Below are 144,179 nucleotides of genomic sequence, written 5' to 3' on the forward strand. Positions count from 1 at the left end.
TGGAGTATGGTCAAAGGACTATTTGCTAAACCAAGTTTCTTCCTCATGGCAAATATATGGAATAAAAATAGTAGGCACAGTAAGCTAACACAAGATCTGGCTTATTTTTTTAAACCTGTAATACAGACAGGTGCAGTAGAGCAGCATATACAGTGCACAAAAAATTCTTTCAAGATTTTCATTTGCAAAGCTATCCTGTGCTGCAGGATCAAGTCTATGACAAGATAAAATTGCATACTATGGATAGTCTGAGAAATGTAATTACATAACTGTGTGCTGCATGAGATGCAGGATATAATAATCCTGTACCAGTTATAAAAAAAAAGTAACTATGGATTTGAATACATGGTTTCAGGTAAGGTAATGCAATGTAAGCTAATGTAATAACTATGATACAACATCCAGAATAGTATTTCAGAGCTCATTTTGAAAGATAGGCAAGGCTTTTGAAAATACTCCTCAGTTCTGTCCTTTGTACCATGCCACAATTTAGCACGGGCTTCCAGCTCCAGATAGGATCAGCACTTGGCATTGATATGCACAACCATGTGATAATCTCTGCAACAGTTATATGCTGAAATGTTTAACTTTCTTTTCTTTTTCTTTTTATGTATCTGTCTGTAACTTACATGCAAAAGTGTACAAACACCATGAAAATGGGAACGTCATACAATTCCATATATATTTTTACTTGGGGAAGGACTTTTTTTCTCTGCAGAAATTGGACAGTAGATCTACAGAGCACAGGAATTAAATATGAACCTCTTATCTGCAGAAGAATTTTACCTTTAGTCCCATCAACACTGCTCATCCCTTTACAGTTGTGTGGTAAGTCACTCTCCCACTGGTGAAACACAGACAAGGAACATTATGTTATTCAGGGATAACTTAGGAGGCTGACAGCACCTAATGTCTCAGAAAGTGGTAGTTCCTCCAGCCCACTCCTTCCCACCTGCAGGGCTATGAGGCAGGAGAACAGCACACCAGAGCTGCAGGAAGGGTCATGCTCACTGCACTGAAAGCTTCTCCTGTCAACACCCTCTGTTCCCAAAAAATTTGGCTGGTGACTAGACAAGTCTATTTTTAGTAACTTTTTGTGCCATATATTCTATTCCTGTCATACAGAGTACTCATGCAAATGTATGGAGGGCTGCTGCTGTTCCAAAGCTGCAATTTCCTGGACTGCATTAATTTTACTACAGTAGATTATGACAGACAGAAATTATAATGGTAAAGAAGTCTTCATTTACACAAAGGGAGCTGTCTTCTGTTATTTGTAACTGGAATTGCAGTTCTTGTAAAGCTTATTCATGTTATCATCTTTTCCTGATTGCACATCTGTCATTTCTTTTTTACAGTATTGGTGCTATTTTCAGTTAACCTTATTTTTGGAATAATGGAGGAATTTTCAGTCTCAATTAAGAAGCAGCTCACACTGGAAAATATAATCCTTATTGGCAGGAAAATTGTTTATGGGTTTTAAATTCCTTTACATTCCAGCTCCATCTCTATATGTTACCATAACCATTAAGCACTTTCTTGGTCGTCTTGAAGACAACCAGCTGCTTTTAAAAATCTTTATTTAATATATCCTCTTAATCACATTACATATACTCAAGATTCTTGCTTTTGTTTAAATATGTAAATCTCTTTCTTCTGTAAAATAATTCCATTTGTTTACTAATGTCAGTCAAATGGTATTTGAATAAACTTTTAATTCCTTTTTTTAAAAAACTTTATTTTCTATTATTGAATGGATTAATTTACAGAGATAAATCAGGTAGTTTAATATTTTTTAGACAATCCTAAATGTTGGCATCATGCACAATTTTAATTTGATCTCTGATTTTTAGTTCTGAGGGGCAGTTTGAGGGGAATGAGGAAAATACTGTCCTGCACTTTTATTTGAGCAATTTTTTTCAGCTTCCAGTGGAGTTACTTTTCAGCCAGAAACATCTCTGAGTGTTTGGTCATGAAACCAAGCAATGTCAGGCTCAGACCATACCTGGATAAAATACATTGAAGAAAATCAGGTAAAGATCTGAAGTAACTCGTGGTGCTTCACTAGACAGCCCCTTTTGCTTTGAGGCAGAACAGAGCTGCTGTACCCTCCTGGCACCTGGTGGACACTAAGTATAAAGAAGGAAGCTCCAAATTCAAGTCAAGCTTACAGCAGCTTTTGATCACAAGCTATCCCATGACACATATCACAAGAATAGCAGCATCTTGGTCAAACTCCAGTTTGGATAATTAAATGTCTGACTTGAATTCCCTTTGCCATTTCAGTCTCAATGAGCAGCCTTCTTCAATTTCAACTGGAACTCACTTCATGCAACATGTTCATTATAGTGCAGCTCCATTTCAGGAATGGATGAAGTGATAAACATACAGTTCATGATTTTTCCAGGACAATTAGAAAGAGTAACAAGGCCTGTCACTCAAGTTATTGTATGTGAGTACCAATCTCTATTTCAGTTTAGCAGCATCCTTGATGATAATGCTTAATAGATTTATGACAACACTGTAAATGGTACTGCAAAAACTGTTCCACACAGATATGGATGGTGTGGATTGAAGTGGCACAGTGCTCCTTTTTAAACATAGGTGCATTTGTTAACATAGTCTATAGAATATTTGGAGGAGGGACACAAAGATGGTGAAGGCCAAGAGGGGAAGCTGTATGAGGAGCAGCTTAAAGTCCCTTGGTCTGTTCAGCCTGGAGGAGACTGAGGGGAGACCTCATTGCAGTTACAAATTCCTTGTGAGGGGAAGAAGAAGAGCAGGCACTGATCTGTTCTCTCTGGTGACCAGGGACAGGACTCAAGGGAACAGCATCAACGTGTCATGGGAGATTTAGGTTACTTATTAGGAAAAAGTTCTTCATCCAGAGGGTGGTTGATCACTGTAACAGGCTCACCAGAGAAGTGTTCATAGCACCAAACCTGATGGAGTTCAAGGAGCATTTAGACAACACTCTCAGGCACATGGTGAAACCCTTGGTGCTGTCCTGTGCAGGTCCAGAAGCTGAACTTTAGTGATTCTTGTGGGTCTCTTCTAACTCAGCATATTCTGTGATTCTATGATTTTACTAAATGTGATCAAGAGCAGCCATACTGAACTGATGATCTTTGAATCATAAGCACTTTGGAAGCAAACATTTGAGATCTGACCAGAGGAGTGAAAATCCTGGTGATGGACTGTCTCCTCTCTACTGGGAGCTGCCAAGGAAGATGCTGCTGCAGAAAGAATGTGCAGATGTCAAAAGTCTGAATTAAATTCTTAATAGAGTGTTGAGCGCCTTGAGCTCATCTCCACTCTGGCTTGGGGTTCTGCAAGGCTTCTGTGGGTTAGAAGAGCTCCACATAATGAGATGGGAAAGAAAAGAGTTTGAGGCAGGATAAGTTTACTCTAGATATGCAGAAATGGAACTGTTTGCATGTTTCTATCTAAATAGTGGCTGTACCTGCAGAATCTCTTCAATGGATGCTTTTCATAAAGAAATAATTTAGTTTTACAGATATGGAGTCTTACTGTGTGCCTCTCAGCTTGGAATGCAAGGGTGGTAACAGATAGTCTAATTAGAGCCACCAATAAAGAAGAATTTGTAATTAACCACAAAACATTATAGCAATGAGAAACCAGACAAATTAGAGGCCTGGAGGGTCTTCAGCTACTAAAAAGCTGGATTTTCTGCTATAAGGATAGAAATAACAGAACTAATTTTTTTTTTTTTTTTTTTTGCCTCTGTCTTGCCTTTATCTAAGTTTTAGCACTACATAGATTGCAAAGGGAAAAGCAGAAAGAAATATTCTCCCTTTGATGGAAAAGATGTGGGAATCATACCAATAGTTATTGTGAGCTTCATCAAAAAAGTTTTACAGTTTTTTGGTACAAAACCCAATATCCTTCTGGGAAGGGTTAAAACAGAGCTACAATTTGCTTATCATTATCAACTGATCATCTTAAGACTGTCAGGAAAAGATGCAGGTCCTACCACAGGGAGAAAGGATGCAAAATAGTGCAACTAACGTAGCAACTGAATAGGGGAAAAAACCAAAACCACAACCCTTTGCCAGTACTACAAACAAGTTTCAAGATCCATGGAGTTGTAAAAGGTGCAATGAAATGAATGCACTTCATGCTATTTCAGTATTTTTATAAGTAAGTCTCCCAAGGAACAGCAAATAAATATGGAGTCTGCACATTATTAGCACATGTTTGAAATAGGAGTCCTGTGATCTTTTTATCTGGAGAAAAGAAATGAGACTTAGTTGCTCCACTGCATCTCTGCAAATTCTGCTTTGATATGCATCAGCTTTGTGAGCCAATGACATTTTTTTTTTTCTGATCTTCCTATCAGGTTACTCACTTAAGTTACAATATTTTGCTCTCTGCTTGTAGAGCAGGAAGACCTTGCATCGTGCTCCTGTTCAATGTGCATGTCACAGTTTGGATGATTCTACTTCCCTTATTTCCTGCAGGCAGCTGTTACAATTCCAGTTCTGCCCTAGTATGCTATCTATTATAGATCACAAAAACCCAAATAGCTTATCTAAGAAATATATCACATGTTCTTGTCACTTAACAGCAATCTAAATCTCTGGGCACATTACTGTAACAGATCACAGAGCAAGAATTAATACAATTCTCCCACATATTTTTGAGGAATATATATTGGAAATTGAAGAGTTGAGAGTACAAAGGCACTGGTTTAGGATTTCCAAGGAAATGGAAAATTCAGTTCTGCCACATATTCAAACTCTAAAAGCAGCTTCCTTTCCTCGTAAACAAGAGAAAAAACTAAAACCAAACAACAACCAAAGAAACTGACTCAGTTTCTGATTCAGTTTGTTTCTGTAAGCATCACCTGCTTGTGAGAATGGAAAATTATTTTTGTGAATTGCTTAATAAGATTAATGAAAATACACATCAGGTTTGGGGTTTTGTTGCTTTGGATTTGAAGAAACTGTTGGATTTTCTCTTTTCTTCTAGATGATACACTGCAAAGGTATGGAAAGCTCTGGCTGGTTGCTTATTGATAGGTTCTATCAATCTGGAGAGAAAAATTCACTAAGCAGTTTGAAAGAAGGATAGAATGCTGGCTGATGTTAAGTACCAACTCTGATTTGAAATGTTAGAAGTAGTGCTTTTGTACCTACAGCCCTGTAATTATAATGCTTATTCTTTCTTCATTCACCAAGGGCTGTATACTTTACGTGTTCTGCACCTTTTCAAATAATTCAGTTTGCTAATTTCAAATCAACTGTTGTCTTACTCCATCTCATCCCTCTCCATAATTCTGTTGCAAATCACTTCATGTGAGGAAAGTCTGTTGGCAAACTCAACTACTTAATCCATCCTTTGTTTGTAAATGCTGGGGCTAGTGTGATAATTTTCTTTGGAGTGTATGCAGCAGTGTCTCTGTATGTCAATCAGAATAATTGTGGGGCTCACTCACTTTGGGATTGCACTGCAGAATTTTGGAGTTTGTCCATGCTCTGTTAATCATTTTTAACCATTTCATTGCCCTGGTACTCATATTTACAACTCCAAGTCCTTACCCTGGTTTACCTCTTGCTTTGTCCTCCTCTCTGGTTTCTCACTCAGTTTACCCCAATTTCTCTTGTAGCCTTGCTTCTTGCCAGAGATATCTCCTAACTCCACCTATCTATGACAGGGATCAATTATTCTTTGCCTCCTTCTCTGACTACTCTTAGTCCCATTGTTCATCCCCCTGTTTCAGATTTCATAGGATCATAGAATAATTTGTGTTGGAAAGACCTTTAGCAGTCATATAGTCCAACCCCCTGCAATGAGCAGGGACATGGTTCACTAGATCAGATTACTCAGAGCCTTGTCCAACCTGACCTTGAATGTTTCCAGGGATGGGCCATCTACCACTTCTCAGGGCAACATCTTTCAGTGTTTTACCACCTTCAAATTCCTCTCCCTTTGTCAAACATGCTTTCTCCTACTACCTCTACAATTTTCTCCAGACATTCCTTCATCTTGTCAAGCCATATCTCTCACCAACAATCACCTTTATAGTTCCTTTCTGAGCTCTGAGTTTTCCCTTTCCTTTCCCTGTGCCAGGGTCACCAGACTCCTTTTCTGAATCTTCTGCTTGTCTTTTCTTTGTCCTTAGGGCTCTCAGGCACATTCCTTTCTTCCCCCTCCCCAGGGCACCCAGCAGATGAGAGCACTAGAGGTGGCCCAAGTGCCCAGTCCTATGGAGAATACTGGCAGTCCAAGGCTGGGATTAGAAGATAGGCCTGGATTGGTGCTTCATCCCTGGCCAGCATTGTGTCTGACACAGACAAATATTTTTGGTTGGGCTATGACAGTGATTATGCATGCTAGAAATGATGGAGAGACTTCTGTATGCTGAAAAATTATACAAAGGTATAACTATAGTTTAAAAAACTACTGTAGTTTATTGATATAAGAATTTATAGTACAAAAATCACAGTGCAAATACTGAATCATATTTGTCTGAAGTCTATGTACAAGTAAAATGCAATTTTAGCTGGAATGCTTACTATTGAATGCTACTTTGAGAGTCTCAGAGATTGAAGTAACTGTCCTGTTACTCATTTTAGCAGTTTAAGGAGTATCTAGGGTTACTTTTGTCTTTTCTTTCATTATAATAAGTTATGGGAAGATTACCTGGCCAAAAAAACAAACAAAAAAAAAAATGCTTAACATGTGAGACTTTCTTTGTTTTACAACAATAACATGAGCTATAGTTGGCAACTCCACAGTGTAGAAAGTAAATAAAGAGCATGGTGAAAATAAAAGAGCATAGTGAAAATGACAGCAACTTTATGACAGGCATTTAGCAGAGCCTGGATTATTGGCCAAGATTCTTTCCAGGACTGCACCAGCAAAATGTGATGACATCCAGCGCTAACCCTGTGAAACCTGACTGGCAGTGTCTGCTGAATGCATTAAGGAAATGTACTTACATACTGGAAATCCCAAATGTCCAATTTTAAATATTTTTTTCTCCAGAAAAGCAGTGTGAAGAGCTGCAGTTAAGCTTTTTCTTTTTGCTTATTGTTTCTGAGCATCTAGAAATTCAAGTCACCTCTTGTCAAGTAAAGATCACATCTGTCTTATAGCCAAGAAAACTGCTTAAAAATTCAGACTCATGGGTTTTAATGAAACATCACCATTCTAGCTTGCTAAAATTTAAGAAAGCAAAATACTTCAAAGTTCACAAAACATCAGCTGAGGTTGGCTAAAAGGTGCTAGTGCTAACAGACACATTTCTCAAAAGCAGTCTTCACAGAAACCAAGGACATCTCCAGGTAACAGCCACAGTTCCTCTGTATCCCAGCATTAGTAAGACAACTGTGAGTGAGTGATGTTGAATCTATTTGCATGAACAGAAACTTTAGGTTTTTTCAACTTCTGATTTTGCAAACAGAAAAGATAAATACATTGGTCTTTGTAAGCTCAAAAATATCAAATCCAGAAATAAGCCCCACTGTTTTGTTTAACTGATAAATGACTCATTACAGGTTTTTTTAAGGGACTTTAATGCATTAGGTCTTGACTCTTGTCAGATTTGCATTGAAAAATTACTAGAAAAGTTTCACAGATGAGGGGTCTCAGATTAACATGTCCTGCTGCAAAAATCTGATAGCACTGTTTCCAGCAAATATAAACAAACAAGGAAAATCTCAGCTAGATAATTTACTGATATATAAGTGAACTTTTAGACAGTCTGTAGCATGTACACCATACTGGGGGATTTTAGGAACCTGACAGCACTTGCCATATTGAGTTTTATATTCTGTGGAGGCTTCTGTAAAGTCATATATACTCCATTCATGTAGACTAATTGCAAATCTTACTGCCAGCCAATTTTAGGGCATAAAGAAAAGGAGAGATTAACTACTTCTGCTTCAGTATCTGGGCTGAGGTGACCCAGATACACTGATTATATAACATGTAAATCAGAAAACTCTCAACAAAACCTTAGCAAAACAACAGAGCCATTTCAACAGTTTCATGTATAGCTGTAACCAGCCTAAAATCCACTTTAGTGCTCTGCAAGAAGCATCTTGGAGATAATAGAGGGGAATCAGATACATGCTGATGTAAAAGAAGTAAGATAGCTTCTTTGCTTGACCACTGTTTTATATCATTTGGCTGAGTAAGATTTGGGTAGTCTTTACTACTGTCATGAAAACTGCCTGCCAAACAGCTTATTGGCTTTGCAATTGAAGAAATAAAATCAAGATTTTTGCAGAGTAACAGAAGCAGTGAAGTCCCATCCCAGTTTACTTATGAATGAACAAACAACCTTTCTGATGTTCATATGTCACTAAATACTGTGATACCACTGGGAGAATGATATACTAGAAAGTACTGTACTCAAAGTACAGTACTTTGAATAGCCATGCATGCTTTTCTCCCCAGAAAAGAAGCATGAAAGAAAGTGAACACAGCAACTGGTTAATGCTCTGTCCAAGTCAGCTGATATCACAGGTATGAAGTTATTGACTTCAGTGACTATTTTGACAGTATTCAGTTGCATTGCAAAAGTACACCTTAATTCTGAAAGTTTCAATTTTGCCAGTGTGTAAGACAGATTGTGCTTAGTACACAGCATCTTACAGCCATCATTGATTTCAATGTGAGGCTCAAGTTCCTACAGAACACATTAATGAAGTGATAAATTTTAATAACAGAAAGGACCATTATGGTAATCCACTCAGACTGCTTTGAAATCTGAAAGTCAGTAAATGCTGCTTGCCTGAAGTCTGTAACTTAGATCTGAGCTAACACATATCCATAGGAATTACTTCAATCTTAAAGACCTTTTAAAATTCAGATTTAAAGACCTGTGTGGCAGCAAACCTATCAGATCCTAGATTAAGTGCTTCACAGTTGGCTACTTCAGATTTCAGTTTGCTTTTTTTTCCCCTTTAAACTTCTAACCATTATGTTTCATTATGACCTTATCTGTTAAACCACTCTTCCTACTCAGGAACTAGATAAGCTGAGCTTACATGCAGGAAAGCTCAAGCTAGGTGCTGTAAGACTATCAGACAGGAAACCCAGAATTTGTGGAGGGGAAAATGCTGATGAGCTGGCAGATCAAGAGGCCCCTGAGGAACCAGAGATCCTGGTGCAAGGAGGCAGGGAGCAGGCAGGGAGCAGGCAGGGAGCAGGCAGGGAGCAGGCAGGGAGCAGGCAGGGAGCAGGGAGGGCCCCTGGAGCAGGGGTAGGCACAGGCAGAGAGAGAAGGTGGCACACATGCTGCCCTGGCAGTCCCACAGAGACATCTTGACTGCAGGTCCCCGTGACAGCAGTCTCCCCAAATTCAGATTTATTTTTTTCCTCTTATAAGAGGATTTCTGATCAGCCAGCAGCCTTTGGTCTCCATCCCCATGGCCATACTCACACTTGGCGATACCAGACAGTGTCATTTTCTCAGCAAATGCCTCCTCCTGCTGCGTGGTTGATCCTCTCTGGCTCAGCTGCTGCTTCCCTTTGATAGGCTCAAAGCAGTCGTCCCCATCACTTGTGATGTGTGTTTTCTTCAAGCAGTAATTTGATATCAGTGAGTTTGTAACGCTGGGTGCTCTGTTTTCAGTATTTTCAAGGCCTTTGCTGTTATCCCACATTAAACTGCAGTTCATAGCAGCTCTCTTGGCACAAAGCTCCAGTTCCCAGGACAGGCTGTCACCACAGGCTGATAACAAGTGCCACAGACCAGAACTGGGGAATTGAGCCTGTGGCCTGCTGCTAAGGATGGAAGTGCTTTTCTTAATAGCTTTCATTTATTCCAAGTTTCATGGCAGCAGAGGAAACTCATCATTAGCTGGCTGTCCAGACCAACCTGCCCAACATTTATGGTAGACTGTTCTCCAACATGTACTCCTTCATACTTAGTGTGCACTAAAATTTGCACTCCTGTGTAAATTTGAGTTCAGTTATATGAAGTGTTGTTCAAATGAAGCTAGCTTTAATCAGCTCAGGACTGTCCATTTGGTGATTTGAGGTATTTATTTGGTTGGTATTTATTCTATGTTCTTTCAGGTTACTCCTAAAGATATGGCAGAAGCCTGGAAAAAAACCAGTGATCAGTGCAGAGACTTCACTGGATCCCTGTAGTGACTAACCTTTGACTGGGGATAGTTCTACTGGAGGGAAGAACCTCAGCTACCTTTTTTTCTGAAAGATTTAAGGCTGTAGCCTCCTAAAACACAGGAGAGTTCAGCCTCCTTGAACGACAGTGTGTCATATGTCTGAGCATTATAGTGTCTTGTATGGTAAAAAAAGGAACTTTTTTTTTTTTTTTACTTTCTTGTGATTTCTAACATTCTGGAAAAAAAAAAAAAAAACCTGGAAATGTAGAAGGTTATATGCTAAGGAAACCCTCCCATCTGACCATTCTGATGGCAATCTGGGAGTCCCATTTGCACCACTCCAGATTTTAATGCTGGGAAGAAGCCCCTTTGCAGCAAGTAGATCCAGTAACCTGACAGGTTTGACTCCCTGCACACCCCACACTCAGACATAAGTTCCCCTCATCAGCTTGACCCCAGGCTTCCCATAGCAGAGTCCCAGATGTCCTGTTCCTTTTAAGTAATTTAGTTGTGGTGCAGCAACTTACAGAGCTGGGTGCCTCTGGGGAAGGACCTCCACTGAAAAGATCACTGAGGTTTCAACCCTCACAGTCTATGCACCTGTGCTTCAAACACCTCTTGAACCAATGGTCTGGGGTCTTCTCATTGTTCACTGGGTCCTGCAGAGTCTCTGGGTGATTGACAATCCCTGCCTGGCTGGTGTTGTAGGTCCATGTGCCCTTTGTCAGGCAAAAGATCAGTGCTCCTTCATGACTCCTTACTTAAGTTTCAGCTGTCCAGGGCACAGTGAGCACATCACACACCAAGCAATCTGAACTGGGTGTATTGCTCAACAGTCATTCTGTTAAAATACTGAAAGGAAAAAGAAAAAACTTTCAAGGCATTTAACCATTGCTTTTACATACAGCATTATTACAAGTAACAAACATAACAAAATTAAGGCTACTAAGATTACCATAGTGCAGAATACAAATTTATAGAATCCTGTGCACAAATACTCAAATGATTACAAACACAATATCACCAAGGATTCTCAGAAGTCTTTTACATATCAACTGATTGACTGCCCACTCTTCATTTGATGTGAGAATAGTGTATCCAGTTTTCCTTCCCTAAACCTCAAACAGCAAAACTTTAATCAGCAAAATAAGGACATAGTAGGAAAGTATATGGCCTTCTCATTTTGGTGCTAACTTGGATTTTCTACAGAATGCCTTAACTAAAATTCATCTCCAGGCTATATATTATATACCTGTATTTCAGATGGCAAGTGGATACCATTGAGCATATTCTTTTCTGCTCTCACATACTCTTTTTGCATCTACAAAATATACTGTGTTAACAATATAGTTTGAAGGCAAACAAAGGTTGACTTCCTTCAATTACTGGGATGCTAAAAAAGCCAGCTGTTAAATTATTTACAATAAAATAGCCATCTTTAAGTGGTATTTGCAAAAGTATAGTCAAGGGGCCTGGCACCACTGGGTGAGGGGTCACTGCTTGTTGGTTAATTGCCCACAAATCCTGCACAAGTACTCATGGTCTTAATCTAACCTTTTCTGGTTTACAGGCAACATAAGAATGTTATGCTTTAAAACTCCTTTGTCTAAGTATTGGTCTATCTGATTTTGAATACTTTTCCCAGTTTCCAGATGCACGTGGGTTGTGCTGAAACCAACAGTTCCCTCCTGTACTGGTCTTACCCCAGAACTCTGATAATACAACTTGCAGTATTTCTAGTATCTTCTGTTCATTTTTAAGGCTCTCAGTAATTACAGTGCTATTATTAAATCTATTCCTTCAGGTGACAAATGCAATTTTGAATCTAAGGCCTGTAGAAGCTCTCTCCCTAACAAGCACACTGAGGAATCTTCTACTAATACAAATCTTCCCTGCACAATCTTATTTCCTATCATTGCTATGTTGACTTAATTTTTTTACTTATTTTTCCCCCTGCCCAGTGGCTCCATGTATGAATACTTTGTTACTGACCCTCTTGGGGCAAAGTTTATGTGGCTTCTGTATCTACCAGAAATTCAACGACAGCCAGTCCTCACATACTATATGTCCCTGTTGATCTGGGTGTTCTCCACAAATTGTGCATTTCTAATTGTATGGTTCCCTGAAATTCAGTGGAATTGCTGGTCTCTGGACACTGTGAAAATCTATCCTTGCACAATTACTCCCCCACTTGGTTGGAAAGGCCATTCCCTTTGCCTATGTCCTAAATTTCCACAATAGTAACACTGCATTTCCACATTCATTCTCTGTCTCTTTCTGCTTTCTGGTTTAGGTCCACTAATTGTATTTGGTCTTCCTCATTCATTTTCTCCCCTGGAGATTTCCTGTCAAGGCAACAGCCATCACATTTTCCACTTTCTCCTATTTCCCTTTTCTCCTCTACTTGCTCTGCCCTCTGATTTTTCTTTCACCCATCACACACAAATACTGCAACACATTAATTTTCTATAGTTTTACTCCCTGCCACCCTGGCATATGCTCTTTAAAGTACTTGTGGCTATCTGGTGCTGTCTGACCTACAAAGACACTAATCTCAAGTGTACCATTAAAGTTTTGTGAAGTCACTCCCCCATTTTCTAGCAAAACCTGTTGGAGACAGCCCCAAAAATCTCTTGGATTGTTGTCCATTCTCCTTCTACATTCCATTATTTTTGCCCAGTTAATCTTTCATTCCCCATGATGATATTGCTTCAACCAGGTTTTGAACTCTTGTCTGACATGCAGCCCTGTCTTCCGTGGTATTATCATTCCAGTTCAGGTCATTCACTGGCCAGGGGTTCCTGTTTCCTTCTGCTTGCTGTGCCAGTTGTGCTTTGCTATTATTTTTTCCTTTTCACCTGGCCAGAACAGCTTGAGCCATATCCAGTCCATATATTACAGCTGAGCACGTTTCTTGCTTTCTTCCCTCAGCCTTGGCAGCTCACTTCCCCATAATGCCAAATCACTCGCACTCCACGGGTGTTTGGTAAACACTTGGAGGGAAGTTAGACGGTATTGAAGGTATTTAAAGGCCAGGGCGGTGCCGAGGCAGAAGGAGCTCCGGGATTCCTGCTTTGGAGGTTAATCCCCGCGGGTCAGGGCGGTGCCGATGCTCCCGCTTTGGGACTCAGCCGCTGTCACCGTCTGCCCGGCTTCCTCTGCTGACTGCTCATCCGTGCACAGCTGATCCAAACATAATAATCCATGTGACCTGCGAGTCCATTTCCCAGGCATTGCCGCAGGAAGGTTAATTTGCCTAGGTCAAGCAGTGCCTTGTGAGGGCTATTGTTGTGCAGAGTGTCACTGCAGGTGACAGCAGGCCAGTGCTCCTGGCACTACGCTCCTGCCTGCTCCTCGAGTATCAGCGGAGTCCCAGACGTGCTGATAACATTTAATGATTTAATCGTGGTGCAGCTGGGTGCCTCTGGGGAAGGACCCTCCCAAAATCACGGGAGTTCTATTACCTCACAGTCTGTGCACCCGCACTTCACACAGTTCTTGATCCAGTGTGTCTTTTGGTCTGGGGTCTCCTCGCTGTCCCGCAGAGCCTTGCGGTGACCGGCCACCCCTGGCTGGCGCTGCCGGTCCCCAAAGGGCCCGTGCCCATTCCCAGCTCGTGTCCTGGGTCCCCAGCCACTTTCAACAGCCAGAGATATCTGCAAGGGCTGTTTTTCAAACAGCATAAACTGGTATTCTACAGTATAAACTAGTATTCTATTTTTAAATATACAGTGTATTCATATTCAAGAATATGTATTAAATGTAATAATATATGTTTAGATGCCATAAACACACTGATACAGAGGACATATATGTTAGTCAAACCAAATCCAACGGATTTCTCCCTATTCTGGGTTAGCAGAATACTTACAAGGCCACCCTAGAACTTTCCAGTGCTACACTGTTTTCCTAGGTAAAATGCAATTGTCCTCCTTCTCTTTTCTTAGCTGACGTATGATCTTCTTTATCCTAACAAGATGGAAATAGCAGGTGGAGGTAAAGGAAAATTAAATTTTCAGGTATTATGAATCTGAAAATTATTTACATTTCAGCTTATTTCTAAAGGGGATCTTAAAAAAATGTGTTTCTATACAGTAAGAGAGTTTGATATATCATGTTATGATTCTGTTTCAGACTTGTGTCTAAAACTTGGGAAAGATATGTATGATGCCCAACTGTTAACCCAGCACTGCCGAGCCCATCCCCAAATCATCTCTCTCAGAACCATATTTACTGCTTTTTAAATACCTCCAAGGACATGTTCTTGTAGATATTCTGTTCATAAAAATGTAAAATGAATAACAGCAATGACCTTAAGCGTTAAGGACAGACTACCAGTTTTTGCTCAATTGGAGTAATTTTAAGCGCCATTAAAATATTAACTTTTATAGGCTATATTTTGTCCATGTCAGCTGAATGTTCCACAGTGTTGGCGCTTGCACTGAACAGCAAAGCATTTCACTACGCAATTTGTAGTTCTCACTTTGAGATGCTGATTTGACCCCAAACACGAAATGTGGCTTTTTACTGTAACAAAAATGTTTCCCTTTCTGAGGAGTAATTTCACATCGGTGAGGAGACACAAGCACCGCAACTTAGAAAATGGTGAGCCTTTCTAGAGTTTCTCATAAAAACTGACACGCGCGGCACACTGTGTATTTTGTACAGAAAAAAACAGGTTAATTTCCTTCTTTTCCTTAATGTGATAAATTGCGTAAAACCTCTAACGGATTCTCTTCTCACCTCCCTGTTTAACAGGACTGAACCGAACGCATGGCTTTTTCCTAGCGCAGACTTGTCCACGGGAGTGCTTTACCCGCGGCAGGAGCGAGTGCCCCGCAGAAATGAGCTCCGAACGACCCAAGCGCACCCTTCCGCTCCCCGCCCCGAGCCCAGCCCAGCCCAGCCCCGCCGCAGGCGCAGGGCCGAGCCGGGCCGGGCGCTCCCCTCACGCCGCGGCGGAGGCGGCGCCGGGCGGGGCGGCGCTGCGGAAGCGCACGGAGCTCCCGCCTCCGCCGGGGTCGGGGGTCAGCCGCGCCCGCCGGCTCCGGGCGCCCATGGAGGGCTCGGGGGACGAGGAGCCGGGGCCCGAGGGGCCGCTGCAGCAGCTGGTGAAGCGGCAGCGCAAGGAGAAGCGGGAGCTCCAGGGTGAGGGGCGCCACGGCCGGCGCAGGGCGGGCGGGGAGAGGGCTGGGGAGCGGCGGCGGGGACACGCGGGGCCGGCCGGGCTCGGTCCGCTCGCCGCCTTCCCCCGGCAGCGCGAGTGGCTCGGAGGGGCGGGAGGGACGGCGGTGGCTGTGGAGGAGGAGCAGCAGCAGCCCTGGCAGTGCCCTAGTACGGGGACAGAGGCGGCGGCGTGGGGCGTACGGGCGGCGGCGTGGCGGCCGGGCCGTGCTGCCGGAGCGGTGCTGGTCCTGCGGGCCTCGCCCCGGTCTTGGGAACGGGCGATGCGCTGACTTGTGACTTAATTCATGCTGGGCCATTGGCGTGATCTTCGCGTTATGGTGCTTTGGTTTTAGGTTGAAGAAGGTGTGGGTTTTTTGAGGCGTTTTAGATTGAAAAGCGGTCCTAGGGGCTCTTCCTGCCCAGCCTCTTACGTTTTTTCGTTCCAAGTGCAGTTGACCTGAACCGAATTTTCATGTCTTGTTTAGCCATAATAAAGTATCTGTAGTAAAATACCTGTGTGGTCTTATAGTGCTTCAGTGTGAACTTGTAGCACTTTACGGTATTTGACCTACGCTATTACAGTATATTGATATAATTAAGGAGGTCTGATAGACTCATTGTGTTGAATTTCACAGTTATTATAACATTTTTGACAGGCCTTTCTTATTTCTAATATATTGATACGGCCTTTTCCTTGTTTGTTTGGTTTTTTTTTTTTTTTTTTTGGTGTGTAATGAAATCAGCCCATCCGCAACCTTTTATCAGAGGGTTAAAGAAGAGAGCAGTCAGGTTATATTAGTCTCACTAAATCTGTAGGAATTTACTGTTTTGAGATGCCTGTTCCTCCCTTAGGTTTAGTTTGAACTCGAGAGGGGTAGGAATCGAGCATTGCCGTAGGTGCCTGGAGTACATGGCACATTGATTGGGAGAGGCTGAGGAGCAGGGGGTTTTTACACCTGGAGAAGGTGATAATGGTATCTCTCCACTATCAAATGGTGGGAGGGGTAAATACAAGGCAGAGCCCCATTCTTCTCAGTGGGAGTGGCAGATGGTTTATGGGCACGTTTGCCTTCTAGAAAAATACATTCCTGGTATGGGCATTGATAACTGTTCACCAGAGAGCAAAACTGTTTGTAAGATTTAACACAAGGTGCATCTCAACCTCTGAAAATCCAATACCTTCTCTGGTTGATGGTACTTTTCTCCACGGCCTCTCTCCCCCCTTTTCACCACCCATACTCTCCTCTGTGTACTTGTGTGTGCCTTTTATGTTCTGGATTCCCTTCTTCTCTGTTATGTTAATTTTAATGAACAAAGCTGCTTTTCTGTCATACTCAGCTTATTCATCTGTGGCGCTGAATGCTTAACATAAATCTTTCGGTATAAGCATTCTTCCTGCCTCCTTTTGAAAAGTTTCATTATCATTGCCATCATCTTCAGCTCGATTGTGTCAGTCGAGGGTGAAGGACAGGAAAATTTACAGGTGATGAATAGCAAGCAGGGCGCTAAATAACTGCTGCTGTAACTCTAAAACAGTGAATACAGAAGTGACAGAGGTATCGGGTATTCATTTAATAACACATGAAAAGAAGACTATAGGGGAATCAGTTTGTAGTTTCCACTGTGTAATGGATGGAGACTCATCAAAGTAGAGAGAATGGACTAGATATATGGGCTGAAGGGCAACAAGAAACATCTTCAGGAGAAGAATAAAAGAAAATATTTTCATAGCAAGAATCATTAAATATTAGGAGAAAGGTTTCCCAGAAAGGTTGCAGAATTCCCATCCCTGAAGATGGGCACAGTCACCTGAATAAATTTTAGGTGCATCTGAATTAACATAACTTAATGTAGCTTTGAGTTCAGTCCCACTTTGAACAGGAGGCAGAGCAAGGTAACCTGGACACCATTTCTAACCAAACTATTCTGTGATTGTAGAAATGAAGCATTGACTTACAGCCTAGACATACTCAGGGATTTTAATTTTTTTTTATTGTTTTCAAATACCCATTTTGCTTTTAGAAGCTTTGTCTTAAGAATGAGTAAACTCAGTTTTCAATTTTAATCTGCTGCTCATGAGATAAAAAATTGCACATCTTTCATGTGAGATTTGCTGTTTTGATGCCCTCAATCTTTTTGAGGCAGCAGGCTAAAGTCTGCTGCACTGATGAAGTTCATATGTATTTTTATTAGTAGCCTGGTGAAAGTTTTCCTCTTCTTCAGTGAAAGAAAAGGCAGTTTGCATCTTTTAAGAAAAAATATAGCCATTTGGAAAATGTGAGGATTATAACCAGCAGTCTCACAGCTAAACTATTACCCTGATTTGTTGATGTTTGTAAATTAGTTTTTCTGTGTGACTTGCAGTCATTTTTTGTAATGACCATAGAGTATGTATTAAGAAATAATATTTTATTATACTGCTGCTCTAACAGCAAAAATTCAGGGCATGAAAAATGCTGTTCCCAAGAATGATAAGAAGAGACGAAAACAGCTGGCAGATGAAGTTGCCAAACTAGAGGCAGAACTTGAACAGAAGCACAAGGAGGAATTAAAGCAGCTGAAGGAAGCTTCACCTGAACAGAATAAGGTATGTGCCCTGGATTCAGCTGAAGTTGTACAGGTACAGTCTGTGTTAGAGCTTTTTTAACTTTTAACAATTATAATTAAATAACACTTCAAAGTTTTTTTCAACTTCTGATTATGCTTTAATACAGAAGATGGACCCTTTTGCTTTAATTTTCACAGAACTTACTGATGGCTGGCATAGTGAGGAAAGCTTTTCCTTTCAGCCAGTAAGTAGTATTCACACTCCAGTATGTAAGAGAACATACAGCCAAAGTTTGAGATGTACATAACTGTTGGGACTGCAGAAAAGTAACAAAATGCAAGATGGTATTTGGGATGTGAAATGCTTTGATGGCTTCTGTGCTATACATGGATCTTTGTGATTAAACTTCATAAAAATACCCTAGAAGAGAAATTAAAACTATTTCAGAAGACGCATATCTTAGTTATTGTTTATACTAATAAGAATATTTAACTTTTTTTTTCTTTTTAGACAGATTCCATAGCTGATGGGGTTGCAAATATAGAGCTTGAAGGAGTAGAGCAGCAGATTCAGCACCATCGAATATCAAAAGCACAGAAGAGGCGGGTATGACTTCATGCTAAACATTTTGCAAGTAACTGATTGACTTTTATGTTCAGCTAAACATAACTGTAATAGCCAAAGGTAAACAATTTTGCAGGGGACATTACCTGAGTAATTCTGTGTTGATGCAGTACATACTGGATGCCTGAAAATCTGTTAAACTGCTGCCTAGATATGTAAGAATTTTATAAGTGGTTGTACTTTTCTACCCTCAACCATGTGCCAGGAATCAGAATAGGTCAGGAAAATGGGAGCCATAAAAAAAGAAATTATGTAAAGCAAATGATTTTTGAAAGACTTTCATTACAAATGCTATTAAAGAAGTAAAGCAATTGAATTAAAATACTATGTGGAAATCATGCAACTAGTAAGTAATACTTTACACATTTAATGAAAGAATGTCAATACTGAAGAAATTATTTTAAAATATTAAGTTGTTGAGTAATATTGCCTATTGTCTTGTCTGTTAGGCTTAGATCTGGTGAAACATCAAATATTGTGATGGATTAACATTATCATTCTGCCTGCATGAATATTGGGTCAAGGCCAGGGGACCACTGCTTTATTGCATATTTCATCCTGTTACATGATCATTACAAACATGTTAAAAGGTTGTTCATAATTCCTGTCTAGGCAAACCAGGAACTCAGGTCTAGTTTTCCTATATTCCTATTGCCTAAGCCAGTCCAGTCTTGATTTGTGGTGAATTTTAAGTCTGAAAATTGGAAGATGATTCTTTGTACTGCTTCCTCTTTTACTTGCTTATTTACTTTGGTTCTTGCTCCCTTGTTAACATCAGCATGAACTTATGAAACATTCTATGAAACTAATTTTTTTTTTTTTGTATTATTACATCCCTGCTAGTCTTCATGCATTTTTATCCATCCTTTAGGTTAGGAGCAGTCTTTTGTGATGTAGAGTACATTCCTGAGGAATTTTCAGTTTCATGGCATAAGCTCCATTATGCAGTCATATACTTAACTGGTAGATCTCACTCTTCTTTATGAGAGTGGTATTTTCTGATGTTTATTAGAATTCCCCTACTTGAGTGTTGAAATAATTGATCCTGAAGAAAGGACTATGATTAATAGTTTTTATATGAGTGCTGTAAAGTGTTATTTTGCATGTTGATATAATTAAGATTTCTCTTGTCATATAATTTTAAGTGTGGTGTCAGAGGCAATTAGGATATATTGGTAACTTAGCATTTGCCAAAGTTTGGGTTTAGGAGGTATCTAATTGGTAGTAGTGATTCATACAAATACTTTATAAAGAATGTATTGAGAAAGCATTGGAAGAGTTAGAAGCAAGCACTAATCCAACATCCATACAAGCATATTCTGAATTTTAACATTTGATGTCATTTTTGTGTGTTTTTTATTTAAGGACAAAAAAGCTGCTTTGGAGAAAGAAAGAGAAGAAAGAATAGCTGAAGCTGAGATACAAAATTTAACAGGTGCTAGACATCTTGAAAGTCAGAAACTTGCCTCCCTATTGGCAGCAAGGCAGTTAGATATTAAACAAATCCCTTCAGATGGCCATTGCATGTACAGAGCTATTGAAGATCAGCTCAAGGATCACCAAAATTCTTGGACTGTTGCAACTCTGAGAAACCAAACAGCAAAGTATATGCAAAGTCACGTTGATGACTTCCTGCCTTTTCTTACAAACCCTAATACTGGAGATATGTATAGCAGAGGTAAGACTTGTAGCATATGAGGTTTTAAAAACTATTATTATTGTCTGATAAATCTCAGTTACAGCTGAATTGGGACTTTTATGGTGTTTGTAACTTTGTTGTGTTCCATGGAATGCAGAATTATGATCTGCTGTGAAACTTGGTGCACCTGAATCTCTAATTTTTTTTTTGGTTTTTTTAATGAATCTAGGAAATACTGCTCCCCATTAAAAAAAAAAAATAAAAACAACCAAAAAAACCCCCAGAACTTGCTGGTTTCTAGATGATGTGAACTCATTCTGGGATGTGATTTTTTAGTTATAAACAACTTGTCTACCAGGTTGGGGTCATTTTCTTGTCAAGTTTTGTATTGCTGTTTTTAGTATACACAGGAAAGCTGTTAAAATGGGTATGAAATTCATGCAAATCTATTTTATAATAGTTCAAATAGATGCATTTTCTTATTCTACCTTGTTTTTTCCGCTGCAAAGTATTTTGGAACAATTTTTTACAAGTAGACTAAAAAGTATAAAGAGCTTTAGTGTGGAACAGCAGTGTAGGATGAGTAAAAATGGAGTTTATGTACTTCTTATTTGAGCAATACCTGATTTATTCATTGTGCCTGGAGCTGCACAAAAATGACTGCATAAATTTGCTTAACTTAATGCTACATTTGTTTAATAGGCATTGCTGTGGATTTCATGTGGTCATCGGGTGCTGTCTTTCCCATGTTGACAGAGATTGTTGTCGCAGGTTAAACGGGTCCCAGGAGACTAAATAAAATCCTGCACAGCAACAGGGAATTGTGCTTTTCTGTTATAAAGGAAATTAATGAAAAGTCATTCTCAGCATTCTTCAGAAAATCTGAACGTTCTTCTTTCTCAAAATCTGTTTATAAGGTTGGAAAGCTCGAGGGTTTGTAGTTTACAAATTTGGTTTGTGTAGAATATGATCTGAAAGGTTTTCCTTAGCTATTTACAAAGGAACTATTGAGAATAAATACTTCAGAGGTTAAAAACAAGGCAGCTAATCTGGAAATTTAAAGAAACCCTAGCCAACTGTTTACCTACATGTGGTTGCAAGATTTTTAAAACATTTTCTGGCTTATGTAAGAATTAGATATACTACTCACTGTCACTTCTAAAGTTTGTAAACATCCTCTGAAACTTAACAGAAAGAAAACTGTATGCAACTTCATGTTTGTTCTCTGAATAAAAACATTTAAGTATTAGCTGTACTTCTTTTTATACTCTTTATATCCTTTTCTTCAGTCTGAAATTTTCTTTTTAAAATAGAATGAATTTGAGGGTTTTTTTTGACAACTCTTTCTCTGCTTTTCTTCAGTGAACATATATATTTTTTCTTCACAGTGTGTTTGTCCTTTTTTGGCTGTAGTGTTCTTCATTACACAATCAGTGTTTTCCTCAGTTGCTTGTTCTCAAACAAGACAAGTACTAAAAGTTGTCTTTTCTTTCCCTGCAGAGGAATTTGAGAAGTACTGTGATGATATAGCAAATACAGCTGCATGGGGTGGTCAGCTGGAAGTAAGTATAACTTCTATTTGTGAGATTCTGAAGTGGATTTTTCTTGTGGTTATAGGTTGTTTTCCCACCATCTTTTCTGATGGTGCACCACTGTTCTGGTGTATTTGACAACATGTGAGTTAGTGAATTCATTTGGTATAAATATCATTAGAAAGACTGACACTATGAGTGGGGGAGTATTGTTAGGTTGTTGTCATGTAAATAGGAACTTGAGCTTCAAAAAATATGTATTTATTTTAGTTTGTCTTAATTTTATGAAAGAACCATTAGCAAGTTAATGAAACTACCCCAATGTTGCATCCTCTAAACAATTATTTATTTAAGACAATCTGTTTTCAATTAAAGCTTTAAAATTTAAAATATTTTTGCTTATTTTAATAAAGTTTATTTTCTGAAAATATTGCTAATGTTATGTTTTAACTGTCTGCTAAAATGAAATGCCTAGTCTTCCTGTCTCTTGCCTATATTGTCTTTAATCCTGTTGCTAAATTGTTTTGCCTTAAAGCTAAGGGCTTTGTCACACATTTTACAAACACCTATTGAAGTAGTGCAAATGGATTCTCCTCCCATTGTCGTTGGTGAAGAGTATTCAGGCAAACCAATAACACTTGTGTAAGTATGTAATTTTATCACATTTAGTGCACTTATTGGTGTAACAGAGGGCTCAGCTTTGATTGTCACCTGCTCTTTTATTTTGTTACACATCTGATGTTGAAACACTGCTCAATGGTTGTGCAGATCAGAAATTGTTTGTGATTGATACACTTATTTTGGAGAAATTATAGTTAGACAGTGTCTGATGTGTATCAGTCACTGATTTAGAGAATGCTGCAATGTCGTTTTACTTGTTAAATAATTACACAGTAATAATGACATTGATACAAAATGGAGGAAACTTTTTTCTGTCTTCAGAGTATTTGTCAGACTGTGCCTGGAAGTGACCAGAAATTAAAATTGTCTTTATTAATACTCTTCTGTGTTCTGATCCCATATATTTTTGTTGCTAAAGCTTACCTTTATTTAAATAGTCTTCCAGTGCTGTTACTGTTTGGCATAATGTATACATTTTGTTAAACTGAACATATTTCTGTAACTTTTTTTTTTTTAGGTATATGAGGCATGCCTATGGATTAGGAGAACATTACAATTCTGTAAAAGTTCTAACAGATACTGCTACAGAAACCAGCAGCTAGCGTACAAAAGTTGTACATTCACATGGGTAGCAGTTGCATCGTGGTGTGCTGGGCTCCAGGAAATTCCCAGTAAGACTGGAAAGTAAATGGAATGGATTGTAAATGAGGAAAAAAAAAAAGACCTGCAAGGTTTGACTATAAATCAGAAATGGCTGAAACAAAAGCGAAACAAAACGAAAAACAAAACCACACAACAATATTGTGAACTTGTTGGTATTAATTATGTTTAGAAGATGTGTAAAATGGTGGCTGTGTAGATCAGGTTTTTTTCAATAGATCTTCCTCTCAATGCTGCAGGGAAAATATCAAGTAATAAAAATTTGTTTTGGTTAATCTGTATTTCTGCTGAAGATTTAATGTTACCTGAAGGTAGTTCCCTGTTCCATTATTTCTGACAGATTTTCACAATAATGGAAAGTTCAGACATTTGAAATGAGTGATTGCATTTTGGTTATGGAATATCCTCTGTAGAGTTCCTGTAGTTCTATCAGGATTTAATTTCAACAGTGTAGTATTGATTCCCTTCTTTATTTGGGCAGAGAATTTGGAAGTTAATCCAGCAGCAGAATATCTTGCTTGACTGAAGGAATTGCACAATCTTTTTGAAGACTTTCATTTAAGATTTTTACCAAGATTTAATGTAGGGTTTTTTCTTTTTTTTTTTTTTTTTTTTTTTTTTTTGCAGTTGACAGTGTAGGAGGAGCATTGTTATTTAGGACTGTAGTCCTACTGTCAGTGCAAGTTAACTGCACTGTTAGTTCTCCATAGTCTTTCAGCTGTGCATTTTGGTGAATTAAAAAACTTAAAACTCCTCAGTGTCCTCATTTCAGGTATTGAGACTCATCTGAACTCATAACTTCTGGATCTGCTGATCTAAGCACTTTGTCATCTAAAGTGTGATGTTTTATAATGCTTAAAACAGCTGGTTACACAAAGCTGTAGAAATAACCACCTTGGGTTTTGTCAGTAACTGAAGGTCATCTGGAAAATAATTAAGTTTATTTTAATTGCTTCTTACGATGCACAGAGACTTGAAAAATTTTAATATGGCTTGACTTTTTACATTAGAAATGTGGATTGTTGTCTGTAAATGTGACTTCAAAATTGGGAGCATACTGAAACCAAAGTTTTAATGCAATTTTTTCTTTAACAAGAAAGTGATTTTTGAAATGTTTTTTTAAAGCCTTAGACAATAAAAGAATTGTCTGTATTTTATTTCTGCTGAGTTGGTTTGGAGAAAAGCAGTTCATGAGAAGATTAAACACCTTTGCCCTGGTTTGAGGATTATGACCTAACAGTGTGTATCTTGTAGTCTTTCAGTAAAGCTAGCCTGCAGACTTGCATTCCTGGAATTTGGAAAAATCTGCTCTTACTTAAGAGGGAGATAAGTGATCACTTTATGGGCCAGATTATGTCTGATTTAAAGCACTTTGAGAGAGAGTGGGTAAAAAAAATCATATAATTACAGCAGGAGTTTTTGGACAAGAAGTTCTTCTGCCTGCCAGGAAAACAAAGTGTTAACCAGATCAAGAGTTTTTTCATCCTTATTTATCTGTTACAGTATAACAAATATAGCTGGTTTATATACCAAATCTTACTGTAAAATTTGGTTTACTACCTTGATTGTATAAAATTATGGTTTTAATTTTAAACAAAAAATTAGGATACAACACATGGAAAAAAATGTTTCTATTCATAATACCATTACAAATGTCACTAAAAATAATAAGTACTCTTCTCTGCATTGCTTAGAATTGATGTGATATAAAATGCACATGCTGCATTTTATAGATATGCAGTTCTTTGGGGTTTTTGGGTTTCAGTTTTGTTTGATTAACTGAGAGAGAAAAGATGCCAGAAGCGGGGAGCACCTGTACCAAGAGTTTGTCATGTTGAAGATGTTTACAGTTTGTATAAAGTTGAATAATTTAATATAGTGAGTAAAGATCTTTGCTCATGCTGTATGGGACTTGCCAAAAAGTAATAAATGGGATTATTTGTGGCAGATCTTGTTTGGGTCAGTTTTATCTTGTACTCAAAGAATTCACTTACTTCTTAGTATGAATAAGCTTATCCATTTAAGTTTTAGGATCCTACTGTAATATGAATTCTAAAATGACTGATTGTATTCAGGCAGACAAAGCTCCACTCCATATGAAATTGTTTCTGAACAGAATTTATCCTCAGTGTTTTAGCAGTTACACTTGAGCTCTTCTGAAAATCTGTATTTGAAAATACTGTTGAACTTCCCCATGCATTAAAAGGACTAAGTGAGACTGAGCAAGGGTGTTTCCACATTTAAGCCTTTAACTTACTTGCCAGTTTACACTTTTTACACTGCAGAATAATACTGTGTACTTTGAGTGTGTGTTTCAGTAGCTTTCCTTGCTTTTATCTGTAATTCAGTTTCTTCAGCTGCTATTTCTTTTAAGGACTGTTGGGTAGTTTTTTCGAGGTTAGTTGAGCTTAGTTGCCATTAGGAAAGCTCACATAAACAAGAGGGAAGCTGTCTAGTAGTCTGAAATAAATTGCGTACAATATTCTGAAAGGGAAGAACGTATTGTTGTTGAAAACAGTGGTTACTTGTGACTTAGTGCTTGTCCTTGTCCCCTTCACTGACTCTCTGCTCTCCTGTCCAGCTGTGAGGGCTTCAGGCGTCTCCAGAAAGGGGGTGGGAGGTGGGTGGCAGCCAAAGGGAGTGCAGACCTGTCATAATTTATTTAAACAGTAAATTAATTCATCTAATAATTTATTATTTAGATAGGAATTTTGTTCAATGACTTTTTTAAAGAAAGAAAGTATATAAAATGCAATGTAGCAGTGATGTCCCTTGTGCACGTTTGTACAATTCTCATAACTTCTTGTATTTACATATATTGAAATGTTCCACCAAAGCTAAAACACAACTTCTTTTTTCTGTTGAGGGTGGTAGAGCACTGGAACAGGCTGCCCAGAGAGGTCATGGAGTCTCCCTCTCTGGAGACATTCAAAACCCGCCTGGTTCCTGTGTAACCTGCTCTGGGTTGGCCCTGCTTTGGCAGGATGCTTGGTCTCTAGGAGTCCCTTCCAACCCTAGTGATTTTGTAAGATACAGTGAAGAGGGAATTTGTTTCACAACCACTTGCTTTGATGTAAAATTGTCAGTAGGATCACTTTTTGCCTCTTCCCCATGCTCTGTTCCTCTGTTTTTCACAGGCAATTCAACAGGGGCTGTGATAGGCTCCAGGAAAAAAACAAACCAGTGCTGAAATTTTGAGTGTATGCAGAGCACATCCCCTCTGTTCCTACTGTGACTCAAGGAGTAAGATGTGCTGGCGGCAGTGTGACTGGGTACATCTGCTGCTTGTGGGATGGTGGCTTCCCCTGGGCTGAGTTATGCTTGAGTGTAAGGTTGTTATGAATTACAGCAGTGAGAATTGCTGGAGCCAAGTGCACGGCTGACAGGAGAGTGGATGGGGTTGGGAAGGGCACTCCCTCTGGCAGTTTGGGCTGTGGATTTTACTCAGTTCCTCCCTCAGCAGCACTGGTTGCCTTATGGATTCAGTGATGTGACAGTGGCTGAGTGAGCACAGGCAGTGTCAATGATCACAGTGCACACACACAGCTGTGTTCAGGACAGCCCTGCTCACCCTGCACAGGTGTGCTGGGTCAGTGGCATCAGGGGAGCAGCCACCTTCCAAAGGAGCCAGTGATGAAGGTCCTGGAGATGGCCTGAAAGCTGTGCTGAGAATGACATCAGAATATCCCATCTGCATCATCTGGCTGCTTTGGGCTGCCATCTGTCATAGGCCATGGAATTGTTGCAAGTACAACTTTCTATTTTTAGTCCTTGAAACACACCCTGCCTTTCTCCCTCTCCCAGGGGATTTCCTAGGATGTATTTATGAATGACAAGCAGCCTGTGTTTATTACTTAATCTATAAGAAGTTAAGCAGGCTTAAAAATAGGATCTGAAACAGAAGGCTTTTTTTGTACTTTTTTTGGCTCCAGTGAGAACACTAACCCACTTATTCCTTTGTTTTGAGCAACTAATAAAAGCAACAGATGGGTTATGATTGATCACTAGAGGCATATGATAGATGTACTTTTGAATACAACTGAATCCAACTTGGCAATTGCCTCTGTATGTTAGAAACATAAAAAGAATTATTCATACACAAAAATATTTAGTAAAATTCAGAATAAACTGATGTAGTCTGTGTTGAAGATTAAATAAATACATCAAGGCGTTAATTGATAAGCTTTATACTTTGCAAGTTAGAAAAATTGGAGTGCATAAGCCTTTCTAGCAAGTAGATTAAAAAATATTCCTAGGAGCTATATTTTCTGCACAGGCTCCCTCAACTTTATCAATTCTGCAAATTTTTTGTCATGATTTATGAAGGAGTTAGATGCATTAAGAATCTGATGATGCTGTGTTTGTCCAGATATGAAAACCTTCCAGATGTGAGTTATGCTGGTTTAGTTTTTATTGCTTTTTTTTTCTTTTCTTTTGAAGGATAGTGTTATGAAAACATTTCAGCAAAATCTCTTGTTTGAAATTATTACATAAATCATAAGGATGCACTTTGGCAATTGCATTCTGGAAGGTATATGAATATTCTTTTAAACAAGCTAAGGACGTTGAGATTTTAAACTCATTCTTCCACATATATATACATATACACATATATCCTCTAAATTAAAAGTATGAATAACACCTCAGTAGTATAAATATGCAATAATTCGTCATTAAATCATAATAAGGCTTTGAGTGAGGAAAGAGTGAGGGATATCTAATGAAAAACCATTTTTCTTTTAGCTGTTTGCAGAATGTTTGAGCACAAAAAAACCAAGAAACAGAATGGGGAAAGTAGTTGTGAATTGGGAATGCCCATATGAAATGCACAAAATCATTCAGTGTCGAGGAATATTCTGGATGCTGGTGGCTGGGTGTGTGCCCTGGCTGGGGGGAAGTAACTGGAGCCCCAGGCAAACAGCTGTGAATGCCATTTGCACTTCAGTTAATAATCATATTAATCACCAGCCTCCAACATCCAGAGGTTGGTGAGTTCCCTGAGAGTGTTCTGTGGGTGCACTGGCAGCTGCATCTTCTTCACTGGTTGGTGGAACTGCAGTTTACGTCAATGAATTTTAAAAACTTTATTTTGATCTCTGGCATATTTATCAGTATTAGACATACTGTGCTTAATGTTACTGATTCCATTTTAGCACTTGCTGTCTGCTTGATCTGCTGCTTGCATGAATTACCCATCTGCTTCTGAAAATTTTATCACAACTTTTGCAAACAACGGAAAAATTAGAGTCAATTTGGAGATTTCTGAGGAAAAGCTACAGGGGGGGCAAGGAGCTGAAGAATATAATGCAAGAATGCTTTAAATCCAAGTTGGAAAACTGCAAAAAACTGCTGTCCGGTAAAATGCAATAAAGAGGCTATTAAAGAAAATTCTGTTGATCTTCCAAACCCTTACATTTTAGATTATCACAAATAAAATGTGCAATCAAATAAAATTTTTGTTTGTTTTAAATAGAGGTGTGACATCCAGCTTCTCTGATAGAATCTGTAAAACCTGAGTACATGCTGTCTCTTCTAAAAGAGCCTTAGCTTTCCTCATCTTAACAAGTGATACTCCCCCTCTTGTGGAAGGACACATTACAAAAACTATGATAAGGGTTTTTTTTCTAATTACACCATTTGGCAATTCTGTTTTTTTTTTTCATAAAACATTTTTGATGCTGTCATAATTATCCACATAATCAATGTGTCCTACTTGTGCCTTCTGTCTACTACTCTTGCCACAGGCATCACTGGAAATAAAAATAAATGTGAAATAGCTTGTGTGGATACAGACTTCAGAAAGGACAGGCTCAGAGGGTGAGGAGGAGAGGGTTAGCTTAGTGCTCACCTGTGGGACAGGTGCTGCATCTGTTCATAGCTCATGGGTCAGGATCAGAGGGGTGGCCTAAGTGGGCTTGTGGTAGGTCCTGTTACACACCAACAAACATATTTAATATTTTTGTTAAGTTTACTAATAGTGTGGGTGTTTTGCACAATTTGAGTTCCCTGGCTAACTCCAGAGCCTTAATCTAAATGCAAAGCAGACTAAATTTGAAAATTTTTGCTTTGTAAATACATTTGATTATGAAATCTCAGTAAATCCTATGTCTGAAATTCTCTATCTTTTCTCTGCAAGACTTCTTTATGCATTTGAAGAAGAAAACACAAGACAGGTTACTGTACAACATAAGAAAGCAAGTCTCAGCAGAGGATTTCTGCTAGTCTCCCTTCACAGAATATATGGTACACAATGATGCATATGCAATCAAAATTTGATGCACAAACTAAGCTCTTATTACCTTGACAGAGTGGCCTTTCCAAAACTCATTAATAACGTTACTTGAGTTAAATTGAAAAAATCTTTATAAATTTCAAATGCATTGGTGTGCAACAGTTTGCAGTCAGAAGACATAAAAAAAAAAAGATTTCACTTAGCCCCATCCCTGGCAGTGTTCAAGGCCAGGCTGGATGGAGCTCTGAGCAACCTGGTCTGGTGCAAGGTGTCCCTGCCTGTGCCAGGGGGGCTGGAACAAAGTAAACTTTAAGATCCCTTCCAACCTAAACCATTCTATGATTCTATGATCATTTCAAGGAGTGAAATCAAATATGCATTTTAAAAAGGAGGAATATAATCCAATCCTGTACTGCACAATATAAAAATAGATGAGAACTACCGACTATTATATTAGAATATAAGTAAATAGGCCAAGAAGAGAATGAACTGGTAAAGGTATAAAGCTTATGTTTACTTATTAAAACACTGTACATGTTAATTATATAGTGTTTTGAGTGAACTCTTAGTAAATTTTAATTGAAGAGCCTTAAAAATTATAAAAGTAACTTTACTTCTAATTTTGCATATAGTATATCTCATTTCCTTTTGAGATATTGAAGTGAGAGAATAGATAATCCATAATTATATCGACCAACTCTTTGAAATTAAGATTCTGCATGTTTCTCGTGTACACATGGACTACAAAAATACACAGACATAAAACATATGTTCTACATATTTGATACTTTCTTCAGTTCATTTTCTAAAGTAATGCAATAGTTAAATTTCTGCTGTCAGGGCTGAATGTACCACTGGCACACAATGCACATGACATTCTGTTCACTCAGTTAATGGCTTCAAGGATAGTTTAACCAAGTGTTTGAAGAACTATACACCAAGATTAAAGATATGTATTGAATAACTTTTTATCTCTTAAATATAGTCACCTGTTTTTATGATAGCATAAATCCAAAAGCAAGGTGGTGGATGTGGGGTGGGAATATTGGTCTCAAAGCTGGGAAAACAGTAACATGTTTTAAAACTATACAAGTGCCTTCCAACAGTCGGTTTACAAAATATCAAAATTTGATGACATTTTTCTAAATGCAGTGCAAAATGAGTAAACATGAAGCATGATTTTCATAGAATATTTTAGTTTTAAAGGGATCTCTGGTGGTTCTCCAGACTGACATCCAGCTCACAGCAGCACTAGTTTCAGATAGAGCAAATTATTCTGTCTTTTATTTTACAAGTATCATCTTTTATGTGGAAAAAGGGGAGAGAAGGTAACTGAGAATTCTATAGATAGAGTCAGAAGAGAAATGCATGATCTGTGTGTTTGCTTCAGGCTACAGGTCCCTTGCTTCTGTGTCCAGGCCAGTCAAAGGGGCCACCTTAGAAATTTTTTATCTGAAGGTTTCCCCAGTTAGAGCAGAGTTTTCCAGTTTCTTCAGGCTCAGTCTCCTAGTCATAGGGAGGGAGATGTTTGCTTGGGGTTTTCTGGTAACTTTGATTGATAGAGCCAGCTGACAGACTAGAACAGCTTTAAAAGTATTTCTGCTTATTCAGCCTATTTACAATACTCATGTGTTGTATTCAGTAGGATAAACTCACCTCATGTTTGTTTCTTTGGGCAAGTATTTAATTCCATCGTTACTGTTAACTCTGCCTTTCTTATATGAGCTATCATGCTTAGTGCTTTTCAGATAAATTATTTTATTGGAAAATAGCTGAAGAGTTAGAGAGATTGTAATCTCCTTCTGCTAGGGACTGTTTGAGTTACTGAAGAATTGGATATTACTTGTTTCTTGAGACTCCCAGAGCTCCCAGCTGTGTACCCTGGTGGTTGTGAGCACATTCCTTGGCAAAGAAATCTGCTTGTTTGGGCAGATGGGGAGCAACTCACCCTTCATTTTCTGCTTGAATTTCAGTTTGCAATTTTTTGTTTGCATTTTTCTATTTCCAAGGATCTTTTCATGATCACATCTCCCTCCAGTTTAGCAGCAGCTCCACACCTCATTAAAGCAGTTTCTATTTCTTGCACCTCTTTAATAAAGGTCTTACAAGACTGGACTGGACATTACTAATGAACTTTGTCACACAGCATTAGCTATCCCTCTCAGCAGATGCCTTGAACTTTTGTAATTCTCCCTGAGCCCTTCTACATCATGGAGCACCAGTCCCAATGAGCATGGAGTGTTTCTGAAACACTTTGTTATGTGGCATCAAATACTTTGCTAGTTGGATGTAAACTACACCAGTTATTACACAGAAATTGCTCATTTCATAGGCCTTTCAACTCTTTTGAAAAGACTTCTCCATCTCTGAGTAGGTAATAATTTCTTTGCATGTGCAATTCTTGCTGCGGCTGCCAGTAAGAGCTCCACCTATATGATGATTTTTTTTCAGAATCTGGATTTCATCCATGAGTATCTGGTCTCAGGCCAGGGAGTTAATATCAAATAGTTTTCAGCTGAAACTCTGTTATAACTCACAGATTATGTAATGAAAAGAGTGACTTGGAAATGGAATGTCCTAAATTCCTTGGCCATCTCCTTCAGCCATTCCAGTCCTCAAGACACATTTGCATTTTTATTTACTTTCTGAAGTGCTGATAGCCCTAATTTTCCCCAAGATCCTCTTAAAGTTACAGAGTTTTGGGAGTAAAAGATTTGTGTGTTGGGCAATGAACTTTCAACCCCATAAGAAATGATGTAATGCAGTTAAAAACTGCTCTTGAAAGAGAATGAGGTGGATATGCCTCATTCCAAATGTGTGTGACTTAAAGGGTCCCATTATGGAAAAATAAATGGAGCTTCATACTCATAATTACTTTAGCTGCCATGTTTAGCTGAGCAGCAATAAAACATACATCATCTTAATATATATTGTTAATCTTGCCAATGATTTATATTATGCAAGCTAAAATTACCTCACCCAGTTAGACAGAATGAAGTCAGTGAAAAGCAGCTAAGGATAATTAAGCTAGACAAAGCTAGCAAGTAGGTTTTTCACTGCTTAAGATATTCTATTGTAAATTATTTAAATACTGAAAGACAACTTGAAATTCCTTTTTTAAAATTTAATTTAATTTAATTGATCCTGCTGTGGATGTGTTCAAATAAAAAAGAGTTTTCAGATATTTCATAACAGTAATAAACATGGTTTTATTTCATTTGGAGAACTGTATTAGAATTTATTCAATTTTAGACTAAGATCTCCAGCCTTGACATTCTTCTGATAAATCATGAATGCAAAGCAACAAACAGGAGAACTTTGCAGTTTGGGGGTGTGTGTCTGAATACAATTCTGTCTGTACTGCTTGGGAAAGAACATTTTTGTTTAGGTGTGTTTCTTGCAGTCTTTTCTAATCTGAGAGAAATCAGTCAGGTGATGACAGGAACTGGGAATCTTTGTAATAAGATAAAATAAAATTGTGTATTCATCTACCTTTAGTCCTTTTCTATTTAAGATGATTATTATTTAGATAAAATGTACGGAATTTATACCTATTGGGATATTTTCAAGCACTTTAACATAAAAGGAGATAATTATATTTTATTGTCTAACAATATCCTTCTTTTCAATTTGGGCCTCAGGGCAGTTTTTGTAGCATCATTGTGTGAGATGGGCTTGTAAGGTTCATATATATTTTTAAGTACTCCATAATGAAAATCAGATGAGCAATTTCACTAAAAAAAAAAAAAAAGAAAAAAAAAAAAAAAAGAAAAAAAGTTCAAATCTAAGATTTAGAGGAAAAGAAAATCCGTATGTTCTTAAGTCTTTTGTCGTTGTTTATCATATTGTAACAACTTGGAGCAATATTTTTCTCCAAGATTTCAAACAGAACATGGTTGGCTCTTTAGTCAGTTGTGCAGTTGATTAAGGTCACCATCACTTATATTCTTTATGGCAGTGAACACAGGAAAACACAAATTTCTTCAAAACAGAGGCCTGATTTAATAAGCTGTTTCTGGTTACTTCTAGATTTTGTTTATGACAGAGTTGTAAAGGATATGCTCCTATGCAAAGCTAATTTTTATGAGGTGTTGTGCATTAAATTTCTATGCTGTCAGTGGAACACAGGTGCATCTTTGTGCTCATTATACAGGCCACAGATTTGCTGTGGTACATAAGGCCACAGAGGTTAAATGTTTTGTTTGCAATATGATGAACTGTACAACAGGAAAGAGAATTGCATTACACAGAGATGTGGGATGAGAAATTGAGATGGAATTGCAAATCTCTAGGAAGCATTTGGATGTGCAGTACTGAGAAACAGGAAATCCTGAACCTGTTCAGCATGAGCATAAATATCTGTAGAAGAAAATTAATTTTAAAGTGGACAAAATATTTGAAATTTAAAACTGTAATGATTCTGTTTCTGGATGAGCTTAGATGAGACAACAGTACTGAAGAACTGAATATTTGATTGGTTTCTTATACAGCTGCTTAACTACAGGCTTTATTTTGATTTGTAATTTATAGTTTTATAAAGCATTTTAAAGACATCAAATATGAATGCATTTTGGGTCCCAGTGTAGGTGATGGAAAAGAAGATTGAGGATGGTCAACACCTCAAAAACCCAAATCTCTTAAGAGCCATTTGAGCATGGAACTACTCCCAGCCAACAGTAACATCTGGATTTCACAACATCTTTAATAACTTTCCAGATGGATGTTGCTTATGTTCCCATTTCTGTAGACACAGCTGACATTGTGAAAGGAGTGTCAGAAGCTTGAGGATCTGTTTACAGCATCTGTATAGTGCTTACCTTGTCCTTAATGGCAAGTCATTTCATGGAGCTTGAGGGTCATGGAATTGTCATGGTTGGAAGGGATCTCCTGAGATCATCTAGCATAACCCCCTGCTCAGGCAATTTAAATCTCTTGGCATGTGTCCTGGTTTTGGCCTGGAGCAGCAGGAGGTGGAATGGCCAAGACCATAATGTTACTTGATACCACCTTATGACATTGCCAGAGGTGGGGGAAAGGGCTGCTCTCTTTTTTTTTCCAAGATGAAGGACATTCTTTTGCAGTGGAAAAAGGCATGGTATGGTGGGGAGGAGTTAGATGGCATTCATTGTGTTTTTCTGTACAAATAGTTTCTTTATCTTACAGGTTGTGTTATTAATTGTTGCTGTTACTGTTAGTTTTCTTATCTCATTGTAGTTTTCAGTAAATTGTTCTTATCTTAACCCATGATTTTCACCTTTTATACCTCCAATTCCCAGCTCCATCCCTAGACTAGAAAGTGGGAAGGGAAGGAGGGAACACAAGCAATCAAGCAGTGTCTGATTTAGGAGAATCCTGGTGGCGGCACAAAGTGGGGAGAAGCATTCCTAAACCACAACAGTGTGTTAGCTATGGATAGGAATCTCATTTGGTTTCTGAAGATGTTGTACTGAATGTAGAATAGAGAGTAATAACAGCATCTTGACTTGTGAAGTGAGACATTACTAATCTGCTGGATGCATCACACAGCAGGACCTTGCAGGGGAAGGCAGGCAGAAGGCAGAAGGCAAAAGGCAGAAGGCAGAAGGCAGCAGGCAGAAGGAAGAAGGAAGAAGGCAGAAGGAAGGCAGCAGGCAGCAGGCAGCAGGCAGAAGGCAGAAGGAAGGCAGCAGGCAGCAGGCAGAAGGAAGGCAGCAGGCAGAAGGCAGCAGGCAGAAGGAAGGCAGCAGGCAGAAGGAAGGCAGCAGGCAGAAGGCAGCAGGCAGCAGGCAGCAGGCAGCAGGCAGAAGGCAGAAGGAAGGCAGCAGGCAGCAGGCAGAAGACAGAAGGCAGAAGGCAGTGGGCTGCCCAGTGCCAGGCTCTCTGCTGGACCCTGCTTGGTGTGCATGGCTCGAAGAAACAACCTTTATCCTTCATGTGCTCCTCTCATTTTAAAGTTTCTGAACCAAGCTGAGGGCAGTTTGTCCAGCTCAGGAGGGCAACATTTGTACAGAATGGAAGTGAAGGTATGTATAAATGTTTAGGAGTGCAGCATGGGGATTTTTAGGGGTTTGTGGGATTGGAAAAACTTGTGGGATAGCACCAAGGGGCTGAGTATGCAGAAAAAGGCAGAACTGTTGTAACTTTATCCATACTGACTTTTGGCTCTGGTTTTTGAAGTGAAAGCTCCTCCAAACTTTGCTCAGTTTGCAGCCCAAAAGATGCAGGGAGTAAGCAAAAAATGAAGCAATGTGAACACTGAGAGGTCTGATGCACAAGTTCATTTCCTGGCTCTCAGTTACTTATCAGTGTGGATATTTTCTGTGAAGTTCAAACCTAGTTAAAATATTATTTATACTGCAGCATAAATAATAAATAAATAGTAAATTAATTTCTTCTTCCTAAATTAAAAATAATCTAAATTGTGGTTTTGATTTCAGAAAACTTATGTTTTCTTCAGCAACATTACTGCCTGCTCCTCACTCAGGGCTGCATATGACATGACAGATAACAATGGCTCTGTCCTAAAGATCTCTATGTTTAAATATTAGTCTTAAAGACAAAATTTGAGTGTAAATTGTGGCCTTGGACATCTTAGTGCCTTCAAAGCCATTTAGAAATAACCAATACTGTACAGAATGTTTGGCAGAAAAAAAATTCAGGAGTACTTGGGGTATAGATTTGTGGAAAGTGATTTTGAAATGTTAGTGTTTTACTGGTGTTTCTTCAGAAAAAAAAATGTGCAGCACCTCTTATTTTCTGAAGGAAATGAAAGTAAGCTGAAATGTACACCTGCTAGTGTAGAGAAAATGCTGCTCTCCTACCCAGGGTAGTCATGTATTGGATGCTGTTGCTGTGCCATGGAGCAAGCAGGGAATGCACTCACTAGATCAATCAGATTGCTCTCTTTGGTATTGTTTACAATAATTGTTAATTAGTTTCCTAGGATAGTACCTCATTTGCGGTCAAAATAAAATGTACAGCAGATGGAGAGAAAATGAATTCCAAAGCAGTAATCTATTCATATACATAATTATTCCTTGTAACTCTAATGGTGGTTTTGGCTGTTTAAACTCCAGCAACAGATAGATCAAGCAGATGACATTGCTTAAACACTATTCAGGGTTTTACTAGGTAAACCATAAACAATTGATATGTGATTGTTTTTTGACTGCCTTTTTTCATGTGTTTTAATTTGATATTGTGATTAACATTTTTTCATTTGGAGCCTGAGTTCAAATTTTAAAGTAGCAGAAAATGTTTGGATGTGCTAAAAGTGTTACTTCTAATATGTTTCAGCATTTTTGCTTTAAGTCCTTCGTTTCCTCAGTTTTGAAATTGGCTTTTCAAATGTGACGTATGGGTGCCTTGATTTAGAAACAAATACATTCTTCAAAATGAAGATAAAATACTAGGTTTGGAATGTTTTTAGGGTTTCACTTTGGTTTTTTTTTTTTTCTGGAACAACATTAAACTTAAAGAGTCTCTCAGACCTCATGGAAAATAGTGAGAAAGCGTGAATTATTTTATCTTTAGAAATGTCATATCTATATTCTGCCCATGTTTTTATTCCTGTGGGTTATTTCATTTGGAATCAAGATTATTGTTACTTTCTTTTATGCTAAGAATCTGATCATATTTGTGACTTCTCTCTCCCCTAAAATTAGACAATTTTGCTGTTTCTCACCCTTTTGAAAGAAACATGTTGTTAAAAGACAAAACTGTTTCAGGAAAGATATTCCTAAGTATGTAATTAGTGATTTCAGTTGGAGCCTCAATGTGCTTGAATTTAAGGATCTGCTTAGTAAGTTTCTTCAATTGATCCAAATTTACTTATTTTGCTGTAATTCTTGTATCTCTACTACTTCTATAGTAGATAACTTTAAGGATAAGTAAGTCAAAGTCAAATGTGTTTTTTTTTTCTTTATGTGGATTTTTTTTTTCTTCATGTGGATTTTTTTTTTTTGTGCTTAGAATAAAGGATTACTGGAATGCAGACATTTCTGGAGACTTTTGGCTCTGTGATGGAGCCTATGGGGACTTTGGCCTTGATTGTTTTACTTTGAACAATGAAAGTGGCTGAGAGATGAACTTTTATACTGCTGTACAAGCTGAGGGGTATCTTGGTTATTCTCTCACCTTCCTGAATCTGAACATTTCAGTTAAAGGGTGTTTAAAGAACACTTAATTCTATTTTGTTATTTATGTAGAATAAAAATGTAAAAATAACATACTAAATTCATATCCCCATCCCATTAAATTGACATTAAGGAGGCTGTAGTAGATGCCCAAATATATGGAAGTGACAAAACCAACAAAACCAGAGCTGGTCAGGGGACTTTATTTGTGCTTTACCTTTAAAGGTCTTTAGAAATCAACATTTTATGTGCGATCAGATTGTACTCCCAAATACAAGAAGATCTGATTATTTTCACAGCTGTCTAGTCTAAGATATAACATTAAACATGTTATAAAAGCCAATTATTAAAATATGTAAAGAGATCCTCTGAAGGTCTTATTTTTCACATTCAACTAATTTATGTAATGTAATGTTATGTAATTTATGTAATATTATGTTTTTCCATTGGGTATGGGGTAAATCAAAATCCATCTATGACAAGGAGAAAAACATATTACTGGAATTTATACAATGGTGTCACAGAGCAAACATTCACATAAGCACTGGCACAATGTCTTTTCTGTGTAGAAGGACATCCACAAATATAGGTTAAACATGTAGAAACCTTGGGAAAATAAATGCACACACATTATTCTGTAGAACATTAAAAATTATCTGTTATATATGTACAAAATTGTTTTGTCCAGGTTTTATTGTTAAATAAATATTGTGCAAATTCTAATTTACACTAAAATATTTGTTCTGTTTTCTTTTTCAAAAGTAGTTTCATTACAGCATGAAGTTTCACAGTGTTTGATATTCCATGGACATTGGTTTAAGTTGCTGACTTTCTAAATAACACAATTGACAAATACATGTACAAATGAATAAAGCAATATCAAAGTGATAGATATTTTTATACTGGCACAGAGGGACTTCATTTATCAGCCACTGGGTTCTAGCATAGCCTGAGGCAGCAGAAGGTCAAAGAAGAGTTGGAAAATAGAATCATGGTGCAGCAAAGTGAGTGCTGTCTCTAACACCTGCCCAAATTTTGGGCTCTCATTTCTCCTTTGTAGTTCTTTACAGTTTGTCTAAAGGATGTTCATGAGACATCTTTATCTTCTCATGAGCTGCTGAATAATACTTCCTTCTCCCATTCAGAGAACATCTGCAATGCAAGAGAGGGTCATGCACAGAGCTCCTCTGCCCATGGAGACCAAAGAGAGTTGTACATGACAAATTTGTGTCAGTACAGACAGGTGAAATTAGTCTTGTTTCTCATTCAAAATGCATAAGTAAGCATGCCAGATTCTTTGAAATCTGGAAAGGCCTGAAAAGTCTCTCTGAGTTAATCAAAGTTTCTCCCTCTCATTCTGGTAACCAAGTTTTCTGTAGAAATTGCCTTGAGGTGTGTTTTGAAGCAAGTTGGGTTTTTTAAAATTACTGTATCTTGGAGGAAGTTTCTCCTCTCTCCAGTGAAATCCTATTATAATTTCAGCTGTGGCAAAATTAACTCAAAATAATTATAGTTTGAAACAACAAATCTGTGCTATACAAGCCTTATTTTATGTACTGTTCTGCCCAATGTCTAACCTAAAAATATTGCACATTTCTAAATAAATTATTCATTTGAGGGAATTAATTCTACACTGGGAAAGTGTGAAACTGATCAGTGATTAAGAAACCCCCAGTGAATAATTGCATCAGTGCATTTGAGCACATGGGGACAGGTTTTAACAGGGTGGAAGGGAAATGCCTGTATAGAGTATGGGAGCCAGAACAAAGAAATCTTGCATAAGAGGAAGAAAATTATTTGTAAATCAATATAAGAGAAGACAAAGGCAACACAAATGCTAAAAAGTCTAAATTTTAGAAGTAGCAAATGAAAAAGAAATATGAGGGGAAATAAAAGAAATTGTTTTGTCATTTGCAAAGATCAGGAACTAAGCAAAAGCAACTGCTAAGCACCCAACTCAGCAAACTATCCAGCCATATGCTCAAGTGCATTTTCACTTGACAAAGCACTCCACAGTCGATTAAGCAATCACTGGGGTCAGGAGGAATCTTTCCATAACAGCTATGAGAATTTAATCTCTTTGACTTTATTCCTTTTTAATTCAGTAGCATGCAGATTTTGTGTTTCCATTGTTTATGGTATTAAACAAAATGAGGCTGAGACAAAGATAAAGATTTTTATAGTTTCTACGTAAAATTTAAATGCAAGTATAATGAAAAGCGCTGTCTTCCTGTTTACTTTCCAAAAAGTATTTGAAAACTTTTCATCAATCACTGGGTTTCTATTTTGGAAATATATCTTCAAAATAGAGGTTTTGAAGTATGTAGGGGAGAAAAGTGGCATGAAATTACCTTAGTTATCTGTACTCTCTCTCCATGGCAAGGGAGAGTGGTAACTTCATAAGGTTTGGAGCTATCTAGGCCAAATTATTTGGGAAAAGGTAAAGTTCTGCCTTAGAGACCCAGGATCATGTTCAAAACCTTGAGACGTTTACTGAAAGTACCTAATTTACTATTATTTCTTGTTAAATTGTCTGATCTAAGTAACAGCTGATAATTAAGAAAGCACAGAACTACTTCATCAATAAGGTCAGTAGCAATCACATCAGAAAAGAGTAAATCCTAATTAGTGAGGCAGAGATACAAAGACATTTTCAAGGTCACCTAGAAGAGGCTTTTCTGCTGTAAATATAGATCAGTAACAATTAGGACAAATTGTCCAAATCATAGATTCAAGGGCATGCAAGCATGATCATACATGGAATTACTTTTTGAAAAAATCAATTTTATAAAATAGTATACGGTTGCATAAAATGGACAAGTAGCAGCATTTGATTGGGTTTTCATCTTAATTCTGTAATTTAATGCAAATTAAAATAGGCTGTGGTTTGGGATTTGGGGACAATGAAGCTCTGTAATGGGCATTTTGAATAAAATGTATGGACTCATCTAGATGGCATATACGAATGAGCAATCTTTTTTTTTTATTATTTTTTTAGTACATTTTAATGGGTTCTTAAGCACCTGGCATGTGAGTCATGGTGTTCTCAGCTACCCAGCACCAGTGTACCAGTGGGTTGTTTTTGTTCCTTTGCTTTGGAAGAAATTGCTGAAGGAGTAGCAACGTTCCTGATTTCAGGGCACTTGGCAAGTATTCTGGGAGATTTAGTTTGAATTATTTGAATAATTTTGAAATTTAAAATTATTATATTATTATAACCTATGGATGCATGTATGGGGAAGTTTAAAATACATGCTTTCAAAATGAAGTATTTTGTGTGTGTCTAGTCACTAAGTTCCAGACAAGGTTGAGAATTTTTGTTGAACTAAGCAAAATAGCTCAGTGCAGCTGTTTGCTGTGTGACTTTTCTGAGGTTACTGTCTTGTAGTACTGAAGTAATTTAGAAAATTAATGTTCTTATGTCTCTATATGTTTTTCAAGCTTATTTCTGGAACTAGTAAAAGCTGATGTTACAATTAAGATTATTATTATTAGCACAGATCTTTTTATCTACTCTTTAATTTGGCAGAATGAATTTCCTGTATACTGATGATTATTTAGTCAGTTCGGCAAACTGAACTTTAGGGAAAAATCATTAAGATATTTTTGGTCCCAAGTTTGAAGAATAACCTCTGTTTTTATTCAGTATCCACTGTTCATTTTTCATGTGAAAGTTTCTGTTAAGTGTGCAGATTACCAGGTAGTAGTCTCATAAATATATTTTCAGGTATTTTAAATTACAATGAGGTAAGAAAAGACTGAGTGGATATGTTAATGCTTTTAGATGACTTATTTCCAAGAATGGTTTTAGCTTTCCCACAGGCTGCATGGAATTTGCTCAGCTGTGATCCCAGAATTCTGTCAGTTTTCTGTCTCTGAGGGCAGGAAGATATTAGCTACTTAAATACTAAATTTCAATTATTACACTTCAAAGGCTTTCCTTTTTGAATGGCTGTACTTTCTGTCATGTGTTGTAAAATCTATTACCATTGTGATTTATATTATGACAGCCTACAGATCTGGATTAATATGCTGCTTTATAAATACACTGTTAACTTAGTTTCCTCAGTGAGGTAATTAAGTATCTGTTTCAGCAGGATGAAATTGAGTTAATGAGTGAAGTATATGGACACTCTAAAATTGCAGGTTTTTCTGATTAATGCTTTCACTGACTGATGTGTGACTCTAAAATACTTAACAACATTTTGTAAGAGAGGGTAGAAATGAGGCTCTTAGAAGTTTTTGCATAGGGAGAGAAGAGTGTGATATTTTATCACAGGATGCAAAAGAAGGTATTTAATCTAATGAAGGGTCTGGAGCAAGGTATTTCTGATTGCTCAGATAGTGACACCCTCTCTCTTTAGATTGCCAGAACAAAAAACATACTACTGAAGAAAGGCTATATATTTTGGGATAACCTGTGATTTAGTATTCATTCCACTGCCATAAGATGACATAATCCTCAACAGGGAGGAGTGCAGTGAGGGGGTTAAGCACAAGAACAGTTTGTCCTTCCTGAGCGACTTGATCTGGCTTTGAAGTTATCCATTCTTTGAGAAAGTGTTTGGATGAGATGGTCTTCAGCTGCCCCTCCCCTCTTAAATTATGTTCTGTGCTTCTAAGGATACCTGGAGATAAAGCCCTTCAAGAATGCTTGTTTCATGATACCAGTTCCCAAATTGTTCTCTCATGAGACAATCCATAATCATTGAGCACCAAAAGTTCTGTGGTTGATGACATTGTGTTCATTCAAGTAAAAGGTAACTTGACGGGTTGCACTTTTTGAACATAGTTGCATTTTGGACCTATCTGCTGTTTGTCTGACTCCCAAGACTGTTTCACTTGAATTCCAGGAAAACTTGAATTCCAGGGTTAAGGAAACTTTCCTGTCTGACCACCCAGGAGCCACTCAAGCAGTCACAGTCCCAGTACCTGAGCTGGGACCAAGTCCCTTCACACTCCACACTCACATACTCCACACAGGTTTTCTAAATGGGGCAACCCCAGTCTCAGACCTCTGGATCCTTAAAATAACTTAATCATGGTGCAACAACAGAATAACAGCTTGTGCCTAGAAGTGGAGCCTGAATAAAGGAATCCCTGGGGCATTTACAACCTTACTTTCAGTGTGCAATCATCTGGGGTCGTCCTGTAGGTTCATTGGCTCCTGCTGTGTCTCAGTGCCAGGTCACCTGGCTGGTAGAACTGACACTAGGGAAGATCTGCTCCTGTGGTGTGGTTACCCTGTTCCACAGGCTGCTGAGCACCCACCAGTAAATAAGATATGCAGGAGAAGGGGGTCACTTGAGTTTGAATTTTTTGGTTTCCTAAGTTGAAAAGTTCTCCTTTATTTGTGTGGCTTATAGGCTGGTTTGTGCACTCAATAATCAGAAAATCTGGTTTACTCTCTGTCGTAACATTTGGTTAAGAAATCCATGGTTGTGATTTAAATATTTTTTCAACATGTGTTTTAGATGTTGAAACCTTAAACAGCATTTCTCTTGCACAGACAAATCTGTGTCAAGGGTAAGGAGTTACCACAAAATATTTCTGTTAAATGCCAGTGTCTGTGTATATAGATTTATGAATTTTTGCTGTCAAGATGTATTGTCATGTGATGTCTTAAATCTGTCTCTAGTCCATTCTGTGACAATGCAGTTTAAAAAGAAAAAATAAGCTCTCTTTTACTAATTTGAAGGTAACCTTCAAACAGCTGCTAGAAATAACCTTAAAAGGAAATTAAAAATCATATTTTCTTTACGGATATATTCCATAAGAAGTGGACAGTACTACATTTCTTATTGTCTTTTTAGATATGCTAAATTATCTAATATAACTTGCTTATAATTTTTTTTTTAATAAGATTTCATTAACACCTGTATGACAATTTATTAGCAGACAGCTGTAAGGATCTCATCAGGAACAGAGTTTAAGAGGATGGTTGCATTATGGAATTATTTTTTTTGCCTGTTCTACACTCCCTTTGCCATTCATTAGATGGGCTCAGAGCAAACTGTGCCTGAGCATAACCTGCTCCCATGGTTCAGTACCTTGCTCATCAATCACCTGAACACCTGTCTTAAATTTCTGACCAAATAACACATTTGAAATGCAGTGATTAAACTTCTTTTTGATGCTACAGATATCTGATTTTCAACTAACTGTGTTAATAAACTGTATAGTTAATATTATGTAGTTCAAAACCCATTGGAACGTTGCTCCTGCATCCTGCAATAGCTAAAGGAAAATACCAAGGGGAGCCACTCGATGTCAGTGTTGCTTCACCGAGTTTTGCCTTGCACAGCATCCTTAAAAGTGAGGAACCCATTTAAAGAGAAGATGTTTAAGTAGAGCCCAAGCCTTTTGAGCCATGTCTGGCTGTGCTGCCTCGATGTTACTGTCCCCATAGTCTTGTAAATATTCTGTATGAAGAGGGATGGACATTATAGCTTTATGTGTTTCAGGAAGGGTTAGAATCATATCTTTGTCAGATTAGGTCCACATTCAAGTAATTGCTGACTGAAATCAATACTTTTGAAATTAATTATACTGAAAATGCATTACATCCAACTGTGGGAGGTAAATTGGCAAGCTTTGGAGTTTGTGAATTTTGTCTGGCTTTGATGCAGCAGAATTTGAGAGGGGGAAGTTATTTAAGTATCAGTAATAAATGATTTGCATACTTACACATATGCTTCTCTGCCTGTTGTGGTTTAACCCAGGTTTATGTAATACATGTGGCTGATAACCTACTTTTTCACAAATTCTCAAAACGCATGAATGTTGTTTTGAACAGTGTGGATTTCAGTCACTGTTTTTGTGTTATTGCATTTGTTAGCACTCTATTATAATTACAGTAGCTTCTATTATATTCCCATGTGCTGTATTCTGCAATATATAAACTGCACAATTCAGTCTCTCTAAATTAGTTCCTATCACTCCCTTTTAAAGATTTGACTGTCATTCCTATCCAGTTGTGCTTTGTCAAAATACTTTAAATTTTTCATAGGAATAATTTGTCTAGGAGTTTTATCCATAGTTGCTAAAGACACAAGCTTTATATGACCAAGATTTTTGCCTGTCTTATTTTCATAAATCTTTCATTTAGTATCACCTTAATCCTTTAGCCATACTAATTTGACAGAAACAGAGCAGTACCAAAACAGAGCTCGTAAAAATTTTTGGTCAGGATAGAGAACAAGGATGAACAGGAATTACTTTCTGCACAGAATAAAAAGGTGAGGAAATCTCAAACATTATGTATTCATTATATATTAAGATCTAAATCATATATATGTTTTTGCCAGTGGCCAGCCAGAAAGGAGCATGCAGCTTTGGATTAATGACAGCAGGACATCCCAGAGCACATGGGCAGGATTGTGTCCAGATGGTTCTTGAATATCTCCAGTGAGGGAGACTCCACAATATGTTCCATTATTTCTATCTATGCCTGCCTTAGGTGTGAATATCTTCATTTAAGTTCTATGAGCATATGTAAACATATGTAAACATAAACAAGCACAGTTCTTGAACTTTCCTGACAGTTTATGTGAAGTCTAAAAGCAGTATGCAAGAATCAAAAGATTTCCTAGAAAATCTGCTTCCATATGAAATGGGGTTTAGGGGTTGTTTGTCAGAGTTTGCCAGAATTGTTTCCTTTTGAGGTTTAAGTTGGAGCAATGTGTTAAATTTTTATTTATTTTTTTAAATTCCTTGATTAAAGGTCAGAGCAAGAGAATCAAATCTCCTTCACAAATCCACCATGTGAGGTTTACCCCATTTATTTTTGGAACCTATTGTAAATCAGGTTTTAAAAGCCCACCATATCTGATCTATGATGCAATAAATATCTCCTTCTATATACTACCTGTATTCTAATTTTTGACTTATGGTAATTATCTTTTTAGCATTGTACATAAATATTCTGCTGGAATGATATTTTTATGCATTTCCAGAACAAACAAACAACTATGAAGATAGGTTTTATTTATATGAGATTATCATGAAAGCAATTGTGATCCATCTAATATTACAAATGTGTGTGAGAATACACTGACTTAAATGCATAAAACTGAAGATTTCTCACACTTATCCTCTGATGTTCCAGAAAATGAAGTTTTATTCACTTGTTTCAGAGCAAGAGAGTGTAATAGCTCAGGTACATTATGACACAGTTCAACCAATGAAAAGCCTGCATAATCTAGGAGTGTATAGATTAAAGACTTATAACTAATGAAAACCAGCTCATGGGAAAAAGTTTAAACATTGTGTGTGTGATACAACCTATTTCCATTAGGATACTAAAATGTTCTAACAAAGTGGAGGGGGTTATATATTTCTTTAAGATTCAAAGACTGCAATATTGTGTAGTAAGATCTAGGTTTGTTATCCATACCTATGCACCAGTTTTCCCTTAAAAATGTTGATTTCTTTGGGGGTTTGTAACTGAAATGTTGCTTTGTTAATTAATTTCAGAGTTACAATGAATAATGTATTTCAATAGTGATGATGTTATCAACTTCAGATTTATGGATAGTGAAGTAAAACAAAATTTCCACAAAAATCTCACAACGTCTGTGGGATGTTTGTACTCATGCATGCACACACCCACAGAGAGATACCATACCTTGGTGGTGGTGGGGGATGAAAGTCCATTGATAATGGAAATCCTAGGTGGTCAGATACTGATCTGGAATTGATGAAAACTTGTCCAGTTTAACAGAATACAATTAGGAGGTGGAAAATCTCAATTACAGACTTTTTCAAACATCATCACCATTTTGGTGCAAGAACTCTGGGGAATGGAGAATATGTTCTTGTGTGTTTAGTGGTGGTTCTTTGGTTTCTTAATGCAGGTTTTTTGGCTGATTCAGAATATTCAGAGCTTCTAGCAAACAATAATTAAAAACAAAAACAAGAGGCTAGGCTCTTTTACACAAGTACCTAATTTGGGTATGCTTTTCACACACATATTTATGTGTAGAAATGTGGTTTTATTTTTATTTCATGGTAAATACTGTTATAGTTAGAGGCACTGAGCATTTAATCAAAATGAAGCAGCACCTGACTGTTGAGTAGCTCTCACTGTAGCTGTGAGAATTCCTGTCCACTTCTGACTATTGAAAGAAGGAAAATATTTGTGTTGTGAAATACTTGGCAGACATAAATGCCTCAATTATGAAGTCCCTGAACTGCATTTTTAAATTAAAAAAAAAAAAAAAGACAGAGAAAAACAAAAACACCAACCACAAAGAGAAAAAAAAAAAAAGAATTTAAGCTTAGAGGTTTATTCTAATGAACAGAAGTAAGATTACCTGTCTTTAAAAAGTGCATGCTGTTAATGGATGGGCAGGCCAAACAATAGGTATGCCAAGAATAGTTAAAAGTAAGGGTGGGTCGCAAGCTAAGAAATTATTTCTTTCTCTTTCTTTTTTCTTTTTACTTTTGCAGTGGTGTGGGACACAGTTGTGGACATAGCTGAATGTCACTCAGTAGAATGAACTGATGCATTTGTCTTTGTGCCAGTCTACCTGTTGCATTTGGAAGCAGTCTCATTTTTCTAAAGTTGTTTTGGATGGAAAATGCTTCAGGTTTTTTTTTTTATTTTTTTGCCTTAATCTAAACAATAAAATGTAAATTAATTTATATTTTAAAAAGGGAAACATTTAAAAAATATATTTATTTTTATTGCTTACTACAGAATAATGATTAGGAAGACAATTCACCCATATGATGAATCTTGCATTTCACCTTAAATTTCTTTGCCATCCAGAGATACAGGAAACAAAGAGGAAAGCTTGCTGTGTCCTTGCTCCATATCTGTCAAGGCATTTAAAAGCCCAAACATTTAAAGCTCTTCCATGCCCTTATCACTCTGTATCACTTTGTATCGTACACAAGGTGCATGGCATTATTACAAGAACAAATGTTACTGTCTGTGCTGAGGGAGCCTTTGCTGAGGGGACAGCCAGGAGCAGAAAGGACTAGCTTTGAATGAGACTGATTCCCACTGGAATTTTTGGCACTGCCCGTGTGCAGCAGATACCTCGGAGCCCCTCACCGCTCTCTGAGCTGTCCCTCCTGAGGTTTCAGCCTGCAGGGAGAGTCTCTTACTGCTACCTGATGTCCTGCATCTGATACATAAATTAGCTTTTTGCTGTCATTTAGAAGACAAAATGCTGGTGGAGTAAGACCAGCCTTGTAGCCCGAGCTCTGCTGAGGTCTCACTGTGCTCTGCCTGCAGCCAGAAAAGCTCCCCAGGAGAGACAAGGCTGCTGTCGTGGGCTTGGCAGGGAGATTCCTGCTCTGCTGGGCACTTCTTGCTCAGATTAGCATAGCCCAGCCTATATCACACACACACACCCAGTAATACCTCATTTTGCCACTGGAATGAGGCCAAAAGCACAAGCATTACAGGGATATAAAGCGGGAAGTTACTGGAAAGAATCACAAACTAACGTGAGACTAGACCAAATTTTTGCAAACAGCAGAAAATGTGATCTTTGTTGTAGATGGTTCTTGCATTTAATGTAGCTGTTTATATGACTGAAGCACTTAATAAGTGTTTTCATTGAGTATAGTTATAGAACAGCTGCAGAAATCTTAAGAGCTTCTGTTCATTTTTTTTTTCTCTGTAGTTTGAAACTGAAAAATCTCAGAAGAAAACTGGAGACTGACAGAGATCAGGCTGATTCCTCAGCTGTGTGCACTCCTGACAGAGGCACTGCTTTTGTGGGGTAGGAATGATGACAGGGGCAAAAAGGAAAAGAAGCACAGTCTGGAGGAAGATCCAGGCTGTTAGCTTTGAAGATATCAAAGCCTGGTGTATGAGAAGGCTGCCTATCTTGAAATGGGTGCCTGTCTACAACTGGAAGGAAAATTTGCTGCCTGATACTGTTTCTGGGATGATGCTAGCCATCCAACAGGTGACTCAAGGTACAGTTAAATAATTTCAGATTAATATTTTATGTTTGTCTGGTCATATCTAATGTTGATTGAATATAAATAAAATTACAAGGAAAAATATGCTGTCTTAACTCATTTATAGAGTGGATGTGCAAATGTGGATAGAAATGCATTGTGATATTGTAGTTAATTTCTGTGGAGCTTTACTATTTATCCTATACCTCTGACAATTTTTCAAACCTTTAATATGAGTGGTGAGAGACCAGTAATCCTTCACACAGGATATGGTTATATACAATTTTTTATCTGTTAAATGACCACCTTTTTCTCTATTTCACTTGGAAAACAAAATATAACTTACGGATAATCGTACTGTAAGATATGCTATTCTGGAAGAAATGTGCATGATACTATTACCTGTAAAATTCCAAAACACAATACAAAAAATCCACAACTTTCTGTGCATAAAGAGTGTTCCTGGCAGAGACATTATCCGGGGAGAGGATCTGTGGCATTCATTGCTTGTATGCTGATTTAATGCTGTATTGCATTACCTACCACACCTCTTTTCAAGAGGCAATACAAAGTAGGGGTGGAGCTATACTCCATTTTACAGCTTAAAAAAAAAAAAAAAAGAAAAAATTAAGGCAAAGGAAAAGCTTCCCAAACCCTGCACAATGACCAGCAGAAATTTTAAGTTCCAGCTTAGTAAAATGATTGCTACAAGGAAATAAGTTTTGATGTGTCTTTGATAGTGTCACCTTCTTAGGACAATATCTTATATTGGTCTCAGATAAATCAGAACTTCTTATCTCAGATGGACTTTAACTCCTTCCTTCATGTGAATGACATCTATTGTTTCCTAACAGTCTTCCACATTAAGTATGCTTAACTATCATTCATGTTGTTACATCACACACATTCCTTTAATTGAATTATGCTGGAACTGGAAACAACTGATTTGTGTAAGTATTTGTGCTTTTAAAGTAATTAGGAACATCTGCATTGGCATGATTTAAGAACCTTAATACCACAACTCTGAAAAGTATCTAATTTCACTGGTATGTGTGTATACAACAATTGTCATTAAAATGCTGCTAATAGTATGTTGAAACTCATGCTCAAATTCAAAAATGCTATGTTAAACAGCATTTCTGCAGTGTTGGTAGTTTTAGTCAAGATTTTCATGTTTGACTCTTGTACCAAGAAGTTGTTTATTGTAACAGATAAATTTAAGAAGACCTAGTAAAGACAGAAAATACAAGTTTGTGTTTTCTAGATTATTTTTAAGTACTCTAGAAACAATTTTATCCTTATTTTATGCTGTTTAAAAAGAAATACTTTGAAACACTTGATCTGTTTTTTCTTTCTCTGCTTGCTGCTTCTCAAGATTTTGAAATGATTTTAGGGGATGAAATAGGAAGAGAGATAGAGACAAAAGCATTTGATCATGTTTGTGGTGCTTTAATTTGAGTGCAAATATAAGATCTTTCCCTAGTGTTGTAAGCATCCCAGTAACCAGAACTATCCTAATATTTTCACATAAAGGCTTAGACATGAAAAGAAGCTCTATTTTTTATATAGTACAAAGCAAAAACCCTCCAGATTTAGAGAGGTTCTGTTGTGACTGTTTTCTTCCACCCACAAGATAAACCAAGAAATTTTGTAATGCAATGCAAGATGAAAATGCTAATAATAGTAGGGAAAAAAGGTGATAATTGACTTGTTGAGCATAGTGTCGACCTCAGCAACAGGTTTAAACAAATTCAAGTATAAGGAAATAAGCCTGAGTTATGGAAATATTTGGAAAAATGTGGAGTTGTATTTCTATGCAACTAAGTATGTATTACTAAGTGATGTATGTATTTCTAAGTGATGAAAGCTGCAAACTCCAGGATGGAGAGCAGTCCAGTAGCTTGAGAATAATTAAGAAAGGCCTTCCAACTGAGCTGTGTTTTCACAATTGCCTTCTGTGGGATTTGTTACTCATCTGGCATTGGTCATATTCAGACTATTCAGGTTGACAACTGCTCTGATCTGGTGTAATGTGTTTTTGTTCCAGTTTCTAATCTAAATTTTAGATACAATAGCTGGTTTCTCTTTGTGTAGTAAGGAAGAAAAGATGACAGTCACTGTCCTTACTGTGTCATAGTGAAAGCAACAAAACTGGGCTGGGAAAGAGGAGACTGAGGGGTGTAGTGAGATGGACAGTAAAGGCATGGGATTATCATGATGTGCTGCTGGGCATCTGTGATGAGAGAGTCATTGATGAAACCAAGCAGTCATTCTAGAAGTGTTCATTGTCTGCTAAAAGTAATAAATAAATATTAATTCAGGAGTCCCAAGATTCAATGCTCTTTACCTATTGAGACAATACTTGTCTCAAGTACTTGAATTGTCTCTGTATGTATCCTCCAGTTTTAGAGTCTTTTGTCTAGTTCTACAGAGTATGGAGAAAGAATGTTCTAACAAAAATAGACCTTTCAAATACATCAATTGGTGCAAAGGTCCAGCTGGACTTGCACAGTCTCAGACTGCAAAGTCAGCCAGCCACAACTCAAAACCAGTAAAGGAAATCAGGCTTCATCAGTTCCAGCTATTTAATATTAGTTCAAAATGTAATTTAATAATGTTAACATAGAATCCTTATTCTTAACTGGATACCTAAGGTTGAAAAAATAAACTTGAATCTAAAATGAACATCTAAAATGATGCAGTCTTGAAGTTTGCTATATACTGTAACAGGAAGTTAAGAAATTTGAGCTTTTATGTTTTGGTAATCACTACATAATTTGTCTCAAAAATTTCTCAAAACTTTGTTGTTGATAGACCAGAGCAAGATGTCTAAATAACAAACTAAATCCCTAATTTTCTTGTTGGATTACATTAATTGCTCTCTTCCCTTTCCTTTTAAAACTTATTAATATCTCATCAACAGTCATTCTATGAAGAGTCTTCTTTCCATTTAATTCTGTATCCCTCATCCTTGCATAAAATTCCATTTCTAGATCCATGAAATGTCTCATAAGTGTGTAACCTTTTTCTTTTCCTAACTGAAATCATGCTCAATAAAACAAAGGGTCTGCTGTGCAGGTAAGTAGTTTTCAGCAAGCTGCTGTTGTGTTCTTCATTGGACAATGAAGATTTAGTTGGTAAGAGTTAATGAACATTAAGTTATTAGAGAGCATCCAAAGGAGGGTAACAAGGATGAAGAAGGGCCTTGAAGGGAAGCTAAGTGAGGAGCAGGAGAGGTTCAGCCTGCAGAAGAGGAGATTGAGGGGAAACCAACCTGCTGGTGAGGGGAGGTGGAGGGGAGGGCTGATCTCTTCTCACTGGTGACCAGAGACACGACTGGAGGAAACTGAGTCGGGAGGGCTGAGCTTGGGTATCAGGAAAAGGCTCTTCACCCAGAGGGTGTTTGGGCTCTGCAACAGCTCCCAGGAGAGTGGTCACAGCACCAGCCTAGCAGAGTTCAAGTGTTTGGACAATGCTCTCAGGCACATGGTGTGACTGTTGGGGTGTCCTGGGCAGGGCCAGGAGTTGGATTGATGATCTTTTTAGATCTCCTCCAACTCAGTTTATTCTGTGATTCTATGCTTGTGAGAGGTGGTGAATGACTGTGTTTTCATCACTTTTTTCTTTTCTTTCATTCACTTATTAAGTTGTCTATCTTACTGACAAGTTTCCTCACTTCTGCTTTTCTGATTCTCTCCCTCATCCTTTGAGGAGGAGTGAGTGGCTGGCTGGATCCTTAACTGCTGGCTGGAACCAACCCACCACAGGCATGATTCATCTGACTAAATCCAACCATCTGCTGTATTAAGGTTGATTAATTCTATTAATAAGATTTCCTCTGAGTGTAACAGGGGGTGGGCTCAGGTGTAGAACACTGATGAGGCAGACATCAAAATTTGGGTGTCTTAACCATTATATCCGTGGAATTGTGTATAATAAACAGTTCATGTTTATCAGTTCATGGTTAAGGGAAGGTCTGACTGTTTTCTGTAATTCTTCTGTTGATCTGCCACAATAGAACTATTCGTGGGGTCTTTTTTGTGTGTGTGACATGGTCACCCCATACTCCTATAAGAAGAATATTTTGATCATCCTGAGTCTGAATTTTTCTTGGTTTCCTTACATGTTAAAATTAAAATGCATTATGATCCAGTCTTTCCATGTAGCTAAATCCCATAAAACTGTCATCATTTTTTTTTCTGTAGCCTTCTGTGTATGTGCTATAGTCCCATCATATCTCTTTAGTACTATTACTACTACTACTAATTATTATTATTATTATTATTATTATATTGGAAAAACATATGCATGCAGAGCAATAAAGGACACCAAAGTAATTGATTCAGCTATGCAATTCTGAAGCAAGGCTCTAGGACAGCTGGTGGGTTTTGCTTCAGATTTATGCATGGATTCTAAAGACAAATCTGCTGCTGCTCGAAGTTAAAGTTGGTTTTATTCATATGCTGGAAAATAATTGGCCTATTTGGAAAGAAAAAAGGACTGCTGTGTGAGTAAGGAGGTGCAAAGAAACTGATGACCACTGGCAGTGCTGTCTGTTGATCCATTATCACAAATATAGTGTATCATTTTGGTTTCCTCTGCTCATGGAAGATGATCTCAGCAGAAGAAAAGGCTAGCAGAAGCAGCAGAAAAACAAAGATTATATTTGGGTGAAAATTAAATGGCTCAGACAGGTTAATTAAAACATGAGAAGGTTTGTTCTTGATCAGGAAAGACTTTTAAATTAAAAGACAGTTGCAGCACATGGAGAAGTGAAAATAAAGTGACATAAATAAGTTTAAAGGTTCTAAAAATATTGCATTTAAATATTGGGTTCAGAAGATGGATCTCCTTATCACATAATTCCATTCATGGATGTGCTAAATTACAAACAATTGTGTTTGGCTGTCATCAGGGGGAGCAGACCACAAGGAGAATCTTCACAATTTTATGCTTTCTTTTGAGCTGCTACTAAAAAAAAAAAAAAAAGAAAAAAAAAAAAAAAGAAAAAAAAGTGACGTTTTGAACTTCTGTATATGTATGAAATAGTTAAGACAAATGTGTGGGAGTTTCAGAATGAAAACGCTGCCACTGTAATGGTGATTCAGTCTTTTCTTGCTAAATTTGTGGAATCATAAACATTATTCTGTTTATTTTGAAATAAATATTTTTCTGTGTTTTACAATACATATACTCAATAGCTGCCCATTGGAAGCATGAGAGTATAAGATTTGGACTTTCAAACTTACCAGATTGCAATGATGTCAGTGTTTGTAGTTTTTAAAAAATATATTTTTTGTAGGCAGCTAGTTCATATAGAATTTATATATAGTATTATACATTTGCTGCCTTTCCTATGACCTATTATGCACAAGAAATGCTTTGGATCAAGCAGATTTTGGTGGGCTGTTTTTTTGGAGGGTGGAGGGCCCTTGAGACATATTTCCTCTAAAAGTTAAATATGTAGATGGCATCTGATGAAATCAGTATTGTTATTTCTGCCAACTTCTTTTCTATTTCATTCTTCAAGACCAATAATAACTCACTGAGTCTTGGTGTGGTTTGTATGTTTTAATTAAAGTTAATTTAATCTGGAGCTGGATTTATTGCTGAACAACTAATTCCTTAACACTGGCTGGAGACTCTGACATTTAAAAAAATTAACTATACTGCATTCCAGAACTGGTGCCCAGTGTTTAGGAAGGCATGATGCCAAAAACTTATATAATTTTTTTTCTCAGCTTTTCATGGTGGAACCCCAGCTGTGTCTTCTCAAGGGTGATAGTTACCAGGGGTTTATTTCATGCTCTGATCATAAATGTAGATATAAATATACTCTGAGCTGACTAACTGGAGCTAATAATTTTATTAAGGGGTAAAGCTGCCTTGTAAATATACATCTGGCTTACAAATAACATGTGTAGATGAAATTGAATAGGCACATTTGGAAACAGGGCCAGAAAAACTCCTACAGGATGTGTTGGAGAATCCATGTAGTTCATGATTTGTGGAAGAGAGTGTCCAGTTGGACTCTGTTATAGTTCTTCCATGCAAAGAATAATGATGTAAGCTGAATATGAAATTTAACATGCTAGTGAATAAATGTGGGACAATGTTTCACACTTTACAACTTTCCAGTGGTGGAGCAAAGCACTTAGGCTGCTGTGCATGCAATATTTCTTTCTCTAATGTCTACAAAAATTCTTACAAGTTGCACATATGCAAATACAGACCTGTCTAACAGACTGCTAGAAATGAGAATTCAGTTTCTGGATGACCCTGACTCCCCTGGGGCACCTGTCCAGGTGCACTCTGGTGTATGTACACTCTATGAGCAGATGGGCTGTGTGCATCCCTGTGCCTTGGGGTGCCTGAGCACCATGGACAGAGACTGGGAAACCCAGGAAACGCCGATCCTTCCAGCAGGGAATGACACCATGTGTAATCTTCCAGATCTGCTAGTGTCCAGATCCTTGGCCACTGATTTGACAAAACTGATGCCCTTTTTAAGGATTTCAGAAAGTCCAGCTCATCTGAATTAAGGCCCATAATCACTCATTACAGGTTTTTGTTCTCTACAGCATTGATGCTTCTCAAAAGATTGCCTAATATTTGCCCTCTTGCCAGAAACTTCTGAAGGCACCATTCTCTGTTCACTCTTACTGAAATACAGAGAAATTTACCTGTAATGCACTTTCAAAATGCTTTGATTCTGAAGGTGGCCAAATTCTTCAGGTATTATGGCTGACTAGTGGATAATATAGAACTCCCTGTGAAACAGTTTATAAAATCTTTGTGGTGTTCAGACATTGTGTCAAACATCCTAAAGGGGTCTTAATGTTTCATCTCAGATTGCCTGTCAAGACTGATAGCTTTTTTTTTTTAGGAGCTCTATTAAAATGAAGGAAAACACTATAATTTTTTTAGTGTTCTATTTTGTATGTATCTAAACTCTGCTATGTACAGAAGGGTCAAGCTGTCTTGAACACTGAAATCATAAGCAGATCATGCCATCCACTTGTTTCTTGTACCATAATGCTTGCATATTTTCCTTTTGAACAGTAAGATACAAATGCCAGTATCTGGAGATCTGTAAAGTGGCAGAATAGGATAGTTTGTACATTGGGAGAGCTGCATTTCAGAATCAGTGAAATAAATACTGTGAATTCAGGTACTATGGCCAACACAGCTGAGTGCTTGACTCTCACCAGGCTGAAGGAGACAGTTGCATGGGAAGGAATGCACTGAAGGACCCTTCAAAAAAGAGAGGGGTTGCCAAATCAACATTGTGTGGTCTCTGAAAGATTCATGGTTCATTTTTTGAGGATCTGTCCTTCCATTTTGTTTTTACATTCTTCATTTGCCTCAGGCTTTGAACGGCAGAAGAACCAAGGAATGATTTTAAGCTCTTGGTACTTTGTCACTAAAATAAGAAGAAAGGAGGTACAACCCACTTGTGCAGCCCCAGCAAATGGGGCCATTAATTAACAGAGGTCTTGCATGGATGAGGTAAATGTGCATTGAGGGATCTGACACTGAGCTTCCCAGTTTTTGGAGGTTAATGACATTATTTCCAAAGGATCATTTTGTGTAAAGAGCTTTTATGAAGCTGTTGTCAAAGAACCTTCCAGAACTGTAGGTTTGTGTAGGAAAACTGTTATAAAATGTATTTTTTTTTTCCTGTGGTGGAAAAAATTATTGTTTTTTTCTTTAATAGCATTTAGCTATCTTGGAGATAGAAATTAAATCCTGGGATGTGAGTCATTGGTTATCTGATTTGTTAGTTCTCCAAGAAGTATTGATAGGAGACTTATAAAATACGTGTCAATTCTACATTTTAGGGCATCCTCAGAAAATACATTTCTTATTACATAATAGAGCTTTGTGAACAAATGGAGAAATTGTATTTTTCTGAAGCATCAGAGAGTAACCACAACTTCAGATAACATTTTTGAATGGGATAAGATGAATTAGCGTCATTTAGGGTTCAATAAACCTGGAATATGACCATCTAAGTATAGTCACACTTAAGAGTGAAAGGTTACAATTACAAGTTATTTGAATATACCCTCTATAAGAAAAACATGAAATAGATATAGTGTTTTTACAAAATTATACTCCTTAAATTAGTTATAGGCTTAAGACTTTTCCTGCTTCTTCATTTAATTTCTGGTTTGCACCTCGTATTTCTAAAAGACATGGTGGAGTTATCCTCAGAACAGATGTGTGTATCACAAGCATATTTCCAGATGCAGAAAATTGTTAACTAGTTGACTGTACCCTGGTGATTCATACCTCTTCCTATGGAAAATATTTTTTTATTGCTGTAGTTTTGGCACTAATCTGATTAGCAGAAGCTTCCAACTTAAACTGAGATTTTTCTCCTGTGGTAGGAGATGGCCTTGTTTCTCTATCTTTTTATTTCTTTGTTATTTTGCAGTTACTTGCATTTGACACTGAGCACCAGTCTTGAACATCTCTTGCTTTTCAGCATTGTTATGGATTGTCAAACTCCTGGTGCTAGTCACAGGTCATGGTTTTCAGTGAAAGTGTGTTCCACAATGTTATCTTATGATAAGGAGGTAGTTAAAACAAACAATATTAATGTACTGTATCCGAACTTACTGTTCAATATTTGTTTGCATTTCTTTTCATGGAATTTATATTCTTATATGAAAACCTTAATGTCACTGCCATAGGGGCTTCTCTGTATTACCATTGAAGATTATGTGAGATCCTTACTTTATGATCTATTTCTTCTAAGTATTACTCCTCAGAATGAAAAAAAAAGAAAAAAAAATGTTTCCTGTCTTTTGACAGGAAAGTTCTTGAGCAAATAGAATTCATTGCAGTGAAGTTTAATATGAAAATTAATGAAATAAATATGCTACTGATTACATCTTGAAAAGTATCTGAACCTTTAGAACATTTTATACCTAATCAGAAAACCTGAAGTCTTTACTGATTCTATTTTATAATGCTTCTCTGTTCTCACACACTTCTGTAAGTGACATGATTTAGTAATGGGAGTAAGAAACCTAACAAACAGAGCCAGGACTCAAGTCACAGGTAATTTTAGCTCTGTCCTGATTGTCATGACCTCACCATTAAAAAAATGACACACTGCTTACAGAAACTTAATACAAAATACTGTGAAAAGTCTAGGCATGAAATAGAGAAAAAAAAGGGCTGAATTTAAGTTCAGATTATCTTCCTGTAAACAAGTGATATGTAGCAGCAGATCATCTGGATTTATAACCATAACCAGGATTAACAGGCTCTTCCCAAAAACCTTCTCAGCATTCAGTACTGAATCTTGGGTATTTCCTTTATGCTTGTCCACACAGAAAGGTCACTTCATTTCAGTTATGTTGTCATAATTAAAATGAGACTGAAATTATATCAATTTTTCTGATTCCTTTACTTTTTGGAGAGTAAAATAAATTAGCCTAGCATAAAGCTTGCAAGGCTGGAATATTTGTGTGAGCAGTATTTGACTAGTAAATTAATTCCAAATTTTTTGTTTCCTTCTGGTTTTTTTCATTAAATAGTTATAATGGAAGAGCTTTCCACTGTTAAACAAGTTTTAAAAACTTCCTTCTCCTATTGTCTATTTCCACCCCTTCCTCCATGCTCAATTTTATCTGGATAGGCTCATGTAGTTCTTTTCTGTGCTGTTTTTCTTCTCTTGAGGCACACCCTTTTGTGTTGCTCTTGGGTCAGAATCTTCTTTTACCTCTATTGACCATGTGAACATGGAAGTTGCACTACAATTTCAAAAAGCTTTCTGGTTTATGGTAATGCTGTGCTAGGGGAAAAATGTTAAAATTATTACCAGTAAATGCACTAATTGTAAGGCTGAAGAACAACCAAATCCATTTCTGTTTAAAAGAAGGTTAAAACTAAGCACGTTTTAAAATATCTCTTCTCCAAGTCATACTTGATACTGCTACTTTGCTGAGCACAATGTAGATAAAAATGCTCCATGTAGGATTCATCTCAGCATAATCTTCAATGTGAGGCACTTCTAAGAACAGATTAATTGCTTCACTGAGAACTTTACACTTCTGATATTTTTGAATTTTCTTGCTTCTCTCCCCTCCAATGTGCACTTTGTGACAGACTTAAATGAAAATTTAAGGAGGATATTTTGAATAAAAATTGCTTCTGAAAGCCCATAAACACACTCTTTGGCACTGTCCATATTATCAAAGCACCATAACACCAACATTTCAGATAAAGAATGATTTCTGGAGCAGTTAGGAAAGCTTGGAGAGAAGAAATAATCCTGCGGGTTCGTTTCCTTTGGGGATTTTCTTTGCAAGAATTTTTCTGTTGAAAGATGAGTCCCTGTCCAAGACTTTCTAAGGAAAGGATGGATGCTGTGCTCTTTAGCTAAGCAATGAAGGTAATTAGTAAGTCTGTGAAGTTAAACCCAAACCAATTCTGTTTGTTCTCCAGCTCAACATGAAAGTCAAATACTTTCTGTTTCTGAACTGACACCTTTACATGATGAAAGAAATGTTAATATCTAAAGGCTTAAAACCCCCAGGCACCTAAAGAGGATTTACTCTGGAATATATTTTGTTTTAAAAATTAGAAGGAAGCAGACAGAAGGAGCTCCATCCAAACCAAAATTACAGGTTTTGAATTATTGGTAGGAAATACCCATCCCACTGCCTGGAGACCTGGCAGTCTCAAACCCTGTTTGTGAGGGTGGGATGAAATGATGCTGCCTCCTCCTGTGAGCCCTGGCTATTAAAAGGGGCTTGGAACCACTGATGGAGACAGCTTGGCAACATGGAAGGGCATTTGGATTTTGATGATGAAATGAAAAACCTTCCACAGCTATTTCTGATTCTTATTGTACAGTAGTTCACTTACACTCTAGCTCTTAATAAATGAAGGTGAGTTTTTTCCTGCTCTTAATAAAATTGTAGACATTTCCTCATAAAAATAAAAACAACAAAGCAAACAGAACTTCATACAGTGAAGTAACTCTCTTTAATTTTCTATAGGGCTGGCCTTTGCTGTTCTGTCTTCAGTCCATCCAGTTTTTGGTTTATATGGATCTTTCTTCCCTGTCATCATTTATGCCATATTTGGAATGGGACGTCATGTTGCAACAGGTAAGTGTCTGTTTGATAAAGTCATTTTCAAAAATAAGGAACCAGATACTGAAATTTATTCTTGTTTAAAGGTCAATGGAAGGAAAATTATTTATGATTAAACAGAAATAAGATGTTTTTGTCCTTCTCTTTACGATCTTTTTTTGTCAGTTTGAATACTTTAAAGAGCCTCATTAAGAATATATTGGAGTTTTTCCTGCCATTATAATTAAATATTGCACTGACACTTCCTCTGTAAATGTAATTTAGTAAGAGCTTTTGTATTTTAACTCTGCTTTAGAAATCTGCTTCGGGCTAAGAGTTTAACAAAGGACTCTGCCAACAAGATGCACATAAATGAAATATAAAATGTTTGACTGCCTCTTTAACCATAGAAAACATGCATTGCTTCTCATCTCAAAAACACAATTTCTGCATTTCTCAGGACAACAAAAACAAAAAATGACCTTCTGAGCCCATTACCTGCTCTTGTATTAAAGCTGGAGACTCTCCCAGTAAGGACTCTTGCCTTCTTGCAGAGAAGTTGGGTAGATAGTGAAAGATCCTGCCTGGCTACTCTGGTAGTTATGACTTACTCATTTACCCTCAGCAGAGCCCCAGCAGCTGAAGAATTGAATGGCTTTGTGCTCCTAAAAGGTTGATGAATGCTCTGTTTCTGAGCCCAAAGAAATCAAATTATAGAGGGCAGCTGGAAACAACACTCATTACATTGAACCACAAATTCTTTGCTGTGCAGAAGTGGGCACTTGATGGTCCCTGAAGTTTGCAAGAAGGATGAATAGCAACACACAGCATGGTTGGGTAAAGGGATGCAGCCCCTGTGGCTGTCAGAACATTCAAACAGGGAGGAAATATCTCTTCCTGGAAGAGGGGAAAATCTGAAATGAGAAAATATGGTTTGGGGTAATTGCACTCAAAATGAACTCTGCAGAGTCTGATTGCACAAGTGTATGTAATGTTCTACTAAGAAGTTAGCAACACATTTTGAGTGCCCTTTTTGATCAAAAACTTCCAATTACATTATAAAAAAATTCTGAACAGCTATAAATTGTCTTAGAGAAAAGGAAAGATGAAAGTCTGTTTTCCCTAGATGTACAGAAAGTATTTGAGCCTTTTGATGTCCAAAACAGATCTGTGGATGTGTTAATGTCCTAATGCTGTAATGAGTAAGGGACTGTACTCAACTTCTGTTAAAAGGGAAGCATTCCAAAAAAAGGTGGAAATTTAGAATCTGGAAAATAAATTTTACTCTTGAATACAGATAGATTAAAACTTTAGCCTATATTAAAAAGCTGTTTCAAAACTAAAAAATTTATAAGTGTATTGCCAGAAGTTTGTTGGTGTAAGATTACTAAGACAAGAATCCATCATATGTCGGAAAGATGAGTAACTTCTGGCTGACGTAAGTTCTAGTAATGAAAAAAAATGATTAAATAGGTAAGTACAAGCTGATGTTTTATCCTTGGGAGGGAATACTGTTCAGAGAATGACTTGCTGAGTTCCACAACTTCATGTCTGCAGATTTCTGCATGGTCCTTGGTGTGGAAACTCTTTCCATTCATAATTCTATTTCAAAATTTAATCTCAACCAAAAAACCCACAGAGTTTTATTTCACACATGGATTTTTTTTTTTTTTAATTAATGATTTTGAGTGACATATACTGCTGATCTTTTCAGAAGTAAGATCTCTTGCACTTCTTTTCACAGCCTCAGTAAAGGCATCTTGCTGTGTAGCTGAGAGTGTAGGAGCTGTACTGCCTGCTTCAAATGCTCCATAATTACTTATGGACATTGGAGACAATCTCTTCACTTAATAGAATTTTCTGTAAGATCTGGGATGCTCTCCATATGTACACAGGTTGTAAAAGTGTCCTTTGTTAGTGAAGGCAGTCATGTTAATATGAAATGGAAAATCCATCAATGGTCCTGTTCTGTTAACTTTTATTTATTTGAAGTGCCTCTTCTTTGAAGTAGCTGATCTAGTTCAAAAGATCTGTCACCTGAGCAACAAACACATACACCTTTTTCTTGACTTCTATTAACATAATTGATTTTGAGCCATCCTCTGAGACAGCTTTATCTGCTATAAATAAGACAAGCAAGTCTCTGATTTAAGGTAGAATTTCAGGTAAACTATTTTCAAATTTAATTTTATGCCAACATCTTACAGCCATAGAATGGCCAGGTTTGGAAAGGACCTTAAAGATCTTCTAATTCCAGCCCCTTTGCCACAGTCAGGGACACCTTCCACTAGGTCAAGCTGCTCTGAGTTCCATCCAACCTGGCCTTGAACACTTCCAGGGATAGGGGAGAAGGAAAAAAGAAGTATAATTGGAGAGGAGTTAATGTGACTTCTATAAAGGAAAATCCTACCTCACTACCTTCTAGACTACTGTATGAATGTCAACAAGTACATGGAGAAGGGATAGACTTTGAATGTAAGATATCAGAATGGTCAAACAGCTACAGATAAGGTTCCACACCAAAGGTTACTAAAAAACCTAAGTTGTCCTTGTGATAGAAGAAAAGTCCTTTTATTAATCATTAGCAAGTTGAAAGAAATGAAGCAAAAGGCTGGACCTCATGGTGATTTTTCAGGCTGGTGGTATCCCTGGTGGGTTCCTGAGGAGCTCATGCTGTGAGCTTTGCTCTGAGGGCAGGACTGTGTTCACCAAGTCCTGCAGCAGTAGAAAAAAAGGCTAGTTCAGAGAGAAATTGCTTTAAAAGAGTTTTAAAGTACAGATTAAAGAAAACAGTACAGCAGATGCTGAACTTCCACAACCCACTCTCAGAGGACATTGTGGAAGGAGAAATTACAAGCAGGTTCAGATAAACCTCTGGCACATCCATGAATGCTAGTCCACACAAAATCAAAAAAGGCCAGCTGAGGAAGGACTTCTCTAGCACAGCAGCTGTAGATGCTGGCAGTAAGGACAATGGCCCCAGAAACTGGCCAGGCTTGTGTGGAAAACTGGGAAACACCTCTGACTGCCACAGCTGGAGGCAGAGTGCTGGGTGAGATGGGCCATTGCTCTGCCATAGCAAGATATCCTTATGCTCTAATAGCTCTGCATGTTTGCTTCTTTCAGTGTTGAATTGTTATCCTCATTTGTCTTTGTGTCATTAAATGTGCTTTACCTCTCTCAGCAAATAAATGTTTTTCTCATAATTTGCCTCCATTTATTAGAGTCCTGGGTAGTAGTTAATGGGCTAGGTACTATACATATAGTGTGAATTAATTGTCCTGGAAATTTGAATGGTGAACACTTGGGATTCTCAGACAAATAGCTGCTTGATCACATCCAGGGTGAGTTAAAAGCATTTCTGATAACTTGAAATGATCATAAATTGTTGTATTTGAATCTCTTTTGTAAACCTGTCTTAATGAATGTTCTAAAAAAAAAAAAAAAGAAAAAAAGATTTACATTTAATTTGCCTGTATAAATGGTATTTTATGACAAGAATTGTGAGTTACATAGAAAAATTGCCTTAAAAATTGTTCTTATGTTGACAGGAATGTACAAAATGGCACTTTTACTCATAATGGCTGTTTTGAAAAACAGACCATGAGTGATGGGTACAGACAGATCACAATTATTGGTGACTAATGTGTGGCTTTTTTTACAGGTACTTTTGCTTTAACTTCCTTAATATCTGCCAATGCAGTTGAGCGTCTTGTTCCTTCAGTCAGAACTAATTTCACTGCAAACAATAATTCAGGAATTTTGGGTTTGTCAGAATTTGAAATGCAGAGGATTGGAGTTGCAGCAGCAGTTTCATTTCTAGGAGGAATCATTCAGGTTGGTGGTGATCACATTTTCTCTATGATACTGATGTACTGCCTTTGTGACAGCTACAACATTTGTGATACTTTTTATTCTTCTCTGAGAAAAATTAATGAAAACATCTGCTTCAGCGGTCATAAATGATGCAATTAATGTGCTTTAAGAATTTGCTACTCCTTTGCTGAGATGTAGCAATTATCTGTATACATGCTCCCAGTGTTTTACAATATGAAGCAAAACCACATTCAGTCAGCTCTACTATAACACTCACAGTTGGTGTCCCTTTCCTTCTCCTTCAGAAACAAACATGAATCAGTTCCTGGTAAGCACTGACATATTCCTGAGGCTTTCTGTTGCCCTTGGCTTGGAAAACAAGACTGTACAATATCCACTGATTAAAAACAGTAGGGAAAACTTTAAATTCTCTTTCGAGTTCACACACCCATCATTAAAGTGAAATAGTAAAACAGATGTCTTCAAATGATTCTCTAAAGTTTATTTAAATGATCAGAAGTCTTTTAAATTTCTTCTTTTTTTCTTATTCTGGCTAAAAGGGCCAAGTTTCTTTATCCATTGCCAGTTGCTTAGATTTTCAATAAAGGCTTCCCTCTTTCCTTGTAAATATTAAAATAGAAGTAATGTTCCAGCATGAGACATTGCAACACCTCCAAGATACCTGGGGTCCTGAAAGAAACCCTGAAAAGTTCATCCTGAAAAGTTCTGCTTTTTCATATGCCTTCAACTGCATTGATTTATCTCAGCCTATGTCCTGTTGAATCCTGACTGGAATGAGAAGAGCTGGTAAATCCTCTCTGCATCTTCAGAGCAGGTCTGGCAGGGACCTGTACCCTCTCCCAGATCAATAATGTCACTTGCATTAGAACCATACTAACACAGCTGGTGCTTCTCTCCCACCAGTCCTTTACCATACTAACACAGCTGGTGCTTCTCTCCCACCAGTCCTTTATGTGAGTTCAATGGCTGGAGACCAGAGGAAAGTTGTTATCTCCTAAAGAAGTGCCTTGAAGCTAATAAAACTGTGGTATTCAGGTGAAAGTCCTGATCAAGGCTGAGATTAAACTTTGCCATCTTCCCAGGTGCTGTTCAGTGTGGGGATCTATATTTCTCATCAAGATTCCAGTCTCCTGACTAACAGGTGCTGCAAACCCCAGATAAGGTGACAGGGCACATCTTGCTCTTAATGCAGAGCTAAGTCATCTTCTATTTATCAGATTAGATTAGAAAGTAACTACCAGCCTGCAGTTAATGTATGTTCTGGGACAAGAAGAATTGTGTGATGCATTCTGAGGCAACAGTTTTTCATTAAAGACATCCTGAAATACAAAAAGGAGTTGTATCTTCCATGTAGTTGGTATTTGGGATGGTACTGCTCTGGGAAGGGAGCAGACCTGGGTTATGTTGCCTACTAGAAGACTTTAATTTTTCTGAGAAACAGTCAAAATGCAGTTCTCTAAACAGCCACTAATTGCACAAAAACAAAAGGTGCTGTGAATAATCCACACCTTGAGCAGCCTCCAGATGAAGGATGAAAAGTCCTTGCCAAAACATCAGTTTCCTTCTTGGAAGAGTAGATAAAGAGCTGAGCACCCTTGGCCTAAAAATCAATTTGATGTTATTTATCCAGTAGCCTGGCTAAGTATTCTAATTGGCAAATAATATTAAAATAAAAGGGAAAACACACAAAATAGTGAGTAATGGAGGGAAGGTTGGGGGGAGATATTTTTGAGATGTACTGCTCTTGCCTAGTTTGTGTTTAGTGCAGACCACAACTGTGCATTTGTGTGTGAGGCAAACTCTGAGCAGGCTCTGTGAATTTCAGTGCCATCTAGACAGGAAATAAATTAGAACTGTTTTCTGAACATAAGACAAGGATTGGTAGAGCTTATTACATTTGAAATTTGGGGCTTAGCTGCTTAAATTGTTCTCAAGTAATACATTTCAGAGTTCTAACCTACTTTTGAAATTTGATGTTTGAGGAAGTGTTCATATAAGAGGAAAGATATTCAGTTATCTTAAAAGGTGTTCTGATGAAGATAAAATGGTATTAAAATAGAAAATAAGTAAATATAAAATAGAAACTGCAATTACCAAACCCATTTAATATAGTGCATTCATTATTTCATTTTTAAAAGCAGAATGGAAGGCACAATAAAATTTTTTTAATGTTTGTGTAGCTGCTACTCTATAAAGATAAACAGGGCATGGAAAACAAATCAAATTAATAGAATTCTTCCCTGATATTAAATACCTCAGAGGTATTGATGGGGAGAGAAAACAATGGAACATAAGAGATACCTATGGAGTAATTTTGTAATTAGAATTGGATGCTGCCTTTATAACATTCCAAAGATCCTGAAAAGAGCTTTTGGGTAAGAATTTTTTCCCCTATTAATATATTATATGTGAAAGGATGCTTGCATAAATATATGTCTCTAAAATAATATCAGCATATTAAATTGAAATTCAAGATTAAGATTTGCTGAATAAATAGAGAAAAGATCCTTGTAGATCAAACTGAGAACAAAAAGTACCCTAGGGAAAAAAAACCTTAGTTCTCTTAGGACCACAGTGTTAGAGACTTCAGTTGGGCTACTATTTTGTAAAGGAAAAATAGCTGCTTGTTGCATTCCAGTCTTGTAACATTTTTATTAATAAGTTTTTCACCTACTGTATTTTAAAATCTAGCATGTAATTAGTTGCTGATATACAGTGTTGGAAATAAAAATATTTCTGGTTTTCAGGTGAACAAATTTACACAGTCTATTATCAATTTGCTTAATAAAAAGGAGCACAATTGAATAAGATGGCTCTTTTGTAAGGCAATATTCTGTATTTTGGAAACTACAAGTAGGCTGGGTGGGAGTTCTGGGTCCCAAAATTATGGTAGAGCATGCTATGTGTTAGTACAGAAAGGCCATAGAAAAGATATTTTCAGGCCCTGGAATGAGGAAGGGTCACTCTGCACACCACCAGACCCTCTCAAGACACCCAGGATGAACATGAGAGCTGCAGCTCAGAAGACCAAAAGCCAGGGATCTGCCACTTGGATGTCTATTGAAAGAGGCCATGGGGAGTTTTAAATTGGCATCTCAGCCAAGCTGAGCAGTGTCTGCCTGCTGTCTGCAGAGGGTCCATAGATGCCTTCACTTTTGCAACCCTAGATTTTGAGATAATTGATGAAATGTGCTGAAGGAGAGGCTCACAGTCCTCACTGTCTCCCTCCAAGGGATGCTCCCCATGTCTGCCCTCGTTGACCCAGCCCATGCAGCAGATGACCAGACCTTGCCTGTAACAGTGAAAAACCCCTTCCAGTACAGTGGGCTTGTGAGGGGTTTAAAATTCATTCTCCAAAGCTGAATCTGTGCAGCAGGTAACACGATATCAGTATTTCAATTTCTGTGGACAGAAAGTTTGACATTAGTGATTTCCAAGGAGCTGTTAATTTTGCTGGCCATGAAGTTAAATTGACTACATGTTTAATGGAATTTTAATAATAATAATAAAGGGAGCATGTTGTCATGGTAAGAAAGTATTGAAAGTGGACAAGAACCAAAGGTTCCCTATTAATGAACATAAAGGGCTTTGCTTTTTGCAATTGCTCATTTTTGTTCTCCTGGCTGATTTCCCATTCTCTTGTATTTGTCACAGCAAAATTATGGAGCAGTAAAGACAGCTGCAAGAAAAGGTTGCCTTTGTATTGTCTTTCTTCCAATTTGAAATTTACTTTTTTTTTTTTGTTTGTTTTTTCCTAGAAATCACACCTTCCCTCCTTCATTGTGCATTAACTCAAGGCTGCTGCTTTCCCTCATTTTATCTTATATTGTTTTTTTCTTTTCTCTGAAAGGTCTTGATTTCATTTATACAAATTTATTCAAGAATGTATACCTGGCAAAAGCAAAATTCATCTCAAGAAAGTTACTTCTTAATGAGCCTTTTTACATGGTATAATGTACTGAAAATGCCACACAAATAAACCATAGCCAAGTGCTTTTCAAACTATTTTTATACTGTATATATTCTCTTATTGAAATCTGTTTTTATCCTCTAGGAACTAAGCTCTTAAAAATTAAAAATTCTGGATAAAATTCTAAAATGTGTGAGAATTTTGTTACATCTATTACATTTTAATTGTTTCTATTTTTGAGCTTAAGAAAAACTCAGTATTATGGCAAATTAAAAAAAAAATTTTTTTTTTCTATTCTAGTACTTTATTGTCACTTTTCTCTGTACTTTGTCTGCATCAGGAATGAAAAGAAATCATAAAATATACCAGAAAATAAAGTGGAAGACCTGAAAAAATGAGCATCACAACCAACAGCCAAGATAAAGCAGATTGTTAGACATTTCTTTAAGAATATTGAACTTTCTACAGTTTGGTCAGTGTTACTGGGTGAAAGATTTTATGACATAATGCAATCTAATGCAATGGAGTGGTGTTAGCTTAGCTAAATTTCAAATGGTGTTTATTCAAAATGCAGTGGCAGCCAAGCTTAAATGGCTGTAGCCCAGCATGGAGGGTGAATTGTAAAGTCAGTCTGGCCCTGTGTAAATGCTAATAATTTTATCTGTCAAGAAAACTCTCATGCAATTAGATTTGGGAGGCTTGTTTCAAAATTTTTTTCCTCCTCATGATCCAAGCAGTTTCTGTACATTACTCATGTTGGAAGGACAACATGAGGTTCCCATACCAGTTCATGCTGAAATTTACACCCTGCACCCAGAATGTTTCCTGTTGTGGTTGCTTCATTTTCAGATCTTCTCCATGGAAAATGTATGGGTGCACATTATATTCATTTAACTATAATGTAAATGAAGAGTAGGAAATGCTCATGAAGTTCAGAGCTACCTTCTGCAGTAAGGAGAGGGGAGCAATGCAGGCTGTTGCTTGTTTAACTGAGTGGCTACAGAAATTCTCTGACTGAAACCATACTCATGGTTTGCATGCATTTTACATAGCTTACAGTTACATGCAAGCAACAAAAACTGTGTTTTAAATGTGTTTTAGTTAGTATCTGTGAGCATCCTCTTAAAATGCAGATAAAAAAAAAGTAAAAAAACCCAAAAAGTAGGTCTGAGAGTGGTGCTGAAGTTTCTAAGCTCAGCAGTCATTTTGCTGTATCTCACAATAATAACTTTCTCTGAAATGCTAATAGCAACTAATACTTCTCTGTGATATTATGTAGTACACAGAATTGTCTCTGTGGTTTTGATTCCATGGCTAAATAAATATCAGATTTCCTGGAAACTAAGCTATTACACAGTTAGAAATTTCACATTCAGACAATAGAAACCAATCTTAGAAAACAAACAAAAATTCACTAGGGAAGGAAGAATTTAATTCTTATTGAACTTTGCTACCCTGAACAATGTTTAAAATATATTAGCACACTGTTAGAACAAACAGCTAAACAAACTATCTGAAATTAGTAATTATCAGTTTTAGGCCTGAATAACTAAATTACTACTCACTGAGGGTATACAGTAATTATCATTATTGGAGTCCAATCTTGAATGGCAATCAATGTTCCAGTTGCTCATAGTAAAGAGCAATTTACATGCTATTAGTGGGAAGTAGGAAAAAAAATTCTCAGATTTAATCTCTCAAATGGAAGAGGATATTGCTCACTAGAGGTTTTATGGTAAATTAAAACCTACTTATTTTGATATTTTTGTTTCTTTTGTGGTACTATGCCCAAAGTTCACTGCATACAAGTGAGCTTTTTGGTGAGAACATGAATGGTTTTTAGGCATAAAGAATGATTACATCTGAAAATTACAGTTTTAGCTACAGAAAAAAAAAAAAAAAAGAAAAAAAAAGGCAAGGGAGATTGATATATCCCAAAATGATGGTATTTAGTATGGTAAACAAAAACTGGACCTGTTAGAAAGCATTGTAACAAACAACTCTGCACCAAGACCATGTAACTTTTCAGGCAGAAGAACAGCAAATGCAAAAGACCATAGAGGTAAGAAACTGCAAAACTCATTCTGAGGGGAGGTAATGTCAGTGCAACTTAATGTGGATTAGAAAAATGTTAAGTGTTATGTAAACCACACTTGCATCTGTAGTCATGTAACAACTTTGTTCAAAGAATTAAGAGTTGTCAAATCTCATACTTTGGAAGGAAAGAATGGTCCAAGTCCAGGGTAATGGCAGAAAACAGTTGAACACATCAATACCTCCAACAGTTGTAGGTCCTGCTGCAGTTTAAATTCCTGGATTAGAGGGCTCACCACAAGAGTCTCTAGAGCACCTCACAAATTTGGTATCTGTTGAAAAGACTCATGTTGGGAATCCTGATAGTGACATGATGGCAATCAGAAAGCTGGACCAAGATATGGCTCTTGGCCCATTTAGGCTGGATAGCTGTGGAGCAGAACAAGTGCCAGAAGCAGCCTCACTTTTTGAGTTGCTCTACTTCTTGTTGCAGAGTTGAGTTGATGTTTTTTATGGTGTTTATTGTGCTCAGATATTTGAGCAGGAGAGAATATTTAGAGTTTCTCTGAGTCTGCTCTTGTTACTAAACCAGTGTTAGAGTCTGGTAAACTAGTGAGTAAAATAGTGCAGGTAAACCCACAGAACATCAGTGGGTTCCACTTTCAGCTATATTTGTCTTCCAAAGGATTTTTGCTTTCTATCTTAACTCACTTATCTTACAACTTATTAAAAGGACTCTGACACATTATCCTATCACCAAGAGGCTGCATTTCATTTTAATATACTACATTGTGCAATAACTGCTGATCCTCCTGTGTTTGCCTTTCAGGTAGTGATGTTTATGCTGCAGCTGGGCAGTGCCACTTTCCTGCTAACAGAGCCCGTGATAAGCGCGATGACAACAGGAGCAGCTACCCACGTTGTGACTTCACAAGTGAAGTATCTGCTGGGAATGAAAGTGCCATATATGTCAGGACCACTGGCATTTTTTCATGTGAGTTCAGTGAAAGAGATGGGTTACTCCATTGGCTAACATTTTATTATATGCACTATTTGTCTCTTTGGAAGAGTATGGAATTTGTTATGCACGTGTGTGAATGAGCAGAAGATGAACCTTCATCTTGCTTTCACTGTTTGTAAGAAGAAATTTGGAAAACCTGATAGAGAACTAGCAGGAATGGGTGCAATAATTAATTTAAAATATGTTTATTAGGGCATCAATAATTCCATTTATTATCCTGAGTCATTATACACTCTTACAGGGAGGGTAGTTTCTCTCTTGGTCACCAAGTAGAAAGAATAAAAATACAAATTTAAGCACATTTTCTTCATATGCTGCTGCATGAAATCTGACCATCATTGTGGTAAAAGGAAAATGATCCATGATTTGTGCATCTACTATGCAAAAATTACTCGAGGTATATTTTTTTTATTATTTTATGACATGTTACTACTTTGTCATAAACACAGCAAGTGGACAGCTTTAAGGTAATTTTTATAAAAAGCATTTCATGCAGTATTGTTGGAAATGAGTGGTTGGGCTTCTTAAAGCATCACCATTAGAAGTATTGGCAAAAAACAGGTATGAGCTTAATATGAACTTAGGAAATTGTGACTTTAACAGAGTTCAGTGGCAAGGTTCACTCACTCCAAGGATGAAGCATTCATAAGCAAATTGTAGCATCAATTTAGAATGGATTACATGGAGACTGAGGATGAAAAGGGATAAGGGTGCAAAGGATATGGATATAAAAAATAAGGTGTGCAAAAGTGTTTAACAGAATTTAATAATTAAGTAATTTAACATTTATGAAGTTATTAAATGGGATTTTTAAATAAATATAGCAGTGATTCAATTACAGTTTCATGATAGCAACATTCACACATAATATTTTCACATGCACAGATGTATACATGTCTGCCTGTGAGTGTAAAGGTGCTTATCAAAAACTCCTCTTGCCTTCAGGGATATACTCATGGCAAATGCCTGAGTGTTTCTCACCAGACACCTCAAGGAGTCTCTGTGTGTGTGCATCACCCTAAGTGATGGCCTTTTGAGTATCACAGGCTTGAGGGCTCTGAGAGGTGTCCCACACCTCAGAGGGAGGTGCTGGCACTGCCCACTGTGGCCCCAAGAGCTCAGACAGCCTCACGTAGGGCTGGTGTGCAGGGACACAGCTGATTTGCTTCAGTCATCAGCTGGTTTCCACCCTGGCCATAACCCAGGTTGGCATGGCAGCTACTGGAGTTTCCACAACATTTGGAAATTGTTTCCAAAACTTTGGTGACAATGGTGCTGTTCTACTGGGCTCCAGCTCAGGCAGGGAATGCCCCAGGGCTGTCAGGGATGACTGATCATCCTTTGTTCTCCACCTTGGCCCACAGTGGGTATTGCTGCCACTGTGTTTTCCCACCTGTATCATGTGAAAGCACCTGGTGCACTCACAGCCCTTGGAAAGGACATATTTTTGGCTGAAACCCTACAGAGAAAAGCTGTATAATCTTATTACACAAAAGTCACAAGCATATTCTTGATGGTTACTTATTCCAGTGAGCCCTGAGTTTCAGTGCTGTGAGCATAATCTCTTGGCATTATTAGTGTTACAACGGTATCTGTCAAAATGATATTTTGCCCATAATAAAACTGTATCTACTTGCTGAGGTGATATTCACATTTCACTGATAATAAGACTTTATCTAGTCAGCCACTAAATTAGGACAAATTATTTAAAAGCACTGACTATGTTTTTGTGCCCCTACTACGTGCTTTATTTTTTTCCTTTTATTTGGAAAATATGTTAATGTGAAATCTTGATTAGAAGATGTTGTTTTTTAGAATATTTTTTTCCTAGTATTTTATAAATTTGATAGCTTTTTATATGGATAATTAACTTGTTAAGTATTTTACAGGACCAATTTATAAATGAAAATTAGGAGCATGTAATAAACACAAGTAATTTATCAATTTATCTTGTAGATGCCTAAAAGTGTCATAGCTATTTTTATGAGTGGCCAGTTGGCTTCTTAGACTATTAAAATTGTTATTTTTTTCATTATTTAAAAACCTTTTCATAAATGGTTCTTAATATAAATTGTGAATAGCCTCTTTTTCATGGTGTTTCCATGGAAACTATACTTACATATAGGAATATTGTAATCTTGTAGAGATGACTGGTGCTAAGTACTGCAGCCAAGGCATAATCAAAACATACATTATGAGCCATAATAAAGAACAGCAGTGATATGAAGAAGTATTTCCACCTTGGTGTGCTGATGATATCATAAATGAGTCATACAAATGCTCTGAAAGAAATCTATTCCCTTATCCCCTGTATTTTTAATGTGTTTGAAACAAGTTCTTTGCCTTCTCTTTTGAAATCAAACCCCTTTGAAAATATTCCAAAGAAAAATTTTCCTGATATTTTTTTTAAGGTTCTGAATTGCTCTGTAAATTGTGGGAAAATAAATGACCAAAAAAAAAAAATCTACTCTGTGAAACTTGAAAGCATAATAAAAAGGGGCAATTTTTCTATATAAGTATTTTTAAATATTTCTGGTGTCTGTTCAGACTTATGAATTGCCTTAAGGATGTCCAGTATCTCAGTCAAAAGCACCAGAGCTAGACTTTAACAATAATTTTCTTCTGTGGTTGTAGTTTTATGTGAAAATTATATTAATTAGATATAAGGTAGTTTGCACATGTATCCAGAGAGACACATAGACATGCCAAAGAAAGGCAACTTTGTCATGTCTCTCTGGACGTGTTCTTTATGTCAAATTCTCAAAATACAGAGACTGGCACTTTTGCTTACATTTTCTTTTCTTTGTCCATTCCAAATCACCTCCCACTCACAAAACCAATTGCTTTGCCTCAGGCAGCCTTTGGGTTGGCAAAGCAAGAATAAGAATGTTTAATAAAGTGTGATAGGAGAGTTGCAAGTATAGCAAGCCAGTGAAATGAATTCTTTATAGCATGTGAGATCATGGTTAAATCCATAGAAAGGAACTTTGCATATGGAGAACAAATCTAGTACACTGGCCTTGAGCCTATGATAGTTCTGTGTTTACACATAAGTTATGTAACTTATTAAATTTTGTTTTCCCTGTACATAGTTTGTCACTTTTCAATTGAGCTGTACAATGCAGCATCAGCTGGTATTTTGCAAGTGGAAAAGTGAAGGTGAAAAGTGAAGAAGAAAAGCAGTGAGGGAACAATGCATGTGAGATTTAACTTTGCAAGGGAAAACAAGATTTTCAAGTTTTACTCAGCATCTGAAAATGGAAGAACATACTTGTATTTGCCCCTTATTTGTGTATAGATGTATTTCTCTTTCCACATGCTTCTGAGAAAATACAACACTGCAAAATGAACCTCTGTGTAAGAAACTTGCCTTGTAAAACAGGGTCTTTTGTGGTTGTGTTGCAAGTCTGATGCAAAATCCTTATGTGGTTTTGCTGCAATTCTAAAAAAAAACCCAAACCTTCCTGTTCTGCTATCAGTTCTTTCTTTTCATCCCTTTTTTCCCAGTTATCTATACAGCTTACAGTATTTGTCTGTACATTTTCCCTCCAGTGTGACACATTTAAAAAACATCAGAATGAAATATTTTTGAAAATGAAATGAAACTGTCCATTCTTAAAATGTATTGTGTTAAATAACATGTTCCTTTAATTGTTTTTTTTTCCTTCAGCCTATATACACATTTTAGAGCTAATCTTTTGAGGTTTCAAGTAGACATCAAGAAAAAAATAGAGCATTTGATTAATGCATCCAAATACACACCCTTTGTAGAATATAAACCATTACAGTGTTCAATATCTCCTCAAAACTGATGGTTTCCCATGAGAAAAGGAACATTCAGTGTCTGTATATATATGTGCAAAGCTCAAATATTGCTTGTTTCACTTAAGGTCCAAATTTGCATTGATTACCAAAAAGTCCAAATTGCTCATAATATTGTCACATAGGTTCTATTAAAAATCTTTACACAAAACTAGCAATGAAACTAAAAATACAAGAGGCAAACAGCTCAATTTATATATTACTGCTGATTTAAAAAAAATAAAATTATAAAATGAAAAAGATTGCTTTGTACACTGCAATATTAAGCTAAATTCTGCTGCATTGTTTCCAAATTATTTCTGTAAGTGAATCATCTAAATAGGTGAAATACTGAATTTATAATTACATTTTTGATTAAAATATTTGTAAATACTTTTTTTGAATCAGATGCCAATGCTATTGCAAGCTTGACCTTTATGTACTTAGATTTAGGATTTATGGTTTGATCTTGATGAGTACAGTAACTGACTGGACAGAATACCATGTAAAATGCACAGTTTAAAGAGATGTTTATTGTGTATGTTAATGACATTCCTGTTAAGAGCCACATGTCCCTTCTCTCTTGTGAAAGGGTCTCCTGGTTTCACTGGTCAGATCATGAATTGAGTGATTTTACATTTTCAGAAAATGTTTACCCAGGAACCAACTAGTCAGTGGGAGCTCTTTAGTCTACTGCAGTAATTAATTTAATATTAGCATATTACTGCCAGGATTGCTTTAGTGTACTACAGACACTTTGGGGATAGGGTTGTTTGGGCTACTGATATTGAATGAGCAGCAAAGTGTTGGTAATTCCAATATTTTTCATTTATTGGCTGATGTAGACTACATGCAGAAAGTACAACTTCAAAGAAACACCAAAAGTTGTTCTAGGCAGTTCATACAAATATTTTGTTGCAAAGTCTGAAAAACCTGTGGCAAAGGTTTACAAGATTTAGCTATGTATTTTTAAAATTAAATAGAAATGTCTTTATTACTCAGTTTGAAAGACAAAAATTGTTCAAGCTTTTGTATATTTCTTCACTTAAATTTTACTTATTCACTCAGTCTTTTGTCTCACTTTATCTAGGAAAATTAGATTTTATGCCCTGAACACAGATAGCTAATGTTGACACTTTAATAGCCAGCATTAATTTCAGAACAAATCCCATCTCTCTGACTTCAGCAAGTAGGAATCAACCCATTTCTTCCCTTTTCTTGCCACTTCACCTTAGATCTAGCTCAGTCTTTGGTGGGTTTGTGGGCACAGTTTTACAGATTGCCTCCTTTTGTCTCAATTAATCACAGCTTCTGTTTGGGCACTGTGCCCTCTTGAAATTGCATTCTTGGAAAATTATGGGTACAGATCTAGTCCCAAGTCACTTAAGATACAATTCACATATTTTCTGATTACAGTGGGGCAATATGTGGTTAAAGACTGTGGTTTAATTGCCTTTCTTCAGATTTAAGACATACACATCTAGATCATATTACTTAACAAGCTGATTTTAAAATATTTTCTGGGTTTCTGAAAAATGTTTGTGCTGGGTTATATTGTGCATCCTTAATCAAAACTCCAAAGGCTAAATTTCCTCTTTATAAGGAAAGTTATTTTTCTGAAACCATATTTAGGTTGGGTTTTTCTCATTTTCTATATTATGAAAATATTCTCAGAGAGAAAAAATCAGGAAGTTATCTTGATTTACTTGTTCTTCAACATGAGCATCACCTATCCAATGAGTGACAGTGTCAAACAGTAGAAATAAATTTTATCACCATATTGACTACCCTTCTGCTGGAACAGGGTTCTTTCCCAAGATAATTTTTCTGATATTATTTCCTGTTCAAATATAACCTCCAAGTATAAATTGATATAAATTTAATATAAATTAATATAAATTTAATATAAATTAATATAAAACAAACCTCCAAACTGTCAAAACTTGTTAGCATTATATATGTATTTGAGAATAAGTTCTCTGGAGCAGAAAATTATTAATCTTTATTTTGATAAAACTACAAGTGTCACTTTTGATTTCTTTTAGTGGTCTTCTTAGTCATTGCCAGAGAAAATACTTCTTTTTTTTTAATGGTAGTATTATTATTTCAAGCTTCACTTGCTTGATTTTTTTATCCTTTATGTTGGGTTTAAAAAAAAAAGTTACATGTGATGATGTCTAAATCTGCATCCTAATCTAAACTTCTGTTCTCTCCATGGTTTATATTTCAGGATGCACAATAGAATTTAAATGCAGAAAACTCAAGGCACTAAGCCTATCTTGTTTTTTTCCCTTACAGCTTTAGTAAGGATGTGTATTGTATCCATTTTTATGGCTGGCTTTTCTTTCAGGCAATAAACTGTTGCTTTTCTTCATGAGGACTGAAAATAAGCTGTGATAAGATCTCATGATTTCTTTATTTACCATGATAGATGTTCTCTCTAACTTTATTCACCCCTTCTAACTCTTTCAGCACACTTTTAATTTCTTTTTCATTATTTTCTGTTAATCTAGTACCATACTGATTTATGCCTTATTTGCTGAACAATTTCAGCATAGAGCAAAAATTACAGTTCACTGTGCAAGGGCAACTAACTGCATTCTTCTGAGTCTGTTTCTTATAACCTTGTATTCATCATCAAAGACCCCTGTTGCTCCTCACCTGTAACTCCTGCTTCTTATAATTCAGCACCATAATTCCTTTGTTCATCTTATAATTCAGCACCATAATTACTTTGTTCATCACAGACTGAACTACATTTTTCTAACCTATTTTACAGGTTATTGCAGCACATATTAACTGCTGAAAAGCTGAAATATTCCCATTCAGAGCTTCATAGCTCTGGCCTGGTGTCCTCTTTCCCTCTCCATTTTGCAGTCAGCAGAAAGGGAAACAAACAGGGCTAAGCAGATAACTTATTTAAATAACCAGCATCATATGTATGCAAGCTTGGCAGCTCTTTAGTGTGTGCAGCAGCTGGACCTGACCAGACCATGCTGCATGGAGCACTGTGTAAGGGGCAAGAGCAGCCATGGGGAGACTGAGGATGCCCTGCTGAAATTACTCTGGGAAAATGACCCACAGATTGCAGAGGATGTCCTGAAGAGGATGCTCATCTTGGAATATTCTTGTTGTAACTCTTCCCATACAGCCTCAACTTGCATTTTTCTTTCCCTTTTCTTTTCCCTCTCCTTCTCTTTCCCCCTCTTTTCTGTATATTAACTTTTTTTTGCCTCAGAAATAACTTTTACTACTAGCATTGGCGGACTTTAGATGCTGTGGCACTACAAATAAACCTTCATGCAAGAAACTTTTCTCAACATTTTTATGCAACACTCATTTATCACACTGAACTTAATGAGACTGAATAAGAAAAGGAAACATATCACATTTATTGGGATTTTATAGCCTGCTTCTACCAATAGAAATTTGTAAATTAATATATAAAAATAGTCTCTGCAAATTTTTGTGAGTTTTCAAAACTCCATAGCATTGGTGATTTTCTTTCTTGTAAAATCTAAAATACAGGACCAAAAACTTGTCCAATGACTCAGCTCCTGCAGTATTGATTCAGCTCTCATGATTTGTCTGAAGTTGTGAGAAGGTGCCATGGCATGTGACCCAGAATATATTTTTTGATCTGTGGTTGTTATTTGCTGTTCACTGTAGATTTATGCCTATGTGTTTGAGAATATCAGAACAGTTCAGTTGGAGGCATTGCTTCTCTCCTTGCTGAGCATTGTGGTACTTGTTCTTGTAAAAGAACTGAATGAGAAATTTCACAGAAACATTAAAGTTGTCCTTCCCATCGATCTCCTTTTGGTAAGTACAAAATTATATATCAAACTTTTTCTTACAAAGCTTTCAGTGGCTCAATCTGCTGAAGTTTACTGTCCTATCTATAGTTACCCACACCCACACCTGAAACTTATTAAACAGCTTCCTGGCTGTGAGCTAATTGTAAGAACAGGAGGTAGTTTGGCTTGATAATTAAGAAAGAAATTACATAAGCTCCCAATTTGTATAATATTTTTCATATGTTTACTACTTTTTACATAATCACAAGGATAAAAAGCCTAGAATGTCAAAGTCTAAGAAGTTTGGAAAAGAAAATAAAAAGTAACTGGCACATTGTAACTCCAGGCAACTCTTGTGCTGGGTAGTTGTGGCTTATATGTTTCTTGTTATTTATCTATGATGAAGTTAAATAGTTATGCTATTGCTTTCTGCCATTTTACTAACAGTTTTCCTTTAACATAGTATAGACTAAGTTGAAATTAGCAATTGCATTGTAAACCCTGCCTTAAGGGTTAAGTTGTAGTCAAATGATCAGCAGCAGATCACCATCAGAAAGTTTCTGTTTTTCTCTGGACCTGTAAAAGAAAATACAAAATAAGGACAGTTGGTTTCCAGGATATATTATTGAATTGCTCTTCTGTTACTGGAAAGAAAATATTTACAAGGGCAAAATGCTGGGAAAAGGAGGTAGTGTGGTCCTGGTCCAGTATTTTAAAAATACTGGGTAAAATGTACCAGTAAACTAAGGATTGTGGACTGGAAGTCTGTTCTATTGGGATTTGTGTGTTTGTCTCATTTGAAATACCTGAAATGAGTTTGAACCTCCTCAGGATCAAACTTATACTCCCTCTGCAAGATTCATAACTGCTAGAACATAAAAACAAGGGGCAGACACATCTTCTGCTGTGTTCTGTGCTGAAGGCAGCACTGCCTGGATTAGATGTGCTCAGAGAGCATCAGCTGAATCAGACTACTCAGGAACACCTAAATTAGGAACTCCTCCAAGCTGCTCACAGGAGTGCAGTGCTCTGGGGCACATGCTGAACAGAGGGACTTTGGACACTGATTGCCAAGGTCCTGAGGCTTTACAGAGAGCCATACAAATCTCTTTCAGTAACTGTGATGGTTTTGTATTAACTGAGTTTTAGTGAGGAGGGAATGAGTTTAACTATGGAAGGGATGTTTTAAGAGAAATTAACACCTTCTCCTGTGTTTGGTAAAAGTAATTGTTGGTTGGTGCACAGAATGTACAAACTGCATTTTAGTCTCATTTCATTATTGCATTATTGTGTCCAAACCTTAGTTTCTTTTGACTCTCTTCCACATTTGCAAGAAAAAAAAATCATAATACTTTCCTGATGATTGATGATTTACTGGATGGATCTAAGGATAAATGCATGAACAGTGCCATGTGCTTATGTGCTTAGGTATGGCAATAATAGGGACCATGTCAGAAGCAAAAGAAATGTAACATCTTTTCTCTTTGAATCCATAGATAATTGCTACATCCATTGCTTGCTACTGTGCTGATATGGAATATGTCTACGGGATAGAAGTTGTGGGAAATATTCCTAAAGGGTAATATGGGTTTTATTAACTTGTGGCTTTTAAATATTTTTATTTCTGAGAACAGTCTCTGAAAAGGTCAAAAGCAGTTCCTGAAATACAAAATGGAAAAAATCTATTTTGTTTGTTTCCTGTCTCCTCAGATACTCTCTCACAATTCAATCCCATGTTAACAAGTTATATGTGCATAGATACCATCACAAAAATGCATTATTGTACACTTTCACAGCTTTTTCTTGCTTCGTGAAATAAAAAGTAGGTACCAAGTACTTGGTGATGTATGACAGGAGGGCAGGACACTCTTTACAAGATTATTGCAACCTGGTTTTTGAGAATTGCCTTGTGTTATTGTAGCAGAAGGGATTTCCAGTGAGATAAGATTTGTGGATTGCTACACTTAATTCCTCTCCACCAATACAGTAATTTTAATGTGATTTCTCAGAAAACGTGAAAGATTTAATTATGCTTAATTTAGAAAAGAACATTTTTACTATAGTTAATGATACACTTTCCTCTATGATCTTGAAAAGAAGGCAAAAAAATTCAATATCATTAGCTAGAAAGAGAAATTAGATTAGTTGTCAGACCAAATGTTAAAACTCTACAGGTTGGTATGAAAGAGTGCAGCTGTTGTGTAATTTCCTGCTTGGATATAGCAGGGTTTCCCTAAATTTCACATAGTACAAGCCCAAGACAGCATGAACATGTGTGGCAGCTTGCACTGAAACAAATGAAATAAGGAATATTTCTGAGAAAAAAATATGGTTTTTAAGTATTTAGAGAATGCTATGAATCTGAGACCAAAACACAGCCAAGTGTTAATTCATCAACATCTCTTTATAATTTCTCAAATTGAAGTTTTCAAATTGCATACTCGATCTGAAACTGTTTCATCTTCTACAAACTTTCTTCTGCTGTTCCCAGCAGACTGAAATAGTATTAATTTAAAATATTGAAATAAAGTCACCTTACAAGTAATACAAAAATTAGCTGTTCCTGCAGAGATTGTTTCTCTGGTATTCACATAAATTGCAGGTATGTGGTGATTATATATCAAGTTTTGCAAAAATGACTGTCTTTATTTTTTACAGGTTGCCATCACCAAAAGCACCAACCATGAGTGTCCTGCCTGAAGTAGTCACTGAAGCTTTTGGAGTGGCACTGGTTGGTTATGTTGCCTCACTAGCCCTTGCTCAAGGCTCTGCTAAAAAGTTTAAATACAATGTGGATGACAACCAGGTAAAGCTCCCTCTCCTTAGTGTCACTGAGCCTTGAAATCACCTCATCATTTGGGGAAAGTATTATAGGTGAATGTCCAGGAGGAAAAGTTATCTTCCATGTAGCATCCTGACACCTTCTAGTACTCATAGTCCCAGGACTTATTTCATGTTATACTAAGAAATTATTTATACTTATGCAAAGTAGAAGTGTCACTTCACGAAATAAAGGTTTATTTGTTTCTAAGAAGCTGGATGAGTTCAGAGAGTGCTGCCAAATTTACAGCCATAGGAGCTTTCTGTTCTGCGTTCTACTTTGCAGGAGATAATGCTTAAATAAAAGTGGGCCATCTCTACACTACTACATTGTTTGTCATGGTGGGTGGCTGTAAATCCATGGAGATGCTAATTCAGACACTGTGGTAAGAAAGGCACAATTTCAGATAACTGGCACTAGTACTGTGGGCTGCAAATGTTGACTCCACCTTTATGTTAAGTGGTTTGGGATAAATACATAGGTTTGAATGAAGAACAGTTGTTTTGCAGCTGGAAGTCTATTTGAACACCCCATCTAGACAGGTTGGTCTTGCTACATCAGGTCCTGTCCTTCACAACTCTTATGGCATTGGGAAACACAGTGGGGACATTCTTGTTTGTTCAGGTCTCTAAAATATTTTATTTCTCAGCTGGAATACAAAGGGCCATGAATTTCTATTGATGCTTCAGAGGCACATTTCTGTGGAGCAGAGGGAGAATGCTTTGAGCAGGTCAGATTCCAGGGTGACATGCTGCTTTGTCTCAAGGCACTCCATGGAAAACAGCAACCTGTGTGTCTTTCTGCACCTTTGGAAGTCTTATGGCTTACCCAGCTTCATTACTGAAGTCTAGGAAAATTTGAGTATATCTGCATTAAATAATGGAGCAAAAGAACAAAACCTGTGAGAGGAGAGCAGTGAGGAGGTGTGGGTGTACTGCCTGCAGGGGCCAGGCATAGTGCTTGGCATGGGGGTGTGTGAGGCTTTAAGGGGGTGCTGTTCTGTGCTGTTCTGTGCTGTTCTGTGCTGTGCTGTGAAGATAAACTCATGAGCTGGCTTACTTTCCTGGCTGGATACAGCACCATTTTCCTACTCCTACCATTATCCTCCTTCCTCTAAGGATGTACATACAAGGTGGCTTCTCCACTTGTTCTACGAATCTTTGTTCAGCCATGTCTGCATTTTGACTGTCAACAAGCACCAAATACATTTGTGATGAAAGACAGCATGCATATAGTATGGCTATCACACTTCACTTTCACTAAAACATGCTCTAAAGGAAGAGAAATCAGTGGCTGTCTTTCTCCAGTGAGCTATAAACCAGAAATCATCTGGGCAGTTTCCAGACACCAGTACTTGGGGCTCTGGCCCGTTAAAAAGCAGATGTGGATCAAGATGCCAATATCTTGGTTGAACTTAATCTTCAAAATTTAGGAATAGCATTTGTTGTGTGAACGAAATGTCCTCCTTTTGATGAATCTGGTTCAACAGCTCTATCATTCAAATTATTTCTGAGTTGTGAGAAGATCTATTCTGTTGGGAAATCCTTTGTCATTACCTGTGGGATATTTTTCCCTCAAAAATGTGTCCATTCTTTATCATTGCTAATATTTATGTAGGGGACTCCTTTGTTGAAATGACAGAACAATAGGAAAAACATCTTCTATTTGACAACTTTGCAGGAGTTTTTGGCTCATGGCCTCAGCAACGTGATTCCTTCATTTTTCTTTTGCATCCCAAGTGCTGCTGCCATGGGAAGGACAGCACTGTTATACAGCACAGGTGCCAAAACACAGGTAAGAGCCTGAAGTATGTCAGAGATTTAAAGCTGTGATACTGCTCACTGCAATTTGTACTGATTTATCCATTGGATTTCTCTTGTCTGCCTTTTCCTCTGTCCTGGGAATGACTCTGCCTTGTCATTTTTAACAATCTGCATGAAATTATATCTGAGCAGTGATGACTTCCTAGGAAAGATAATGGTACCATTTATAATTGTTTTTTTTTTTTTTTACCTCTTTTATTCAATAAGAAGTGTAAAGTCTGTGGCAGCACAGAAGTTAGGAGTTGTGTTTTCAGACTCCAGGAAACTACATAAAAGCCCTTTCAGCTTATGTGAATTTGTCAGCATTGTAACAAAAGTGCCCTCTAATGGTGTTTAATGAATTTAATGGTACAGTCTAGGAAAAAAATCACATTTCATTTATCTGATTTAATTTATCTTCTATCTGATTTCCAAAATAAAATGTAAGTAACCTTTAGAGCTGTATGTTAAAAAAACCACAATCTCCCAGCTCCTGCCTTGTGACATGGTGTACTTGTCCTATCCCTCAGGGTACACTGAGCCCACAGAGATGACATTTAGATTTTTGAGGATGTTTGTTGCTATTTCCTACTGTAGGAAACGACTCACAAGCTGTTATTACAGCAGCTCAGGAAAGAAGGGACTGTAATTGCTGAGAATGATAACTGTGACCCTGCAACCTGTCATCTGTTCAAATTGTGCTTGTTGTCAAGAGAGGTGGCAAATCACCCAGGGCACCCCCAGCATTGCCTCTTCCTCTCAAACTCAGGTGCCTTTCAGTGGCAGCCTGCCATATCATTGTCACATCCTTTGGAGTTCCTTTCTCTTCTCCCAGGTAACAAGTGACAGGACAAGAAGAAACACCAAGCTGATCCAGGGAAGGTTTAGATTAGATATCAGGATTTTATATTTTTTTTTCACAGAAAGGGTTGTAAAGCATTTGAACAGAGAAATGGCAGAGCCACCATCCCGGAAAGTTTTCAAAAATTGTGTGAATATGGCACTTGAGGACATGGTTTGATGGTGAACAAGGTGGGGGTGCTGGGTTGACAGCTGGACTTGATGACCATAAAGGTCTCTTCTAACCTTAACAGTCCTGATTCAATGATTATATTTTCATTTTATAGCTGTTTCTCTTGCCTGTGTAAAGGAAATCAGCTGCAAGGAAAAGGTTCATGAGGTACAAGACTAAATACAACCCATAGGTAGTGTTTCATCTCAACCATGTCTTGCAATTATTTCTCATGCAAATGCCACAAGATTGAGGAATTATACAGGGCTTTCCTTCAGTACTCCACATGTTAAATACTTGTTAATTAGCCTACAGAGTACTCTGAACTCAATCATAAGGAATAATCTAATCTTGAAAAGTATTTATATGCAAATATTTTAGCTACCATTTGACTATTAGTTATTTCATATATTTTAGTTGAATTTGATGTCATACAATATGCTGTCATCCTCACAGACACTCTCTTCTGTAATCTGTTAATGTACTGATAGTACAATTTACAGTCGTACTGGCTTTTCCACTGAAGATTTGAGGTAACCTACAGACCTATAACCTGAAGGCATATGGGGTATCTGAGCATGTTGGTTTTGGTACATGAAGGGAAAGACTCTCATAAAAAGTTATTCAAGTGAAATACATGAAATGGAAAAAGAAATCACTATATTTTGATTTCAAGACAGCAAACAAAATAAAATAATAAAAATCTTCTAGGTTTATCCATTAGTTTCACAGTATAGCAGTGCCTGTCTTTAAAAGGTGAGTGTGGCTATGAGTTAGCTCTATGAGAGTATTTTAATAGCCATAACAATCTCTCCCCTGCCTTCCTGGAAAGCAACACATCAGCTTAGTGCTCTCCTTTGTGTCTGTCCAGCCAGAATGAGGAGATGAGAAGATAATCACTTATAAATATTGGTCAGATCACAGGCAAAAAGAAGCTTTTCTTTAACATAGAGGGAAGTCAGTCTGGCATAGGGCATGAAAGAAATCCAAAGAGCCTTTCAGGGGCACAGAGCAGCCTTTTCAAATGGCTATACCTGGATTGCAGTTTTGTCACTTGCTCCTCAGTGATACATTTTCCGTGGAGAAAACAGAAGCGAGGAACTCTTATCATGGACTAGAAGTGTCCTTCAAATAGAATCAACACTTTTTTTATTTTTCTCCATGAAGGCAGAAAGAGGGAAAAGTTCCTTGTGACTTTACCAGCAGATTTTCTGTCCTTTTTTATGTAAACACTCTGTCTATCCTTCTTGAGGGTATTTTTAAGTACACCATGACTTTAATTTTCTAGTGTTTTAACAACTTGTCTGGTTTTGTTTTTAACAACTTGTCTCTTAAAATGAAACCTAATTATTTTAGTAAAGAAACATATTATCAATATAAAAATAAAGTGAGCATCTGTCTACTTATCATCAAAAACCTTCTGTGAATCTGAACTGTATATTTATAAGGGCAGAAAGACTCAGTGAGCACTCAGAGCACAATAGGACAGTGAAATTTTACTGTAGCTTCCCATCAGATTAATACTATAAATATTGTGAAGAAATATATAATTATTAGACCATATATTTTTCTGAATTTATATTACTTGCATTAATTACACTCTTTAATATATTTTTAAATGGTACCTGCATTTTCTTAAGTAAATACTAATATTAACATGAAATTGTTAGTGGTTTCTGGTTTAACAGTAGTTTTCTTTTAGTGTTAATCCCAATAAAAGAAATTAGAAGCCTTCTCTTGTGGAAAAAATGACAGCATACATGATTATTGCCTATTTTTATGACAGGTCTGTTATTTAGTACAACATAGGGTGCATGGCTATAAATAAGTTGCAGAATGACAGTGGGTGCTGAGAACTTCTGGGATGAGATATTGCACACACATGTTCATTTAAGACCCAAGTGTGTAAGTGATGCTCTGATTTGTGCCAGTGTGCTGGCAGCAGGGTCAAGAACACATGTTGAGATCTCTCACTATGTTATCACTGTAGTTAAAGGTAATAATCAGAGAAAAAAATTGAAATTATATCCAGATGATCCACAAATACATTAATAGTTAACACCTTCAAAATCTGATTCTTGACATTGTCTACAACATTTTATAATTTATCCTTTTCACAATTTATTTTGTTGTTTCTTTGTTGTTAGACTGAATGATCTGCAATTCCTATTTATTGTTTCAGGTGGCTTGCCTTATCTCTTGTGTCTTAATTCTAGTGGTGATCTACACAATTGGACCTCTGCTGTACTGGCTTCCTATGGTATGGTACTTATCCTTTTTAAAGATTAAGATGTCAAACATCTTCTAATGACAGTTTCTTTCAGGGTAATATTGTGCAATCTCTAAAACAGCTCTATTTAATTGCAGTGGCTGAAAAAAATAGCACTGGCATGAAAAATTTTGAAATCATAAAATAGACAGTTGACAGCATACGACATAAAGATTTTAAACATATATAGTTACATATATAGGGTATCATGTAAGCATACAGAAGTGAATTTCTCTTCTACTTACTTTTGGCATGTTGCTTATGAAAAATATAGACCCAGGTTGCTGTGGACTTGTATATTCACAAGTGTGGTAGAAATTAATGAAGATTCATTATATTTGTCCAGATATGCATATGACATACATGATATTTTGATTTTCAAATAAGTTTGACACAAATTATTTTAGATAGTGATATAAGCTTAATTACAGAAAGATTATCAAGTATTCTTATATCTCTGTCATAGAATACATCTGTGCTAAGGCTCCTCAAAGCAGTGTGGCATCTTTTCACATAAGCTGCATCTAGCTTTTGGTATTACAAATTAATAGTTAATTTTAACTAGAGGCATGTCAAAGCTGCTAAACACAGCTCCAAAATTATCCACAATTCTGCCATGTATGTACATGAAGTTTTAACTAAACTATGTTTTAAAATTGCTTTGTGCTATTGTTTACATGGTGTCATGAAAGTTCTCACTTTTCAAACACAGATCCTTTTATAGTATACATGCAAAGTAAGGACACTTGAAGGGTGCACAATATGTCCTGGTTTTTATGCTATACTTCTTCCCTACTTTCATTTGTTTTTGTATGGATTATTGGTAAATTTTGACCAGTTTTCTGTAGGCTTTCCCCCCATATTTTAAAAATACATTTTGGTTTTTACTTTCTTGATAATTTATTTCTCTTCTAATATGTTTTTCAGCCTGTCTAGGGACTGTAAATCTACTGGTTTGTACTCCATTCTTTTTGGCTCTAGATGATTTCTTCATCCATCTCCTCCTCCTTCCTGAGTCAAAGAATAAAAAAAAAAATAGTTTTGCTTCAAAATTAATGGACTTTTGCCCTAGAGGCCTTCTCTAGGGGAAGGGAAAGAAGTGAGGAAGGGGAGTTACAATTCTTCACTGCATAGAAGTTGAGTGATGATTTGCTTTTGAGTCCTTCAGACTGTGGCAGAATGTATTTGGTCTGGTGGTGCATGGAAGAATCTTGGCTAGTCCTGAGGTTTCTGTAATTTTTCTCACAATTAGGTAGCCTGTAGATTGCCTTCACAAAAGAAAAGGGGATAGGGGGTTGTTGCTATTAGCATCTGTCACAAGGATACCTGTGTTTATCCCATTTTCTAAACATCTACCAGGTTTTTATATAATTAAATTATGGTATTGACTGCTAAATTAAAGAAACAGCATTTGTTTCCACTAACAACTCTGCAAATGGCTTTTGTGTTTATGTCTCTGCAGTGTGTGTTAGCAAGCATTATTGTTGTGGGCTTGAAGGGGATGCTAATGCAGTTCCGTGACTTAAAAAAATATTGGAATGTGGATAAAATAGACTGGGTAAGTAAAACTAAATCTAAGGAGGTTTTCCTGACACAATTTGGCAAATATCTGTTAACTACACTTTAGTAGTTCTGTGGCCCTAAAAGAAATAAGTGCAAGATATTGTTAGCAGTATTTTTGTGCACTATCAGCTCATAACAGCATCTGAAAAATCAGTTGTACTAAAAAATAGCATTTAAACAAATTATAAAGAATCAAACCTAATGCTAGAGATGTGTATACAGACAGATCAAGCTAATGTGAGCAAATATGTGTCTAATTTTTATGTCTTTTCTATCTGTTTAACATGCTTCTGCTACTGTAGCATTATTGAAGAGATTTTGGTATCATCATCCTCTGGAAATAGGGAATAACTCCATAGGTCAAACAGAACTGGGAACACTAGTGATGCAGAAAGATTCATATTGAGGGATGCTGTAGGTAAATTGTCTTGACTCTTTCAGATTTTGCAGTGTATCTGTGGTTTGAACATAGTGAAAGATTCTGCACTATGAGAGGAGGAACACATCACAAAAAGTAGAGAGGTGAAAAGAGACATAGTATGAAAATCCAGTTTAATGCAAGTTCTAAATATCCTGACAGAATTTGCACCGAATTCCTAGCAAATGGTGAAGATGAATTCATGTGTAAGAAGAATCCTGGATTTCTCTTCCGTGGGAGATTTTGGGTGTAATGGCCAATTAGTGGAACCGGAATTTCTATGCACTTATATAAATGCATGCATGCTGACGTCCCATTTGCTTGAGCTAACAATGTTCAGAAAGGTATTTTGGCCACATAGTCCTTTTCTGTGGTGGGAAATACAGGTAATTTGAGTTAAGATTGGACTTTTTTGAATCCACCAGTGACTTAGTATTCTACAGCAGTAATGGTTAAGCAATGTTTACTCTGGACAGAATAAAATTTTTTTAATAGAGTATGATTTTAGTATGGGAAACAGAGCTAAGTAAACAACATCAAGTTTGACTGTGAGATTTTTCACACATAGTTGCAGAAAACTAGAGGTTCAGAAAATTTACTGTTTGGGAGTTTCTTTTGAATTATCCAAAAGAAAAAAAAACAACAACAACAACAACAACAACAAAACCCCTCTATCTTTCCTGAAGTATTTTCTTCCTCAAATAGTAAAATTCTGAAAATATTTTGTATCTCTTGTTTTGTAGTTGAACTTCATCTTAACCCATATTGCCAGGGACAGAAATGATGGATGATGTGGATCAAGAATTATTTTTGGGACTTAAAACCATTGGTAGTTATGGGATAGAGATATATCTTCTCCATCAGTTCATTGAGATAATAAGTAGTTACATTTTCCAGCAGCATATTCTGGAATCTGACTAGATTTGACACGTCTTCACAGATAGACTAACCTGACTGATTTTTTGCTTTTCTGTTTTTGGCAGAAAAGGTTGTATGAGTAGTTAGTTATTACATCTCTGACATCTGTCATCATTTCTAAGAGAGGTCATAGAACGGGGGAGTTTGCTGGGTTCATTTTTTGACTAAATATACTTGAGCAATGATTTATCTTCAAGTAGTTTTACCATCAGTCCTTAGCTTGGCAGGATAAATCATCTTGCCTTAAATACCATAGTTTAAAGTAAGGCTGTAAACATTGATCTTGCATTGCTGCCTGCTCTGAGGAGCCCCACCAAGCCCAGAGATTTGTGTAACTACACTGGTGTTATTTTGGCCTGAAAGGAATCACCCCAGTAATTGCAGAACACTGGAAATGAATCATTCCATCACCCAGGTTATCCAAAGTGTTTTGAAGATAGAAACCCTAACAAAACATTTGGAAATAATTAGCAGTTGTCCTTTCTGGAACTGATTCATTGAAGGGTGTGTGTCATGTAGCATTGCAGTCAGGTTTTTTTTTGGTTATAGGTCTAGAAAATGATAGTGCATGGAAATGGAATATTACCAAGTTTGTTACCTTGTTCCTTCACTTTTTTTGAAGCATCTTATTAAACACAAGTGGGATGAATAATATGCATTTGTTGATTAGATCTCTATAAACATAATCCTTTTAAATATAGAAGGTAAGATATTGTTCAGGGGTTGGAGTTGAGGAAATTCACTGGTTCCCTCCATTACAGGATATTCTGTGTTTCTATGAGATCTATTCTTTAAGCCATGGGTGGCTTTTTCTTTCAGATTACATCCTGCCTCTCAAATCACATTCTATTACTTCTCAACTATTACTCCACTCTCCTTAATCCAGAGGTCTCTTTCCTGCCATTCATAGCACCCATAACAACTTCAAATGTCTCATGCTTCAGTCAAGGTCTTCTGTCAGTCCCTACACCTTGACTGGATGACTTTAGCAATCTCAGATTAATAACTACCTGTTTCACTATATATATTATATGCACAACTGAGAGTGATTTGTTTTGATCTATTTTTCTGCTTTTTCTGAGAAGAGCCAGGAAGCTCATCTGGCCTTGCCTATAAATATATCCCACTTCTCAAGTCCTCAGATCAAAAGATGATTTTCTTGTCCTTTTTGTAAGCCTAATTTCTTATGCAGGCCAACTTGATTTACTTGCTGTTTTTATTCTCCAGCCTGACAGTGATGGTGATACTAGTAATACTTTCTTAGTATTACTAAAAAGGCCAGTGAAGTTCTTATGAACTAACCAGGATCACAGATAAGCTGCCCTTTAAGTAGCAAAACTACTGCCTGGAAATGGACTACTGAAGAAAAATGTTCTCTTTGCAGTTAACTGTTGGACTTGAAAGTAACCAAAGATGGGGGAAAATATTTCAGAAGGTGATATTCTAAATGAAAAATTATAAGAGAATAAAGATAATTTTCATGAGTTAATTATATAGCAGGGATTTGAGAAGTTCAGCAATTAAATATTCTGGCATTTAACGAGAAAAAAATGTTTTAAAGTTGCACATATGTCTTGACCAGAAAATGACGACAGCAGAGACAAAGCCAGGTCGTATGCCTAACTTTTAAAGCAGGAAGAATGGCAAGAATTCATGGTAAAAATTACACAGTCCCAACACGATGTTGTGATGAGAGGCAGTTATGGATGCATGAATTGTAATTGTATTCACATATATTAATGTTAAAGGATGCAAGGAATGCTACTAATTCAGCAATTACAGTAGATCCAAGAATGAGGGTCTCTCATTTTTGACAAGTATCCTCCAAGATCTTGCCATTGTGAATTTCTGAGACAAAAATCCAACACCTTGTCAATCTATTTTGTCAAAATATTTAGAGGAGAAGGCCTAGAAAGGGTCTTCCATGAAATTTGAAGCTCATTAGTCCATTTCCTTGTGTTTCTTAGACCTTCTTCAGATATACTCAGGAGGAAGATGGCCTTTTAAATTTGTTCATCACACACAGGTCCTGATACACGAGAGGGCTCTGAGAGCTCTCAGGACTCTGCTATATAAACAATTTTCCACAAAGTAGGAAACCATCTCTTTTGTGAGAATAATTTTACATCAATGACTCTATCTTATGGCATCCTAGAGAGACTTTCTATTTTTCCTGCATTAGTGAATATGCTCGTGTGATTTACATTACTTATGCTGTAGTTGGTCTCAGTGGGGTGGAAAGGAATTTGTAAATGCTTAATCCATTGAAAGCATGATTACCATATAAATTATTTTTAAAGAGAATTATTTCTATCAGTCCCTCTGTTTGCAGGGCTGTTTGCAAACAAATACTATCTCAACCATTGTGTATGGAATAGCTGTGAAAAATTATATCCAAGAACTACCGTACCATTTTATTATCATAAATCATTTAGGTTGGAAAAGGCCTTTAAAAACCACCTAGTCCAACTGTTAACCCAACACTGCCAAGTCTGTCCCTAAACCATGTCCCTTAGTGCATTAGGCAGTTCCTGCTCTGCACCTGTGGTGGACTTCACTTGAATCCCAAGTCTTGATGATGAGTGTGCTGTGGATGGATGCACACATTGGTCATCTGTCTGCAGGAGGATGTGAGAGCATGGCCATGCACAGAGTCCTTAGATCCAGAGCCTCCTCCAGGACTCCAGAACCTTCTGCTGAGACAGTTCCTGAATCAGGAGAACTTTAATGGAATTCTTCTTTTTGGCTATATGCTGGAGGGCCTCAATTTGAGCAACTAATCACAACCTCACATTACAGAATGCACAGAACTGGTCAGCTGAGTCATGTCCATCTCTTCCTCCATTAAGCAACAGCATAACCAGGCAGGAGTTAGCTGAACTGCATCCAAAATTTCCTCATTCTGATAACCAAATCCACCAATTGTGGTAAGAAACTAGACAGCTGTGTTGCAGATAGTTACATGTGAGGACCCCTACCCTTTCAGGCAACACCTGATTATCTCAGTATACAATGAAATAGGGAAATGCATAATCTGGTATCAAACTGGTACAGAAATATTTATTATCACCACACCTTAGCATTGCATTGTTTAGCCCTACATTCAGAAAGTATTCTGCAACTTCTTTATATTATTTTTTCCTACCAAGTGCCAATTTCAGACAGTCCTCAGTGGTGGATGATTATGGAATGGAAAGTCTAGACAAAGGCAACTGCTATGCAGTCACTGCACCTCTCAGTGCTTCTGGTACTTTCTGATATACAGGAGTTGACATAAATCCATTTCTTCTGCTTGTTTCTTTTCTCCCTCTTTAGAATCTTTCTTTAAACTAAAACAGTACTTTAAAGGTGGATTTTGTTTAGATTTTTCACATTAATATGTACCTATAACATACCATTGCTAAGATTTGAAGAGTGATTAGATTCTATCTGTCCTGGAGTATGCAATAACCATATTGAAGCAAGCTGCCAAGGAAAACTTAGATATTTTTATGACTTCTTTGTTGAACTCTGAAATAACCCATGAATTAAAAAAAAAAAAAAAAAAAAAAAAAAAAAAAAAAAAAAAAAAAAAAAAAAGTCTATCAGATCAACATCCTTCTCCAAGTTTGATGCTACACTAATTAAAGAAGAACTGATTCCAGGCCAATAAAAAGCACTGAAAGGGTGATTGAAATGAGAGTATGATTGTTTTGGCTCAGCCTCTACAACAATGATAGTGTCTGATTACAATTAAGATGTAAGATACCAGGCTGCTGGAGAGGCACTTGACTAGCTTTTTCAGTAATCAGCAGTAGTTAAACATTTTTGGCATTCTTCCTATGCAGGCTTTGTATTGCATTTTTATGCCTTCTGTTTTCTTCTGAGACAAGAATTTTGAAGGTCTGCAACAGTGATTTAGATGTGTTGAGGTTCAGGTTTGCAGCTGAACTGGATTGCACTGGAGTGGACTCAGGTGTTGTCAGGGCTCAGCCTTATTAAGATAGCCTAATTCTTGATCTCACTGATTTTCAGGTTTTAGTAGTTCTGTTGGCCTTTTGCCTAATAATGGATGTGTCCAGGTGAACTTCTCTGTAAATGTATATTGGATTTATAAATATTAATGTTACTTTCTTTTTCATTAATCAATATTTGGTGCTCATAAAGGTGATCTTTACAAATATATTGAATAGCAATTTGTATAAGATGCCATGTTAAAATACTAGTGATTGAGGTCAGTTTCAGAGGAGGAACTACCTCCTTACCTAGCAGTCCTCCCATTGAAGAAACTGAAAAGTCTTTTGCTGTAGTTAGGATTCTTGAAGATGAGGGTGGAAAAAGTTTCTTGACAGAGTCACAGTAACATTCTGTCCTCTGTGAAGCACAAGCCATCATGGTATGACTTACATTTTATAATTCATAAAATAACAGTTCTGAAATCTGCTCAAGCAAAATTCCTGCGGTTGGGCTGAAATTATTCTATTGTCTTTTGTGGGTTAAGTGAAAGTATCAGAAAGGATAATCTCAATATTGATTGTGCCATTGTAATGTGATCTGCAAATATGAACAAGCAGCACTGTAATTCTTGAAATGGGCACCTGTGAGGATCAATATATCCAGAGAAGTGAAAATACTTTCACTTTTTTAATACCTTTTATATAAAGATGAGATGCAGTCTTTGCTTAAGGAGAAAGATGTGCTTTATTATACCAATTAGGTTGGTGTAAGAAATTGAGTAACTCGTACTTTTATTTGTGAAATCTGCATGTTTCTTAGCTGTACACATCATTGTAGCATGGAAAGAAAAATGATTGTTTCTGGTAAGAAAATAATTAAGAAAAAATTGAAACGTGAATGTTTTTTAAAGTTTTTTAAAATTTCTTTATAAAGTGGCTTTAGTTTCAGAAATGCTTTCGAATATTTTTAAATTTGTATTTCAAATTAATCCAAAGTTTTAATAATCAAATATTGAAAGTTGAGGAAGTAATATGAAATCTCACCATTGGAAGGAATTAATCCCCCAGTAATTTTTATTTGTTATAGAGTTGGTTTTGTCACCTGTACTCTGATAAACACCACTTTTAATCAGCATCCTTGCAAATTATAATTCCCACTTAAATGATTAGTGGAAGAAAAGCTCTCTGTATGTGACCTCATTAGGGCCCCTCATTCTGTGAAAGGAAAGGAGGATTTAAAATCTATGCAGTGAAGAAGGTGACAAGAATTTGCAATGTGAAAAATAAAATACAAGTCTTCCAAAACAACTGAGTTTATTCTGACTTAAGCTGTTAGCACAAATGCAAATGCTATTTTATGTAACCCTAGAAGGAACCTCTGTGAGTACTGGGGTGAGTTGTGTCCCATGGGGAGACATTACTTTAATTGCTAATTCAGTCTTCAGTATTTGCCAGTTCAAAGATCTGAATATTCACATCTGAGAAACTATCTTAGTTTTAAAACCCTTTATTTCTATAGATTCATAAAGCGCACATTGCAATAAAATTTGAAACTAATCACTTCTTTTTTGCTCCCCTCCTTAAAGAGCATATGGGTTAGTACCTATGTGTTTACAATATGCTTTGCTGCTAATGTGGGACTGTTGTATGGCGTTGTCTGCACTGTAGTAATCGTGATTTTCCGCTTTCCCAGGTAAGAAACAATTTATTGAAATGTTCTACGAGCACTTCGTTATGTATTCGTTCTGCATATTGCTTCACAGTCAGCACAGACACGTGGGATACTAAATTTAACAACTAAACTTCAGTTTTTCAGTTGCAGAAAATTGCAAGATAAGACAATTCAAAAGGAAAAGTCACATCTGTCCATTTATCGTAGACTAAGGAATCTCTAAAAGGTTTTATAAAATAGCATTATTTTGTGATTTCTCTTATCATTACACATCTGTGGGATTCATTATGTGAAGGTAGCATAAAGTCAACAGGAAGATTAATTTTTTTTTTCCATTAGATATTTATTTACTCCTTAAGGAAAAAGTATGTCTGGCAAGCTTTAGTAACCAAAAGCCTTTATAAACTCCTAGGCACTATGTTCCACAGGAGTTGGTAGTTGACAATTGCACTGCTAATATAGATTAATGAAACATAACTGCTAATATAGATTAATGAAACATAACTCTACAACTATTTTAATGTTTAAAAAAAAGTATAACTTCCATATATGACTTAGAAAAGTCAGGACAAAAAAAAACCTAGAGCAATCAGAAGTAGTTTTGTTTTTTAAAAATATATTACAGTTCCTACTTTGCATCATGAATAAAGGGAAATATAGCTGAGGTTCATGATTGATTTGTGCTACAGAATTAATTCACAGCTCACCAGCCCTGGAAATGACTTGCTGCGTGCATGCAGTTGTTTGCATGAACATTGAATTCCACTGAAATTAAGCACAATATAGGCAGCTCGATTAAATGCTTGTTAAAGTTAATGGTGTTAGACATTTGTGCACAGCTCTATTCTCATAGAATATGTTGCAGAAACAGCATGAAAACAGTTCAAAATTTCAAGGCAGTTAAAAATTATGACAGACAGCTTATGCTTGAATCAACGAGTAGTTTTGTGATAACATTGTGCTACTCGGCAAACTAAAATTTTGGTAAATTCTGGTAGTAAAGCAAAAGATAAGTTTTCATGTTGTTTTTATCCTGAGGCTGGATGTTAGAGGTTCTCAAACAGCAGAAAGGGGTGGATATCTAACACAACAGAGCCTGATCTAGTGGAGACCTCAATCTGAACCTGGATTTATTAATGTAAATAAGACTCCTCCCAGTGATCTCTGCTCTTCAGAGAAGCTGCACAGGACTGTCCATACCATCTAAAGGCATTGAACACGGTAGCAGCCTTGAAACTGGTATGGCACAGATGGGGTTAACAAGATTACACGTAGTAAGCCATGCAGTCATGAGCAAAGGTGCTAGCAGAAATGAAGCAAAGAAAATATCATAGATAATTTATGGTAAAGTTTCTGTTCAGATGTCAGAGTACTGGGTGTGCTACATGCTATGTATCAGAATGTATTAAAACCACCAGCAGCTACAGCTTCATTTATGCAAAGATGAGAGAACAGCTGATGTTTGCAAGGCTCATTTATCTGGCCCCAATACCTGCAAAAATACTCCTTGTATATTGATGCCTCAGAGGATAGGTAGTTCCAAAGTCTTCTGCAGTTAAATGTGTTCCTACAATGCCATGTTGAATCAGAAGATCCTGTGCTGAGCTCCCTTTCCAAGGCAACTTTCTTTTTTCACTGTGTACAGAGCAGAGAAATACTGGCTCTGTCCAATAAGTCCCCCATTTTGATAGCTAGAGTGCAATGTTCTGCTTCATCATATAAAGATGTGTCAATTTCAATGACAAATAAAATATCTTTGTTTTCATAACCACAGCTATTCTACATATTTATTTTCCCTCTCCTTAAAATACGATTTTGCAGTAATTAAACTTCTTTACGTTTGAAGCTATCTATTATATATTAGCTACCTTGACTTGAAAGTAGTTCACTGACCATCAAATTTAAATTAAAATTAAGATTTTCTTTATAATTTAATTATTCATATTTTCAAAGTGATCTCACAATTCTAAAATTAGCTTTTTACTCTTTAAGAGAATGATTATCAGAAAGATAAGTGTGTAATCTCAAAAATACTCACAGATTGCATTGTCAGACCTTTAAACTGCTATGCTGTAGTTTGGGATGTCTGTTTTTTTGTTTCTGCTCAAGACTACTAATGATTTGCTGTACAGATTTTTCTCTATATATTGATTACAGAGCAAAGACACTGAATTTGAAAAACATGAAAGAGGTGGAATATAAATACAAAGCAGAAGATAATTGTGTAAGTTTTTTTTTTTTTTTAAACTTTGTGCGTGTGTTTCATTAATTCAGATTTGTGTCTTTTCTCTAGTTAGTTACCAGATTGTAATCAGGGAGTCAAGGGAATGCTTTTATGATATGACCACTTGAAATCTAAAGCCAGGATAATACAATTATAACAAAACTAGTTGGCCATCAGAAACTGGAATAATTTCATGGTTCTGCTGCTTGTCTGAGAAGTGAAGTTAGTCAAGTCCTTTTAGATTTATCTGTCTTAGTTTATCTGTAATTTTTAGCCATGATTTGCTGTTTCTCAAAGTTTCCTAATTCCTAAATTTAAGGAAATATCTTGCCAGAAAGGTAATGGCCATCTGAGCAGACAATAGCAGTCTCTGTATTATTATTATTTTTCCTAAAAGTCCTTTGGTGTTTTCATCATCCTCATGAAAACATTTTCATCATCACCAACCCCTCGTGATCAGATTGACCCAGAGGACACCACGAGCCTGGGCAAAGAGAGGCAGCACCACAAAATTGTTACAGACTGCTTCATGAATCTCATCACCCTATGCATGTGAGAAATGGATGGAAAAATCTCTCCCAAAGACTGTGCATTTAAAATTTGGCTTCTTACAGACTTCAACCAACCAGACAGATTCTTTTGGTTATTTTCATAGCAATTATTGTCAAAGTAGCTTTTTGTTCAGGTCTATGGTAAGAAGAGAAGGGTAATGACCCAGAGAGGTGAACTCCCTCCTCCAAGATGAAATGGTAGGTCAGCAGCCAAGAGAGAAGTAGAACCATGTGTCCTTTCAGCACAGAGCCCATCATTGGTGCATCCTGCCCTCTCCAGTGTAAAAGTTTCTACTGTGTCCTTTTTCCTTTCCTAGTGCTGATAGAAGGTCTTATGTATCAGTAAACTACACGCTCAGCAGTTGCTGCTTCACCATGAAGCAAATCTTCTTTAAAGAATTTATTATTTCTGGCAAATGTCTTCCATCAGAGCTATCTTGGGCTAAAAATCTGAACTTCCAAGAGCTCAAGGGCATTTACTGTTTTGGCATGCTGAGAAACATTGGAATGTGAAAGGTACATAAGAATGGGGAGGACTCTGAAATGTGAATTGAAAACACTGTTGTTGAGGCTGGACCAGCCGTCAATTATTATATCACTTTTCATTATTAATAAAAACGTTGGAATAACTTTGTTAGAGATGGGTAACCAAAATTTGACTTGCCTGCTATTTTTCAAATCAGTTCATGAAGCGCTTTTGTACAAATGCCTATACTTTTTTTTTTTTTTTTTTTTTAAGTTTACTGCTCCCCAGCTTTTTTCCCCCTTAATTCAGTAAGATTAATGCCAGTAACCCAGTCATGACAAACTAGTGTCTGCAGACAGTGGGGAAAATAACATTATGTTAGAGAAGCAAATTGCTCAAGAGCTTATTACACAACACGAAGAAAAATATGCCTTTAATTGAATTTAGAGTCACTGAGTTGCAGCAGGCATTTAGGGTAATTTTTAATGTATGAATGTTAGACTGCTCCAAGTTTCCCTGGTAAATAACAGATTATACATAAACAACAGGACTTTTAAACATGAAAATATGCAAGCTTAATGATCTACCCTGCCATTAAGGTCTGTGGATTTATAGGGGTTATTTCATCAATAAGAGAAAAGACACTTTAATGTGGAAAAAATCAAAGGGTATTTAGAAGCTTATGTGAAACACATTCCATGCAAGGCGCTCACTGGCACTGAGCTCGTACCCCAGCAGAGCCAGTGCTGTGCAGGGCAATCCTCCCAGGCCTTCTAAGGGGTGGCAGGGACAGACACGTGAGATAAATTTCCTGCTTTCCTAGCAAGGATACAACAAAGAGGAAGTTCATTTTTCTCTCAACAGTTCTTGTTAACAAAGAATCAAACCAGAGCCAGGAATAACTGGCTGGTCAAATTTAGGCATGGTTGACTTTGCCCATCCTGGACAAAATTTATACCTAAGTCTGCCATCTGTTTGATCTGGCCTCTTGATTTGAACCTTTCAAGTTTTATACCTTATACTTATGGAAGATTGATCACCACAGGATTTGATCTTTGCACATCAGTCTTCCTTTTTTTCTCAGCTTTTATCTTCTACTTTGCCATGGCACTGAAGTGTCCACTTGTCTCCACACCAAGATGTGTACAGCACCATTTTTGTGGGAATCTGTGGGATGTCACAGCATTTATCCATTCAAGCATATACCATCTTCTGCTTAGCCCTCATTTTAGAGCTCTATTCCATATAAACTGAGACATTTTAACTGCCAGTTGAGCTTTGCCACTTGTCTGACAGTGACATGGTGGTGGTGTGGTATTTACTGCAATCACATTGATCGGTGAATTGCACTAAGTCCCTACACATGGTCTGGTGTTCTTTGCCTCAGTTTGGGATGTTTGAAATGTTTCCTTTATTTCATGGTCACTGTAGTGGTGTCTGAGAGACCATCTCATTCCCAGAAGTCTGAACAGTAGTCTGCAATAAAGAGATGGATTATGTGGGTTGTGGTGAAGATTTCCATTTCTATTTTGCTTGAAAATCTGTTGGGAAAACTGCATATCTTCAATGCAATCCCAGAAAATTTTTAACTACTTAAAAGATGTTCTGTGTCACTTCCAGATACTTGTGTTTGTCTGTGACCTTGTTACATGAATTTTGTCAGGGAGAGTCTTTTTTGACCTGTATTCTCTTTGCAAATTCTTGATTTTTACTTCCATTGTCACACAACCTATGGAAAATTGGGAGTTCAGTAGAATTAATACAATTCTACCTCCTAGAAAACCAGTCTTTAAGCATGGCTTGCTGTTGTCCAATATATTTATATATAAAATTTCTTACTGGCTTTTGAGGGTGTTTTACAAATACACCTTGAGATTGAGAGAAACAGCACTTGTTTTGTGCAAAATGCCTTCCACTTGTACCTGGGAGTTTCTGAATATTATCTGGTGTCCTTTAAATATTTTTCTGCTGTGTAACATTTATGTTTTGAGCTCCACAGTCTCACTGAAGGTACCAGTAAACTGGTTATAGTTTATTCAGTGAAGTGCAGAGACAAGATCAAGAGTAACAAAGAGTTCTCATGTAAATTATTGTATTGGCTGTAGAAATGTGCTAGTAAATCTTTAAATGTGCCACTCAAAGTTGATCTGGATCCACTTAGTATTTTCATGTAGAACTATCTTGGTCATCTTCAGATGACCAAGATGAAGATTGCCAGCTTTCCCCAAACCACCTGCAGTGTCTGCCCTAAATCCTGGTGTCCTGTTTTCAAGATGTGTTTGTCTAATAAAATATATTCCTTGTCTGCAAGTGTTATCTTGCCTATATTTGGGGATCATACCAACTGAAATAGTGCTACTATAATTATTAGCCAATAGTTCTTAGTATTACACCTCACAGTGTGTATGCTTTTTTCCTGTTAAATAATAATTTAAAGAAAATTTTCATTATATATTATGTGTGTTTCCATTCTTACTTCAGTTTTGTGTGAAGGCTGATCAACAGAATTATCTGTTAAATCATTCTCACAATCCAATGCCTTCTCTAGGTTAATTTACAGGTATTTTCAGGTTTTTTAAAGAAATGGGTCTGGGGTTTGTTCTTCAAACCCAAGATGAACTTTTCAGCATTATTTTTATTTCATTCCCCAGGAATCACTAAAACAGGTAAAAATAGTTTCGGTCAACAGCCCATTAGTCTTTTTGAATGCCAGAAAATTTCACTCTGACCTGCTGAAGATAATCCAGAAGGATGGCATGAGCAGCCAGGTAGGTGACACTGTAAACAAGGTGGGATGTGTTTTACACTTCCATTAATCATCAGGATTGGGTTGGAGATCATGTTTGCTTTCCTTGCATTTCTTAGAGAATGTAATCACACACTGAAACAGGTATAAAAAAAGCAATATTAGAAATTAATAATTTAGAATAAAGCTAATCCTAATCAGATTCAATATCGACTAGTTTGGTATTATTACTTGAAAATAATATCTCTTTTATTTCTGCATGTGATCCTGTAAGAGACATTAAAGCACTGACCCAAAGCTCCAAAATTTCTAGAACTTACATAACCCCACTGATATCAGGTTGGGATTTTAGAAAGAGAATTAATAACTACAAATATGTTTGCATAAAATGTGATTTTTTTTTTTTTTTTTCCCCTGAGATATGTCCATGAGAGATGGACACTTCATTTCTAACTATAAGCAATTTTGGGATAATTATGAAGAAAGTGGCTACTATTTTTCTCTACATTTTTGTTTCTATTTCCTCTTTCTCATTAATTGTATTAGAAAAATAAACAGTATAGGAGTTGCATGTATCATGTTTTTGGAGAATACCTCTGTAAGTACAATATTTTCCAGGTTAATCTGCACATAACTACTGAAACTTCCTGCCAAACTGCCTAAAAGGGAAAAGATAAATTATTACTTTTCTATCAGTACCATATTCCAATATGATACAATGCTTACTGTAGACAATTTCATCCAGTTTGGCAACTTGTGCTGAGAAAATCCCAGCTGTGTCTTAGATGGGTTGTTAAGACATCAACGTGTCTACCACCTCTGCAGTCCCTTGACAAAGAGTTGTGCTACCCATATGCACCCAGATGGGTGCAAATACTGCTCAAAAAATGTGCTGCTTTTTTCCCCCTTGGTTTAGCAAGGCTGGCTGATTTGGATTAGTATGATAAAAAGCTTCCAAACAGAGAGAAATTACTTAGGATTTGCATGGAATTAATTTGAGTCAATATAATAAGTTAATTTAATAAGTTAATTTATATGTTAGTTATAAAGGAGATTTTATCCTTTGTCTCTTCTGTAAGGTACTCAGCAGTACAGCTGCCTGAAATACTGTGCTCTTTTTTAAATTTTTTTTTTTAATGAATAATGTCTTTCTGTAGCACATAATGGGTGTGAAAAAAATGCAGTTTCAATTTTGTTTGTGCTCTGATTCTGATTTTAACTCATGTTTCTACTGAGAGCTTATGTATTGAAATAACTATTAAAAAATTATCCAGATAAATGCAATTCTTTAATAAATTTACATGTCAAAAATGTTCTTACTAAAATATTTGCATAGCAGATGAGATTGAAGCAAGTAGAAAATTAATGAAAAGTTGTTAATCTTATAAAATCACTGCCAAGAATTTTTCTTGTCAAGAATATCTTTCCCATCTTTTGACCACTTCTTAGCCACTCCCCACTTCCTAAAAAAAAAATGCTATACAATATGCATATAAATATGTACATAAAAATATGCTTTCTAGTGAACCCATACTTGACAGAGGTTGAGTCAGGTAAAAAGAAATGCTAAATATCGTTTTGAGTTTGTATCTTAGTATTCTTCTAAAGTTATGCCAGAAAATATTATATGTCATTTATCCAATATGTTGCATAGGATTTTGGAGAGAATGAGCTAACTTTGATCCTGAGAAACAGAATTCTTATGTATTGCACTGACTTTCTCTTACTACTGTACAATGGACTGGTTTTCCTTGGTGTGTTAATCATTCCTTACTTTTATTTCAGTGTGAGCAGAACACATTGCTCAGTTCATTTTCCAATGGAAGTTGCCATGGTGAGTTTATTATCTACAAAAGGTGTTAAAACCAAGGTGTATGTATGTGTGCAAAACAGCTCCACATTTTTCTATATATTTCTAGATGCATACAAGTTTTGTGGAAATAAATATTTTCAGTTAGACCAAACATTCAGCGAAGCATGAATGCTAAAAAGTGTTCAACTGTCTTAACCTTGGCCTAATAAGTCCTGTTTTTCATTCTGTTTTTGACTGACTTTTGAAATTTTCACAAGCAGGGAATCCCTTGAAAATGCCTTCTCTACAGGAATAGAAGGTTCTAGTGGAAGTCTCATTGCCCATCACACAGGGGTTGGAACCCAGATGATTTAAGGTCCCTTCCAACCCCAACCATTCTCTGATTCTGTCCCTGCTTATTGCACTGGAATGAGTGTATGTGTGAAGAGACAGGTCCATAGTGGGGGAAACACTTCCTGTATTGTTGCCTGGACTGATCTTCAGACCAGTCTGAAGAGACTGTTTTGCTAAGATCTGGTCTTGGTTTTTTTTTGCATGCACAGAGTTTAATACTAGTATAAAAAAGTAAAAGTAAGATTAGAACCATGCTAAATCTGTGATCTTTAAAGCCACATAGGAGAAAATCTCAGAAAATGTCAACTGAATTGTTAGGGATGTGATAACCACCACCAATATTATACAGTATATCAATACAACATATAGTAAGGTTTTTCTTTCCATTTTTTTCCAAATTTCTTTCACTCTTTCCACATTTTGTAACACTTAAATCAAACCAGAGCACACACATTCCCATGGGAGAGCTGCAGCAACCTTTTGCAGTTGATACTTTATACAAATGACTTCATTGTGGATAGAATTAAAACAGCGTTTATTTAAAACACTTATAAGCATTAAGGCTGCAGTAGAAAATCTGATTTGGAGGCTGTTGTCTGAATGTTTGTGCTTGTTAACTAGACTCAGGATGTTTTTATGGTACTACAATGTTTACTTAACTTGGGGGTGACAGAGTGCTCTGCTGTAGCATAGTAACCTATGAAAACGGTTATTGAAGATTATATTGCATTTTATTGACTATATTGTAAAATACTACATTTGAGAAGATGTTACTAGTACATATTTCAGTCATCTGAAGATGAACTGGTTTCTCATATTAGAAAAGTGACAAAAAACACAAGACCTCTTCTCTGAAAACTCAAGTCCTGCCTTGAGGACTTAAAAGCTGCAGTTACTTGTGCCAACCAGTCTATGGTGATTCTTCATGGGGTTTTTCATCTTTTCTTCTTTAAAACAACAAACACAGAAAGAAGAAAAATCCCTTTAAATAGAAAAGCAAAATGCTGAGCTTAACTTTTCAAGGAGAGGTGCATGAGGACACATTCCTTAAGCCTTATGGCAGTTGTCCAGGAAAGCATGGAAATGTATGAGTTTGTCAGAATCTTTCCTTTTCCCTTTTGGGGAATAGTGCCTGTATCAGCACCAAATGAAACAGCTGCTCTTGCTCATGCCACTGATCCAAAGAGGGTGCAGGTCTTTACCTGTCCCCCCATTTAGAGGCCAGGCAGCCTCTACTGCAATTCAGGATGCAGCAGGGAATTATTACACTGAGCTTGGGAAATCACATGAACCCTTTCTTTTTCTATCACAGTTAATTTCCAGGAGGTTCTCTTTAAAATTCAGTATTTTTGTTTTTATCCATCTATTCATGTAGGTTGGGCAGTATAAAGTAAATGTCTGGAGATACAAGTTCAAAAGTCTCTGGCTCTCAGACTACTGTCAGGAAGGAATTATCACCATTAAAAATGTGCACCATAGGGAAATTCCAAATCCTGTAAATAGTTTAAAATCTTTACCTCTGCTCTGTCAAAGCCATTTAGCTTAACTCATATTTACAAGCAGAAATAGTTTTTTCATTTTTTCAATTTTTTTTTTCAGTTGCAGCATTATGGTAATAAACATTTGTTCACAGAACAATGTAAATAAGATGTGCATTATTTTCTAGTTTTCCCTTTATGAAATCCAGGAATCATTTATCTATGTGCTGTTCAGGATGCATTTAGAACAGAGTATGTTTAGATTAAACACAAGATGGCCTGAGGTTGAAGAATAAGAACTTTGCAAATCTTACCAACACAATTTTCTTCTCCAACATCAATATGTCATTGTGTATTAAAAAATTAATCAAGCAAAAACCAGCACAGTAAAACCTTAGGAAAATTAAATACTCTACATATATTTCTTCCTTATGCCTGAATATTAAGTTAAGCCATAGGCAGGTGTTTAGGGACTATGGAAATCAGTGTCATATCAGAACTTAAAAGAAAAAGTAGATATATTTTCTGTGTATCTCATGAAAAATCTTCCAAAGTAGCCAGGATGACTCAATAAGAAATTCAAATTTGAAGAAACAATTGCTTAATTCTTGAGACACTATTGCTGCCTGAAACATCTCCATTAATGTGTTCTGTCTGTCATCACTTCTTTCCATTGTTCTTCAGGTTCTTCATTTGTTCTTCTAAAATATGGCATTTGCTTCCCTGATACCCCAGCACATAACAATAAAATTTTTATTGTGGTAATTTGGGCTTATTTTGTTGACCTATTTTTATACCCATTTCTTGAGTATTCTCCTTTTAATTAAAGTTTTTCTTTTATGAAATATGTAGGTGAGCTGGTGCAGTCATGTCACAGTGAGCGACGACTTTTGATATTAGACTGCAGTGGACTGAATTTCTTTGACTACACAGGAGTCTCAGTGCTTCTTCAGGTATTCATGACATTGGAACATTCTGTATATGTTATAATTATACACATGAGTTACTGGGGCCAACTACAAGTTGGCTTATCCCCCTATATCAGTGGATAAACATTTCACCCACAGAAAAGATGAACACAGATTTGATATTAAATTGTACCATGTTTATAATGAAAATTACATTAAAAATATTTCTAAATATTTTGGATAACAGTTCAAATGTACATATCTATATGTAATTAAGTAATGAAGAGGACTTTTGGAAGTTTTACTTTTTTTTTTATATTTGTTTAAGTCATATTTGACCCTGCCATGTGAGTTGTAGAGATGTAAATTTTTTCTCTTTAAAATTTCAGCTTTAATTCTGTGGTTTTATCTGTATATTCTACTGTCTTCTAAGCCAGAGGTCAAAGCATGATCTCTCCATCCTTTCTCCTGTGGGCAACATATCTTGTAGACTGGATTCAGGCATTGCAGGAGTTCAAGATGCTCCCAGAAGACCAAACTCAGCAGTCACTGGTTACTGTGGTGAATGGAACTAAATCCAGTGGCTGGCCACAACTGGATTGGGGGCCACAACTGGTGTTCCCTTGGGGCCAGTCCTGTGTAGTATCTTTGTTGATGATTTGGACAAGGGGATTGAGTGTACCCTCAGTCAGTTTGCAGATGAGACCAGGCTGGGGGTGTGCTGATCTGCTGGAGGGCAGGAAGCTCTGCAGAGGGGTCTGCACAGGCTGGATCAATGGGCCAAGGCCACTTGTGTGAGGTTCAGCAAGGCAAAGTGCTGGGTCCTGCACTGGGTCACAACAACCCCAGGTAGTGCCACAGGCTGGGGCAGAGTGCCTGGAAAGACATGGGTTAGTGGTGGACTTGCCAATGCCAAGTTAATGTTTGGACTTGATAACTTTAAAGGTCTTTTCCAACCCAAACAATTCTATGAGTCTATATGGAGTTCTACACGGTGGATAAAAAAATTGTGTTCCAAAGATGTTTCTTACATTTCCATCAGATCTGGAGTTCAAAAACTGTGTAGTGAGTGCAGAGTTAAGTGGGTATAGAAGGTTTCATTTGCATATTTTTTCTGAGTAAGATAGACAGTTTGCACTTGGGTCTTAGCCCAGGTCTCTTCTCGCCCTAACAATTTTCTCAATTTACTGCAGTGATTGGACAATGAATTAGTGTTGCCTTAAAAGATTTTAAATTAAAACTACATGTATAGGCAGGGATGTAATGAAAAAGAAAACTGGAAAAATAAGGTTAGTGGGAGTGGCTCTTTATCAGCTATTCCTTTGAAATATAGGGAATTCAATACAACATTAATTTTTAAAAATTGTGAAACTGATTTTCAAAACATCTTAGAGACCTCCAAATCAAAAATTATGCCAAATAAATGTTTGACAAATTTGTGAGAGGTAAGTCTAGGGTGGACTGTGAAGTCCACAGGTTGGTAGTGCAGATTCTGGATAAACAGTTGGTTCAAAACCAAGTTAGTCCTCCTCTTACCAAGAGGACCACAATCAACATGTCCATGTTGTTGCACTCCTTCCCAAAATATCATAATTGATGTCAGAGATGGTGATTTTTGAACAGAGTAATATTTTTACTTTACTTTAAAAATAGAATATTCTGATGGGGTTCTCACTGAATCTCTTCTCTCAGAATTTTTCCACTTTACATGTATTATTTTTTTTTTTTTGAAGCAGTAACTGTTTAGGATATTCCCCATGTGGCAGAAAAATGCCCTAGTCTGGTTTTACAGTTATTTCTCCATTTTTTATTTTGTTTTGTTTTGTTTTGCTTTTTCTCTCTCTTATAAATATTTTGTCTCTGGGGAGTTGAACACTTTCATAGAAAGAATAAAGAACAACTTTCTGTGGAATGCAGCATGATAGTAAAGTCTCGGTTTCCTAAGTCTGATTCCTGTCTGTGTGGACTGGTAGTAAGCATATGGTAAGGACATGGGAAAATACACTGAAAAAAGAAACCTGAAAATAATAGCCCTAAAAACGATGGTCAGAAATTTCAAAATTATTAATCAAATTCAGTTTGAATTCTCAGCAGAGCTGTAGAGTCCTGTGAAGAGGTGGTAGGAAATAAACGTGGCTTGGTGGTGTTTGCATTATAGAAGGGCTCACTCTGGTGGCTGCTGGCAGTACAGCTGCTGCAGCAGCACTTCTCTGCTGGTATTTAAAACAGTTTTTTTTTTTTAATTTCTTGTTTTCAAACATAGATTTACATGGACTGTAAAAGCAGATACATCGACGTGGTGCTAGCACACTGCAAAGGCAAGTATCAGCTTACAGTAAAAATTTTAACATGATGGTTTATATATCCTCACTACCTTCTCAGTGCTCATGTGTTTGTTCTATTGCAGCTTCCTTGAAAAAAGCAATGCAGTATGGGGGAAATCTTGACCCTGAAAATCCTGTATTTTTTGAATCTATTTCTTCAGCAATTGATGCCATTCAGATTCACAGGGTAAGGCTTACAAGCAGTAGGAGGGCTTCTTGGATGTTCATAGAAATTTGATAAAATCTGGAAAAGTCTTATTTACCCAGTGAACCTTTTATGTATAAATAATTTATCTGTCTGCAAACTACAACTTGTCCTCTGCCTGAGGAATGCAGTTTTCCATTTTTTTTGCTGCTAGCACTCTCTTCCCATCACCATGCCTCCTTTCTCAACAACTTCTCAATCTTCTATGGTAGATCCAGAGGCACTGTGTTGTGGTGCTTTAATCTGGGCTCATTCTCCATTGGAAAGATTTGTGTCATCTAGAAACACCTAACACAGCCTCTCAGAGAGACAAATTAACCCACACCCAGTTCTGCATTACTGAAAATACAGTCCTGTTTCTCAGCCCAGGGTGCTTGAAGCTGCTTCACACACCACAGCGCTGGTACCACACTCTGTTGGCTCACTGGTAGAAGACAGGAATTGCATGAGGTGGAAGAGAGAGCTAGAGGGAGAAGGGAGGTTTGAGCATCTATTTACTTGCTCAATGATTCTTGCATTCCTGTTTAAAAAGATTGTAAACCTGGACTGTAAATCTTCTTGAGCTATGTGGTCCTTTCCCTTTGTCATGGCAGTGTGAGTGTGCACTAAAAGCAGTGTGCTTATCCATGCTTTTATTTATGACTCAAACATGGCTAGAGCTTGGTTCAGAGCCTTTTCCAAGTGACATTAAACTCATCATGGTCTGTGGTTTGGTAGTTTGTCTTTTTTTCTTCACTTTGTATTTTACTAATTAAATCTGACTTGCCTATGGACAAAACCACATTCCATTGATTTATCCAGATTAAGGTGAGTTGGCACAGCTGGTGTAGTGAATTGAGCAGAAAAACATGTTCTCTTCAGCACTTTTCAACATTTTTCATTATGTTGTCCTACAAAAAGGAAAAAATTGTTGAAATAGTAACTGCAGGGCAAAAATAATGGGGTTGGTGAATGTGTATTTTGTCTGGGTCTAATTAGATGAATTAGAATGATTGTTGTGTAAAATGTCTGCATTTTTTATTGACGTTATTAATTTTCCTAACATTCTTGTAAGATAGTTATGTACTACCATTCCCATTTTATGGAAGTAGGACATGGATAGACCAGGACAAATTTTCATAATGAAAAGGGGGAGTTAACTCAAAGTCCACTTTTTAAGGAACTGATTGTTTGTTTCTACCAGAGCTGATAGGCAAATCAAGCCTCTGCATAGTGGCTTAGCAGTTTAGTCTTGAAGACTTGCAAGCAGCCTCAAATTTTAAATGTAATTATGAACAGTGTATATAAACTGCCAGTGCTTCTTCAGAATATTCACAGTATGTGCTTCAGGGATTTTTGTGCCCATTGTGTTGAGCACTAGGTAAGGTAGACAGGAGTGAAAAGGCAGGGTGACTGCAATAGCAGCACCACACTGTAGCTACCAGTCTATGTACTCCTCCTGTGCCTTTTTTAAGGTGCTGAGGTCAGTAGGACTTTTGAGTGTTAACATGGCAGAAGAGACAGAATAGGATAGAAAAAAGTACAAGAAAGGACTTGGAGACTGACAGAAAGTGATTTGCTCCAAATTACATTTCCTCTCCATATAGCAGGAAATAGTCTTCTACTGTCAGAAAGGTAGAGGTAAGAGGGCTTTGTGGTTCATTTTCATCTCTGCTACTGTTCAGAAATGCAAAGATGTTCTTATTTACATGCTCCAATGAAAATGTTGTGTCATTCTCATTTTTATGTTTATAAATTGATACTTGTTTATTACTTTATGCAGTTAATAATAATTTTTTGAAATGTTTTTTTTATAATAAAAAACTTTTTAAAGCATTTTGTGGCATTTTCAAGCTAGCACTTCTTCATCTCCTAATCTTATATTGTATTCTATGAAAGCATTATAATACTTTTTTTCCTGTTTCTCTCAATTTAGAATTACAGCAAGTTCAGTGAACAGAGTGAAGTGTGATGCCCACCCATTGAGCATAGCGAGTTTCATCTGCTGATATTCAAAATGACCTACATCATGGCCTCTCCTTCACTTTTTTCTCCAGTGGATCTCATAGATGATCTTTTGTATACACCAGATATATTTTAGTACATTCAGTAATGACAAATCTGCTTTTCAGAGAGAAAATCTTTCAGCTGCAATCACTCAGAGAATTTTTATGCAATTGTTCTATGGTGGTTTTATAAAATATTTTTATATACATTTAGATACAAATTATTAGAAAGCAGACACGATGTACTGTGTTTACCAGTAAGGTGTATTCTTTTAGGTATTTTCTATGGTAACATTAGTGGTAATATGCATCTGTAGTTTTGTGTATGAAATAGAGACATTATGAATTCTTAAAAAGAGTATGTTATAATTGATACAGTATCTGCAGGAAGGCATATATCAATGCATACTTTTTCTAATAGTTTTCTTACTCATTCCTCTGTTCAAGACAATCATTTGCAGTAACAGCATCATATCACAGCTATCATATGCTTCAACTTTTTGTACTTGGTTTTGTATGCTTTTTAATGGCTGTCTAGATCAATGGGAGAGCTTACAAGTATATGCAGACAAGGCAGATGCATGTTGACTACAAACACTGGATTGCCTCCCTCTCTATTAGTTGTGCTATTATGGTTTGTTACATTTTTAAAGCTACAGGTATTCTTTAGTTCAAACTAAAGAGGAAAAACTAGTAATATTTTCCCAAAACTTATTCTTTTCTCTAACACATTTTTTCCAGTTTGCATTACCAGTTTGAGCTGTGATTTGTTTGGTGTTGAGATCTTTGGCTGAGGCAGCTGAAAGGTGATTGTAGTGACACATAAGGTGTGTGCCACATTTCAGCCACAATCTTGATGTGCAGTATACTGTGTGTGAGCACACAAAGTGGATGGAGGAATCACAGGTTGAGTATTTGGTTTGTATTTATGGAGTGTCAGCAATAGTATTAGATTATACTATCACACCAGTATCATGTTATATGGCAATGTATTAAGGCCTTCCAGTACCTGAAGGAAACCTACAAGAAACATGGAGAAAGACTATTTTCAAGAGTGATAGTGATAGGACAAGGGGGAATGGCTTCAAACTGAGAGAGAACAGGTTTAGACTAGGTATTAGAAGAAAAATTCTTTACAGTGACAATGCTGAGGCACTGGAGCAGGTTATGCTATGGATGCCCTGACTCTAGAAGTGTTCAAGGTGAGGTTTCAGCAACATGTTCTAGTGGAAGCTGTCTCTGCACATGGCAGGGTGTTGGAACCAGATGATCTTTAAGGAGCCTTCAAACCTAGGCCATTCTATGTATTATTTCTCTCCTCTTGCCTTTGTTCCCTTATGTGAACACCATCACTAAAATGTGAGTTGAGCAAAAAGGAATCAACAAAAGGGTTTTTTGGTTTTTTTCATCAACTTAAAAGATTTATGGAAGCTAAAGGTAAATGAATATAGCACAGTTATAATGGCCATCTTATACTACAGAGAGGAGGGAAGTACAAGGATGCTTTGTGCAGCTGAAACATATAGCCAAAATACAGTTCTAAGCATTCTGTTTTCAGCAGCACTTACATCTGTATGCTTCTCTGGACCTTCCTTGCTCTGCCAGCCCAAAGCTGCTGCCTGCAGATGAGGTGGCTCAAGGAGTGACTTTTGCATCTCTACATAGTTAAGACATTGATAAGCTCTTCCTCAAGTCTTGGTCCCTCCACACTAGTAAACGACAATGGGAGAGAGCTATGGGTTTTTTTGCCCTTTCAGTTATGAGTGACTCTTGTAGTTATTCCCTACTTTGTCCCACAGAGGACTAGAAATGTTCTGCACAAGTACTTCTGAGACTGCTTTGGTAATTACTATGCAAAAAGTTGATAAGTAACTGTAAGAAACTCATTATTGCAGGAGAAATAAATTCTGTATATTGTCCCAAGCACATTAATTTCAGATGCTGTAGTTGATTGCAAATGGCTTGTTACACCACTGAACTCAGTAACAGGCTATAACATTTGATTAATAATTTCCTGAAACTGTTTTAGTAATTTATTAACACTTTAGAAACTATTTACAATGTACTTTAATCGTAGAAGCATCAATTTTATGTCATGGCTGAATGGAGATTCCTACTTAACTGCAAACTGAATAAATGAATAAATGGTATCTTTTCTACTAGGTTCAGCATTTTTTCTTTGTTGGCTAAATGTTTTTTTCTGAAAATTTATAGATTAGTTGATTAATAAAGTTGTTAAAAATACGGTCTTTAGCAAAGATAACATCTTTCACTTTTCAGGAGACTTTCACATTTATTCTGAATGATCTTGTAAATGGAACAACACAGTTACTTTTAAAATTCTTTGTAGTATTAGCCTTTTAAGAAACCTTCTGCATTAAATAATCAAGTTTGTAATGCTTATCAAAATAGCTTCTAAATTTTACTGCTTTCAATAGGAATCATTTTTGCCCAGTTAAATGGCCAGCTTAGGGATAAACATTTATTTTCTGTTAGCTCCAACCTCTGAGCACTGGGCTTTGGGACAATATTTATGTAATCTATTTACTACGTATAGTTAGTCTAAATAACTTTCCATTTCTGAGAGTAAGAATTGTTAATTATATTCCCTATCTGGCAAGAGGCATCACTTAGGATAGGGTTTCTCAGCAGAGTAGTGTTTAAAGGACATGTGAAGATAGCTGTCCTTTCAATTTCTTCTAAAATACCTGTACTGAGTTTAAGCTCTGTTAAACCAGAACTGCTCTATAGAACTATGGGCTGTGAGGGAGGAAGGGTAATTTCTTTTTTACCATTGACTTGGAAGGGCAAATTGCAAATCACAGACCTACTGATGAGGTTTCCATTTCTCCACCCCACCATGCTTCTGAGCTGCTGATATTTTACTAAAACATGTGACTGTGCATCGCCTGTATTCAAATGGCCAGGATGCCATTGCCACCAGCCCTCATGGACTGCCAGATCCCTGGCTGCTCTGCTGGGGGGATGGGGATTGCTTCACATCCTCCCTGAGTTGCTCTCTGCAAGTCCGTGGTGATGGAGTGCTTGTGCCACTCACAGAGTCAAGCGACAAACAACCGCTTCATTCTTTGGTGAAGATTTAAGGGAACACCCTAAACCCCCTGGACTAAGTTTTGGAGGCAATTCCTGCTATCAATTTCAACACTTCCCTCAATGCTTTTTTCATACAGACTGTCCACTGGCTTTCCTCTGGCTCTCTGAGAATTATTATCTAAATATATGGAAGCCTGACCCAAAACATCACAATTAGTTTCACTGGAATGGAATTAAATAGAATAGGGAAACATTTGAAAGAAACCAACAGCGATCATCTAGTCCAACTGTCATTATTACAAAATAATATCAAAATTAAAATAAACCATAATTATTCTTCTGATCCAGAAGCACAAATGGAGCCAAACTCATTCTGGAGCAAAGAGCCTGCACAAAGTCTGTGTGTCCTTATGGCTGTGCAGGCCTGGCCACACTATCCCAATGGAGGTGAATCACAGTCAGGAACATTAACGGCTTTAGTTATTTGTGCCCTGCTGAGGCAGACCTTTGCACCTTCAGCCTTATTTACTTGAACATCCCTAGGGACTGTCCATAATAATGCAGAGTTGTATTAACTGTGGTTACATCTGTGAGCTTATGCAGTGTTAGCAATAAGTGCAAAGGGTGGAGTTCCCTCTGTCCTCAGTGATTTCTGAAGGCGCAACAGAGAGACTGCACCTGCCAGCAGAGGCTCAAGGAAGTCTCTCATTTACAAATGGGTTTCAAGTAAAACGAATTTACTACTCTTAGTAAGCAATTCTGAAAATCTAACCATTCACTTTGATTCCTGTATGTATACTTAGATGCACAGATTTTATCTTGCAAAATTCAGTATGTATGAGTCACCAAGCTTTTGCATATCAGTGCTTCAATTTTGCACATTTGGTGTATTCTACACTTCATAGCATAACTTTAATACAAGATAGTTTTTTGCAGAGATGGTCCAAAGTTATCAGAGATGATATATTTTCTTATGATGTGTTTAGGAATTTTTAGCCATTTTTAGGAAATTATTCTACATTTTAAATAGTATATCACGCAAGTAAAGATTTTTCTCAATATGTAAAATGTGCTAACCAGAGTATATTAAAATGGTAATCTGATCATGTGCTTCCTATAGAAATTGTTTCACATGTTCCCAAACAAAGTAACCAATGAGGGAAAAAGGAGAGAACAAACTAATATCAAAGAATGAGTAGAATGGCAATTAAAAATTAGGCATAAAATATGTAATAAGGAAAAGACTGTTAACATTATATTTATGCAAATTAAATGCTTCTCATTCTTGTCATATGTCTTTTATTTTAAAGGTTATTTGCCCTGATTCTCTGATTCGAGTGTCACAAGGTCTGGCTGTAGCTGCTTTGACATAATTTATTTGACAGCTCTGTGTGTCATAAATATATAATGTAACAAGGAAAGGTATCTTCACTGTTGAATGAAAACATTAATGTGTCAATACTGTGTATGAGTACTGTTTGACATTTACTAGTTTCAAAAATAAAATACACAGTATGCCTTGAAAATATGGTATTCCTATTTTTGGAAGATACTTTCTTTGTCTACAGGAACTCATAAATAAATGAAGGAGCACAGTTCCAGAGTGCATGCTAAATAGTGCCTTCATCATTAAGATAGATTTTACTAAAGATCACATAATCTGTATGTTTCCATATGGTTTATAATGCATTTAAATATTTCTTTCTTTTTGCAATTCTGTGTATTAGCATATGCAAGAATAAATGTATACTGAAAAAAAATGGAATCTGAGACAACTGCACGTAGGAGGAGGAAAATACTCTCATTATTTCTTTTTTATTTTTACATTCTGTACTAGCCACTTTGTTATGAGATGTCTTCTTCAACCTCAAAATTATTATATCTTAACAATGAAACAAGAGAAACTATCTTACATTCAGAAGTTTTATTTCCTCATAGCTCTAACAGGAGCATGGCATATAACAGACACTTTTAAGAAATATGGAAATCTTGGTCCAATTTTTCCAGTATTGCCTCTTTGCATGCACAGTCGTTTGAATATGTCTTTTTAAAATTGTCATTTGCATCTACAGATGGTGCACCTCATATCCAATTGGCACTGCTTGTATACAGTCTGTGGCTTATCCCAGTAGAGAGGAAATAATGGGCAAACCTTCCCACCACCTCCCAATAACTGTAATGACATTAATGAAAAATGGATTGACATATCTTTGAAAATTTGGCCTTGAAAGTTGCAGCTTAATTTTTCAAGCCTGGTAATTTATGAAAGCATTTGCTTTTACCAAAATGAATGCAACTGCTACATTTTTTGGATTTCACAGTGGTATGAAAAAGTATAAACAATGTACAGTGCCATAAACTCCTAGATGCTAGACAGCTAAATGTTCTAAACATTAACCTTAATGACATAGGCTAATTTTAGGAGCTATCCTTTCCAATTACACTCACACAATAGCAAGGAAACCTCTAAGTTATCTCACTTTGGAGTGAGATAACTGAGAAAATATCATTATTTTTATTCCCAGAATGGGCATGTAGAAGCCCAAGATCAGCTCTCACCAGGAACTTGAAAGGTAACTTGAAGTGCAACTCCTTCCCTCCTGGGAATCCTCTGGTTCCACAGCAGTTCTGGAGAGCATGACATGCAAAAGGAGAGAAATGGATGCTTGGTTAATCTTTTTCTCGTGTATTTTCCAATAAAGAGGTCTTTTGTGCTGGATACATTCAGGTGGTTAATATTTAAGAAGAACCAAGAGAGCAGCTCGTTGTTGTTCTGACTGACTCAATGATGATAAATGTTTCTCATTCCCATTGTGCTTTGATTGTGATACTGTTGCAGTTTAAAAACACAGCAAAATCTTAGGAATTCGTGAAAACTCTACAATGCTGAATTAAGATTTACATTCACTTAAATGCCACAAAATATATTCCACTAATTTGGGCACACTGTTTTATGTTCCATTTGAGAGGCAAAACTATCTGCTCCCTTAATTGCTACTTGCAATAGTTGTAAGATTTTGGGGAAGGTGCTTTTTTTGCACATTTGCTCTAATTTGCAGGCGCAGGTAGAGTAGTAAAAAATGTTTGCTGCTCATTGGGTCTGGAAACGAGGTCTCTCTGAGTTCATAGCAACAGAACTAGAATTGGGAGTTGATACTACAGAGTGGGTAGTTTATACTCCAGTATAAATTAATAATTTCAAAAACTCAGCATTTTGCTTCAAGTTCTTTTTTCTGTTCTCTCTCTCAGTGACTGTATTTAAATCTCAGGAATTTCATTACTTTCTGGTTTAGCTAGGATCCTATAGCCAAATTCTTAATTCAGAATACCTCCATAAAGGAAGATATGTTTTGAAAGGACAAGAGCAACCCTATCTCTTAGGGGAAAAAATGCACTTTTTTTGTTCTGGAGTGCTTCCTGATTTGAAACATATTTTGGAATATTACATTTGCAATCTGCAATTTGTGATAATTTTGATCTTATTTTTAGTAATAAAATTGTGTTTAAATCTGATCACAGCTCGGGTTTGGTACTGGCCTGACTCTACTCTTGCCCTGATTTCAAAGGTCTCCAGAATAGTTTGTCTTCAGTTCCCACCCTCATGAAACAGAGATAGTGACTTGTAGGTGACCTGTGATGCTCTGCAGGGCTGGAGACTGCTGGCTTCACTGCTTCCTTCTGCCTCTCTCCTAGCAGGAGACAAACTGCTCTACAGAGTGCAGAAGTGACTGAGACACACTGAAATGCTGCAGATGCAGAGCTGGAGACCAGGGATAAAATGCTGGTGGGCTGTGAGACTGTCGTGCATGGGACTGGGAGTAGAAGGGTGCTGATGTGGACAGCAGGATATGGGAAGAGGCTGTACAGGAGACAAGCAAACAAGTGATATTGTGCATGAATGAAAACGCTGAAAAGCAAAGGTGCAGCTGGGATGTCAGGCTGCATGGAGGTGCTGGATGAAAGTGAGGCAGACCACAAAAATTTGAACCAATTCTTATTGGCAGGCCCTTGATCACTAGACAAGGTTGTTTTCTTACAAAGTGCAGTTTTCCTCCCACAAGGATTATCTCCTCGCCCTGTGATTGATCCTGTTAATGTGGTTTTAGCAGCATTTCAATTACTTTGTATCAGTAAGAGTTTGTTTTTTTTTCTGGAGTCAGACATCTTTTTCAGAAAAAATGCAGCATTTATATGTATTTCATTCATATAACTATGAAATAAGCATATTACAAAGCTCACATCTGCCTCTTTTCAGCCTCACAGAGACAGGTGGTCCATAAGGACTAACAGGTGCACCCTAAGTATTGCCACCTTCATGTTATGGGCAGCCCTTGCAAACACTCTGCTCAAAGCACGTCAATCATTTCTCCATCATTTTCACCATTCAGATACTTCACCAGGATCCACCTGAGGTAGCAGCTTCATTCATGTCATGCATCAAAGAAAGTTTAGCACAGGACTAGATGTATGCAACAAAAAGAAAACGTTAAAGGGTAAACACTTTCAGTTAAAATATTAATTCCAGGTTAGGAAAACAGTTTTAGAATAACCAGTCCATTAGGGCTAAACAACAGTTAGCTATGGGCAATGTTGGCAGAGTTTTATGGGGTATCTTGTACCCTGTGCCTTGGTGAGTGCTTCCACTCTGTGCAGGGAAAGGCCAAAGCAGGTCATGCAGTAGAGTCTTCAGTACCCTCAGTGCTCTTCAGAGCTGCACTGAGATGCACTGCCCCAGAGATGTGCAGGCACTACCCAGATGATCACTGTGACCCACTGAGCACCAGGCAACCAAGTGTTAATGTAAGCAGAGACATTATTGCACCTTTTATCAGGAGAGAGACATCCACGTGGCTTTGGCCAGCTGCTGAATCTGTCTTTATCAATGTGGCCCCTCAGCTTAGAATGGCCTCATCCTGCCTTCCTGGGCTGTGTGCATCGAGTTGTGGTCTGAGAACTTGAACCAACTGTTTCCAGATCACCAAGGTCTACTGTTCCCAAGTCTGGACTTATCTCAGGAAGGCACCTTAACTTTTGCATGATTTCTCCTTCCTGTGGACATCTGGCTGCATAGGAAAGAGGGCAACAACATTCATTGGTGACAAGGGCAAAGACAGCAGACAGAATGAACTGGCATCTATTTTCCTGGGGTCTGGTTCCTGGTAACAGTGGTTTAACATTAAATACATACATAGTCCCAGGAAGAGGGAATGGTACCCAGAAGTTCCTCATTCCTATGACTTCCCCAGGCATGTATCTCCTTTTACCAGGCAGCCCAGTTAAGGCTTAAATTCTTTCTGGCATGGTCTTGTGGTAAGGTATCCTCACCTACCAGTAGCAAGGTTATTACCCTGAAGGTAAAAAAGTTCCTGATGGGAAGAGATTGAAAAGATGCAACTGATAAGTAGCTAAAAACCTTTTTTGTGGGGCTATGAGGGGATTGTGACTTCACTAAAATTCCTTTAAGCTTTGAAATATACTTGGGAGGTTTGGATACTTGAGTAGAAGACTTTTTGCCTCGGGGAAATAGAGCTCTCTGTTTTGGGACTGGAATATGGACAGAGCCATTTGATAGAGAAGGAGATGAAGAGAATTTTGTTTTTCAGCAGCCTGCCTTTAAAAGTAGCACCCCATATATGCATTGTGACCCATAACACGGCTCTGGAAGGACTGTGGGAATGAGAGGAAAAATTCATGGTTCTGTAGGTCTGGGAGGATGCAGACTGTGAAGGTGAAGACACCCCCTAAGCCTAAACCAGAAAAAGGAACTTTTCTCTCTTAAGTGAACTCAAATGATTATTTAAGTAGATAACTGACTGAAGTTCTCTATATGTTGTTGTTAAGGAATGTGGGATGAAGAAAGGGAGGAGGAGGGAACAATCTAGGAATCTCATTCGGAATTTTTTTTTTTTTCTTTTTTGTGTTATTAATAAATTTCTTCTTATACCCTTTTAAGTTTTGAGCCTGCCTTGTCTATACTCCTAAATCCTATGTCTAAAAGAAATTAAATATATTAAGATTGGCAAAACCCAAGTCAACACCATGACAGAGGACTAGCAATATGTAGTTCTCTGCTGTCAACACAATGGACACACTGGAAATATCAATGAGAAGCATCTCTGTATTTCTGCAAGGGGTAAGGGAAATGCCTCACTGCTTGGTCTGGTCAGCTGTGGACAACTCAGTTGCCACCAGAGCCACAAGTCTGGACACTAGGTAAAAGCAAATACAGTAGTCTAATACCTAAAGTCATGAGCAACCACCAAAACCTTTTACTATGTGTTGGAGGTATTTCCTCTGCCCACATTCCAAAAGGACAAAATAAATTAAAAAAAAAAAAAGTTGATGTTTAACTGCAGTATGTAGCAGTATGTAAAGTGTTTCTGTATCAGTGATTTTTCCCTCATGGAACACAGCAGGTAAGTCTTGCTTAAGCTATTTTTTTTCCCTTCAATTTCCTGGCATTTGCAAATATAAGATAGATCCTTAATGTTATATTAACATAGATTTTTATGTGTCAATTAACAGATAAATTCATTATGAAAACTCATTTAGGAAAGGGCTGGCACCAGACAAAGCCTTGAGGCAGCTGTGGAGCGTCGGGATGAAACATCTGCTCCATCACACTGCACTCAGATGCTCCCACTTCTCCACTGTTCACCCCTGCTCCTCAGCATCTCAAGCAACCACTAACCTCCTCAGGACATAAAAGTTCAGATAGACCCACACAAAGGCCAAATGTCTCCATCAATTCTTCAGGCACAACCAGCTCAAGAAAGTGTCAAGATATGCAACTCTTTCACATAATGAAATTTTAAAAAAATCTGTACAAGCTAAATGTCATGTTCATTTTTCATGTGAGATTTGCTTTTGTTGAGTTATTTACTCAGTACTGAATTTGACAACCATCTCAAATATTGAATCTACTTCTGATCCCCACCTATTTTCTATGTTATGAACCTCACTTGCTATTTTAGCTAATGCAAAAATGCCTTTCATTACTAGCTGTGTTGCTTCTCATGACATAATACAAATTGACTCAGAAAGTAGCATATGCTGTTATCACCCATAATAGATCAGCCACATCTCAAGGACTGGAAGCCAAAATTACCATTTGGCATGTCTGTAAATTTGAATATAACGTCTGTCCCAAGTTGGAAATTAATGGAATTTTATCTATTTTATAGATATATACCAAAGCTTTCACTACTGCCATAAGAGATTTTTCATTTAGTATTTGTGTTAAAGAAATTCTCCGTGGGTGTTTAATGTTGTTGAAGAGCTCATCAGGCTGCAATTTGCAAAACACATCTCCTTCTGCCTCTCTGCAGATTGTTTCTTCCACTTTGAGGTTCAGTGCTTCCAGAAACAGAGCTGGGACAGAGCTGGGAGATGGTCCTGAGAAGCTGCTTCTCTGGCTCCCTGTCTCAAGGCAGGACCAACTATACCCTTTCCAATAGTTATTTCTCAAAAAAATAGAAGGCAATACCTAAATACTACACACTCACACATATACACATCTCTTCATATATGTATAGTGCACATCAAAAATTCTTCCCTATTGGTTCGTACGATTTACCTTTAGTTTTTAAAGGGCCAACAATACAGAAAAAGGCAGTTATGGAAAATGAACCTTATCTGAACACTTTCAGAACAGAAAACTCTTGACAGCAGAGAGATTTCCATGCACATACATGGCAGGATCAGACCTTTCATGAGTAGCTCATTTCTTACCTGTAGCTGGGGTGCATTTTCAGCACACAAGCTCTGGTGGGGATTTTTCACCCAATTGTACAGACTTTTTTCATCCTCTGCCACTCGTGGTTTTGATGAGGATTTCTTTCCAACAGCTATGGTTTCTAAAAGGGACAAATTATGCGTCCAGTTCTGCAAACTTGCCTGCAATGAACGCCTTTAGAAATCAGTGGAGCTTTCACATGGCAGATGGCTCCCTAGGATTGAGCTCTACATAATTTTGCGATATTTTAGCTGGGGATATTTTAGTGGCTTTTTCCCTATGCCTGACAGCATGATTTGCTAGCTGCTAGAAAATGTCATCAGACCCTTTCTCATTCCACAGTGAAGTCTTTGGATTTGTTTTGAACAAGCCAAAATGTTTTCCTTCCCTGTTGTACAGGACACTCCTATCTGATGAAAAATATTTCCAGATAAAAACAGTGACAGTAGAAGGGTAAACCAGCCATGTTGTGATTCAAAATAGATGGAAAGCCAAAAGAAGGGGAAAGAGGTTTTGCTAAGAGACCTTAAACAAATGTTCTATTATTGAAAATGCTATCCCCTAAGATCCTTGTGGAGTACTTTCTAATTGTTTAGTTATTTCATTTTCATTATTTTATTTTATTTTTTGCATTTGCTCAAAAAGGATTAATTTAATGATTATTGCAAGTCAGTCCACAACTAGACAGCCTCCTACAAAAGGAAAAAAAGTTGCTTCAAACCTCTCTCTATTTTGCCAGCATTTGTCCCAGTCCCAGAAAGAATTAATTCACTATCCCTGGCCAGGCCTATATCTGCACACAGAGATTTCAATGGATTATTTTACACTAGTTCTGGACTTTGCAGGGAACTTTCTCCTTCAAGTTGGTCACACAACTGGTTAGGGGTAACAAGACATGTTCTAACCAGCTACTATGGTGCTTAAAATGGACTTGCATGTCCAACTGATGTTTAAATTCAATGACCTGTCAGTGTGTGAAGTAAAGGTTACCTGGCTCCCTGGGCATTCCACAGAATGAAATGGGAGCTCTATTTAGATAGTTTACATTTCCCACTGGGTCATTCCCATAGAAGATACATGTAGCTATGACTTACTGCTAGGAAGACTGATTCTACTGTCATTTTTTTTTGCATTTTTTTTTAAATCTGAGCATCTATGTCTCTGTTCTGAAGAAAGGCAGATATTCTGAATACATCTCACTCCATCCTAGGATTTGCAGTCTATAATATTATTTACAGCACACACAAATACATAGCCTTTGTAGTTTTCTCCATTCTGATCTTGTGACTAATTATTCCTTTCCAATGTTCCCACTTGTTTTCATAAAGCATTCCTTCTTCTTTAACTCTTCAGTATGATGGCTATTCAACAAAACTAAAATTAATGGGGCTTCCTTGTTTCCCTCTTTATACAACAGTGTAATCCATAATATCATCTGACTTCTGGAGACAGGAACTGTTAGTTAACTTTCCTTGCTGCTCTTTGCTGAACAGTTGCTGGGCACTGCAGCATGTAAGACATTGTAAATTACAGAAAAATAGTGGCTATCTTCAAAACTATGGTGATACAGCAGTCATTTTAACAGCAGGATATTTTGATTCATTGTGCACATTCACTGTTCACATAATAAACACTTCAGGATTTGAGTCTGGGCTATTGCAGAGGGGTTTTTTTTGTACAAAATAATTCTTAACCATTGTACCAATAGTATTCTGAGCCAGACACTTGATCAGAAAGGTCTGGAGCCTTGGGAGACTATTCAGACGCCCACATGAGATGTCCATGCAAATTTCATGAGATGTTCTGCCTGAACATGGAAATACAAATGGGAAAAAAGCCTCACCAAGAAAACAGCACTACTTACTGTGCTGGTAAGGGATCATGCTTGGGTTTGTGTTTTTTCTTTGTTGGTTTTTTAATTTTTTCCTTAATGCTACTGTATCAAAAGGACAAGAAAAAGTTATAAGAAAGAAGAATGAATAACAAAGAATTTGCTTTGGCAGTTGAGAATCATGAATGTGTTTTGCAGCTGGTAACCAACACAGGGAGCAAGAGTGCTCATTATTGCACCAGGAACAAGAAGTCAGTACATGAGGAGTTAATAAGACCACATTTAGAAAATTAGGGAAACAGGACCTTAAGGAAGCACTCTAAGGCATAACATGCAAAGCCATTTTTGCTAATCAAAGAGGCATTGCAAACTTGGCTGACATTTGCTTTAATGAAAGACTTTCATTTTTGTCCAGCTCCTCCACAGAGTTCAAAACTGTGTAGCTGAACTCTAAACTGTCTAGCATTTTGTGTTGAAGGTCTGAACCTTTTTGCCAACAGAAAAATCAATGGATTATGCATTCCCATTTTTCACTCTGTTCATCCAGTGTAGGTAAGCTCTTGCTTACAGTCACAGACTTGTAGACCTACGTTAGTTGATGAGGATGAAAAGTGAATTAATTTTGCTGCAGGATTACTACATCCAGTTTAGCATTCCTTGTACAAATTTACAAAAGTCTGAACCATACCAGTAACTTCCTTTATACATTCCTTCAAAACATTCCCATTTCCTCAATATACAGCACTCCTCTCTGCTTTTGAGGAACCTGTCTATTGTCTTCTAAGTAGAAATCTACACATACACATGTATAGTATTCTAGAAACAGGCAGTCTCTTGGCCTCCTTTTATAGTCTGAAAGATAAATTACATATTGGATTATAGTTTAAAAACTGATATAGCCATTTGAGTTTTACTCTGCTAGGGCCATTAAAAAGTTTATTTAGTTTAACTTACATCAGAATTCAATCACAAAGAAGAGCAAATAAGAAATACTTACTATCAGAGGTCACGTTTTCTGAAATTGTCATAATTTTTATTGCAATTTTTTTGTGGAGTTCACATCCAGAATAAAGGCAATAGTGTTGTCTTCTCCAAACTGAGATTTGAGGGGAAGTAGGTCTTACCATGGCAAAAAAAGCAGAGCATCCCTGAGATCAGTATATCTGCCTTAAAAAATATCATCAAAAAAGAGCTGAATTTATGGATGGAACCTTAAGAAGAGTTGATGTGCTGAGATATTCCCTGCCTTGACTCAAAGGGGAATTCTGATAGCACCCAACAGCATCCCAAACCAGAGCTGGTTAAAGAGAAGGTAAGGATGTCAGAAAAAAATAATTATTATATTTGGTTCTGGGGAAAAGGCTTTATTTTTGTTCTTTGAGAAGGGATTGAGTAGGGAAAAGAAACTTTTGATTTTAAAAGCCCCTTATTCCACCAATTATACTGATTTGATATCTGAAACATGAAAGTGATATGCTTTTTGTCCACTGGTAACAGAAAACATATTTAGTTTTTATTTGAATTTTTGTACTATTAATTAAAAGAATGAACATCTTTAAATTATTTTAGCACAATTTCATGTGATGTGCAAAACAGTTCTTCACTGGGGAAAATATCTTGATAGAATGTAGCCAATTTAGCTTGATGTAAATGAGAATTAAATCCTTCTATGTTGCTACAGAATAACAATGATGTAAATGAAATTATAATTTACCAGGGAAAAGCCAGTTTAATTTATGGGAGATAAAAGCCTCAGTGGCTGTTTAACTGAAAACCCTTAACATCCTTCCAACAGCTCAGTCTGAGTTGCATTCAATGTTTTAGTTGCTTACAAGATACAGATTTTAATTCAGAGGATGGAGCTGTCTTGACCAAATCTTCAGTGGTGCTGTGTTTCCAAGCTGCTCTCCATCCAGGAAATGCTAACACAGGCAGAATGTGAATGGCTGACACCCTTTGAATAATTTGATGTTCAACTTAAACTGAGCTGAGGTTTTTTGTTTTGTTTTGTTTTTTTTTTCATTATCATGAGTTTTCATTTCATGAGTTTTGGTCAGTATTTTGCACATAATTCTAACTAACACTTGAACAACAGACCTGTACAGTTTCTCTACTTCTTTGATAATGGTTTTGAAGAATGCACAGCTGTGCTTGAACTCTATTACCAAGAATGAATGCAGAATAAAAATACTTTTAATCTAAGAACAGAAACAATGCTCTATTTACACAAGATACTTATAACAATAATATTGATTATGCAAACAAGGCTATCATTATTTATTCCACTAATTTGTTGGTATTTAAGGAGATGTCTGCTGAAAACTCTTTGAACTCAACTTGCATTTGAAAATGTTTTAAAAAGCTGAATTAAAACTGAATAATGAACTCTATGAGTATTTCATTGATTAACCAGACCTGTGACTTGCTATCTGAGAGAAACAGAAAACAATTTAATGAAAGAGTTTCCTGATAAAATTGCAATTTCATTATTCTCAAAATACCTGACCTATTGATTTTGAGCACCATGAAAAAAGTAAAAAACAAAATTGAATTATTCTTTTATTGGTTTCATTTACTAACCCATTCAAATGCATCGAGTATCATGCTATAAGTAAAGGAGATTTTAATATAACATAAAGTCCAAACAAAATACCTAGAATTATAACTGGAATCTCAAGTATTTTTACAATTTGAAATAGAGTGATTTTAATTTTTCTAGACTGATATTATTGTGATTAGACTACGATAACTAGATAGATTGCCAAAATAGATTGTTTCAATCAGCATGTACTAAAGATTTCTGGAGTTTTTATTTAATGAGAAATATCAGAATTTCATCTCTCTGTTAATTTAATTAAAAGGAGAAAAAAGAGAAATCATTACTCAAAAATTTCAATGGCACTGTGCAATAATAAAAATTAAAAACTACGAAAGTAGATGGGAAATCTTGGTCTGTGAGGTTACATGAATACTAATATTTCTTATTATATTGACAAATCTGTATATGTGCATCTGTTAAATAAAACCAATGATTTTTATTTGACAGTTAAAATATTTGGGGGCTCACTATCTGTATTGTTTTAACAGGTAAAGTATATTTATCACTTTCATGAGGGCACATAATTTATACCTACTCTTCACTTGACCTGAACCACTAAAGCAAATGGATTACCATCAGTTCAAGTCAGTTTATACAAAGACCCTTTTCACTGACAATGCACTGCTCCAGCACAATAACCTCACAAAGGCCCCACATAAAAGACATTGTAGTGTGTTTTTAGGATACTTTATATAATTTTGATCTACTTCAGTATACTTTGCATACCTTCTCTGTGCTGAGATTATTTGAGTTTTAAGTACAACGGACTTTGTATAAAACTACAGAGGAATGAAATAAGGAATTAAAGGAAAAAAAATAAGAATCCCTTCAATGCTTTCATTTGTGGTCAGTCACCACTGTACTCCCTCTCTTTCTTTTGAGATTTGTAGCCAAGCCGACATCTACAGCCATCTGTTTTTAATCTCTATTCAGGATGATAGTCTCTGGATCAATGAACTCTAGCCACAGTCTATAGAGAAACTGCAAATCTTTTTGGGATAATTCCAGAGGATAATAATATTCACCAGAGACTTCTTTTGCCTTCCTTATCTCCAACTACAGTTTTTCATAAAAGAATGGTATCATAGCTGCCCGTTCCAACCATTGCTTCTATCACGATGCATTATTGCCAGCGAGCTAAACAATTGAAGTCATAAATCTTTGAGCTTTTAGCTCTGCTACCACTGCCCAAAGGAGATTTTGTGGGACACAAGTGAGCTAAAGAGAGTCAAGTGACTAAATGCAAAAGGGTGAAATGTACTGTTTCCTTCTAAAATATTGTCTGGATTTTCTTGCAAGAAAATATAGCATGAAATACAGTTCCTTTACAAGTCTGAAACTAAACATGGTGCACTTGTTTCAATTAAGGCCCGTCAGACACCAACCATACTGACAGGAACGAGCAATTCTACTAACTGTACATTACACTGAGAAAACTATATGAGTAGAAAACAATAACTATTAGTACCTGTCCTGGTGCCAATTGATTTGGCATCTGCTGAGGATAAAATGCACAAATGCACATGCTAAGAAGTGCTAATCTTGCTGGCTCTTGCTGGCTGAACACTCCCCTACACTCACACTTCTGTGCACAACCTGCAGCCATCCTGCCAAAGCCAGAAAACATGTGGCTTTATAAACATCTGATAGGGTCTGCCTTGCTGCTTCTCCCTTCCTCATACTGAGGAAAAAGTGGAGAGAGTATCTGGGACTGAAGGAGGTACAGGTTCCCCAGTCCCAAACTGAATTAGCTACTGGACTGATGGACAGCACAACACTCTGAGTTGGCTGAAATCACCCTCTAAAGGGTCATTACCACATAAGCAGGTCATTCCTTGCAGAGGGGCATGAGGGCATGACAAATCAGCCTATCAAACTTCTCCAAAGAAAAAATATAAACAAGCATCAGTCTTTAATCCTTAGTTCTCCCAAGTGCACCTTGTTATTTCTTTTAGAAATCTGAAACAAATTTAGCATAAACTCAGGAAATTCTTTCTGATCTGAGATTCAAGTCTCTTATCTGAATTGCATCACTGCACTTAAAAATCACATCCTGGTTAATGTGAATATCTGTATTTTCAAATTATTTTTCTGTATGTCATGCAAGCTGCAGCATTCTTATCTCTCTTGAGAAAAAAAAAAACTAAACAATTTTTTCAGATTCTTGCAACATTTTTTTAGGATGTTGAGATTCTACACGTTAAATATGAACAGCTGAATTCTCCCCTTAGATGCATAAATGCAATTCCCACTGAAATCAATTAAAGCTGTCTTGAAACCTTGTAGAGTACCCTTAACTTTATATCCATTTGTATCTTGAAAGTAATTGGACATATATCATGTGAATTGTCTAATGGAAAGATGAATCACCCCCAGTTCACTATCTGGAAGGAGAGTGTGAATACTTGATGCACAGCTTTTCGTTTCCTGTAAATTTTCAGAACCACAGCTTTCTCTCTACACCTCCATTTGTAAAAAATATTTTAGTTTCATGGTGCTAATCCCCCTTTTTTTTGTGAGCTTTATTTGATTTCCTGCCAAGAAAGGAAGAACTATGTGGGAAAAAATTAGTTCTTAACTGAGTCTACTCCCATTTAAAATATTTCTACTCTACAATATTATGGGGAACATTTTAAAACAAAACAGACTTTTTAAGAAAACAGCAAGGCTATGGTATTAACCTGAGAAGTATTTACAAGGAAAATGACTACAGTAATGAAAGTTCCAGTTGTTCCAGATTAGTGCTTACCCCATCCAAGTCAATATATTTTTTGCCACTGATTTTTGTGCTGGACAGAGTTTCACTCTGGTCAAGGGCTGGGACTTCTCTCTTGCCAGTGGAATCTTTTAGAGCATGTGAGAAAAAACAATTAAATGGAACTTTCTTGAAAATATTATTTCAAGAATCCATAGAAACACTGATAAGCATGTTGCTTATTCTAGAATGACTTCTTAATTCCAAACCATCACTACTTTCCATTAAAAATAATTACAGCATTGTACAAAGTATTCCATATTAATTGCAAAATATTTTTTTCTGAAACAGCTTCTGAGATATTAGTTTCATTGTTTAAACATCTTTAATTCTGATTGAAATAAAGTTAGGCTAGGGTGGAAAATCCACTTTTTAAGACGTATCTGGCTGGAATATATAGTTACAGGCCAGAAGCTATCAGAAGCCCTTTTAGATAGCCTGTGTGAAACATCATTCTTGGCAATGGGAGTGTGAGGATAACTGGGAGGCAGCATCTGGAGCCAAGGACCTGGGAAAGCATCTTTTCTGACTTCCTTCCATTTCTACCACAGACCTAGTTAGGTCCAGCTTTACATATGCAATCACCTTCCTGACCTATACTTTTAATAGAAGAGGCATAAACTGAAGGAAACAGCACATTTTCATACAGAAATAGTCTCTTGCTGGTGGCAGACAAAGTGTTTCCTGAAATGAGATTTATCTTCAAAGCAGAAGATATGGATCACATGCTATTACAATCACAGCATTATTTCTTTTACCAGGTGATGGATGGTGAAACAATGATCTTGACTGATGGGTGTCAGTACACAAGAGAAACTGTGGTTTAATGTGCTTTTTCAATAGCAGACCTCTGGACAAGTTCAAGTCATAATTGCCCCTTCTGGGGGCCAGAAAACTAGAACAATTTTGAAATAAGAAAATAATAGATATTTCCACCATAGAACAAATTTTCCACTTGAAATACTATCATTAGTCTGTTTCTTAATCAATGGGCTTATAAGTACTCAATTACAGTAATTTTAAATTATTTCTTTTTTTTTTCTTTCTGGGAAATAAAACTATTTCACTAATAAAGTATAATAAAGAATAAAGAATACTTATTTTTTTACATTCAGCCTCAGAATTTCACCCAAGATCCATGAAATGTTCCTGTGAACACAGAGTATTCCTGCTGCCATCACCTTGTGTATTTTTGGGCGTTGACTTGATTTGTCCACAAATTACCTACTAGGACTCTTGGTTCCCCTCTCCTGTGGCTGTGAAAATCTCAGTTATCTCTTTAAGATCAATGATGAATTCTGTGTGTATCTTAAGAGGTGGAGGATATCTCCCTTCTGATCTCTTCTTGAGGTATATCCCTGCCTAATCCTACTTGGTCATCCATTTGCTCTTTAAAAACATCTACAGTGCGTTCATCCTTTCTCAACATATGAAAAAAGTATATGAAAATACCATTCTTTAAAAAGAAGGGAGAAACCCCAAGTTTCTTTTATGTTGGCCATTTTGTGCTGAAGGCTGTAGGCAAGATACCTTATTCAATAAAATTCATTTTTTCTTCCATTTCATTTTATGTCTTGCTCCTGAGAACTTGTTATATCTCAGAACTCATGGGATCTATGCTAAATATTGTGGTTTATTAATTTTTGAAAGTTCTAGGTCTTTCTGCCCTAATGATGACACAATAACATTGGGTAAAAGTGATTAAGCACTTTTATTTTTATTTCTACTTAATTAATTTGCTGGAGAATTAGAAAAAAGCTGTGAAAAAATATTTTTCCCCTGTGTCCTGTTACATATTATGGTGAATTGGGAGCCTTACAGAAAATGTGAGAAATTACACTCATCTCTATTTTCACAACTTTATTTGCTTGGCTTCAAGTCCCCTGTACTTTCAAAGAAAAACAGGCGTTGAAATGAATTAAGCATTTTTAAGTTTGGAAAAAAAAAAATTGCATGATAGGTCTGGGATTTGTGCTGGGTCTACCTAATGAAGCAGCGCTGCTCAACTCAGTGCTTATATTCCCTTGAGAAGTGACAGAAAAGGATAAAGGGCTTTGAAGACCTTCAGAGGCAGGTCTCTTCTGGCAAGCTGAGACACCAAAATGACTCTTCATTTTGGGGGAATCTGGGTTTCCTATTGATCATACATAATGTAAGGCAGATGACGCAGTTTAGGTTCCCATCTCTGGTGACCCCCTTGCCCGAATATTGCATCCCTCATGCAAGGGGAGGGCGAGGACAGGGATTTTTGATTTACTCGGAATTTTCTTGGCTCACATCTCGCTCTCTGGTTCTACTCTGGCATCAATCCCAGCTGGCATGGGCTTGTGCTGTCGCCAGCTTTGCTACCATGGGGTATAGGGATGGATCGAAGTTTGGGCATGAAATGAACTCTGGGACACAGATGAGAATGAAAATGGAACTTGCCTTCTCTTTTTACACCTGTCCTTTCCGCCTGGCTCGGCAGGATTGGCCATGGCGGTGTTGGGGCCCCGAGGAGCGAGCTCCCGTTGCCGGCTCTGCGGCTCTCCCTCAGCAGCGCCGCTCCTGCCCGGGGGCTCGGGCAGCTGCCAGCCCGGAATGCCGCGGGCACCGGCCGTGCCCGGCTCCTCTCAGGGGCAGGGCTGTGTGCGAGGGTACCGGGACGGGCCCCCGGGCTCCCTGGGCTCCCCCGGCCCGGCTGCCCGGGGTGGGGCTCGGGCCCTTCCCGGCTCCGCCCGGCCCCACAGCGCGGGCCCGCCTTGCCCTTCGTCTGGAAATAAAACCATCAAAACCATCCGGGCGGGTCAGCCGCTAAACCACTTAATTCCCAAATCCATGCCGTGGGTGATGTAGAAAGGACAATTAAAAAGCCAGGGGACGCTCTCTGTGGTTTTTTATTGTGAGCTTCACCAGCCCGGAGTGCTGCGTGCCATCCGCTGCACTAAATAAAGCCGCGATACAAAAATTGCAATGGTGTTTTTATAGGTGCCTGCTTGGCTTCCCCTCCTCTGCCCCAGACTGTCATAAAATGTTTCCTTAGATATAAAGAATTATTTTATTTTATTTTATTTTATTTTATTTTATTTTATTTTATTTTATTTTATTTTATTTTATTTTTCATTAATTTCATTTCAATTTTATTATCATTTTCTATTTTATTTTATTTCACTTTGTTCTATTTTATTTTGCTCTGACTGTAGGTTTTAGGGCTGGATTGAAAACAATCAGAATGGCAATGAGACAATCACCTGGTGTGAGATCAGCCCTGACTTGCTGTGAGCTTAACCACCCTTCTCCTGGGCAAAGTAAAGGAGCAGCAGGGCTTGGGAATGAGCCAGCTCCATCACAGCTCTGTTATTATGCCAGTAAGCCCTGAACATAACCCTCCCCAGGAGTGGGACCAAGGGTTCAGGCTCACCTTGCCTGTCAAAGCCAAAGAAGATAGGACTTGCAATTAAAGTAGACACAATTCTGCTTAAATGTCTATTAATTCTGGAGTAAAAAAGCTAAGAGTAGAGTGGCTAAAACAAGAGTCACAGCCAGATTAATGTGAAGTTAATTTTTTGTTCTCATGTTGTCCTCCTGGCTGCTCAAAAACAAGCTAATACCATGCTAATGTTCCTTTTAATAGACACTGCATGAAGCTCGCCTGTTCACACCCTGCAGAATCTGAACAAGAACCTGGCCCAGATCGTATGTTCTGCGTCTCCATCTGTGCTGGTGGGTCAAACTGCTCTGTGAAAAGAGCTCTCCAATAGCTCCTGGTATTCAGCTCAACTAGTGAGAATCTGAAGTGCCAGGGATTTGGATTGAATTCAGCTTTCCTTTTGATTCAAAAAAATCCAGACAAACTCACAACTGAAAGCCTTCCTGTCTCTCCCAGGTTAGGGAGGAGGGTGAGCTGGAGTAGTAGGTGGGAAGGCCTTTGCTCTCTCTGCCGGAGCAGAGCAGGGCATGGAGATAAGGCAGCAGGAGCCATGGATGCCTCTCAGTCCTGCAGTGAAGCTTAGCAGGCACAAGTTGCCCCCAAAGAGGAGATCTAGTCCACAACAGAGGTCCTTGACTGTGCTGTGTTGAGTGTTTGTGAAAGCACTTTCTGTCTTGCTCTTCAGCCCAGACAATTCATGATGCTCACTGGATAGCATTAATGGCGTTGTGTTTCCTTGCATTCTCCACAACTGCCTGTTTTTCTACTTGTCTCCCCTTTTCCGTTTCCTGTTGGCACTGCATCCTAAACTCCTAACCTCTTACACACATGCACTGTTTTTTTTTTCCCTTGCTGGGGGAGGTGCTGCACAATGAGATCCATGTAGTGAGAGTTCAATTGCTACATGTCGGAGCACGACATATGCTAGCCAGTTTTCTCACCCACACCCCTCTCCGTGGGATTTCTCAGCACATTTGCTTCCCAGCTCCTGCACTCAACATGTGCTGCAAAGTGTAGTGGAATATCCGGGTCTGAGGCCCTGCAGTGTACAGGAGGACTCTTCCTGACTTGTATTAATACTGCTGCCAGTGAAATCTGTGGCATTTTGATTGCTTTGGAGCTCCAGTGCTGAAACATTTTTCTTTCTGCCTACCCATATGACTCTCCTTTCAGCTTTTTGCCTTCACATGAAAGAGAGGGCAAAAAAAATCTTTTGATGTTTTTTGAGAATATTGCAAGATATTCTCATGAAAACACCATTTCATTTGCTCAGGCTCTTGTTCATACAGACTTTCATGACTTCCAGGATTGACTATTTTAATTTGTTCCTGGTGGTGTTCCAGATTGTTTGCTAAACTGGCTGCAGATGGTTTTGAATGTTGCTGCTGCCAGAATTGTTACTAGGACTTGATCTGCAGATCATATTTCTCCAGTCTCACGTTCCCTCTACCCTGGTGCCTGCTAAGCAGCATATGGCTTTAAAATTCTTTGCTGACTTTTAAAGCTTGCACTGGCCCTGATTCTTTTTACCTTCCTGGCCTTATAATGCTTTAGATTTTGGCTTAGGCTCATGGCTTATCTGATGCAATGGCCACTGACAGTTCAGAGCCAGCATCCAAAAACCAGGGTCGGGTATTGCTTTGGGTTTTGCTCCTTATCATACTTTTCTTTCAAGTGAAGTGAAGAAAGTGGGTAGATTTTTTGCTTCTATTGCCTAATACTCTAATGATTATTCCAAGCTTTACACTAAGCTTTTCTAAATAGATTTACACACAGATGCAGACACACACAAAGTCAACATATAAACAGTGTGCTCCTCCTTTAAAATTCAAAAGCGTAAACAAAAGAAGCTTGATTCCCACCTGATGTCTAATAAATTCCGGAGAGCCACTTCCTGATGACACTAGGTGAAGAGGGATAGGTCCTTGTGTGTACATGGCATGGAAAAATTTGGGAACATCACCTCTTATTTGCCTGCCCTTCAAATACTTCGGTTACTCAAAGCTGAGGAGTCACTCTTAGCTGTCTATCAACTTGGTGTTGCCTCAGCTGAAAAGGAGGTATGCAAGAACACTGCCTTGCATGTGTATATTTTGTCACACGATGTTTGGTTCTCCCCCTAACTAGTGAGACTCTGCTGCTGGTTTTGATCCCTACCAGATGCAGAACAAAGGACAATAGAAGGGGTCTGAATTCTTTTCATCTGTTACTGAATGCGCTCCTAGAATTTTTATTAATGGTGGTACAGCACAAATGCACAATAGGTGAAATTTTGTATTTACTGAAATCTATGGGAATTTTCTTGGTGGCTTTACTAGAGCTCAGGCTTTAGGGAACAAGGTTTGGAAGCAGAGTTGGCTTGTATTGCAGGGTGGGCAAGTGCATGGAAAGAGTTCTGCTGTCAGTAACTTAAGTGAGGATTGCTCTGGGGGTCACTGAGGTGCAATCAGGGGTTGCCTGATTCAGGTCCCCTCCCAGAAAGTCACTCTGCAAGCCCAACCACTGGTATTTATTCTTCAAGGGTTAGTTCAGGGAGAGTCCTCTTGCTATCTTTGAGCCCCTCTGGGCACTGACATGTTTGTCTCCATCTGGAGAGAATTCCCAGTGCTCCCTTCTGCTCCCATCTCAGTCTGCAAGACCACACCATACCACATCAGTGTATCCCACTCCTTTACCTTCACTGACTGCAGTGCAGTTATTTCTGAGAAGATATGTACAAGTTTCTTTGGCCTGACTAGTTCTAAATTTACAGATTTCTTTTTCTTCTAAAGTGTGTTTCTTGGTGTGGTCCTAAATATTTTGTACTTACTCCTTTTTATTCTTTAATAAAGGTGGAAAGTAGAACACAGATTCTACTTGCCCTGTGGAAAACCATTCCAGACTTTTTGCTTCTTCTACTTCCTTCAGAATTGACCATAGCTGCAGATTACATAAATTTATAGAAATGAAAATAAAATAATAATAAAATAAAAAAAAAAAAGCAGGGGGAATTTGATTTGGAAGAAAGTGGGAAGAGGAGGGAAAGGGGGGAAAAAAGGGAAAAAATAGAAGAATTTGAAAACTTATTTCCACTGCCATTTAATTTGAATTTTATGTGTATTCTATGTGTTTTGCTTTTGTGTTGTTATGTCAAAAAAAAGGGGGGGGAAGAAAGGGAAGAAAGTATGGACATATCAGCACTTCTTCATAAAAATCCTTTTCTCAATAGTGTTGTATATTTTATGAAAGAAAAAGTCAAAGTTCAGATTACTTTTTGGATCATAGAATATATTAAATTTATTCCTGTGTGGTAAATTCGTCAAGGGAGAATTGTAGTACTCAATAAAATAAAGTTCGAGTGCTCTAGTAAGGTTAGAAAGTATTGGAAAGCAACTGTAGCTATAAGGCAGGGATCACAAGACAAAGGATATGGAAACTCATTAAAGTTCATGACAGTTTACTGCCATGATATTGAGGCCAGATGATTTATGACGTCCCCAGGTGTACAACCAGGTCAGTGATAAGTAGAAATCAGGAGTTACTTTTCTCCTGTGTGTGCATTTTAAGACCAGTATGGGAACATGATACATGGGGCTGTAGTCAGCTATTTAAACAAGATGTTGAGCAATTAGAAAAAACGGGTTCTGGAAAATTAGCAAAAAGAGTAAATGAAATTATCTGAGAACTAGAGAAGTTACGTTCCCCTCACAGACTGGAAGCACAGTGTGTTTATTCTAGTGAAAAGGTGGATGTTTAAGTAATCTCTAATCGAACAGATGTGTCCACAGCAAGAGTTACTCTGGCCAGATGAAGTCAGAAGAAAACACAAAACAGGCCCTGAGCAGCAATGGCAAGAAACCATTGCAACACAACACCAAAAAACCCTTCACTGCCTAAATACTGCTTAACAAATCTGAATGCATTTCTGGGAGACTTGTGTTCACAGAAGTTTTGCTTTAGTCACACATATTACTGAGTTCAGTCACTGTGTGGACACTGGATAAAATGCTGTGGTCTGGGATGTTGAGGAGAACAGACTGAAAGAGATGTTGACTCATTCTTACCTTAAACTTTATCAAACTGGGAAGTGATTTTTCTGGATCACACCAAGTTTCTGTTACATTTTCCTTCACACAGAAAGATAGAACAGCAAGCTCAAGACATCACTCGTCTTTGTATTTTAAGGGCAAAACCAATGAATACCAATATTTTTACAGAACTAGTTAAAATGCATTTCAGTGTATGCTTTCAATTCCTGTGACTGAAGTTAAATTTCTTAACAATTTCAAATCAAATAGTTTAATTTTGATTTATTTACTTGAACATTCTGAGTTCAGGACTGAGAGGGACTTTGATTCCTCATGTGAACTGTAGTTCAAATATAGCATCCTCATTTTTCCTCTGTGGTTTGGGGTACCCAGTTCAACTGGACCTGAGGTTTCAGCTTCAGGAATGTCTTTGGTGTTACTCAGATAAGGAAGCTTTCACAAAAAAGAACTGGAGCATGTATTATCTGAAATAAATTGCCATGAGACATTTCTTTGACTTTCGTGACCATGAGGTAAGGACTAACTGATCTGGTCTGAACTGTTTTAACCAGCCAAAATGTTTTCCTTGGAGTCAGTGTTGCCCAACGAAGATTCAGAAACTTCAAGGAATATTATTGTTTCCTTTCAGTAAAGTTCAGGTTTGCAGAAAATGCACTTTATATGAGAAAGCATTTGTGAAAATTTCCTACCTAGTTTTATTTAAGAACTGGAAAACCAGCTCTTAATTGAAAGGGGGAGAGTGCCAAATATTAACACCCCCAGGGACAACAAAACTGATTGAATATGTGTCTAACGTTCTGTTTTTAATCCAAAGGAAACTGCTTCGATGGCATACATGTTGTTTTAAGTTTTTTTTCATTTTCCTGAAAAAGTGTCTAAGTGAAACAGCATGTTCTTTATGCTGGGGTCCCATTCCCTCGGGTTACTCTCCTCGTGCTCACAGCACTGAAGTGCTGCTCTTTCCTCTGAGCAAGCAGAAATGCCAGCAGTGTGAGGGCTACAAACAACTGAGGGAAACACTGCAAGGGTCCTTGTGTGTGCCTGACTAACTGCTGGGTTGTGATCTGCAGGGATTGGAGACCTGAGCTTTCTTAAAATTGTTCTCCATCACTGCATCCCTTCCTGATGTTATCAACAGCCCCACTTGATTAAAATGGATGGGAGAACACTAAAAATGGCAAAGTTTCCATCTCTTTTCAAAATCACAGCTTCACAGATTGGCTGAAGTGGGCAGGACCTCTGGAGGCCATGTGGTTCAGGTCACCCCACTGCAGCAGGGCCACCCAGAGCCAGTTGCCCAGGACTCCATCTAGATAGCTTTTGAATGTCTCCCAAGAGGGAGACTTCACAGCCTCTTTGGGCAACCTGTGTTAGTGCTTGGTCATCCTGACAGTAAAAGAGTGTTTCCTGCCATCCAGAGGGAACATCCTGTGCTTCACTTTGTGCCTTTTCTACTGGCCTTGACACTGGGCATTGCTGAAAAGATCCTATAGCCATTGATAAAGTCCCCCTTGAGCCTTCTCTTTTGTGTAAACAGTTCCAGCTCTCTCAGTCTTTGCTCATAGGAGAGATGCTCCAGATGCTTAATCATATTCTTGGCCCTTTGTTGCACTCTCTCCAGAATGTCCATGTCTCTGTTGTATTGAGGAGCCCAGAACCAGCACTCCAAGTGTGGCTTCACCACTGTTTAGTAGAGATGCTGGATCACCTCCCCTGACCTGTTGGTAATGGTTTACCTAATGCAGCCCAGGCTACTGTGTGTCCTTTTAGCCACAAGGGCACATTATTGCCTCATGTTTAGCTTGTCCTCCGGGGCCCCAGGTCCCTTTCACAACACTGATTTTTAGCAGGGTTGCTCCTAGAATACATGGAGTTGTTCCTTCCCAGGTGCAACACTTTGAACCTGCCCTTTCTGAACTTCATAAGGACTTATAAAACTAGGTGTTACTGATCATAATCTTTGCTATTCAGGCACAAAAGACATTAAATAGAGTGGATAATTCAAATAAAATCGTTCTGATCTTTTATCAACACTTACTGTTTATGTATTCACCAGAAGCACTATCAGAGTCATTAAAGTATCCTACCTCCTGCTATATGAGATCCTTTTTCAGAAAGCATCTGTGTTGTTGATCAATTTGCTTTAGCAATGATGAAAATCCAATGAGTTGGAGCTCTTGAAGCTACCCTTGACTCTGAAATAACATTACCAAAGCTTCCAAATCTCAGCTGCCAAGAGAAGAAAGAAAGCATCTTGACTTTTATCCCTTGAGTTACTACCATTGCTATACATGCTGAGAGCACAGTGTACCATCTCTGAGAAAACCTCATGTGTCTGTAGTAGAGACTTTTCACTTACAGACAATGATCAGATGGTCTGTTGCAGTACAGCCAGGTGACTTAAGGAGATAGGGATCACAGTCAAGGTTACCTTGGTAGATCTAGCTTTTCAATGCTTTTAAGTTTATAGGTTGAGTTGTAGCAATGTTACTGTAATATCATCTGTTTTAGTGCTCATTAAGCTGCATCAAACTGCATGATTTTTCTTGGAAGACATTGCATATTTATATGCATGTGCATATACAGTTTTTTTAAAATTAAATGTGTAACATGAGAAGCTAATATAAATTTAGGTCCAGTGCCACTCACTTTATGGTACTTACTTCCTGGAAAGGCTGATGAATAATTGTAATTCTGCCAAATATATTTGCTTAGGTGACTCTAAGGCTGAAGGATGTCTTTATAATCTGGTGTTAAATGCCATGTAAAAAAAAAGCTCTCATCCAAAAGTCATGTGCAAACATAGGCAAAGGTTAAATCAAATCTGAACTTCTTTTACAGGACAGAAATCCAGAACTGAGGTCACATTAAACCACAATCCAATTCTGTAGACAACATCCTGAGAAAAAGCAGAAATTCTGAGAAAACCTCATCCATCCATAACAAACAGGTTCTTCTCATCAGTGAACACAAAACCAGAGGAAAAGACCAACAAAGCATTAGTTTACTTTGACCACTAATTTGTGGATAACTAATTGGAGATGACTGTAACAGCAAGCAACAAATTCTTAGTGTTTATATCAAATAATCCAGTGAAATGGTCAAAGACAAGCCAAATCATTTACAGGAGGCTTTCAGTGTGGCAAAGGGTTTCAGAGTGGCTTTGCCAGTACACAGCTAAACTCTGCTGGAGATGCTGCATTTAATGATTCTTTGTGACTGATCCTGGGCTCTGCATGCAGGAGCAGAAGAACCATGTCTGCCTGTTTAAAAAAATTAAGTTTCTGGCTGCTGCTGTCTCTTGGATGATTGGGAACATGGAGTTTGGGAATGCCAAATACAATTGCTAGAAAATAAATACATTAAATATTTCCTTTGATATAGGCACCTTTAGGATATGATATAGAGCTAATAAATTTAGAAGCCATAATGAATTAAAATTGGGAAAGGTGGGAAGCATCTCAAATAGCAATGTTACAAAACAGATGATCATACGAGTTCATGTCTGATCCTGCTATGCCAAAGACATGCCTAAGGGAGGAAGCAAAAGAATTGTGGTGATTGGCACTTATTTCCAGATCTGCTCCTGGATTAGATTAGGACTGCTGTATTTGTGACAAGAGTTTCCTGGCCAGAAGTATGTATGCATGAACCACCCAGGTGGCCTACATATGAACTGGAAGTACATCCCAGCCTCAGCATGTCTGATGTGCTCTGCATGTGCTGTGCAGCTGTGCACACACAGTCAGTCAGATGGATCCAGTGCACAGTGTGCTTGCACTGTCATCTGCACAGTCTGTAAACTACTGGGGAACCAGGCAAATGACACATATACACAGTGCAGGAGTTCTGCTTGCTTTTGGACTTCCTACATCCTAGGATTCATTATGGAGGTAAAAAGAGGACATGCCTGGGACAACCCAGACACATGGGAAATGTTCTTTCTTTCATATGATTTACCCAAAAGGGGATTTTTTAGAAGTCATAAAATACCTGTTGTGCATTTATGGACTGGGACACAGTATTGCACGAGCAAAACCAATGCTTTTTTTCACCCAATGAAAGAAAGCAAGTGTTTAATACATGACTCCTGGACCAAGCTGAGAATGAAATCATATCAAAGCAAAAATGTACCATTCAAGCAATGCAACATAGCTCCCAGATGCATAAACCTTTGGAGTAAAATAAAACCACATGATCCCCATTCATAAAAGCAGCCTTTGGTGGCATTTGCTCTGCCTTTGGCTTGCAAACATTCAAGTGTGAAAGCTTTTGTTCATGAGGGTATCTGCAGGGATGTGAATACTCCTACACATGCACAGCTGATATTAAAAAGTATATAGGTATACAAACCCCTGTGTAAATAGGCATCTCCTATAGTGATTCTCTTGAAAGTTTCTCTTCATTTTAGGAGTCAGGAAGCAGGTACTATATGGTTTTGATGGGCAAAGGCAGACCTGGAAGAACAGAGCAGATAAGCAGTTCATGTAAACTGCTGTTACACAGAAGTATTTGAAGAAATGCATGAAAATCAATTCTGTACTTTGGTGAAGCACTGTCTGGGAAAGGGAATATAAAGGAGATGATGTATTGCTTATAGTGTGTGGTGTGCACAGTTTTCAGCTGTTTGTAAGGTAACATTTTATTGTTCACAAGGAGGGACGCTTGAAAGATTTACAGAAAGGAAATTCACAATAAAAATGCAGTGAGCATTTTTGCCAATAGCAGAACCTCTTGCAGAATGTTTCTTTCCCTTGTCATTTCAATTCAAGACCTAAATGTTATTCACTGACACACAAACTAACAATGACATTTTAAAGCTTGCACAGTGCACATGCATCCAGCTCCCCTAGGAAAAGTCAGGCAAACACCTGATGCCTGCTGGGAATTTCGCTGTGGGTGCCAGACAGCTGCTGCCCATCAGTGTTTCCAGGTGTGCTTATTCGGCTGGGAGGTCGCTGCAGCTGCAGACACAATCATAGCAGGGACTCGGGCAGGCTGGAGAGACAGAGGACATGCTCAGATTTTGCTGCTTGGGCTGCCTTGGTTTTGCCCTGATTTAGAGCACCTGGCTTGTTTCAGGATGCAGATGTTTGCTCTGTTGCCCAAGAACCAGCACTTCATTCCCTTTATAATGAGCACTGTGACCTGGGGGAGTTGTTAAATCTCTGGTTCAAAAGAGTCTAGTTTTTCTCTCTTTGTTTCTCAGCTGACAGTCTAAAGTTCACAAACAGATTAGTGGAAGGAATATATAGAAATTAAAAACTTAATTTTCAAACTCCTCTGAGTCAAATCTAATTGACAATTTGAATTATAGCCTGTGCTGTTCTTTGTTTCATTTTTCTTTGGGGAAATCCCTGCTTATAGTTTTGCTTTGTCCTTTACTACAATTTTACAAGCCTATATTTAAAAATTATTCTGAAGCAACTTCTAGAGGCTGAAGCAATTTTAGGACTACTGCAGTGCTGGTGTGAGACCATGCAATATTCAAAATTGAAAAGATTATACCTTACTCAGGAGACTAGGTACCTTTTTTAAGACCACCAATTTAATTAAAAAACACAGGCTCTATATTAGCAGCAAGCTTATGGATCACCATATGCCAGTCAAACATAATGAAATACATGCAAATGTTAGATGGTGTATTCTTTTGTCTATGAAATTAGCAATTACAGTGAACAATTTCTGTGCTGTATGTGGGGATTCACTTTTTTTTCCTTTATATTTAAAAAATAGTGCATATCTGAGTACATACCTTTGAATTATAGGAAAGGTAGGAAATAATGTATTGTCAACAATGCTCTCTTTACAGCTTAAGGCTTGGCATTCTTGTCTTCCATCATGAATCTGTGTAATACACAACATCAGCATCCTATTAAGGTGTCCTCTTTCCTATAAACACATTCCTGCCTTTGGAGGTTGCTTGCATTGAAGGGGAAAAAAAGTCATGAAATTGAAGCCCTGGAGAAAATCACTTATGCTCAAGAAAGCACATTTCAGCCTTTCTGTCTGAACAGGTTTGTTTTCTATTCCAACTTCATTCTTCATCACTGTCACCCATCCACTCGGCCATTTGTGTTTGAAGAGTCGGGACAGGAGAACGTTTGCTCTTTGTATTGCTGACACAGTCAAGAGCAGAAACTGGAGAGCTGTAATGTAACAGCTGCACTGGCTGTCTCTGACAATCTTAAAGCAAACTAATTTTAAGTAAGGGACAACCTTACAACTGATAAATGTGGAAATAAAGCAAAATATATTGGGAAGAAAAGCTAGAGTGTGAACCTGATGTGAAGGTGACTGTAGGAACAATCTTTGTGATTCATACATCTGATAAGAAAATAGTCTTAAGCTCTTCAGGATGTCACCAGTATATGACACTAAGTTTATGCCAAAGGAAAGGAGTTCTGAAGTTCTTTTCTTCTACAGAAAATTATTATGTTACTATGGCAAGGCCTTTGTAAAGATCTGTTAGTATAATTCTCGGTATGTTACCTGAAAATGTTATGGCTCTGTCTAAAGATACTATTTCTATCAGTACAGGATCATCAGAAGTTCCATAATGACCAAAATAACATAGTGTATGCTAAGCAAAACGTGCTTTGCATAGTTATTACATCTGCTGGTGCTCTCAGCTTAATCTGGAGACATGCCATCATATTCTGAATAAAGTCTATTCCTTCAAATACATTCTGGTAACAGTGATACTCAAAGTGTTTCCAAAGACCAAAAGGTTATGAAAGAAAGGCTTAAATCCTAGGCTTGATGAGACTTTGTTTTTCAAAAGCTACTTCTCATACCTATTTTAAAATATTTTTCTAAGTTATTTTATTTTACTATTATCATTTAAAATAACTCTATTTTGATGAACATGGAGCTAAAATATCACATTTATTAAAGATCTTCAATTTCTTCATGCCTGTAATCCCACATATACAGAAAGATTATTGCTCAAGTAAAGTGCTATCTATTATTTTCTTTTATTTCATAGCCAAAATTTAGATTCTATTCTTGCTAAGTTATATAGAAAAAGAGAAAATACATCCATGAAACAGTAGTGATAAAATATGTTTTTACTATAGCTGAGCCACAGGATGTCACTGTTCCTCTTTCACAAGAAACAAACTTCATCTGTGAAAGTAGACCAGATTCTTCTAAAAATTACAGAAATGCACAAAAATGACATAAAAAGCACAGAAATTAAGTCAGACATTTCTTTTTGTATGTGTGAGTCAATCTAGGCAATGTGTTGCCTATGTAGAATAACAATTTAATATTCAATTCAGTCTCATCATGTACCAAGATTGATATATTTTTGGTACATCCCTCCAGACAGAACTGACACATATCAATATGTCCCATATTGCATAGAGTCAGGCAGAGCTGAATAGAGTTCAGGCGAAAGTTGATGTAAGACATTAAAACTTCTTGTAGCCTTCCCTAGTTAGCACTGAATTTCTAAAATTTAGCACCCTTTGCAACCACAAAGCTGGATCTTGACAAACACATGCTGCTTCTAGAGGTTTAATATGATCCCTCCATAAGATCCTTGGTTGGCTTCATATATAGAGTTCCCCATCCTACATGTCCCAGTAGGATGCTGGAAATTAGCTCAGAGAGGCTTTAAGATGTCAGTGTGCTTTGGGCAGTGCTTTTTGTCTGAGGGCATTGCAGAATAAAGTTCTTTTCACAGGGGCATCCTGATGCCTTTATTCACACATTTCCCTGTGTCTGTTTAAGATACTGTTTCTATCAGTACAGGATCATCAGAAGTTCCTTAATGACCAAAACAGCATAGTGTAAAAGGGTCTCATGAGGAAATTACCTTTTACAGTAATATATCAGCTTTATTTTATCCAAATCTTTTCTTGTTGCAGTGCATGGAGCAGCTCCCTCACTCACTTCAAATCTCCTCTGGAAGTTCCTTTTTCAAAACTCCAGTAATACTGATCTACTTGTTCACACAAGCCCAAATCCAGCTTTTAAAATTGCCATTGGCTATTGATTCCACTTTTAGACTTCTTGCATTTTCTTAGGGAGTTATCTTGTTCTTTCTGAACTATTTCTCTATCCTGAGCACTCTGCACACAAAACGTGATGAAGGAATCGGATTAGTGGCAGAGGTTTTAAGAAATATTGTGTGTGGAAGATGACTGCTCCCTGTTTTTTCTGGAATGGCTAATGTGAAATGGAAGCATTCTGGCATATTTTACTCACCTTTCTGGTTTCTATACTCTTCTTCTCACAGCTTTGGTAAAATGGACTCTTCTATTTTCACTCGTTTTGTGGGATGACATGCAAAATATATGGAAAATGTGTAGGAAGACTTTTCACAATCGCCAATTTCATCCCTACAGCCCACTGAGATCTCAAACCGAATCACACCCCATCTTCTACATGTCTGAAATAATTTCCATACTGTTCTTTAAAATGGCAGCCAGGAGTCAGTGAGAGGCGGGTGCAGAGACATGAAACAGAAGATAGTGCAGTACCTGCAGAAATCTTTTTTTGAAATCAATGACTAGATCATCTGGCATCTCTGTCTGGAGTCTAGATTTTCCTATCACTGAGGAACTCTAAAAATAATTATGCTTTTAGTCTTCTTTATAAACAATGAGGGTACTTTGCATGAATCTGTCTTTGTAGATATTCTTCCAAAAAAGAAGAGGAGGTAGCAGTTTGGGGTGAAGGATTGTGTGGTGGTTAGCAAGACATATGGTGTGCAGCATAAGGACCATACTGGATACAACTCAAGGCAGTAGCAAAATTCCCACCCACATCACCAGATCCAAACCTGGCCCATAAACACTTTCTTTATTTGACAAACCATAGTATAAATTACTTTTTATTTTATAAATGGACTCTATAATTCCACCTAAATAAGGTTTATTATGAGCTCTCCCATGCCAATGACATTTCATTGCCATAGGAGCTAATACACTTGAAATGTGGGGGAAATGTATGAAAATTAAGAAGGATTTGTAGGAACTAAACTAAATATTTGATGATAAGGATTTCCCAGAAATATTTCGGTATTTTGGGGAATATTTAGCTGAATAACACAGAGGTAACCATAGGCTGAACAGGGTTACAGTATTTCATGTGTTGATGCAGCTTGGCTGGATGATACTGTTCCTTGAGCTTCCTGTTTCCACAAGCTGCAAGGAAAATTGCCTCCAAACACTGAATCTATGCTCCCACGGGTCAATCAGCCTGTGCTACTCTTGCAGAGTAACTGGGTGTCTGACAGAAGTGTGGCAGATGCATCTTCAGTAGCCTCAGCAGGGCTAAAATATAAGTAGCAGCGTGGAGGATGTGGATGCACAGATATCAACACAGGCTACCAGCTAAACACTCCTCTTGTGTGACAAAGTGTAACTCATGGTCTCCACTGCAGTGCTCCTGGGGCTGGTGAAACAGCATCTTTGCTGCAGTCATACCCTGTGGTGCAGTAATGAGTTGTTCTGTAACAGCACTTTCATTGGAGCTTTTCTCCATATACACTGCTGGCAGAATATGCAAACAAACACACCAACAGTCCTAATTCACAACAGACACAGTTATGGCAGCAGTATTTTTTGCTTTTTCCAGACCATGTGTCAAATTCTTATTTGCTTTGAATGAAAGCAGAATTTTCTCCAGGAGAAAAGATAAGGGAGATCCTGTTAGGTTGAAG

The 144,179-nt window shown here is 37.3% G+C and overlaps 2 protein-coding genes and 1 long non-coding RNA gene across 4 annotated transcripts; all 3 read left to right on the forward strand.

The window, feature by feature from the left end:
• The first annotated feature begins 15,087 nt into the window (after positions 1–15,087).
• On the forward strand, positions 15,088–25,115 carry OTUD6B (OTU deubiquitinase 6B). The gene is made up of 7 exons (XM_079302460.1): positions 15,088–15,251; positions 17,702–17,856; positions 18,328–18,423; positions 19,807–20,119; positions 21,581–21,642; positions 22,148–22,254; positions 22,751–25,115. Exons 1-7 carry the CDS (start codon positions 15,161–15,163, stop codon positions 22,833–22,835), a joined length of 909 nt encoding a protein of 302 aa, XP_079158586.1. The 5' UTR covers positions 15,088–15,160; the 3' UTR covers positions 22,836–25,115.
• Positions 25,116–47,687: 22,572 nt separating this feature from the next.
• SLC26A7 (solute carrier family 26 member 7) lies at positions 47,688–111,259 on the forward strand. 2 transcript variants are annotated; one of them, XM_079301352.1, is made up of 18 exons: positions 47,688–48,174; positions 59,178–59,288; positions 62,917–63,089; positions 69,863–70,027; positions 77,525–77,677; positions 79,149–79,231; positions 80,311–80,458; positions 82,154–82,267; positions 85,470–85,547; positions 87,019–87,114; positions 93,977–94,083; positions 96,220–96,286; positions 99,955–100,071; positions 101,835–101,883; positions 104,526–104,626; positions 106,845–106,899; positions 106,989–107,092; positions 109,026–111,259. In XM_079301352.1, exons 1-18 carry the CDS (start codon positions 47,982–47,984, stop codon positions 109,059–109,061), a joined length of 1,950 nt encoding a protein of 649 aa, XP_079157478.1. In that variant the 5' UTR covers positions 47,688–47,981; the 3' UTR covers positions 109,062–111,259. The 2 variants fall into 2 exon arrangements, with proteins under 2 accessions (XP_079157478.1, XP_079157479.1); XM_079301353.1 differs by lacking the exons at positions 99,955–100,071; positions 101,835–101,883; positions 104,526–104,626; ... (1 more) ...; positions 106,989–107,092; positions 109,026–111,259 and adding an exon at positions 96,747–97,454 and having other exon boundaries at positions 47,882–48,174.
• Positions 111,260–129,945: 18,686 nt separating this feature from the next.
• LOC306799835 lies at positions 129,946–131,108 on the forward strand. Its single transcript, XR_013773697.1, has 3 exons — positions 129,946–130,071; positions 130,683–130,771; positions 130,935–131,108. It is a non-coding gene; the product is annotated as an uncharacterized lncRNA (long non-coding RNA).
• The last annotated feature ends 13,071 nt before the right edge of the window (positions 131,109–144,179 follow it).

Source organism: Erithacus rubecula, assembly GCF_903797595.1.
Source record: "Erithacus rubecula genome assembly, chromosome: 3".
In the NCBI taxonomy this organism is placed as follows: Eukaryota; Metazoa; Chordata; class Aves; order Passeriformes; family Muscicapidae; genus Erithacus; species Erithacus rubecula.

Bases quoted from the DNA above. Each gene is read 5' to 3' on its own strand.
- OTUD6B (XM_079302460.1), top strand. From the start codon at position 15,161: ATGGAGGGCTCGGGGGACGAGGAGCCGGGGCCCGAGGGGCCGCTGCAG. The intron at 15,252-17,701 runs GTGAGGGGCGCC...CTGCTCTAACAG, and splicing joins GGAGAAGCGGGAGCTCCAGG to CAAAAATTCAGGGCATGAAA. The intron at 20,120-21,580 runs GTAAGACTTGTA...CTTTCCCTGCAG, and splicing joins TGGAGATATGTATAGCAGAG to AGGAATTTGAGAAGTACTGT.
- SLC26A7 (XM_079301352.1), top strand. From the start codon at position 47,982: ATGATGACAGGGGCAAAAAGGAAAAGAAGCACAGTCTGGAGGAAGATC. The intron at 48,175-59,177 runs GTACAGTTAAAT...AATTTTCTATAG, and splicing joins CATCCAACAGGTGACTCAAG to GGCTGGCCTTTGCTGTTCTG. The intron at 59,289-62,916 runs GTAAGTGTCTGT...CTTTTTTTACAG, and splicing joins GGGACGTCATGTTGCAACAG to GTACTTTTGCTTTAACTTCC.